The sequence below is a fragment of the Nipponia nippon genome, unplaced genomic scaffold (assembly GCF_047370975.1).
Source record: "Nipponia nippon isolate SJK-2023a ecotype South Korea unplaced genomic scaffold, ASM4737097v1 scaffold_11, whole genome shotgun sequence".
NCBI lineage: Eukaryota > Metazoa > Chordata > Aves > Pelecaniformes > Threskiornithidae > Nipponia > Nipponia nippon.
In genome coordinates this window covers 22,721,553-22,865,731 of record NW_028262302.1, presented here as the reverse complement: position 1 = coordinate 22,865,731, position 144,179 = coordinate 22,721,553, and the positions used below count along the sequence as shown (strand labels likewise).

Genomic DNA, 144,179 nt, shown 5'->3' with positions numbered 1-144,179 from the left:
TTCACCATAGGAAAATGATTCTCTTCTGTGATAGTTCCCAAGTAACATCTGATTCATAGTCTGCAAAACAAACCAAAGTAGCCTGGTACCCATGGACAGCTCTGGACAGGAGTATAAGTGCAAAACTGAAAGGCAGAAAAACCCCTAATTACTAAAGTAAGTAAATAAGCATACACTTCCACTTCCCATGTGTCACCTTGCTCAGCTCAGCCACCACTTGTTCCCACATCTTTGTTTTATCCTCTGTTTACTTGTCTTAGAGGCAAGGGATATCTTTTTCTTTAGGTTAAGTGCTGGTACCTATCACAGACTGTCTCAGGCTCTTGGCTGCCTTTAGGTGCCGCTACAGCACAAATAAATACCTCTGGGTTTAGCTTGGTCTTCCTCATGTGTGAAACCTAGCCCTTTCCACAAGCTGTCTTGCATGTTAGAGTTACGGGTGGAAAGCACTGAGTTCATCACAATTACTCCAAACAAGAGTCATAAAACTCTCACAGTTCCCCATTGAACAGGCTGCCGTCTCGGGTTTCCAAATTGTTAAATTCAAGTGCCTCCATATTCCTGAGTCTAATCATTCCCAAGCTATTCCTTTATTAGGTGCTTCTTCCATACTTAATGCATTTTGATCATCTCTCCTTCCTAGAAATGGGCCCTCGCAGTTCATCTGTCCTGTTCCTTGTGCAAGCACCCTCATAGACATCCACTTGCTTGATCAAACACTTCCCTACCCCCAGCCTTCCAGGTGCAACTCTTCCCTACCTCCAGCTTTTCGGGTGCTGTAGGTTACAGCTTACTCCTTCAGAGAAGAGCCAAAGTGCAGAATGCTACAGATTTTACAAAGGGTGCTAAATGTAGTCATCCTTCACTTTCACCCGTGCAAGAAACACAGATCGCAGCGAAATCATAAAAGAGCAGTATGGAGCTCCATGCTGAAGTATACCACTCTTGAGCCTTCTGTAGGTTTTGGTCAGTAATCCCAAGATGGCCCTCTCTGCAGCTCACGGCTTCTCCCATGGATCAGGAGATCTCACTTTCTCGATCCTATGCAGCCAGCTTCTCTGATGCTCAGCTGTGAAAATAGCTGCTTTGCTATAAAAGCTTGCCCTCCTGTTTCTCTCTTCTGGCCCTGTTTCCTCTCCCTCTTTAAATTTTTTAAGGTGAGAACATCCTGGTTTCTTTGTTTCCCCATCTGAGGATTCTCCCTTTCTCTTCAGACCGCAGTTTCAGATCCCAGGCCAGATTCATCCTCTGAAACTCTGGCGTTCAAGCAGAGCCCAAAATAACAGCTTATTTTCCTTGCTGTGTAGCATTTCGCAGCGATATGGGCAGGAAGAGTGAAAGTGTCTCAAGGATACTTCCAGGCTGCAACAGGCTCAACCGCAACATTCAGTGATGCAGCAATTTCATGAAAATAACCCAAATTCATCAGTTATGCAGAGCCTCTCCACAGTGCTCCAGTGACTAAATTAATGAGGTTAAACCAGAACAAAACTCCATCCCTGGGATAGGCAGTGACTTGCCCACAGCACCGGAAAGAACAGAGCTAGATTTGTTTCGTGCCCAAGGATATACAATTTCTGCCCTTGAAATCATTTCCTAGAAGGAAAGAGATAAATTAGAGGCCCTGCTTTCCTCTCACTCTGGGAAAAATTCTGACCTTGTTTTGGTTGAGGCATGTTTGTGAGCTATGTCACAATCATTTACATGGGCATCTCCTACTCACTTGCAGAACCACTCCAGACCATAGGTGCTGTCAGCCAGGGCCAGGCCAGGGGATAACCTAGGCGGCAGCAGTGGCCAGACCCAGACACAGCAGTACGTAAGACCATGCCAGAGATGTATGGCAGAAGATCCTATGTAGTGCTTTTTCCTACGTGTTCAGTTTATCCTCATGCAACTGATGCCAGAACTAAGGCAATGGGACCTGTGGGTGTGGAAGGAGCCTCTCTAGGGATCCAAGTATGAAGTCTTGGTGCCTAATGTTGTGCATCCAACTCTGTAAACTGTGGCCAAAGTATTTTAACTAGGCTGGGTAAGGGCTTGCTTCTCATATTGCTTCCTGTGCTTTTGTGCATTGTTACTTCTAAAGTTATTCAAAACATCTAAAGGAGGCTGAAGCAATTACATTGCAACTAAAATAAAGTCCTAATTTTGTAATCCACTTCCCCCCTCACCCACACAGAAAAAATCCACAATGAAATATAGTGCATGAGAAAATACAGAATATTCCACCCACCCTTCAACAGTGCATGTATGAGCACAGCCCTATCACAGCCAGCACCAGGCTAGAGTGCTTTTCATTAACTCAGAATATATATGGGCAGAAGCTTGATAAGCAAATAGCAGTGTTCCCAGCACACCAGCCAAGCCCTATGAAAACTAAAAACAATAAATTTATTGAAAGCTTTTTTAAAATAGGAGGAAATTATTACTCATTTGAATTCTGTTCATGTTAAGGTCAATGGTCTTTTTTTCAGATTCTGATTGTTAATATTAGATGAAAGGACATTTCCTTTACATTGTATTTATGAACTCTAATGGCACAAGGAGGATAACAGCCATATACATTGCACACCAGAAACATTTCTGAATTTTGCATTGTTTAAGAATTAGTTCATTACTCATTTTCCTTTGACCTTTAAGTTAAAGCCAGGGTTATTTAAATACATTGGGTCTGATTCTGGTTTGGGATGCAAAAAGAAACGATACTTTATTTTTACCTTCCAGAAGTTTAGTATGTGTGGGAATATGTGGTTTCCATTCAGTCAATGTGTCCTTAGACTATTCACATGGATAAGAATACTGTTTGAAAAACATTGGTCTGAGGGGATTCACTTCTCTCACAGTCTGTGTGATGGAGACAAAATTTCCAAGAGGTTGTAGGATGGGGCCAGAGCTTCAGTATCTTCTGTTGAGTTTAACAGAACAATCCCTGTTTATGCCCCTAAGGTTGAGCACCACAGCATTCAGCTGAATGTGCCTAGCTTTGCATGCTAAAAAATACCTACGTTGCATAATTTTGTGGGTATTCAGAAGTAAATTTTTGATTGCTCAGGTGAGAGCTTTCAAAACATTGCATGAGCACAAAATTATGGTCTTAGATTTGCTGTGGCTTTCTGCTAACAGCAAACATAATTTGACAACTGAAGGTAGCCCCAGAGCCTTTTGTGTGGTCTGTATTATGGAACAATTATTCACAAAACAAGGTACTCCTGGTGATGTTTCCATTGCCCAAGAAATTGACAGTTTCCACTCTGCTGGTGTTAACTGTCATTTCATATCCTCATTAATGACAGTCAAAAGCTTTCTGTTCATGTGGAGGAAAAAAGAAGCAAAACCCTCAGATTTGCCTGTGTCTAGGTACTGGATATTGCTCAAAATACACTGTTGCACTAGGTGACTGCTAACAGGGACCAAAGGGTTATAAATGGTCTCAAACCTTCACTCACCTATGGAGTCATTTCAGATTTACTTTGGTGCCTGTGAGAATAGGGCTTGGCTGTAGGTATTCCCAAATGCTCCATCCCTATGCACCAGCTGCCAACACTGTATCTTTGTCAGCAAGATAATCCAACCGTGTGCTTCACTCCAACATTGCCCTCAGCTCTGCGAAGTCCACAAAACACCTGTGAGCTGGTAGCTTCCTACGCAAGCTAGTGCCCATCTTTCCTTGGGAGTGCACACCCTCTCCTGACTGAGGAAGGGTAGAGGAGTGGCCAAGGCCTTGGGGCTAGCAGCCCCTGCTTCAGCCCCTTGCTGGTGCTTATCTCTGCCCTCCACCCCATCCTTGTGGCTGATGCCTGATGCAGTTGCACTGTTTACTCCAGCAGTGGTGGTACCTCTTTGCCTGGCTGCTGAGACATTGCTCTCATTTTTCTGGCGAGAGTAATACCAGAGTATGTCCTCTTCCTCCTGAAGGCACAACGGCCTACAAGCAGCGTGGCTGCAACTCTATAAAGTGGGAGTCCAACTCCTTGTCCATCTGTCTTTTCTTTTTCTTGTAATGACAGGATAAATTGTGGCCTCCTCTTGCCATGGAGGGCAAGCTATAGCCTGGCAGCATGTTTTCATGCACACACATCTCCATCAGAGGCTTTGTGGTTCTGATGAAAATGGAGAGTATTTTGACATTTGTGAGTGGTTTGGAAAGTTTCAAAACCATACTCCATCATAACTGATACTAACACAGTAGCAGTTCAGTTCATATCCTCCTGCAGTACTTGTTAAAGGCTTCTAGAAAATACATGAAAATAGCAAAGGCATCTTCTGGTTTGATTCAAAAAACTTGTATGTTCTCAGATTCAGAGTTCAGCAATAAACTCTATGTTCGGGTATCACTGAGAAACCTTAAAATATGAAAAAAAATAATTATCAGCACTCTAACAGAATGAGACAGACAGCCTTCTCCTTTCGCTTTCCAATCCCCTCTGCTCACACATGATGTACAACAGTAGAGCTGCACAGCAGGTTTTTGAACAATTCTAGCTTGTGAAGAACTGCACTGAAGTTTTAGTCTCAAGTAAAGTTTTAGGGTCTCATTCAGATTTCAGAGGTTCGGACTAAAGAAAACATGGGCTGGTACATTATTATTAATGATCTGGGCACCCACAGCTCATTCAGCTAGCAATACTACAGCCTTTGCGGTAAACAGTCATAGATTTTATTTATGTTAAAATTTGCAGAAATGGCATTAGAGGGATGCTTTGCAGCTTTTTGAAACTGGGCAAAGAACACCATTTTTCCCGTTAGCCTTCCAAACTCACATATCTAAGGGCAGCTTAAAGTGAAAGACATAGTGAGGGTGTCACGAGGCCGCCCCCACTCCAAAATAACAATAATACACAAATAGTTCAGCTATTGAATAGGATTGGGTAATCCTTTGTACTTTTAGTATTTCACCATCTGCCATGTCTAAAAGGAAGTACATGTAGCCAGGAGCACTGTGAAAGATAGGCAGGCAAGGGATCGTGACCCCTGCTTTTGACCTTGATGCTGAGAACTCACATCTCAAAAGAGATCTAGGACTGCAAACCTGTCACTAGTCCTGCCCTTCAGAGGTAGACAATTGGCAGGGCACAGATTCATCTCTGTAAAAGTGAGAAACTGGGGGGGGGGGGGGGGGGGGGGGGTGGGCAGGGAACACCAGAGAACAACAATTGCATTTCGAAGTACCCAACTTATTCCTGTAAACCCTCCTATCAGCATTTCCCTTCTCTCATTTCCATACTGAAGGCAGATATAAAGCTGTGAAAGATGTTCAAGATGTGGCATCCATTTGGAAACTTCCCAGGCAGTTGTACTAACATGTTTTTAAAGACTGCCTGTAGGTCTTTCATCTGGATTAGCTGCACATTCTTTCCTTGACTCTTTTTTTGTACTGAAAAGCTCACTCACTTTTATCCGCTGCAGGACAAAGTTCCCCTTAAATCCCCACCTTAGAACTAGCTGATTTACACAATAGAAGAGGATTGCTTACCACGGCTTTTGCATCTGTATTTACACACGAAGGGCACCTGGATCCAAGTGAAGCTTCTTTTGGGGACTGACTTCCCTTTGCAAATCAGGAGTACATTCCAGAGCTTCACTCACTTTAAGTTCACACCAAATATGCAAGTTCAGCTGGCTTATTCATGGGAGTAAGGCAAGCAAGAGCTGGCCTCCTACTTGACTTCACATATAAGCAAGGTCTGTCTTTTTTTTTTTTTTCTTTTCCCTTTTTAAGTGCTAGAACAAGTAAGCAGAGGTTTCTGCTTTCAAAGAAAGGACTGGTGGATACATCACACCAATCTTGTTGTCCTGGGCTACTTCTCTTTCATTAGGTTGTTTTTTATTATTGAAGAGGAAAATAACATAGATGGAAAAAAATTCAGGAAGATCTATGCCAGACACATAAAGCTGAGGTGCTCATGTTTTGCAAATTGTTTCTTCTCCTGTCTGCTTGTTGATAATGGAGTTTTTGACACTGAGCCACAGAAAAACAAAAAAACCTTTGCCTGCCTTGGCCAAGCTATTGAAACAAATCATCTCCTCTTTCCAGTCTGTTTCCAGTCCCCTCATTAATCCTTCTTTCCTGCCCAGCTTAACTCTCCTATCCTGTTATCTTTACTCTATGATGTTTCATCCAAGCCAAGGGTGATGCCTACCATAATAAATTCCTCCAAGAGACCTGGCAAAAAGAGAACATGACAAGAATCTGCAGATAGACAGAAACCTGAATGGCTGGCCTTAAGCAATATTGATATTTCTGTAGTGATATATAAAGGAACTGCAATAAAAAGCTAGACCTTTGGCTCAGTAGGGCCAGCTACTTGTTTTTAGATGTGGCTGCTAATTAGTCTTTCAAAGGAAGATGAAAAGTCGCTGTATTACACCGAGTCACAGGGTAATGCTACACAGAGGAAATTTTTCCTCGACCTTACAAAATCAGCAAGATATGTCATGCTTATTCTGGTATTGTCTTAATCCAAATACCTACAAATGTTATCAATCAACATCAAATAACTGAGTCCTACTCAAAATCCAGGTCAACAAATCTGTGTATGAGACTATGTAATTGTGTCATTGGTCATGATACATTGCCCTTTAAAAATTTTAATTTTCCTTCATTTTGGAAAGGTTGAAATAAATGATCTGATTGTCTTTGACCCAGCAAAGGGAAATGAAATAAGAACAGCTGGGTAGGTCAAGAAGGAGATGAGTCATTTTACAGTCAACTCATCAGGAAGGGCCAGAGATCTGGACTACAGGAATTAGGACAGCTGAGTGGGACTAAAGCAATTGCAAGTGTATTAGACTCTTATCCAAATCCCTTAAAATGGGCTTTGGTTCTCACAAAGACAGGGCCAAATAGAAGTCAGCAGAAAACTGGTAATATTTTGTTGGAACTATTTGACAAAAGTGGAAAAGAAATTGCTTTTAACACAATGTTCGGTGGAAAATGTCAATCCTTTATTTGAAAATATGGGCTGCTGTCTGAAAACCTGGAACGTTTTAGCAGAAGAATGGTTGCAGCAAAATCCAAACTAATTTAGGTGAAGTCAACAATCTATCAGAAATGTTGTCAAAAGATTTCTTACCCTGACTTGAGGCAAAGTTTTTGGATTTCATATTCCTGAAGTATATTATACAGATCTAAATCAATACAGTGAAATACTGGCAAGCATTATGAACAATACATATGCTTTCATTTAACTATTAGTGGTATTAATGCTAGAAAGAGCAAACTGTGCTCTTTTACATGTATCTGATTACTTCCACTTACAAATATGGATTTGCTTTAATAGTAATCTTTTAGAACAGGACACACCCTTGAATGCTTCACACTTTCCCCCCTATAAATCATGTGTAAGCTCCTTCCCCTGGCCAAAATCATCTCTCTGCAACACTGCTCCCAATCACTTCCACCATTTCTGCTTCTTATCCGCTCACTTGATACTACAGTGTCCACAAGTAATGTCCTAGTAGTGTCTCAAACCAAAACAAAGCAATTGGGGATGAGTGAAAAAAGCTCTGAATCCACAGGACCTCAGCTAGCACTGTAAATACAAATGTGCAGCATGCCAGTGGAATAGCTGAAAACTCTCTTTAGGTCAATGAAGACCAGGTAAAATTGGAGGCAAGCAAAGGCAGGCAAACAGTCTTTGGATTAAGCACATGGTTTTTTTTCTCTGTGATTTTGCCTCAGGTTCATTTTGAAGTTTATAAGGTTTTTTAATTATAGCTCCAGTGTTTGAGGTTTTATTGGGACTTTTGGGGTTTCTTTTTTTTTTTTCTGGGTAAAAAGAATATCGAAATATGATAAATGCTCAGACAAACTGGCAGGAAATATTTCCTGAAACCAAGAGAAACAAAGATGAAGATGAAAGTACCAGCAACTCACTTGCTAGTCACTTCAGTGCTGAGGGTAATTGTTTTTTCATGAGGAACAAGAAGGAACGCACATGCAACAGCAACATCTCTGAAGGACCAAGGACTAGTACTCTATTGCCCAGTACATGAATTCCCATTAGCTCACTGCTAAATAGCTGCATGGTAGGATGTATTTAAGTATCACACAGCTTCAAGAGAGCAATGAGTGCTTCAGATCATTGACTGTTGTGGAGTCTCCATCCCTGGAGATACTCCAGTCTCAGCTGGATATGACCCTGAGCAACCTGATCTAACTTTGAAGTTTCATCTGACTTTGAAGTTGGCTCTGCTGTGAGTGGGCGTTGGACCAGGTGACACTGAGAGGTCCCTTCCAGCCTAAGTTATTCTATGATTCTCTCTAAAGCTGCTCAAATTAGTTACTTGTATAGCTAGAGTGACATAAAGAAAGATGGTGATAATGCTTTAGTACAGGAGCTATAGGCAGCAGCACGAGTAATGTCTCTCTTTCCAAAGGTGAAGACAAGACATGGGAGTTGCTAAAGTCATGATGATCTAACAAGGCAGTTGTTTGGAAGGTAAGATAGTATCTTTTTATTAAGCCAACTGATAAGGGTGTAAAAACAAAGATAAGGTTTGGGGCATGTAAGCCTTTTTCAGGTCTGCTTTTTTCATGTCAGGTCACCTTCAGTTGATGTTGTAAATAATCATAATTACTGCAGTGCTAAACTATGGAGAGATGGTGCCTCTATGCATATAATTACTCAAGAAAATGAAGAAAGTGAGATTAAGTTTTAAAATGTGTATTAAGGAGACATACAGCCTGAAGCAAAAGGAGCATTGAGTTTGTTTTGAAATAAAATACAGTCTAAAGGTAAATTCTACAAGTGGGATTTCAAAAGTAATTTTAATTTACAAATTTATGTTTAATTTCCTTAGGATACTCCAGTTTGCACAGACTGTAAAACTACTGTTCAGTTCACTGGAAATGGTGGTGTCTGCTGAAGATACGCCCTTAATCTGGTACAGCAGGGGACATTTCAGGTCAGAAGTAAAAAAGTTCTTTGCTAGCAGTGATGGCCTTCAAAGAGCCTCCTAGAGCTGTGCTTACCTTGTGCCAGCCCTGTGAATCACACTTTTACACAAGCAAGAAATGTATCTAGATTATACACACTTAAAGGAAGAAGCCAGGCTTTTTACCTTGTTTTTTTAGAGATGTCTTATTTCTTCAACTGTTCAACATTAAGACATCTCCCAAGTGCTGTGTGGCAGCTGTGTATATCCTGCATTCAGAGAGCTGTCTGACTGTGTCAGGGCTGGTCTGTAGCGTAGCCTGAACGAATCCAAACCTCCTGTATTTTTGCCCTTAGATTACCCTTTAGATTATTTGTTAAAAAATCCTTGCCATTCAGCAGCAGAATGAGTTATTTGCTTAGAGTCTGAGGGGAACCCCAAAGCCTCCTTTCCTCTGGTTCCTGACTGTCTCCAACCCCACACAGCTCAGCATCCCTCTTCTGTTGCCTCTCACTCTGTGTGGATTAACTAAGGGTCAAGTTATCTTGGGGGGATGTGGGGGCCTCCTGGGACTTGCTTCCAAGTGCTGGTATTTTTAAAGAACTCAAGGTTATTTGAGAGGTGGACTATACATGTCCAAAATAAGGTAGCAATTCTGAGAAAAGTCACTGTGCTTGTTGGAAAAGGCAGAAAGGACCCACATCCAAAGCCCACCGGATCAATGGAAGGATGTGCAACAAGCTAATCTGATGAAGCATGGGACAATGAGATGCTCAGAAGCTGAAGCCTTTGATACATAAGCCCTGTAGCAAAGATTCCCTGGATGCCATGAAGGTGAATTAAGGTTAGCGGGAGCAGATAAACACAGGAGGGCGCAGACTTCCATCCACCTGATGAGGGAGCATGGTTTGCTTTCATCTAAGTGGGGCCCTGTGTTTTCTAAACATTTCAGATGCTGCATTCTTGTTTTGGTTTGGTTTTCATTATTAAAAACGCAGCAAATGAAACTCCCAGAAAAGAAGCAGGAGGGAGAGCTGCTCCCACATTTTCACCTCTAGGTGGATTGCTTGACCCTGCCCACAGCCCCACCTCGAGTGACTAGCAAAAACATAAATCCCTGTGGGACACGGGAAGATACTGTTTTTATATACCAGCCGAGCATGCCTCAGGAAAAGGTATGAAATCATTGCCAAGGAATCTCAGCATTTGTATGCATCTCCAAAGTAATCACGATCTTCTGCTTATTGCCTGGGTAAAACCCTTTATTTCTTGGGTGCTGAATATTTGAGTTCTTGCCTATCGCAGACAAAATAGACATTTTGTTCTTCTTGCAGCTGCATCCTGTATACTCAGAGGTGCTCCATGCTCTCTCAGATTTTCCCTTCTTTTCTCTTTATTGGCATCATTTTCTTCATTGAAGAACTACAGCAACATTTTGTTTGTGCAGGAAACAATGACATATACCAGAGCTACCATGAACATCCTGTTATCTGTAAGCAATGCTCCCTATGCTGATTTTTCACAAAGAATATTTCAAAATTTCCAGACCAAAATGGCTTGAAAACTCATTAGTTAACATGAAGCTGTCCAGTCTTTATCAGGCCTGATATTTCTCTGAGTACAATAAGGCTCTGAAATCCATCCTCAGTTAATTACGTCTACAGGGCATCAAGGGAGGGAGGAAAGTTCCCCACAACTTGCAGCTCATGATTTAGGCAGAGACACCTGTACCAGGTGCCCTGCCTGGAGAGCAGAGGCCAGTTAGGCAGCATTCCCTGTGCATATCTATTACACACATAGTTAGTTCTGTGATGCACCAGGTTCAGCACGTGCTTTCTGCAAAGCAACAGCTGATGGAGAACACCCTTTTGATGCCTACACACTCTAAATCTTTTAAAAAATGGTCTTTTCAGTATGAGATGAGAAACAGTATCTTAACTGATGTAGGACTTGTGCCTAGTTCTTGTGACTACCAGTCCTTGGCTGCCAAGGCGAGAAGCACGCAGGTTAGGAAGACATGTTCATGTCCAGACCCTACAGACACCCTCAGTCCAGGCAATGGCAGATTAACTGAGTTGAGAACGTTACAGGGAGAACGTCTGTTCCTGGGAGCTACCCAGGGCAGACCTGAGCAGGGATTAGCACAAAACACAATTGACCTGAGAGGTTTACTTGAGCAACAAACTCTAGTCTTTCTTATCACAAGCAAGTTTTGCCCCAGACAGTGCTTTAAAAAACTCAGATCCATCTATGTGGCTAGTGCCTTCTGAACAGCCTAGGTATAGTCCATCTGCACATGGGCTTGTGCACACTATTGTCATGACTCAAGTTGTCCAAGACGTTTGTTGATGAATTTCTGTGTGGCAACTAATAACAAGCTGCTGGCTGGGTGCAGATTATGGGTGAACTTGCTCAGACTATAGCACTCAGCGGGTGACTTGGATCACCCTTTCAGCACCATGCTACTGTGAATACTACTGGGAATACTGTAAAACACTTTCACAAATATGAGTGCACACAGTGTGAATGTTATAACCGCCAAATGTATTCTGGGTCACTGTGACTAGCTCTAAGATCTCAGCAGGGATTGAATTTTGTAGCATGTTCCAGGGAAATGCGGGAAAGTCATCCTTGGTATAATTCCTTAGACCTTGGGGTATCCTGAGACTTGTGTAAGTGTTAATCCCAGGTAATTATTCTATAGGATTTTGCTAGAAGAAGGTACAGAGATTTGATATTTGAGCACTCTAGGGCTAAGGAGAGCTGGGTTTAATGCCCAGTCTTCAACAGACCCTGTCTCATGGGTCACATAGACTGGCTGGGGACTGCTGGGTGACAGACACCATCTCTTCTCTGCTTATACCTGGGGAGACTGGCAGGAATTACATGGCATCCCCTGTCTGCCCATCCCTTTATTCTTCTCCTCCATCCTCCACTTTTCCAGTCCAGCGCTTGCTGTCTGCAGCCGGCAGTCCCAGAAGCTGAGGCACAGCCCGCGTACTTCATGGCTGTGCTCCTGGACATACTCCCGTTTTTAGGTGACATGGCTGCAAAATGCTGCTCCACCAAATTCATGTCGCTTGTAGTCTCCCTCTCCGGGTGTGCCTTTTCCAAGGCACAAAGATAGGTTTGTTAACACTGTGCTAGCTACCATGATTTTAAAAAATCACACCTTTTGCCTGGTGCTGGGAAATCTGTGGGCGTTGGAGCAAGATAGATAGATATATATATACACATACACACATATGTCTGTGTGTTTGTATGTTATATATATTCTGCTTATCTATGTATATATATCTGTACCTACTTACATATATGTATAGATGTATAGCTTAAGCCTTATCTGTACAAGCAGGCTAATACACCCCTTTTTTTGAAAAACAAACATTTATTGCTGACTTGTCAGGCATATTCCTCTTTGTTGTTTTTTTAACTTGGCCAGTTCTTAGAGTACAATAGTACATTGGCCATCTGTGCAGAGGAGAAGAGGGGTTTAATGAATAGACAAAGCAGGGAATGATTGACTGATTGGGACTGTTTCCCAGTCTCATTCATACCAGCCATACAATGGAATCACTCCCCATTTACACCGCCAGAAGTGAAAGGAGAATCACGTCTGTTTTGAGTTCATTCCTCAGAAGCTCGGATCATCCTCCTGGGTGAAAGACTTTAAAGCACGTGCTGCTGAAGCCAGACTATCTAGTTTATTCAGAACATGCCCAGGCCTTTTATACGTGCTAGTAAAATTAGCTTCTCCTCGGCCCCTCTGATGGTGTCAGGCAGCAGACGTGGCCTTTGTATAGGACTAGGACAGTTTGTGTCCGGACAAACTTGTTTATGCAACCCAGTATGCCCCTTCCTTTTTTTGTCCCCATGTATAATGACAAAGTTCTAGGCACGTGGGCAGATCACTTTCTTTCCCCTTTTGTCAGAGTACAAATTTACAACAGCCTGTTTGCATACCGTGCGCTGGATTTTAATCAAGTTCACTGTAAGGAGAGATAATAAAAATGAGAACCATGATTACTTCACAGTTGATTTCATTTGAATAAAGAGCCGCTCAATGACAGATGGTTTCTAGAGCTGCTCTATATGTGAGCTGCCATGATGTTGAATAGTAAGAAGCACAAGAAAGTATGCTGCTGTGGTCTTTGGGTCCTTACTTTGTCTTATCTATATTCATGTTTTATTCAGAGAGGAAATTAGATTCCACACCATTTTTTATTCAGAAGAGAAGGTTGGAAAGGGATAATACACAGTATGCAAACCTGCCAGCTTCTCTCAGATCAGGTCCACATCTCTCTACTCTGCCAATACAACTTTAACAGTATTCTCCACCAGCAAAATGCCTTATTGTGAATGTAGCTTATATCACGAAAACTGCGCTTTTGGCAGTGTGACTTGTTTCACCTCCGCCCTCAGCCCAGAGGCAAATGTGTTATCCCAGAAAAGCAAAGCAAGGGTTTTTGTTTGTAAGACCTGTGTGAAGAAGGGACGTCTCTATGCACTGCCTGATGTGGCTATACCAGCAACTCTTTGCAGTGCAGACATGAGCTGTGAGTCTGTTTCCACTGGCTTTGCATTTGGTTACTTCTGTTGGTTACTTTTGCCATATCTAAATGCTACAGTATTACATAAAATTGTTGAGGACTTTTTTTTCTGGAGTTTTATTCTGTGGCAGGAATACCCCTCTGGCATATACTGAGGGAGTATATATCCTGTCCAAAATACTGATGCTTGCAAACTCTTCCTTGCCTGCAAAACCAGAGGTCTGCTGGCCACAACTATCATTTCTCACCTCATCTTGCAACATCTTGGTGACATATTCTTGTTGAAATGAGTGGTTTTTCATCAGCAACCTAGAGTAATTTTTTTCTTCTTAAACAGAATATTGTTTGTCCTCCCCCACCTTTTCTGATCTCACCCTGATTACATGCTTACCTGATCCCAGTTGCATTATTCTGATTGACTCTCTTCTGAGCTGGAATGGAAAATCATTGACTTGATGAGTTAAAATGCTAGGCTTGCTTTGCATTTGGAACAGATTTTCCAGAAGGAGAAAATCTGCAATTTCTGAACAACCAATTAATAGTTAGGAAGGTCAAAATTTGTAGGGAAAGGGAATAGCTTTTATTAGACCAGCTGTTGTGCTTGGAAGGGTTACACAAGTTTTTAAACACACCACCGAACTTCAGTTCAGAAAGTACCAATCTTCAAAAGTAGGTACAGGTTGAAAACTATTGCTCTGAATTCAGTTAATATATCAGGAAGCAATATCGCTTGAGATGAAAAGTAGTTGGTGCCTGTGGCTTGTTGGTGTTAGAAGGGATTGCTAGTAAAAGTGGAGTCCAGAAGGGCATTAGCCATGTGGTTCAGAGGGAAAGAGACAGGTCATTTATCACCTGAGGAACATAGACGTATTTGCTGAGAATAGTTACTGAGGGATTAGAACATGCCATAAAACCACTATCTTTATTGCACCAACAAATTTTGCATCCAATAACGATTAAAACCAAGAAGTAAATATTTCAGCTCCTCAGGCCTCATTAATGGGAGCCTTTTCAGTGGCTTTAAAATGCTTTGAATCATGCTCATATAGAGCACATTCATCTTGTAAGCTTTTGGACTAAACTTTTTTGGCTGTTGAATCATGGGTTCAGCTAGTGACCACCTGTGACTCTTGAGATCACTGTGATTATTAGCTTAGGCAAATGCTCTTGTCTTCCATTCCTCCTTCCTGTCTCCATTTATCCTACCGGGGTATTCACCTGTTGTGTATTGTCTAAGTCCTTGATTAGGAGGTCTCTGGGTCAGGGCCTGTCTTTGTGTCCTTTGTTAGATCTCTTCAATATTAATCCCTTTCACATTGGCAGTATATGAAAGGTGGATTCCTCACAAATTCTTATTAAGTACCCAATTAATAAGAGCAAGAGCGTGTTAAGAGCACAGCACAGAGACAATGCTCCATTCAGATGCTGCATGAAATCTTGATGCTGATACTGTCATTTGAGTGAAGTCTGTCTAGTGCTGGGGATGAATCCCATGATGAGCACTAGGAGAGGATTATTAACAGAGCTGGAATTTTTTTATTTATTTATTTGGAATTCAGTGTGTGTACGATGAAATGAAAGTAACAAATGATTCCTTTGTTTTTCACTGTGCACCATTTATACAGATTTTATTTTAGAAATTCAGATATAACTTGATCCTGGGAAAAAAAAGATAAATTGGCCTAGATATTAGCCCCCAAACCTAAGCATAATCAGGGGCTGCATTCTGCTTTACCTTCTCTAGAAGCATACCACAACACAGAGCATTTTATGGCCATTTGGAGGGACCAGTACATCTAGCATCCTCTCTTGGGGATGGGACTCATCAGTTCCCATGTGCAAAAGGATTAATGAAGTTCAGATGTCAGACTCAAAATCTGAGTAGAGCAGAATGCCTAAGAGCATCAGCGAGGAATCTTGTGGCAGATAGGCACTGAATAAAAAGGGGGTTGTATGAGACTGAGAGAAGAGCTGGGAGCGAGGTGACTCTTTGGGGTCAGTGACAACAGGGAATTGGCAGAGGCCAGCTGACCACAAGGGCAAGCAAGATGAAGGGAAAGGTTCTGGTAGGCCTGGCTGGGACTGCAGGTTGAGAGAAAACCCTGCGGTTTACCTGAAACATCAAACTAAATAAGGTCCCAAGCTACAATGTTCACTTTCAGAATAGATGGCTCCAAATTTCTGGAAGGAGGCTCACATCTGAGGTTTCCAGTGGGTCCATACTGAGAGGTGTCAAGCTGTGAAGCCTGGTTCTGCTTCCAGGCTCCTTCCTTTTGCAGGAGTTCAGACTTCCTTCTTCCCTCACTTAAGTATCCTCAAATACGACTGTCAGAAAGCACAGGCATGTATGGAGTGCCTTGAGTTTCTGACTCTACCATAGCAATGCCTTGAAAAAATATTCCCACGGTGCACCTCCGGCTGTGGATGAGAGGTGATAAAGGCAGGCCTCTGTGTGCTCCCAAAGATGCTGGGTGCTCGTTTTGCCATTCATTGCCCTATAGAGCAGCCTTTAGGCTGCTCTGAATGGTAACAGGTGCTTCTGGCCCCATTGTGCCGTCCCAGCTGTCAGGGATTTCTGGGGAGTGAGATTGTGTAGGAGTTGCTTTAGTGGCTCTTTGCCATTCAGGAATTCTTTTGCGCCAAGGGAATCCTCCAACAGCTGTTTGGGCTGGCTTGGTGACAGCTTTGTGCTGCCGGAGCTGGGCAAAGCAGCCCCAGCTGGGCCAAGGATCTGGCTCCTTGCGCATAACTTGCTTATTTAGGCCTGCCGCCCTGTTTCGTAGGTAATCTCTGCTACTGTTAGTGAATGCAGCAAGCTGCTGAAGTTGGTGGCCTTTGCCAAAGAGCAAAATACCAACTGATGTAACTGGAATGTGAGATCTGCAACGCTTGAAAATTCTGCCAGAAACTAGTTAAATGGAGATGGCATCTCATTAAAGGGAAGAATGGGGTCTCTGTGCATGTTTTCTGTCCTTAGTCCAGGCAATGGATCTCTAGCAAGCTTCCTCTGCAAAAGATAAGCATTTGAAAGAGAGGATGTAGAAAAGCTGGATCTGTGGGTGATACGTGTAGATGCAGGCCTACTATATTCAAGGATGCAACATCCAAGTGCAACAAATGGCTGAAGGCTACACATCCCTCATAAACAAAGATATGTTTTGCCATGCCATACTTTTGGTTTGTGCGTATGCCCTGAATGTCTTTCCTCATCCCTTTGTGCTATTGCCTATTCAGTAGCCACGAGGAGCATATCATAAGGCCAGCTAGCAACAGTGTCCCCATATCTACTGAGTCATGACTGGCAATGCACGCTTCGAGGATCAGCTGTTTGATTATCCAGAAAGCATGTGGCTTTACTCAGCTGCTCCAAGCAAGAAGGACAACTGACTGATTGTCAAGAAGCGTGGACAATGAGGCAGGAGGGGGAATCCATGTGACTGGTTTCTGAGTATGGTCCTTCAGTATCCAATCAAAATAGAATTGACTTGAGCTATCTGATGACCTGCATATGTAAAAATATTTGTCCTTATTCAAAAGGGAGTGGGACACGAAATACTGTGAACGGAACAATGCATGCAAGCATTTAGAAATCCAGGATGTGCCTTGTAGCTAAGTCCTATGAAATGACATATCTCTCCCAGTGCATTGTTGATGGGCAATCAGGTCACAACAAAGCTGTGAGGAAAATAAAAGTGGCACAAAACAGACTCCTTGCTAGTGAGCAAGCCCATTACTTGTCTGCTGCTAAATATGTAAATACTGAAACAGACTAAGCAACTGTAGCTTAGAAAGAGATATTTTCCTGTTCTTTTTCCTGAACTTTGTAGCCTAATGGACTAAAGTGCAAAGCTGACAGGCTGCTTTAAAGAGATGTTCCTTGTGGGACATTAAAAAGTCTTCATACATTACACTAGACAAAACAGACAACCACCTCACTGTCTGCTCTGAGAGAAAATGGGGCTGCTTTTCATATTCAGTGCTACTAAAGGATATGCTTTATTGCAGTAACTGGACAGAGGAAGGATACACAATAGAGATAGACATCATCTAGAAATTACAGTATTTGCCATTATTTGAAATACATCTCCCTCGGGAGGATGGTAAAAGCATTCACTTCCCTCACCTCTGTTACAAACACGGTTACAGAATTATGTGGCCTGGACTCGTCCACAGAAGTAATGACGTGAAGGGACCTTCCCATGGCAAGAGAGGTAAATGTGATCCCATGGTTCCCAACTATTTCCTTCTGGACCTTAGTGAAGACATTGCCTGCAGATGGTGCCCCGGTGGGATGCCAGGCTGGATGGGCCAAGGCAGGACCACTGAGCAGCTCTGTCCCCAGGACAGCCTCCCAGATCTTACCTGGAAAATCCAGAAAAGACTGGAGCCCCACAACATCTCCTGTGCTGTCTCCAGGCTGTCTGCTGGGGAGCAGGGGGTAGGCGTGGGGTGTCCAGCCCCTGTGGATGGGCTTGACTTTCCACAGATCCCCTAGGATTTGTGATATCCCTGGAAATCTCTTGGATGTGAACCACCCAACTCTCTTCTTCCTCCAGCCCCAGTAGTGAGACTTCACCACATTGACCACATCATGGATGGGGGCCTGGGCTTGGATGACGGGCACACTCTAGACGCTCACTTGCCTGGGGGCTTTGGCATCCTTCTTTCCCACTGTGAGGGAAGCCAGTGCCCACATCCGGGGAGCTGAGCTGGGGGGCAGTTTCCCACAGGAGGCAAGAGAGGCTGGGTGGGTTTGGAGCCAGGGCTTGCAGCTATTCAAATGCAGAAGTAAACGTCATCTGCACCCACTGCCAGCACATGCAGGGGTTGGAGGGAGGGAGGGATGGACTCTCCCTGAGGTGATATCCTCCCTGCGAGGGACTCTCCAGGGTTTTTAAGTGTAGGCTGCAGAAATGTTTTGATTCGTAGATACGTGTTGCTCTTCTTTGAAAGAAAACAATCTTTTTTTTTTTTTTTTTCCCTCCCTGGGTTACTTTAAAATCTTCTTCTCCCATGAGGACTTTATCCAAAGAAAGAGGACTCCTCATTGTATTAAAGAGAAGCCTGCTGGGTGTGAGCCAGTGCACCAAATTCAAAATAAACCTGGAAAATATTTCCAACAATAATAATAATAGAAAAGAGCCTGTGTGGTGTGAGAAAACATTTTGCGAGCAAATTAAAATAAGAAAGCAAGGGGGAGTTTTCCTGAAGTGGAGCCCAGAGGATCTCTTAGGGCAAAGCTCGAGCATCGCTGACCCAGCTTCTGCCCCTCCACTCCTGCTCCCGTGCTACACAGGGTCCTCCCAGGTCTCCTGGCTCTTCCCCATCACACACAGTGCCTCCTTTGCCACATGAACCAGCGTGCCGGATCCATCCCATTGCTCCCATTGCCCCACACCAGAAAATGTGACAGCTCTGTGCATGAAGCTTGGTGCAGATTTACCCAGCTTCAAAGTTAGAGCACGGTATAAATTAGGAGGAAAAGCTCCACGCTCCTCTGAAAGTCTAAGTTTCTGTCATTGCAACCTGCTGACACAGGAAGACGGCCAGCTATTATCTTTTCATGCAGTGCTTTTTGTCAGCTTGAGCATGAGTAATGTCAGCTCACTGATGTTTTTTATGCTTTAATAAAATGCAACCAACACTTTGGGAACAGCATGCATTTACATTTTCTCCCTCAGTCTCAACCACCTTAAAAACCGGCAGTACCAAATGCTAGGCAGTTACCGCGACCAACTTACAGTCACTGGTAATGATGGACAAGACAGGAGAGAGAATACTGTTTTCTCAACACTACTTTTATCTCATACTTTAAACTCCCATCAAAGAATTTCACACATATTTCTCTACATATTGCAACTTGTTGTAGGGGCTGGACTTGGATTGTCTTTTTAGTTAATTGCTACTTCACTTTATACTTTATTTAAAATACACCAGTTCTAAGAAGCTCTGCTAGGAGGTCATTGTCTCGGGTACTGTGTAAATGCCAGCTATGTTTTCATTTGCTCCTCTATTTCCTTTTTTTTTCTTAGGATTTTCCTCCAGGCTGTTCCCCCTTGAGGTTCAGAGTCCTTGAGCCTCTGTTCCAGCTCCTTTACTTTCCAGTTGAGCATCCTACTATGGTTAGTAGCGTAGTTCCAAAATGCACACATTTCTTACAGCTGAGATAAGAATCTTTGGGGCTTTCTTTGAGCAGTCTCTCTTCCTTCAGCCTCATGTAAAACTGTTGTCGTTCATGGGCAACAAATCTGCACCACTTTAATTCACAAATTCATCTCTCCTGTCCTTGTGGACCTAATCCTGTAATTGGATCCAGACACAGAAGTTACATGTACACTGGTAAATTAAACATGCCCAGCAGTGTTCCTGGGCACTGCGGCCAGTCGGCACAGAAAAGGCAGTGTCTGTGCTAGCAAACTGCCTAGTTAGAAGTGTTCACATGGTAATCACTTACTGGAAATGGTCCCTGGGCTGGTCTAAGTGCTGTGCCCAGGAACAGAGTTAGAATGGGCCAAATTCATGTCAGGGATGCTCTAACAGTCTGCTAGTGCAGGCAGTCACAGCCCAGCACCTGGGGATGCTACTGCCATACCTGAATTTACTAGCATAGCCATTGCTGCCTGAGTATCTTACTACAGAGACAGTGCTGTGGGAGCAGGCCATAAGGACCAGCCCACTGCTTTAGCTGGGCAAGTTGTTTGCACCGTGGTGCAATCCACATCCGCTGTATATGATAGCATACCACCGGTGGCTCAATTGCATGTCCAGGTAGATTTGTCTTAAGTACTGTAAGATACACCATGAAGCTTAAGCCATTGCTAAATGATACGCATTATCTGGATACATAGGCAGGTAGGTACGTAGGTAGGTAAATAGATAGACAGATAGATCAGGATTTTTCATCCTTTGGCTCCTCTCCAATGTTGAATTAGAGAAGATGAGGTGGAAGGGACCTCAAAGGTATCTCGATCCTCACTGCAGAGCATTGACATAAAAATTGTTACACAAGGCCACCCGTGATTCCAGGTGTCCCAGGACCCTGTCTCTGGCAGTGACCTGCAGCAGGTTTGTAGAGAGAGTCCAAAGCAGGCACGACACAGTAATCCTCCTGTGGTCATAGCTTCTTCCCACCTTTTAACAATCTACAACTTCCTAAGCCTTTGCATTCAATAGACACTAAAGGAATTTTTGATCATGAATGTTTCTATTCCTTTCCTGAAACCAGTTATATTCTTGGACTCCCTAAGACCCTGGGCAAGGAGTCCCAAAAATCCATTAGATGTGGTATGAAACAGTGTTTCTTCTTGTTTGAGTTTGCTTCTTGATCATTTCTTTGCATGTCTCCCTGTTCTTCTAGTGTAAGAACAGCTGTCTTTATTTACCTTTTCTATGCCATTTGGGATTTACAACATTTTTCTCAGATGTTGCCTTTCATCATCGCTTTTTTCCATAAGGAAGATACCGGTCTACTTGTTCAGTCTTTGCACAGAAGTTATTCCTCCATAGCTCTCATACCATACTCTGTCACAGTTACAGATCTAGTCTCATTCTGCTCTGTGCTTCTGAGATGGGGGGACCAAACCCGTTTGAATGTACTTGAATTAAAGTAATGGCTTAATAATATTTTCTATTTTTTCTGTATTCTTTTTCCAATAATTACTAACATCCTATTTGCCTTTTGGACCTCTAGTGAGCACTGGTGTGATAGTTTCACAGGTCTGTCCCCAGTGGCTCCAGTTTCCCTTTCCTGATTGGTAACAGCTACATTAGAAGCCCTCATTACATATGTAATATTTGGATTGTTTTTCTCTGAAGTGCATGACATTGCACTTTCCAACACTGAATTCCATTTGCTGTTTTATCATCCGGTCACTCAATAATGCCAACCTCTTCTGCAACACTTTGCTGTCAGCTGTAGTTTTGACAGCCAGGTCCTACCAGATTCAGTGGAAACCCCCACACTGACTCTTTATTCTACCTTTGATTCCTCTCTTTTAAGGAAAGTCAATTTACAGAGGAGCCCATCATCTCTTTGCAGACTCTTTGCAACCTACACGCTATTGCTGTCATCCACACAGAAGTCTTGTCATTGACCTGCCACTCTTCTCCAACTGATGTCGAGCTAATGAATTAAATCTCTTATGCATGTTACTGGGAATAAGATTGGACTTCTCCTACTCTATAAGGGATATACTGTGCTCCATTGGCCCCCTGCAGCAGTTTTCATCTCCACATATCAAAGTACTTGTAAAGATGGGGGAGTATCAATGTCTCCAGGTGACAGCCAGGGAAACTGATACCCCTTTTAGCAGTAACAGTATGCAGTGTTCTAGAGTGGCCTGAATGCTATTTGTTGAATAAATTAGTTAATGAGTAACAGCAATAGTTGCTAATTAACATACTCAATGAATATTTATGTTGGCATCTTGCCAGTTGTACATCTTATACAATGTGTCTTTCACTCTCACTTTCCCCTTATTTATTTCATACCATGAGCTCCCATCGGAAACGACCTATCCTGGCTCTGCCTCCCCAGCATCTGTCGCAAGGAAAGCTGACTTCTTCTTCCCACCCTGCAACGGCCAATCACGATCAAATGTAAACCTCAAAAATCATCCCCAGACTCACTGTGTCCCTACTTCCCAATGTAGCAGATGATCAATGGGCCCTCCACAGCACCCCTAGGATTTACAGAGTGAAACTGTATAGAGGAAAGAAGGTCCCAGCTTATGAGATGAAACAGAACTGACAAGTAACCTGTGGGATTCAAGGTTATACCTGCACATTTTTTGCCACTGTCACAGACCAGCATCAGAAGAGGCGTGCCTTCAAAATGTGTCCTGTATATTGAAAGCTTCATAAACAAAATCAATAGCTTAATTTCAACCTGGAATCCGATCTGCAGCCTGCATAGCTCCAGGGCCATCACTGTACCCCACAGCCTGGATTAGCTCCAGTGCCTGGAATCGCCCCAAGCGTGTGCATTACACTCATCTCACTAATCAGGCATTTCAACTCTGTACTCCCTGTATGGTGATGAGGTAAGAATTGGCGTTTGTAATTCAAAAAATGAGGGAGTCTGTTGGTGTCATCTCTCCTTTTGAGATGTCCAACACATCTTTGGTCCAGAGAAGAGCATCATACAGGCACAAAACCCAAAGCCTGATGGCTTGTGTCCAATACTGCCCTTAGAGATGGAACTCTGAGCATTAGCCCTGTATTAATCTTGCCCAGGTTAGTAAAAAGCTAATGCTAATTGTGAACAGTAAAACAACTAATGCTAGTTGTGAAGAGTTGCAGAAAATCTCACTGCAGCAGTGACTGTGATCTCACATTAGCGAATGATAAAACAGCAAATAAAAGTTTCATGATAACAAATGCAAACACATACTTACAGGGAAAAAAAACCACACTAACAATGTCTATACAGTAATGAACATTACATTAGCTATTAACACTCAGGAAAGACACCCTGCAATCACTGTGGAGAGTGCTGTTAAGTACGTAATTCAGGGTTCAGCAGCACTCAGCAAGAAAAACTGAACATCAGGAACTATTAGGAAAGAAACAGAGAAAACAAAAAGATGCCTGTCCCCATCCCTCTGTTGCTGTGTACACTGATGGTGTGTGTCCTCTTCACCACTGCAGGCAGGGCTGCTTGCTGTGCCTAGGAAAAACAGAGTAGGTCCAGAAGTGTTCACAGGAGATCAACAGGGATGATCAAAGCTATGGAAAGCCTTCAAAATAAAGAAGTATCATATGGGCTGGGACTGTTCAGCTGGAAAAGAGACCACTGGGACAGCAGATGAGAGAGGTATGTGAAATCAGGAATGGCCTGGAGAATGTGATAAAAACATGGCTCTCATAGTGCAAGGACTGGGGAGCCTTTATGTGATTAAGTGTCAGGTTTAAAGCAAACACACCCAACGCATACCCACATTGTGACACCCGTTGCCACAGGATGTTATGGAGGCCAAAAGTATAAATGGGTTCAAAAAGCAATTAGAAAATTCTTGAAAGAAAGGTCCATCAAAGGCTCCTAGACTGCAGAGATGAAGATACAGCCCTGGCTCAGGAAGTCCCCAAACTCCAGATTGCCAGAAACTGGAAGGATAAAGTGGAGGAAATATCGCTGTACTTGCCCTGCTCTCGTGCTCTTTTGCTGAGCATCCGCTACAGGCTGGTCAGAGACAGGATATGGTCTAGGTGACCCCTCGGTCTGACTCAGCACTGCTGTTCCTGCAGCCTGGCTCTTTTCCAGCTGGGCTAATTCACACAATGGCTGCTTGGAGGCTGTGTTTCTTCATGTCCCACTGTTATGTGTTATTCACGTTATCCAGAAGAGAGGATTGTCTCTGCCAGTGAGGGTAGACCCTTGTTGGGATCAAGTCAAAGTTTTCGGACACAATGACCAGAGCCGAGGAACTTGGAATCATGAGGTCAAGGGTCCTGATATGTAGCTGCAAAGGAAAAGCGATGACAAGGACAAGAGCTAAAATGGACCTTGGGTCTGCTGTAGCCAGACCATCATTGGCTATCACATCACTCTGGCAGGACCTCATTGGGGTGTAGGAAATCACACTCAGATCCACTTCTTCTGAGGCAGGTCCCATCTCCAACCTGTGCCACACAGGGTAGGAATAGGGATGTGTAAGGGATTTTGGATCCACGTCATGCCCAGCACTTAAACACTTTCTGCCAACTTCGCCTTCTACCAGGGTGTAACAGCTCTGGGCTTTGCACTGCAGTTCCTCACTAAACGAAAGAGGGGGCGAGTGTTGCTCCAGGCTCCTGCCAGGCTCTTCTCCAAGACTTTCTGGCCTTCCCATGGCAGATGCACAGAGCTGCAGGAGGTTCAGATAAGGCCTCACTCAAAAAAAACCCCAAAAAACCAAACCACCTGAGCATCCAGGTAATGAGCAGCACCTGTGCACCTCTAGGCACATGGTGCTTCCCAGCGGAGTGCATGGAGCTGCTTCACGTGCTGGAAATTATGCCTGTACTTCAGCATTTTGCTGTATCGGGGCATGAAATTGAGCAGAAAAGCCCTCCTTTGCCTCATTTTGCAAAGCTACAGTATTTGTGAACGGCTTGCTGCAGATAAGTAGTTTAAGTGCGTTGTAGCAGCGCGGCTGTTTTTGAATTACTAAAATCCCAGCACTATAAGCTTTGTCTGTGATAAGCTTAATCTCCTCTTCTCATCATTATTATGCTAGAAATCACGCTGGAGGCCTCTACAATCTGACTTCATTTTGCATTAACCATAATTGTGAGAACTTGCTTTCTACATGCATGTTTGGGCAGAGATTGTTTGCCAATGACTTTATACAATTATTTTACTCCCAGAAGTATGCCAGAATTAATTTCTTTTGCTTGATTTAAAAAATAAGAAAAGGATTTATCCCAGGTGAAAAAGAAAAGGAGAAGAAAAGAAAGTCCCTGTTGTACAGCATGACTCTGAAGTGCACAGTAATAGCCTTAGTGGCACAAATTACAAAGTTAGAGATACTGAACAACCAGGCTTCGCCAGCCAGCTTGGTGTACATTGCTTCAGTGAACATTTCTGTGACAGATGAAGTCCCAACACACCAGCTCTCAGTAGGGAAATATGTAATGACATGTATTGTAGATGTATCTTCACCTTTGCTACTCTCTAATTAATATAGATACAGTGTTGGGTTTGGACATCCTTTTTTTTTCTTCCACTTTTACCAAAATCCACACTGTCTATTCACTTATTACTTTTTCTTTACAGACTGTCAGGAGTTTTCCTTACCTCTAGGGACTAATCCTATTCCTATTAAACCAAGAAGAGACCTCACACGAGGTGTGGGATAGGGGCAGGAGTTGGGATGGGAGCTGCAGAGGAAGCTCTGCACTGCAGAGGGTGTGGAGTTTGAGCACAGGCTAACAGCTCTCTGGAGTCAGTCAGGAGCTACAGGGCTCAAAGAGCAGAGCAAATATTTGCAGCTGCAAAGCAGACCTGATGCTGATCCAACCCTTTTAGATCCCAGTCTGATATGAGAAAAAAAATATTTCATAGTCTTTCCGTTAAACACCTTATCAGTGATGTTAAAGCATCTGGAGTGACTGAGCGCTAAGGAGGAGACACTCATCATGAGAGAAGTTTATAAAGAGGAACACCTAAGAACATGAAACCAAAGATATTATTATGGCTAATGAAACAAAGGCATTTGATTAATTACTGACATTGCAGAAGTACATTTTTAAAAGTGATTACTATAACTAGAGATGTCAAACATGATAATATGCACTGAACAACATACAACAGGGCTGGAGAAGATTTATGAGATTCCCCTGCACCTTGGCTGCAACAGGGTAAGTTCATTGAGTCCCAGGAGTTCACAGGAAAAGACCTGAAGAGCTGTTAGTCTTCTCCGAACACCTGGAGAGCCACATTAACTAACCAAGACTGTCAATGATGCAGATAATATACCCTGAGTCACCCGGGAGGGGGAGAAGAGGGCAAGGCTGCTGGGCTGATGGCCTGCTCCCAGTACAGGGGGTACAGTGGCTTGGCCCTGACCAGGATGTCCAGGGAATCATCTAACAGGAGGCACATGGAGCAATCACAGCGCTCATGCTTCCATGTGCCCCTTCTTCCCAGCAGTCCCCATGGAGCGGTTTGGAGGTGGCGGGGCATTCTGCCACGGAGGGGCGAAATTGAGTTTTCCTGAAGGGCCTCACCATGGGAAGACCTCCAGCACACATGAACCTAGCTGTCTGCTGGTGCTTTCCACCGCCCTGGCTGAGGCATGGTGGAGTCATATGTTGCCTTCCAGCACTCGGCCCTGCACAGTTTGCTCAGGGAACATCGTTACACATGAGCCTCATCTGCTGCAGGGGAAGGAATGCATCTGGCCTCCATTTGCTGGTGCAGCCCCAAAGAGATGGGGAAAAACTGGCCCAGGGAGAGGAAGCCCTCTGAAGAAGGGCTCTTGCAGCCTCCTGCTCCTAGATCAGGATGTCTCCAAAAGCTGAGGGCTGTCACTTGCATTATAGATATAAGTGTTGGAAAATGGGTAATTTTTCATCAACATTTTATACATTACCAGTTGCTGTACCTGGGTCAGATTGGTCACTGGTGGCTAGCAGAGCAGTCTGGAGAAATACCACTATCTGCTGCCCTGCTATTATCCTCTTCCACAGGCACCAGTCCCTGGCTGCTCTCAGAGAGCACCAACGCATAGCCAAAACTCAGGTTACACATTGCATGTTAATTTGTAGGCTAATTTTGCTCTCTTTCCTCTGTTTGTGCTCTGGCTCTGAGTTCCCGTTCATAGTTAGAACTAGCCATGCATATTTAGACAGTGACGGTAAGCAGGGGAGAGCTCAGGACAGGCAGGCAGCCAAGTCTTTAACATTTCCACCTGCATTCAAGTTGAGGACAGTACCTAGAAACACTGCTCCTCTCTGCATTCTGAATGGAAATACAGCTTTATTGATTACAGGTAGGGCTGCAAACAAAGCATTTCTGAAATGGCAAACAAATGGTGATCACAGAAAGAAAAACAAGTTATAAAAAAAAAAGAATCAGATATAAGAAGGCAAGTTGCAACAGTGAACACTGGGGATTTGTCTAAGGGCCAAAAACTAACCCAGTGTTAGTAGGTGCTCTTGGACAACTGCAATGTAAAGATTTGGAGCCAGATTCTCCATCGGGGTAAGCAAGCAATGAATTAAATTGCACTAATCTGATTTATAGCAACAGAGACTCTCTGCCATTAAAAGCATAGATTCCTCCAGAAGAGCAAGGGATTGCTGCATGATAGCAATTCTTTACGCACTGAAGAAATATCTCAATGATTTCATTGGCAGACATATGCCCGTAGGGATGTTTCAAAAGGTGAAAAAAATAACAATATCCTTAAGCTACCTGTAACAATTGCTCATTTCCAGCTACCTTCTTTTTTAATCATCAAGACTGGCGTATGTTGACATTCCTTTATCGTTGCTATTAATCAGATTTGACTATCTCTGTTTAACTACCACCTTCACATGTCCCATGGCATTTTTTTGCTCTTGTATGACAGCTCCATAACCTTAACTGTGTTGCCCTGCACTAACGACACCGAGTGTAATGCGATACGTTCAGATAAATGTGCTAAAAAAATATGCTTGCAGATGCCCTTAACATAGTGGTGTTGAAGGAAGATTATAGGTCCTGCCCTTGCCAGCAGAGGTCACTGCAGAATGGATGTGTCAACATTCACCTAGAAACGATTTTAAGTCAAATACACAAAGTGAGTTTCTTTCTTCCTTCTCAGACACACATGTATGAATTCACAAACATTAAGCCTTCTTTAAAAAAAGTTACACTTATGGGGATCTGAATCCAAATGGTGCCAAAGCAGCCAGGTAGCACAGTGGATCTCCCCCGCGCTCAAGTGACCGGACACAATGTATTTCTAACGCTCACCTCTCCCAATAGGACAGATCACACTGGCTTTGGGCAAGGGTACCCACTATAACCAAAAGCAAAACAACATTTTCTCAAAATAGCAATATATTTTAATATCATTGCTAGCAGATCGGTTACTTTTGATAGCAGACCTATTGTGTAAAAAAAGGGGGGGCGGGCTATTTTTTTGTTATTATTGTTCTTTATCTCAGTTTCTGAGGCCCTGATGTTGAATGCTGTAATGTCAATGAGATTTAATTCTGATTACCCAGTATGGAAACATTTCTCTCATTCATCTCTCTGGGGTATATAAACACAATGTGAATATAGACCGTATAGATTTCCCAGTGCACCCAGGGTTATACAAGGGTTGTCAGAGTAAGGACTAAAGGGGATTGGCATGGAAGATCAACTCTGCTGGACATTCAGTTTTGTCATGGGAGCTTTCATGATGACCATCTGACCTGCTGTATAACCCTGATATAAAATCATCTTCCATGAGTTCTTCTCCGTCTTCAGGTGTTGCAGAGGAGATTTCGGGAAGTCCTTCACCCTTGATTTGAAGAGAAACTAAGAATCCAACTTTACTCTAGTAAGCAGTGGTTAATTACCTTCAGGTTTTTTACTTGACTTCTGTTCTGGATGTGCCTAGCATCAACAACCAACCACTGGATTTTATTATGGGTTTATTTCTGCTTGAAACATCTGTTGCATTTTCCCCATGCTCATACTTGTAGACCACAAGCAAGTCACCCCTTAGCCTTCTTTCAAACAGACAAATTCCACTGAGTTCTGTCTCCTACCATAAAGTTTTCCAAATCTCAGATTGCTTGTGTACTTTTCCCTGATGCCTTTCCAACCTGTCAACATCTTTTTTGAAGTGCGGACTTGAAAACAGGACAGACCGTTCCTGCGGTAGCCCTGCGCTTTCATGCACAGAAATAAATCCAGGTCACGGCTCCTCCTGTGCGTGTTCAGGACATTCTGCACAGCAGCACCACACGAGGAGCTGACATTTATCTGGTTATTTCCCATCACCCCTACACCTTTACAGCTCCCCTATGGTGCAAGGAATGGAGTCCTTTTCAGAGGGATCTTTGCCCCCTCCTCCCCAGCTCCATAGACTGTAATGAAAGGCTGGCCCTGAGCTCAGGGAAGAAAATGGCTCCCCTGATCCTTGGACCATTTGGCTTAGGACCAAGCCCAGGTTTAAGTTAGAGCCTCAAGGGAGACTCCCCAGCTGCAGCAGCACAAAAAGGATGGAGCTGGGAGCAAGGGTGGAGCCTGCATTCCTCAATCTAAAAGGAGACTTTTAGTCTCTTCCTCGCCTCCCTTTCTTTGAAATGTCTCTCAAGAGATGGTTAGAGAACAAAGGCGAGGAATGAATAAAACACACATTATCAGCACTTTGCATGAGTCCTGCAGGGAAAGGTGGCAAGCTTTCTCCTTTTCTCCTCCCTTTCTTGTTCCTCCCTTGCCATAGTGACTCTCCCAGCTCCAGCTGGCCTGGCATCCTCCTTGCAATTCTTTGCAAATCTCCCCTTGGAGTCACAGAAGATGCTGGCTTCTCTGTGGACCTCACTGCTTTACTGCTGCTTATTAGCATCCCAGTTAAAAACGCCTCAATTGAATGACGCAAATGGCAGTAGCAGAGGGAAACATGCAAGAATGGGAACAAAATGCTGCACAATGATAAAAGCCATAACTGTTGTGGGGTGGTGCACACCACTGACTCACTGGGGAGCAAAGCAGAGCCATATCACTCCTCACCATCAGGAAAATCTCTAAGGACTAATGTTACATCTCAGAACAATTACATTTTAAAAATGAATATATTCTTTCTTTTCTGTCTCTTGAAGCATACCTTTGAAAACTACATTGTCCAGTGCTGCACCATACTTCTTTTCTTTTACATAGGATTTTAATGAAAATTGCTTCCTTTCCAATCCATAGAGTTTTACACAGTTTCTCCAAGTGTAACGCCATTAATGCCATGCAATGGAAAACCAAGCCCTACATTTTGTCCTAATCGGTCAGAGTTATTTGTATAAGCCAGAAAATCTTTTGAATGCATTGTTTTATTAGCTATTAAGGGTTTTATGCCTTTTCCAAGCAAGTTCTGCAGAAGACGAGCATTTGCTAGCCTGGAATATGTCAACGTAGCTCCATGAATGATGTAAAGCCAAATCTGAATAATGCCATTTATATTAATTTGCATGACCGCTTAATATAATCACAGAAAAGGTGGATAGGGATGGATGGTCCATTGTTTTTTGCTGTATATGAACTGGGTTCAAAACAAACAAGAAGTGGTAGTTTTGCATGCAATAGATAGTAGATCTATGGAATTGCTTGCCAGAGGATGTTGTGGATGATAAAAGCTTATAAGGGTTCAAGCAGTGACTGGACAAGTTCACAGTAGAGAAATACACTGAGGTTACTAAACATACAGAAACCACACCTAGCTCAAGGAGTCCCTGAACTGAGAATAGTTCGATGCTGGAAGAGTATTAGGAGAATGCATCTTATAGGTTTGCCCTTTCCTCACTCTTCCCAAGGCATCTGCTTATGATTACAGTCCAAAACTGGATGCCGGGCTAGAGGGACCTTGGCATGACCTGGTATGGCTACTCTCCTGTTTTTCTGTTTGTGGTACAGATAGTGTTGATAAGGAGGCTGTAGTTGTGTTTGTATTTCCTGAAGTGTTTAGTTCTTATGAGAAAAATGACCTAGATATTTGTATTTATTTCTACCATTACAGTACGTTTTGGGTTACACATGGCTTTCAAGAAGCAGTGTTGGATAGTGGCAATATTACTTATATTTTCTGTGGATGAGTTGTGTCTTCTTTATTCACAATCTCACAAGAAAATCAGGACAGTAAAAAAAAAAAAAAAAAGGGAAAATTAAAAACAAAGAAATGGAGTACAAGTACACATGTTATTTTGACCCAAAACAAGTCCATGACAGCTTAGTACACACAGACAATTCAACAGACATGTTGGCTTTATAATCCATTTTTTGGCGTCAGCATAAGTGATGAAAGGTAGCCATGTGTGCAGATAACTCCATATGAGTGATTAGAAAACCTGGTCATTTTTCCCATGGCACAGGCCCCTACCTGCCTTTTTAAAGACAGCCTTCTTCCAAGATGCTTGATGAATGCCAGCTTGTTGCAGTATTATCAGTAATGTCATATACCTGTGAACATGCAGCCCAGCCCTGCAAGAAGCAAGTGTCAGGGAAGAGGATGAAAAGCAGCCTCTAAAAGCTTGAATACTCCAGATGGGCAGACTGTCCCCAGGGAAGAGCTCTCCTCTTGTTTCTATCAGCAACCAGAGGGAAACAGTTAAAAGAGACAGGCCGTGTTTGCATTAATATTTTGAGTGTTTTGGCCAAAACGTAGCTAAATAGTGAATCTGAAGGTACTAAACACTGTTGTGTGAAGCTGGAGCTCAGACGAAACAGAGGAATCGAGGTGGCAGGAAGGTATCTTGGGGAAGCAGAGACTCTGCTTGGCCCTGTGTGCCACCAAGGTCTCTGCAGGACTCCACAGAGATCACACTGAGAGACCATGACGAACCCGACAGCAACCTCAGGAGGAAACTTCGGTGTCAAATTAACGGCCAGTGGCGAGCTTTTATCGAAGCAGTGAAGGACTGCAGCTTAGCTGAGAAAATCCAGTGAGGGCTTTTCCATCCAGCAAGCGAGAATCACTTTGGCTAAATTAACCAGTGAAAGCAAGAGAGGCATCGCTTCCCTGAAGGGCTGGAGATCACCTGAACTTCCCCAATGCCAGTCGACAGGAGCGGCGAAGGAAGAACACGCACTGAATGAACGCCACCGTACGGGATGTTCAAACTACAGGTGGAGAACTGAGCTCAAAAACTACTGCCAAGATGCTGCTGGGGGTGGGAAACAGCGAATCTCACTTAGCAGTCGTAGATTAGATCTAGATGCAGACACAGATATTGTTAGTTTATTAATGCGCCTATTCTCAAACTGGGTGGCATGTCCCCCCAGGGGGCTGGAATGCATAGGGTTGAATAGTTTACTTCTGTGAGGGAGAAAGCAAGTCTGAAGCAAATCCCCCGCACCACTTCCCTCTGTGTTATTGCTCAGATCAACCAGACTTGCTCTTCCAAGACGCCAAGACCCACAGGCCACTTCCGACGTCCACATGGAGCCCCCGCCTCTGCATCGCCTGTCCTCCCCCAGCTGGGGACGTGCCCAGCTGCTCTCACCATGGCCTCCACACTGGCCTGGCCACGTTCCCAACCCTGCACCAAACATCCCTAATGATTCCTCCTGCTCCCCCAAATTAGGATGTTTTCCCTGGGGACTGCTGTCTGGGTCTCAGTTTTTCCAAGTTGAGGCTATGCCAGCTTTTCATTTCCTTTTCTTTCCTCATACACTAACTCAGGCTTTGTCCGTGGGAAGCTTTGTCTAATAAAAGCACCTGGTGAAGATACTAGTTTTCCTAGGGCTCAGGCTGGTGGTAGCTATCACACCTGATGAAATCACGAGGCATTTAAACCCATCTCTGCTGCTGCCAGTGGTAGCTGACAGGGGGGTTACATTATCAGGATATACAATAGCAGCTTATAGCAAATGAATAACGTATAAAAACTGACCAAAGATTGAGGTACCATGCCTGATGCACACAGTTGGTTCCACTGCTGAGAAAGGCAGTCTACACTGACCAGAAATCCTATCCTCTTCCATTCACTGCCACCCATTTTACTTCTGTTCATGCAAGTGTTTGAGTTCATTCCTCTGCTTCTCACACTGTGGTGCAAGAGGTTGGTCCTGGCTCTTGCTCAGAACGGTGTGCTGCCACAGAGGTCTCCTTGTCTTTGCCGAGGGTAGAGCCAGAGAGCTAGTCTTCACTGCCTGGGCACTTCAGTCCTGCATGAAGAGCATGGACACCCACCTGCCCGTGCTGCTTTAGTCATTGGTGTTCAAAACCCTCCTTCAGTTCCTGGGTCATCTGGGAGCAGTGTCAGCACAGAAGAGATGTAAGGGTGGGTCAGAAGAAAGTTCTTTCATTTCCAGTAACTTGATGCTGGCTGAGGTCCTGTCAGAGCCCATGGGTCTTTTATCACAGCCTAATGGTTGGGCAGAAGCTGCGATTGGGATTGTCTGATGGGAAACTGAGATGGGTATAGTGACAAATGACAAGATCAACTCACCAGGGCCACAGTAGTGGAAGTGCATATGTCATATAATAAGATCACCCAATGCTGGGTGAAAGGGAGGAGAATATTCTGCCTTAGCCTCTCTTGCAGATCACCACAAGTTTAACTCTTGAGCGTAGGTTCAAGAAGACTCTTAATTTTGAGATGAGAAACGCAGAGATTTGATTTGATGCTGGAGAGCTCAACAGCAGAGCGCTGGTGACTTTCAATAAACACGCCCTATCAATCAGCAGAGCCTGACACGGCTTCACAAAGAGCTGAATTTCATTCTAAACAGATATATTTGTTTTGGAAAGGTGTCTGTAAAGCCGAACGTGGTGCAAGTATGCTGCTGGCGGTGAGTTTTCTGGCAGAGTCCCTCTTGGCATGCAGCAAAGTTACTAGTCCAGTCCCGTCGTTCACGCTGGGCCTGAATCACCAGCGTGTTGCTGCAGCTTTGTGCTGGTACCGTTCCAGAGAAACGAGTGAGAGGCTCTGGAGAGCCCCTGAGCCATGCTGTGCTACCGCCTGCATGGCAAAGACAGTGGCAAAGCTGCCTGCCAGTGGCGGGCTCTGTGCAGAAATGCCCCTCCGGCTGCGTCAGGATCCTCTCGGTGTTGTCTGCCATCTGCCCGTCTGTGCCTTGTTTTCTCTCCTGGTCCTAAATCAGGCTGGGTGGCCAGGGAGCAGCCCAGTGAAAGGGATAAGTGGCTGCTGTGCCTCCTGCAAACAGTAACAACTGTGTCCCAGCTGTGTTGGAGAGTGATGATGACAGAGATGCTACAGTGGAAATTGGGGGAAGAGGCACAAAATCCTGGTGAGGTTTGCATCTGACCTGTGCTCAAGGTGAGTAGCGCCCTGCTTTACTGGAGGAAAGAGTCAAGTGGCTTAGAGTCAGATGTATGCCTTGCACATACCAGCAAAGAATTATTTTGAAGCTAAGACCCTCAACAAGGACTTGAAATAAAAGGATTTAGTTCTCACCACTGTCATGACTCTCATGTGTCGCCAAACAATATTATTTCTCTGGGTTTTGGTTCTTTCCCTGTGGAATGGGGAATTTCATCTTCCTTCTCCCATCCTTTGTTGCTCCTGCCTATTTAAACTGCAAGTTGTTTAGGCCAAGCGTCGTTTCTCATAAGGTGTACATAGAGTGCATATGCCTAGGAATAAAAATATAAACTTAGGACTCCTATAAAACTGTTAAGTCCCAGTAAGGAACCTGCTCACCCTGCAGACTGTGTCTACCAAGTGGCAGCATATGTGGTCAGCGTTTTGAGAGGTATTAATCTGATGTTCCCGCGTACACTCAGTCCCTTTGACCCCGTGTGCTGCCAGACATCGATGGCTACAGCAAGTCTCCCTAATAGCTAGCTGCTGGCAAATACACAGTCAGTCACCAGCCACTTTTGAAGCGTGCCAGACACGTAGTAGAATATGTGCTCCTCTCAACCCATCTGCACAACAGGCTACAGATGCCAGCTGCTTTCCTTGGAGTGATATGGATGAGACAGAAAGAATAGAAAAGGAGAAAACAGAGTAACTGAAACACACATTCTCCATGCTTCTTTTAACTCATTTCCCTCTGCCTGTATACTGTTGTCTTGCTGTTGCCCCAATTTTTCTCTCCTTTCCATTTTTCCGTTGACTAATTAGGCTATCATTGAGTTAAGGAGGTTAGTGAGTTTTTATCACACGATGATAAAATATGAGATGTTCCTAAAGCGTCTCCATACTGATCTTTCAACATGTAGGACTGTTACTCAACATGTCCTCTACTTGATGGTTTAGATCATTTGAATACACTGACAAGAGCAGCCAGTTCTGAGAACCCCTCAGTGTAATTCACTCTTCCTTCGCAAAGAAAACTGACACTGCGGTTTTCCTTGGGAATACTCCTGATTTAAAAAATGGGTAAGATACAAAAGAGCACTGGGGATAATAAGCCTAACCTTGTTCTCCTGTATAGTCTCCCGACACTGCTCTGGCTCCGCTGCCCATGCTGAAAGTACTCCTGTTGATGCTGGCCAGCAGCAGTCAAAATGGAAGTTGAGTTGTCTGAAGTGAAATCTAGCTGGTCTGCAGCAGGTACATGTGAAAATGCGAATGTGCAAGTTCTGAGGCGTGTTGGTATGGCTAACTGTTGTGAACAAGGCTACTAGGTAAGTAGCTGGTCATCATCTTGCAACAATATTAACAGCGTAACAATGTCACCATGACTTTCGTGCAGGATCATACATATTTTGTGCCAATATTTTAGGAGGAAAATGGACTTAAAGTTTTTTATCCTTCTGTTGCAAATCTACATGCAAATCCTCTTCTTTTAAAATAAATGTAGCTGGGTATGATTTTTGTGCATGAAGGCACATCAGCATGGCTGTATCACCTGAAAAAATTCCAGTCCAATGGGATCGAACTAGTCATACAAAACAAAGTGCATTGGACCACTTGGATATAGGAAAAAAAGAGGAGAGACACCCTCACTGCGTGCAACTTTTCCTTTTGAAAACAAAACGAATGAAAGCAAGCAAAGGTTAATCATTCCATGTGTCCTCAGACGAAAGGTGGTTGATGAAGACAAGAAGTCATTCTGGGAGTTTGATTTTTCTAGCACGCAAATTTTTGTGAAATTCTGAATTCAGACAGCATCTACCACATCAAGCTCCCCAGCTTATCTGGAAGCCCTGCAGACCCTCCCCGCATGTGGAATGAATAACTAAAGACTGTGAACAGCAGAAGCCACATTTCTTCTGAGTGAAGTCTGTCTGCACAAACACACCTTATGAATGAAACCATTTTCAATTCACAACTCTTATTAATTTGGTGACAGAGGGGGAGAACACAAGACTGGTGGGTACAATGAGCTAATTGGATAAAAGGCATGTGAAAACACTATACCTATAATGTACCTTGTTAGCATATGCAAATGAGATAATTATACAGGCTGATAGCAGTTAGGCACAGTAATACATAGTCCATGTGAACTGTCCACAAATACTTTTGAGATCAAGAAATGAAAGTAAATTCTTTAAACATCCTAATTGGTTGCCAAAAGGAAATTCATTCCAGCTAGAACTTAATTCAGTGTAAAGTAACGTAACTCATTTGATCTCAATGAAGATCAAAAAAACACAACCATATCCAGACAATCTTGGATTAGGACGCATTGTTTGTATATATCTACTACATAAAGTTATTATGCAAAAACAACCTAAATGAGATGAAGGCTCTGCAAAATCATTCATTACTATTTCTCATGTGTTATTAGTGAGCTGAACACTGTCCTGTTCATGCAAGGAGACACCAGATCTTCCTAAAATCTGGGTCTGCATACAGGATTTCTACAAGTCAAATGGATAGTCAGATGTTTCTCATTCGCTCAATTGCACTCAGTGATTTTGCACTTCAAATTTAGGCCAGCCTCTCACCTTTCAAACTATTAATGTACCTCAGAGACATTTTCTAGGGAATTATTCAGGTAGACAACATTTTTTCTACTTGATTTGCTATGAAATGACAAGCACTGTTAAACCAAAGGTTAATCATTGATTAAGTTTAATGACACTAAAAGAAACAGGTCATGTGAGAAAGCAATTGCACTTTCATTTTTGCTGTCACAGGTCATTTATAGCTTTTGATTCAAATTCCACCCCACGCAAAGAGTTGCTAACAACATCCTACTTCAAATTCTAATGTACTACAACTGCAGAGCGAGCATGTGAGCTGGCAGTAATCAGGCCATTTGTAAAGCATACACAGATTCTTTCATTCATCCTGGCCATTAAACTGTTTGAAAAGATTATTTTATTGTTCCGCATTAAGAGGCAGTGCTTTTGACAACTTGTTTTACAGAGAAGTGCCCCATTTTATTTGTACGCAAGACTGTTCTGCCATTTTCGTGCATTTAAGAACTTCAAATTCATCATCGCCTGCAGTTCTTCCCACTTTGGTATGGACTTCCAACAAAAAACAACAACAAAAAAGGGAACCGGTTTGAAAAGAGAGCATTTATTTTCTCTGTGACCAATAGCTCTTGTGCCCCAAAATACATAAGGAGCTGAAAAGTCAACTGTAAGTCTCTCTGATTCTTTCAAGGATGGCTACATCAGCAGGGAGCTGCTCATAGCAGTAATAGAGCTTGTTATGATCTCATCCTTCTTTGTACCGTGGCGTATCCATTTGGTTCCAGGACGGGACTCTTCCTTTACACCAGCATCAAGCAGATCAGAATCAAATATTCCACCTGCTGAGGGAGAGTTAATGGGCATTGTTAATCCAATATGCATCTATGCTTTGGCCTACTAGCCAAAATAATTAGCCCTCTAACACAGAAAGGAGCCATTGAAAACTTAGACGTGGGCAGGAAATAAGCAATAGAAGTAGATCATGAGGCTTATAAGGCTATATAAAGCCTCCGTAAGCTTTCTTTTCTTCCTTTTCATCCATGTAATATGAAAAAGAAGGGCCTACTGCTCTAAGCTTTTGGGCACTCACATCAGGACCCACATATTTTACGCACAAATGTCAAAGAATTTTCAAAACTGACCTTGTTTGAAAGAAAAAACATAAAGACAGTGATATTGGCTTGACCTAAAAAGCCAGGGTTTCTGTTACAAAGAGCACTTACAGGCAAAGGGGAACTGTGCTTTCAGAAAACTAATGGTGGGACAAAAGTGATGAGATTGCCTTTATTTGTAAATTGTGCATGAATCCAGGGATGAATCTGGCTCTTTGGAACCAGACCATTGCCAGGTGCAAAGCTGCAGAGAATGGCTTGTCTTTGAAGCATAGCACTGAATCTTCATGCAATGGGCAAACCACTCCAGGTGTGATTTGATGAAAATGGGCTGTTGGTATAGATCAATTCCAGAGTATCACCACAGTTGATATCAAGAAATTGGCTTGAAAATGGTAGTAGAACTGATTCAACAAAAGGAATGCCTTGACACATTAAGATATTTCTCTTTTCAAATATTGCAGCGAGCATTGTTCAAACATATAAAACATGAAGAGAGCTCTAGTTCTGCAATATTGACAGGATTTTTTTTCCTTTAAATCTAATTCAGGAATGATCATGAAAAAGTCTGCATTAAAAATTCTCATTTTTGGTGCTGCAGCATTGCAGTATTGCCATGGGCTTTTTGAAGAGTCACTCCACATCCACATCTATTTTCACCCTTTCAAACCAATTCTATATTGTTACTGCTGAGTGGTGGAGCTGCCTTTGAAAACATACAAAGCAGGTGATTTTCAATTGTGTACAGGCGTGTTTGGCTTTAGGCATTTGAGTTCATGGGAAGAGCCTTTCAAAGTGCCTAGTCCAAAGCATAGTGAAGTCAACGGAAAATCTCTAGGTGACTTCACTGGGCCTTGGATCAAGTCCAAACTCTGGAGCCTCAAAGTCTGGAAGTCTCAACTGGGCTTGAAGTTAGTCCTAATTGTTCAAAAACAGAATAAGAATTTTGCAAGTCAACCTCCTCCACACACGCTGTGTCCTATTTTGCAATGACTTGAGAGTCTCCTCAAAGGCAGCAGGCATTCAGCACCTCGCAAAATGAACTCCCATCTTAGGATAAACTTTCTCACAAAAATCACAGCAGTAGATGTGCAGTGGATTCATTACGTTGTCTCAATCATTCTCTGCCAAAATTCGTCTATCTATCTGTGCAGTTTAGTCATCTTTAGCCACAAGTTGTGGTTGTGGCTCATGTGCTGAACTTAGAAAGCCACATGGAAATTCACTTCTAGGAGACTATTCCGTCTGTAAATCAGCTAAGAAAAATAAATAAATAAAAACAAAAATACAAAAATTTAAATTAAAAGTGTGATCTGATCTCCAAAACAATTCTTTACCCATAAAGTTCCCACCCAAGGAACCAGTTATATGCATGTTTCAAGGAACTATATTGTTTAAGGAAACTGTTAATGTCACACAGTTAAGAGAGAGAGATGCAGCTAGATTTAGTTAAACAATTGACTAATAACTCAGTCAACAATATTCTTATCCTAGGTAGTAGTTATCAGCTTAGACAGCTGTTACAATCTTTCACTGTAATACTTAAAAGGCAAACCACCAAATTCAATACCATATTGTTTGTGTAGTAGTGTTTGTTTAAAGGTAAATCACTCATAAAAGTGTAATTTCCTGCTGATACATAATGGCGGATAGTGGCAGGAAGCCGGTCCAGGCAGACTGAGACCCTGAGATATGCAGCGCTAAATTGCCAGCAGTACTTTACCCCAGCTCTAAAATGATTGTATTTTTACACCCAGTCACACCTAAATTAGCACCAGCATATTAGGCCTTCTTGCAGACACCTCTTTTCTCTTTGTGCAACAGCACAAGATAAGAAAAAGTGCTACAATCGACACAATGAAGTCGTGTTTCTCCAAATAAAGATTCCCTTCCTGCCGGGGAGACCCTGCTGGGCAAAATTCCCTCCCTAGTCTTTTTTTTCTTATTGATTTGTTACAGAATCATACTTCTATTTTGGAGTTCCTTCTGCTTGCTTTCAGCTGACACACTACTTCATAGGATTTCATCACTTTTGGAACTGCTAATTGAAGCTCCCAAGTTCACAGTGTTTCATCAACTGGTTTCTGAGTGTCAGCGGCATAGACAGAGCCCAACTACTGTTGGCTTTGGAAGAGCTGCTCTAGATTCATGTTAGTATAACCAAAACCCCAACTGACTTGTAAGCATGTACTAACTCTTCATCCAACGGCCCCTCAACCTACATGGGGCTGGCAGTATGAAAGCAACGGGGATGCTCCCAGGGATTAAGCCTGAGACACTGACACTATATCAAGCACAGGATGAAACGTGCTCCAGGAGGAACCACCTATTGTTCCCATCTTGGTCCTTTGAGCTGAATGCTTTTTGCCCAACTTTATCTGCCTAAATCTCAGGTTGCTGAGTCCAAGCCAGCTCTCTACATGATATATTTTAAATTATAATCAATGAAAAGAGAGGCAGAAGGCAATCCATGCTGTGCACTCTGTGTACCTTTTTTGGGCAGAATGAAATCAGCATCCATCTCTCAGATGGTACCTAGTGCCCAGGGCGAGTGGTTATGTATTTTACTTTCCTGCATTTCTCTAAAGAGATATCCCAGGATGCCATCAATATGCCTCAATGGCCTGATGCCAGAGCACTCCCCGTGTGCCATAAGAATGCACAGGATAAAATCCTTACAGCCTATAGCTCAAGCCCACACAGAGTGGGGAGGAAAGGGCTCGCACTGCATCTCTCACCCTTTCTCTGCCACAAGCCTAATTGCTCAGCCAGCTTAAGAGAGGAAGAACAACTTGTGTCCTCTGCTCTCTCTTACGCGTCTGTACCTGAAAAGCTGGACCCAGCCAGACCTGGATCTAAGCCACAGTGTTCAGAGGAAGTTTTGACAGAATGAGGATGTTGAGCCTTATTTGGTAGGAAGGGCAGTTGCTGTGGAATTTGTACTGGGACTCTCTTGTTCTTTTGGACAGGACAGACTTCTGATACGTGTATATGTAGATATTTTTTATAGAATTCCTTTTAGCTGTCCACAGAAAGGAAATAGGAGTCCTGCAAAGATCACAGAAAAGTGAACTACTCTGCTAAATTTAAAATCATAAAACATTAATAGAAGGCTAAATTGGAAATCAGTTCCATCTTCCTCCATCTGCCAAGCTCTGCTTTCTCAGCAGCAAAGCATGTAGTTTAGGGAAATTCTCCCACCTCTTTCCATTAGGGTTTGATGTTATCAGCTTTTTCCTGTCACATACAAAAAATTACCTTTAATTAGCTCAGTTTACAGCTATACTACCCAGCCTTGGAAACTCATTTTGGGATATGAGGAATGAGTTGTCTTCTCAAGTGTCTTATGAATCATCATCAGCAATAAATACATCAAAGTCCTGCAGCTCAGGAGGGCTGTCTGGCATAACTGAGGCCAATACTTAGTCCTGGAGATGGAGCTCTACTGAATATGCCATTCCTTGTGCACAGTGTCGCATGCAGTCCAGTTCAGCCATCAGTGCCCCTAGGCTATCTCAGCATTGAGAGGAACAAGAGCAGAAAGCTACCTTGTCTTCCTATGTCAGCAAGCGTATCCCAAATTATGACCTAGATAGAAGACTTGCTTGCCTAAAAATGCTTTTTTTTCCTCCCAGTTGCTTTTTTTTTAAACACAAATGCATTTAGGAAAACAAGTTTCCAGTGCAGTGTGAGTTGCTCACATTCCCTGAAGTTCATGTTGTTAGAAATAAAGGGGGATTCACTTCCTGATAAGTTGGATGAAATCCTTTTGCAGGTTGCATAGTTCACAACTAAATATAGCATTTGTCAATGCTTTCCTCACCCGGAGGAAGAGAAGATTGTCTATTGGTTTCCTCTTCATTAAACAGTTGCTAAAATAAAACATCTTTGTTTAATTGAATGCCTCTGCAGACTTAGTCAGGTGCAACTCCTATTTCTTCAAACAAAAGGATAACAAAGGACACATGCAACTGCCATATAACCTTGTCATTTGCTTTGAGGAGAGGAAGAGTTACATGCCAGTCGTACGTTTCCCTCACTGCTTCAAGGACAGAAGGAACAGCTGTCAGTCTGGGGGCAGCAGGGTGGAGGAGGATCACACACTATGTAAAAGCAGAATAGGATTTGGAGTTAAATTGCAATCAGCAGGGGAATGGTTTGGAAAAGGCTATGAGGGACACAGTTTTGTCATGGCAATTCTCTTTGCTGGACCATCAGGTTTCTGCTGTGGTTGGTGGTTCCTCACCCAAAAAGTTCTGTTGAAGCCAAGCAAGATTTTACAATGACCCTGGTGGGAGTGAAGATGCCATAATTTGGCATCACGTGTGTAAAATGGACCTCTTTGGTATGAGGATTAGGCTAGTGGCCTGAGTCAAGGATTGGGTAAATGTCTGTCCTTTTTTAATAAATATTATTTCTTATTACTGTTTGCACTGCAACCCTGACTAAGAACAAGACCTCTTCATACTTACAGAGGCAGACCCTGCCCCTCCAGACTTGCATTTGAAATCAGTGAGAGAGATGTGGTATGGCAAAGATAATAGAAATGGAAACGAAAAGAAAGAATTAGGTTGTCAGAAATCACACAATAGATTAGTGGCAGAGACTGAATGCTGAATTTAGGATGCTAATGACAGAAGGTAGGAATATGGGGAAATAATTAAGGAAATCTCCCAGGAGTTCATCATTTAGCTGATGATAAAATTCAGGGTTTCTGAATAATACTCTGTGTTATTCATAATAACAGAATTCAGAATAACACACTCTGTTAATAGCATACATAGATCCATGTTTTTTGCAGTCTGTACTCCGAAAAAGCACAGGAATCTCAGGCTTTTCTTTTCTTAATTCATCGGGTCTGAATTTGTTCCCCCTTCAGTCACAGCAGGGGCAACTTTGTGGAAAACCACTGAGTTATACCAGAATGAAATTCAGCAGAGCAGAAAAACAGCAAGTCACCTGCCTTGCAGTCGCAGTGAGACTCTGCCTGCGTTGCTGTTGTAAGATACGTTTGCTAGCCTGTAAACTACTTTCACATGAACCTGGATCTGTTCCCTCTTCCCCTTCTCCCTATCTTAAATGGTACAGCACAGGCAAAGCCCCACGCTGATCTCTGGCTGGGGCAGTCCGTGCATTCATAGCTCCCCAGGCCTGAATGCCTTCTCTAGCAGCAGAAGAATAAATCCGGACAATGATTGCCATTCACAGATTCGTAATCATACAGGTTTTAAGGCCAGAGAGGCTGTCATGGTCTCGTGATCTGATAGTCTGAACTTTGGCGTAACCCAGGGCAGAGAAATTCATGCAGAAGCTCCTGCACAACCCTGTGGTCTCAATTTGTGGTTGTTGGTGGTTTAGAAACTATGGCTTGCTCCAGTCTCCTGATGATGGAGAATCACCACTTCCCTGGTGAGGTATCGCAGTGGTTTGCTACGCTCAGTGAGTCACCTTAACACAAATCCTCTTAAGCCTCACAGGCCTCTTATCTGCTTGCAAACCTGGAAACCAAGACCTTTTGCAGATTCTGTTTCAGTACAATACAAATAAAAATCTCATGTTGAGTCTATTGCTCAGCCTAAAGCATCCAAGAGAAACCAGAGCTGGTGCTCAGAATATATGGATATTCTCTATAAAGTGTCACTGCAGAGAGGAAAACCTATTTTCTACCTACATCATAAATTTACAAGCTGGTGCATTATCCAACCCAGACATTGTTATTTAAGCCAGTCTTGGCCTCAGAGAGAAGGTCTGACTTTGCCAAGAGGCTCCTAAGGACATTGAAACTGAATTTCTCTTCCTATTTGAAAACATCTCTCGCTGAAACGCTCTTTGAGGGAAATCACAAACGCAGGAAACAGCAGCTACAGTGCCGCGTGTTTGTCCGTATAGAAGGAATGTGATGATATCATTTTGGAATGTGCTTTCTTTCTCAGGTTTTTGTTTTGGTGGTAGGAATGTCACTTTCTTAAAAAGTAAAGCACATTCTTGGCTGTTCTCTCCCTCCCCCTCCTTCCAAATTTTGCCTACAAATCAATATTCCCATCTCCTGCCATGTGTTTTTCCCAACCTGTCAGATACCGTTCTCATGTTACTAGTACAACCATCTGATGTCAGGCATCCCAACAGGCAATTATAAATAGTCATTTACTATTAGCTAGAGGGCTTATTTCTATAGATATAAGTTTCAAGATGTTCTTTGCTGTTTCAACTTGAAAGCGTTATTTATTTGCGTTTGGCATAGAGGATTTGACCATTTAAAACATGTCCATTTCCGTCATGCTGTGGTAAAGCCCCAAGTAAAACCGTAGCCCTCTGAAATGAACCGTAAATACCTCATGTTATCCATTTTCAGAGGAACACAAAGGCACGTGATGTCCTGTTCCTCACGAATCTTTTACACCTTTTACACGAATCTTCTTCACCTCTCTTTTACAGCTCTGCCTGAGAGGACCCATTTCCCAATGGACATATCCTTATAGCCAGATAACATTTGTCAGTGCAGATGAAGCTGGCCAAGACATGGAGACCTCCATTGCCATGCTTTTCTGTGGAACTGTCACTTTTTTCCCCATTTAAACCTAATTCACATGTTATGCACTTCTACTACATCCCCTATTACATCATGCTTTTATGCTTCTACTTCCAATTGTTGTTAAGACTAACTTAAGGTTAAGTGATATCTTAAACCAGTCCCTCAAGGCCCCCAAGAACTAATGCCCCAAAGGGACTGAGATGCTGGAGAACACACGTGCACTTCCAAGAGGCAAACCCTGTCTCATCATGCCAGGTTGTTGTCTCTGGGAGCACCTTCCATCTCATGGAGGAATGAAAATCCAAAATTGCCCAGGAAACAAACTTTCAGACCGAAGAATCTGAGAGTTTAATACCATTTTTCTCATCTGAAGTGGCTTCCTGCTGTGGATCTCAGTGTGCTTTGTAGATAATCAGGACAGAAATGATCCTTCCAGGAAACAACATAGGGGAAACTCTACATGGTTGGAAGGTTCCCTTGTCCACATGGGTAAGATGAGTGTGGCTTTCCCAAAAGACGACGCTAGTGCCTCAGGAGCTTGTCCTACAGCAGTCTGGGACCTCTTCAAATGCCAAGTGGATCCCTGCTGGTTGGAAGGACAAAATGAGCTTCTTGTCCACCCTAGCAGACAGACTCATGGTGTTTAAATTTTGATATTGAGAAGGGCAATGTGTATCAAAACAGTGAGTTACGAAAATCCTACTGATCCTTAAAACCAACATGTTTTCTAAAGTGTATGCTTCAGCAATGAACATTTGGTAAAGAATACAGTAGAAGAACTGCAGGGCATTGCCAACATGGGAGTCAATTCAAATGCAAAAATGTTGATTCCTGTATAAATGAAAGCTGACTCCAGAAAGCTGAGTCTTAAAGTCTTCTTGTCCTAGTGTATCTCATGTCTCAGAGATGACATGGTGTGTTTCCGAAGCCTTTATTCTCAGAGAACAGCAACACTAACATCAGTCAAACTGCAATTTCTGATCAGGATCATCATGTCTATAGTAATGAACACAGCACTTGTGAAACCCAATTCACTGTCCTTGATCTAATGTTCTGTCTGATCTCCAGCGTCAGTTCCAATGAACGCTACTGTGTTTTTTTCTCATAAAAGTCTTCCCTTTTATTGAAGAATGTTTGACAAAATGCTAAGGATCTGTAATTGGACAGAGAAGCAAAATTATCTAATATAATCCAGGACACTGAAAGATCAAATATTGACTTTGCACTAGCAAAGCCATCGCTACAAAAGAATTAAGCCTGGCTGGGCAGATGTAATCCTGCAAGCATCAGCTAATACATTTTCTTAAGCCTTCTGTACTGGCTACAAAATGATTATGCAAAACCAGAGGCTTCCTACTGACTTAAATCAGTATTGTGTGTGGGTGTAAGGGTGTGCCTTCACTGGAGCAGTTTACATGGCAGGGGCCAGAAACCCAACTCAACAAGTCTCTGTATTCTTTAACAATTAGATAAACCAGTAGTAAGTTCATGATTGCAATTCCACAAAGTAATTTCATGTGCCTGGGAGATGACAATATGCATAAAATTAAAAGAAGAAAGCTTTTCATCCCTGCAAACTATCTTACTGAATACGCCGGTCTTTTCTATCTGCAGCGCACGAGCAGAGGGAGGGCAGGGGTCACCTGAGCAGCATGGAGGTACCTAGAGGGGAAGAGGGAATCCTCAAGGCTGTAAATTCACTGAGTTCAGTTCAACAGAAAATACGGAAACGCAGCTCTCTGATATGTTACCTCTTCTCAGCAGTTTTCAGCTTTTTGGTTGTATGCACGAGGAAATATCTTAGGATAAGATTCTTAGATCTAGTATAACAAATAGGGTATGAAAAATCCTTTTTACTCTGACCATCTTTGAAATAACAAAGCAGCTAAATTTCTGAATTATTATATTTAAGCTGTCTTTCAACTTTCCTTTTTCCCCTGACAGCTTTAAATCTCTCTGTGGGTGGAGGTCTAATGTTGGCACATGGAATTCTGTACTTTAATCATTTTTTAACTACAAGATCAAAGCAAGTAGGTTTTTATTACTCCAGTGTCCGATACTTCATAACTTAGCTATTGAATGTCAGGCAACAGCTCTTCTCAATGCACTGCATTAAAATAAATCTTTCCAGCTACACTCCCCTTCCACCAAGAAATGTATTAAAGAAAAAAGAGAAGAATATTTTATTAATCATATGAAAATCAGTAGTAATACAAATAAAATATTACAAATTTCTTTCTACATTTACTCTGGGGCTGTGTGAGCAGTATACTGCCTAAGAAGAAACCCTGTGGCAGACATCGTTAACATCTTCATCTTATTTTAATTTCTAACACTTTTCTTCACTTTCTCTGCTGCCACACAGGAGCCCAGAGAAATTAATACCTGGCCTGTAGCCAGACTGGCTGGGTGAGTAGTCCCCTGGGGTATTATTCCTCTGGCCACGGCAGTGCAGAGCCATCGCGCCAGAAGAATGAAGGCATCTTCTGCCCCCCTGGTGTCAATCCCTCCCTCACTGTGCCTGAATCCTGTCTACATTGCTGGTCTCTCTCCACCACCCTGCCTATGGGAATTCCTCCCATCCATTTGCTAGTGTCTCACCCTCATGGCTGGGTATCACGGGAATAAAGTTTTCTGCACTGACTGCACACTTGTTCGTTCTTTTGTTGACACCACTGGCTTCAAGTTTTGGACAGTAACTGCAAGACAGGGCAAAATTTTGATCCCTCCTTTATACTTCTGGAGAAAAGATTTCACTTACAATTATACATGACTTCTTGTTAACGTGTTCACTGCTGCTCACGGGGAAGTCACTCTCATTTAGAAGTCCAGAGGAATCTTAACAGTGTCTTATTGTGACTACAGCATAAGGTCTGAGCTAACTTTTCTGCTTGTGAATCACTTTGGGCACCCGGGCAGTCCCACTGGCCCTTGCCATTCAGCTGCTCCGCGGGCACGTGGATTTGCCGGGCGGCATTTCCAACTGAGCAGAGCACGCGCAACGCTTGCTCTTTGTTGTCAGGTTGAAATCCTCCCAAATACTTCTCTGTCACAAGCTGTTCCAATTAAGAAGGCATGCAATAATATCCCTAATTACATTTTACTTTGATGAGAGATCTAGGCATTTTTTAAAAATGCATGTTGTATAGGGTTAGGAGAATCTTCATTTCAATTCTTTGCATATTTTGGCACGAGCCCTGTCTCCGCCCTTCAGTGGGCTCCAGGCCCTGCAGGGGCACACGCATCTCTTCTGCTACGGCAACCCAGGCTCTGGATGCCAGATGCCAGCAGAGCGATGCGGGGTTATTTTTTGCTGACTCACCCCAATGCTAAATCTGCGAGCTCTGACAGCTCCAATGCAAGAAGAAAATAGACCCTGAGCAGTCCAGGGGCTTGGATGGAGGGGTCCTGCTGTAAAATCCTCCCTCAGAGCTGTCAGGTTCAAGCAAGTGCTTAGAAGGAGATTTATATTTTGTTGATTACAATGGTAATAAGCCACAAACACAAATTCAAAGAGTAAGAGTCAACCAAACCCATGTTCTCTTTGAGTGAGATAAAATCTCTACCTTTTACACGCCTATCTATTGATGTGTTCCTGGATAAAATGTGTAATTTTAATTAAGTGAAAGTACCTGCCTTTTATATTGAACTTGGTGCTAAACCCAAAGAAAATCATACAGCAAAAATGCCATGTTGGCTGAGTGCATCTTTCTTTTGTGCTGAGAAATTGGTATATGCACTGCCTTCTCTCAATCAATATACGTTAGTGTGTAATTGGTGACTAAAAAATACCCACATCACTTTGCTAATTCTCTTGCCAAACAGGCACAAGCATTTATATCTTAAGCTTCTCTGATCCAGGTTCCACAGACAAATTTCTTTCCATTAGTGAAGCAGTTACGGGGAATGCAATTATCCCTAAAATAAGGAAAGAAAAAAACCTAAAAACAGATGTGTCAATACAGAACTAAAGTTAAGCACAAAGAAATTAGATTCTTCACTGTAATTGTTTAATACTATTCTAGTATGAAATATTTGTCTCTATTATTTAAACTATTATGTCAAAACCCTCTCCATTTAACACACATGTATGTAAGTATGGATGGAGATATACATATTATATTTATCTATGTATATCTTGAGAATGCTGTGTTTTTGTTGGATCTCTCAGGATTATTTGGTCAGTACAGATCCTTTGATCATACTAAAGAAGAATTTTAGGTCAGGAATTTATATTTACGCTGAACCAAAAATATGAGCAAATGGGTATTTCATTAGAGCTAACTTTTCATCTCCATCCAGACCCAAGTCTCAGACACCCCTTCCTGGATATCCTCTGTTGTCTCTGCCCAAGGGTTTTGCCATCTCACTCTCTCTGTCGACACTACCCTGTTGTTTGGCTAGCTAGATCAGGGATTTTGCCAAGTCCTGTTGCTTCCACTTCTGTAGCATATTTAGAATTCCTCCAGCCCTCTCTATCTCGAAATTCTTGGCCCTCCACAACTGTTTTATTTTGGCTGCTAGAAGCCCACACTAACCTAACCAGAGTTTGTCTGGCAACACAGATCTTTTTAACCATGTCTGTTTTTCCCTGGGCACATCCTTGTTTACCGAGTCTGGTGGTGGTGGAACCAGTACAGTAAAACTCAGCATATAAAGACATTGAGGAAAATCCACGTTGAGTCTTTAAAACAAATAAAAGTGCCACAAAACAGAGCTGAGGACATGGCTTAGTCTAAGACTCAGGTTTTCTTTGGTTGCTTTTTTTTTTGAGAATACCTGTATCTGTCTACTGACTACAGCTTCTTTTTAATGTTTCCAAAATGTAAGCATACAATGCACAATTTTCATTTTTCCTGCCCAGTTTGCACACAGGTGAATGCCTACAAGCAACTGCCTCTGGGTAATGGCAAACATCATGCAGAGACTCTGCGATTCTGCCATTAAAGCTGACTGAATTGGGCTATTACAGCTAATAATGTCTGTTAATATATTAGTGAATTTCTGGTTTCATGTACACTGGTAGATAAATGTAGATGGTATTGGTGATGGCAGTGATAAAAATGTAACAGTACAAGCACACTGTCTTCTGCTGCAAATCACTTCTTCCTTTATTACTTTCCCCAGTGTTTTAAGTAAAATTCAGCTTCAATTTTAGTAGCAAACCTTTAAGCAAAGCTCAGATAACATTTATCCCATGACCATTTTTATCAGTGTTATCTTCCTCCTCTGGTAGGTTAGATAGAGCACTAACTTCAACAGTTTTCCTATATACAAGACGCACAAGATTGCCTTTGTTTAAGAGTTGCCTCAGTGGTTTACTAAAAGACAAAGTTCATCTTTTTTTTTTTTTTAGATCTTTTTATAAAACCCATTTTGGCTGAACTTGGAAAATGTGACTATACAATGGGAAAGGGCAGGCCCTCCTTTCTTTTTTTTTTGTCTGAACACAATGGCAGGATAAGGGAGGCACCGCTCATTACAAGGAATACACTTTAATCAAGTTGCCCAGCACCAAGTATTTGTCTTCCACCACTCTAGATGCCAATGTTTGTTTTCTGTCTGGGAGAAGAAACAGACACCACTTTTCATTTTAATAAAAATCTTTCAGAATGAAGCAAACAGATGACCTAAGTTGGAGGATCTACTTCTTTACTTGGTTTGCAAGTGACTTAGGAGGTAAAGATGACTGGAGGTCTCCCATTATAGCGTTGCTGGAGATTTAACGCTTTCCTGCTCAGTTTGCTAGCTGCGAAGCATGAGATCAATTGCGATGGTGTTTGATTTGAGTCTCATTGCTACAACAACATTGCTGTTACTATCACATACAGCTTGGCTTGAGTGGGAACTGCAAAACATGCTGCTATGACTAAAACTGCAGTTGGAAAGGTGGAAATCTGGTTTTATTAAACACATGTGGGTGTCTCTTAAAATTACTTCTGCAGCTAAAACCCGGACTTCATCTTCAGTCTCACAGCAGTCCCATTCTGTGGTACGATAGCATCCAGTGTTGTCAGTTTCATGATATCATCGCAAGTCTTCTGATATATTTCTTTATCCTACAGTACTAGATGTCTAAGTATACGAAGACAAGAAATCATAATCATAAGAAAAACTCATCTTTCACTTAAATAATTCATTTCAAGACTCCAAGTTTGTGCAGACAAACACAAAAGCCTTAAAGACTTATGCTGCAGGGAAACTGAAATGCTTATTTATTTTGAATCCTTATTATATCATGGCCAATCTCCAGGACTCTGGGGCTCGAGTGCTACATTTTTTAATGTTGTTGGCTGACAGCAGATACTAACAACACTTGAGGGCTTCAAGCATCTTGTCCTGTCTGGATGTAGCATCTGATAACAGCAGAGACTTACTTTAGTATCTGCGACCAGGTAGAACTAACAGCCTGAAGACTCCTGTTCTGTTCTAGGATTCATCATCTCCTTTAAAGCCAGATCTCCAACCCTTTTCTCCCAGCAGCAGTTAACTCCCCAAAATAAAGGGAGGAAAGGGTAAGAGGAAAGGTGAAGAGGCAGAAACATGAAACCTAAGTCCTCTTTCCCCTCCATCACCTCTTGTACCTGTTGCACTGAGCTGCAGGCACAAAAGATGCCAGCACTACAGGTTGTCCTCCTGAGACTCTCTGCTGGGAACACAGGAGGGACACCAGGGAAGAGGAGACAGGAGATAGTGGAGGACTGGATCCAAGGTGTTTTCTGCCATTCACTTCTCCCCAGATAAATCCCTACTTGCCTTGCGTCACACAGCCCGTAACAGCTGAAACTTGGTGAAATCTCTCAACTTGTCTACAAACTACCAAAAAATATCGTATTAACTATCAGCCACCATGAGACCATTTCCCCTGGAACTTGTGCTCCAGTGGTGAATAATCCTCACTGTTGGAAACACACGCCTTATTTCTCATTTAAACTTGCCTCACTGTAGCTTCCTACTGCTAATTCTTGCTATCACAATGCCTTGCAGCATCTCCCTGCAAGGGTGAATTAGGCAAAAATGAGGCATACAAAGATACTGCAATTTTGTTTTTTGTGAGCAGAAGCTGGGACCTGCTCTTCTGCCTGCCTGCACTAGAGAATACAGCAGGTATTACTGACAGCATGAAGCTACTTTTGAGGCCCAGGCTACCTGGGCAATGTAGCTAATGTACAAAAATAAATGGTCTGTTGTAAGGACCCTGCAGTAATATCTGGCAAAACGTATAATGGACACTGTACACCTTGAGGGGGGCATTGACCGGTGACAAGCATGGGATTTGATCTTTGTCCCAGAGCCATCCATGAATGGATCAGTCCTCATTTTCATAAAATCCTTGTTTATTCTACTGGCCCACTAATTGCTACTATTAAAGCAAATGGTACCATGTATGGTCTTGCATGTGCATTACTAAAAGCATCAACAACCTAGAGCTGCCAGGCACCTAGGTGCGTTGCAAGGTGCTGCATGCAAACATCTACACCCATCAGATGGGCATTTCTTTGATTATCTCTCTGTTTTACCTTTTCTAACTCTTAGGGCAGTTCCCTTCTGTGGGCACTGTCCATACTGGTACCAGCTGCCTACCTGTTTTAGCCATCAGTTGCTACCAGCTCTGTGCTATTCATTTGGCAGAGCTCTCACTCCCAAGCAGGTTGTTATGGTTATGGGCATTTTCCCGGGTTGAAGGAACCAGGAGTGAAGGTGCTTTCACGTGCTTTTGGCCCACATCACCTCTGTGGCCCACGGAACATGCAACTCCGTGAAACCACAACCTCTGTTCACTGCTGACGTTGGGAATCCATCTGGATTCAAAGGTACAAGATGTAATTGAATACGTACTTTTCCTCCCAAACACTGTAAACCACCTTAGGATTTTTTTTTACCATTTCAGAGGTGACACCCAGAGGATGCAGGATTAATTTTCCTCTACCAAAACCAGCAACATTATGTCAGCAGAGAGTTTGTCCCATAAGCTGGATTGGAGCTGGACATCTAGCTGGTGACAGGAACATGAACATGAACAATGGATTATTCTGTAGAAATCCTGCTATATCTCACCCGCAGAGAGGTGTCAGAGATCCTGAGCTGGGGCAAAGGAATAACCCACTGGCACCCAGGACAGATTCCTGAAGACATCACTACAGGTAAAGCAGCCACTAAGCTTATCAACTCCAACACAGGAGTTTCATTTAGATCAAAACAGTTCAAATCAAACATCTCATCATTCATTAGTCATGTTCTTTTCTCTTCTTCTCTTGTTGTGAGAAAATGTTTTTCTTCTACCCAGAGCTTCTAAAACAGTTTTCATTTAGCAGTCTGTTGTCCCTGCTTGGGAAGTGCAGAAAACAAGTGGAGAAATATAAATTTATTTTCTATAGATTGGAAATCTTTTTTTCCAGTCAGCTCTGTTACTGAGTCAGCTATCTGAGTGCACTGCCAAAGGAAGTAATGGAAGTTGTCCATACAAAACAGAGGGAGCACAAATCAACAGGAGAGAAAATTGGGTTTCTCTTGAGCCAGTGGCAAAAACAAACCTATCAATGATGTAAAACAAGACAGGGCTCACTGCAGGCTTGCAGATTCACTGTACTGTATTGATGATATCTAAGTTGCATGACTGCTTCGCAGCTCTTTTTCCTTTAATCCAAATAGTATCAGCCTTCAGACTGCTTCTCAGCGTATCTGTCTGCTTGCAGACACTCCTGCATTGATTTCCATCTGGTGCACGTTTTAAAAGTTCTCCTCGCAACCTTAAGGATTAACTGCCCTTTTTTTTTTTACAGAAGTTTAGATTCTGAAGCATGCTAAAGAAAACAATCATGGCAAAGAAGCACCAAATCTCTTGCAAACTCTTCCCTGACCATTGGGCATTCAAAGATCTACCAGCAGCTGTTAATGTAATGTTATGGATGTTTAGCAGGACTTCCTGTATCTAATGAACATAGCTCTTTCACTGAGGAGACAAAGTGCAATGCTGTCCCAGGAAAATAAAAACGATGTAACATTCAGTCAGGAATGCACTTACTACATGGCCTGGAATGGCGAATTGATCTCATGCTTCTGTAACAAAGATCTCATCTGTAGTCCCCATGCACTGCAGGCACTGGCACGGCTTCAGAACGAGCGTGATGATCCTGCTCCCAAAAGGAACTGATTAGGAGGGATGTTCCAGGAGTTATTTGATACAGGCAGCACAATCCAGAATGCCATTTATAAAGGGAAAAAAAAAGAAAACAGCAATCTTAAATATCTTTATGTCTAAGAATGCCAACAGCATCATCTAAATAACAGTGAAAATAAAGGCTCTTTAAGCACTCCTATAAACATGGTGTTCCCGGATTTGAAGTAGGCAGAGGGGATGGACAGATGTTTTGGTGTGAGCATGGCACATAGGAGAAAAAGGTTCCGTTTTTTTCCGCTGCTTTCCTCTTGATTTTAACAGGAATTATACGTGTAGGTCCATTTAAAATCCTACTGCTCATTTCTCTGTGCCTTGCTGCACACAGAATGTATCCAGGGATATGTGAAGCAAAACGTAAAATTGTGAGGCGACCTGGTGGTGTTGGAAACAGGGATGACGTAAGTAACACAGGCAACTTGTAAGAAAGGCTTTCAGCATCTTTTGCCAAATATCCTACTTGTGGCAACAGTGCAAGTGAGGGAGTGAAAATGTACTTGGAGTTTTGCTTCGTCAATACTATAAAATAAACCCAAGTTAAAATGGGTGTTGCCCAATCCAATTGTCAAACATCGCTGCCGCAACACAAAGACAAATGTTTATTGGCTTAACTTTGAAACTGCAGTAAATGCTCTTCTATTCAATTAGATAAACAAATACAGTATTGAGTATATAATAGGGTCCTTTCAAGTAAATTATGCTTCCTAACTCATGTGTAAAAGAAAAATGACTTTTAATGTTTATATTCCTGTAAAATAAGAAACCATCAAGGCTCTCCTTCTGTTATATTCCAAATATAAAAAAAATAAAAAAGTTTTAAATGATGTCCATTTTATGACAATGTGAGCAAATCAAAGAAGTAAAGCCAGGCTGACATTCCAGGTTTTCTTCTCACTATTACAAGAGAGAGGGAGAAAAAATTCTCTATTCTGTTCTCATGTACAGTAGCACAAGTCCCCAGGAACTGCACTGACTTCAGTTGGTTATTTTGGATTTAAGGCAGACTGAAAGAGATTAGAATTTGGTCGCACGTCAATGAAGAACTGAACATCCACATTCACTCTAAATATATTTTCCTTTCTTATGTACACAAAACAGCAATGCTGTCCTTAGCAATGACAAATTATGTGCTATTGGTTTACCTGATTGCCTAGAGGTATTTATACAGGTACCAAGCGGGATGCCTCAGTGAAGGATGTACTTAGTTACCTTCTCCAGCAAATGCATCCACATCTATGTGCAGAAAGAACCGCATTCTCTACAGGATCAGGGCGTTAGGCAAAAGGCTACAATGCATACATACAGCATTATGCATCCAGTGATGAGAACCACCTGTTTGTGAGCCTGTTCTATTGTTTCTGCCAAAGATTGGCTCTAAGTCGTGACAATCTCTCATGCAGATATATTAGCATACGTCGATTGTATATCTTTAAAATACCAAGTAGAAAACTGTAGTAGTTATTGTAGAGCACTATGGTTAAAACAATAATTCCTGAACTTGATGAAGGAGGGCATTTTCTTCATACCGCCTGCTTAGTTATGAGAATCTTGGATCTAATCTCAGCAAAAAAGCAGTGCAGTGAATAGCTGCCTATGAATTTAAAAGCAATGATACCCCTTGCACAGTGTGAAGCAACTCTGGATCCTAATGCCCCATGCCTTGTCCGTCTCGTTCAGCTGAGGTGCAACATCCTTACCCACAAACAGGTAGCCAAACAAAGTGTCCTTCCTTTGGTCTTGACACCTATCAACATTAAATACATCCATCTCTTCCATTCTGCAGGCTTTCTAATGAGGTGGTTGCAGGCAAGGAAGACGGAGCATTGCAAAAGTAAAGTGAAAATAGGCTGCTCCAGGAGATCAACAGAGATTAGGGTTGGATACCCCTGAGCTCAGTTTTACTGTGAGCATACTAATGCCCAAATCTCCAATTGAAATGGTCTGGAAACATTTTCTGCAGCCTCCAAGAACACAGTGCAAAATAATAAATCCAGCAAGATGGTTCACAAATAGGAAAGGGGGGGAAGGGTTGACTTTTGTGGTTTGTTTCTTTTTCCTGAACTATAACCAAAGAACTGAAAATGTCTAAATATTCAGAACATTCATCTAAAAAAAAAAAATTGTCAAGGTTTCAAAGTCAAGCACTCAAAAGTTAGGAAATGTCAAAGCCAACAGTTTTGAGAGTCCAATGTAAGATGCCTAGGATTTTTTTTCAGAACCTTGATTCTTACAGAGACCCAATCCCTTACAGATCCAATCTCTAACTTTCCAGCGAGCTCTCAACAGATCAGCTCAACTACTTGCAAGTGACTTGCTAAATCACCTCAACTCAATCAATCCAACCCCTATATTGCTTCCTGACTTCAACTCTCCTGTACTGAAATCCTGCTGCCCTGTATCTCCAGCCCCCGTCCCGCAGCGGTCCCAGGCTCCGTTCTCCATGCTGTCCTTCAGTCACACACACTCTTTGATGAAAGTTACACCCCCTTGAATTAGGCTGTGGAGAGCTTGCCCTGTCCTTCCTCAGAGCTCTCCTCCAACTCGCTTCTAACCACAAGAATCTCACAAAAGCATTTAGGCTGTTTTGTTCTCTGTTTTGATACTGATGAGCACAATAAAGTTCTGGATTCCTAAGCACTGCTGCAATACAAATAAATACAGAAATAATACAGCATGCCTAATGAAGAAAAGGCAGGAAAACGGCCAGTTGTATCTCCTTACCTTTCTATCTCATAAATCACATACACATGTATTTATATTTAAATATGTCAAAATAGAAGCCAGGTACCTGCTCCCTACATCTGGTGGGGAAAAAAACCCTCTGACTACTTTTTTTCTGTGGAATGGCTCAATTTACCGAACAGAAACATTTCATACAGACAAGTATTCAATTAAATTCCTTTGGAAAACAGGCAAGCTTCCACTGGAGCTATGCCAGCCCCGGCTTCCCAGCAGCCAAGCTGGTAGTCTCCTGAGGACCAGGGCTTCCAGCTCCCACAGCTTCATCAAATCTTGCTAGGCAAACTGCCTGAAGATTAAGGACCCCTGGGCTTGCAGTCCAGCGCAGGCTACCAGGCACAGCCGTGTCGTGGCGACTGGAAAACTGAGAGATACCAGGGTCATGGCGAGAGCCATGGCCAATATTCAAGTATCCAACAACTCAGGCTCCAGTCCTTTTTACAGACAATTTCAAACCATTGGAACATAAAGGTTTCCTGAGAAATCAAAATACTTTTCACCTTCCAGCTCTATTGCATACACATGGGGCAAACAAAAGTAGATTCTTCTTATTCCGTTACTTTCCTTCAGCTGTTCCTTATTACCATACGTTAGTCTTGTTTGTTCCTTGTATGAATTAGTTTGCAGCTCTTTTGGGAAAGACACCATTTTCCTACCTGTATTTGAACAGTTCCTAGCATAACGAGACCCATATTGTAGCTGTACATGGTACTGTCATACAAACAACACGGTGTTATCATTTCCTTTTTTCCCTCATTAGAGAGGAGCTTATTGAAAAATCAGTCTTCCCTCTAATCATTTTCACTCTGTTAGCTGTAGGCAACATTTGTTGGATAGTAATTAAAATAATTTAAAAGTATCTCAATTTTGCATGCATATTGTTTCTTATTTTTTCACAGACTATGTGTTTGTTCTTCGCCCAGCTGAAAAGCTAGAAATCAGAATTTACTTCCCATGTTCTCACCTCCCTCCCTCTACTTTATACCATATTGCAACTTGTCATATTATATTACGAATATCTTATTAACTGTCTAATTGACATATTAGTTACATATTTATGTTGAAGAGCTTTTTTCCTCCACTATTTTTAGAGATCAATTTTACATCTCATGATATCCATATCTATATTTATACTGAATATATTTCAATTATTTTTTTTCTTACCATATTTAGTTCAAGGATTTTAATGAGGATATGCACCAAAAAGAGCTTTGTATCAGCCCTTCATTTCACAAGGCAGATGGATAAATTTCAGCTCTTCTGGGAAATCACACTATTCTACTAGACACAGGTGAGTTTTCCACTACAGCCTCTAGATAGCACTTGACTTTGCAAAGCAAAGACCAAGATGGTCCTTTCTCATTAAAAGAGACACACTTCGGTTTTCTGAAAACAAGGAGGAGCTAATGAAAACATCTAAGGGAAACATACTGAAATATTCCTCTAACTTGGAGTGATGCACATCAAAAATACCACACACCATTCCCGTCTTGCTCATGCTCTCAGTCCTTATGAACCAAATTCTGCAAACCCATACATGAATAATTACTCCGAGTTCTTCAGACTGAGGCTATTCATGTGATTAAAGCAGCTCTGAACCAACTGATGGTGAATAAAATAGTTGGAACATAATGAATTTTATATTTTGTAATAGAAATGTAAATTATTTAAAAAAAAAAAAAGCCGTCTCTCAGAAATGTTACTACTAAAATAAAAACAAATTTCTCTAGGGCTCTATTTACAGTGCCAGAAGAATTGCATAAGCACGATTCCTGACTTTCATGAATGTAACCAGGGTGGTTATGCCCCAGAAGTGAATAATAATTAAAAGCTAGATATTGGCAGCTTCAGGCTTGCTTTTCCGCAGGAGCCTAAGGGGTAAACTTTAGAAGGCAAACTTCACAACAGCCACTTCATTATGGAAAGAACCTGCGTCTGATCCCCAGAAAAGCACTCAAAACTAACGTCTCTGTGGCAATGCAAGGATGGCCCACATGAAGAGGACAAGCTTTCATGCTGCCAACAAAGGAATTGCTAACATTAAGTTATAAAATATACTGGATTTTGGACATTTTCATCCGTCTCACTAACCCTGTACAGCAAAGGTGTCCAGCCTTCCTGATACCCTTATGTGACCTTAACACAAACTGCACGTGGCCCGGGGAGCTGAGGAGGAGGAGGAAGTTTTGGGAGTAGTTTCCAGGCAGAAGGCAATGGCTCTGCAGGCGTCCCAGCTGTCTGCTGCTGGATGGGGCTGAGCTGGGCACGCAGCTGAATCCTGGGTCAGCCAGCACCCCTTGGCTTCAGCAGCCTCTGCTGGCTTTCTTCTGCCCAGAGCTGGGGATTCAGGTTATCTGTCACCCCAACATCAAAGCCTTTCTACTATATATGTGGCGTTGCCTTGGCAGAGGACCTGTGCCTAACAGCTCACAAACCATAGGTTTGCCATCGTTTACATTTCCTGGCTTTTTTTCTGCAACCATGAGGGTTAGAAATCGTTTTTTAAAAATGAAAGCTGAGAATTGCAAGTCAGCACACTTCTAGTTGCTGAGGCTTTCATACTCGCAGTATCTTAGTAACTACAGTACTCACGAATATCAAAAGAAATATAAGAAAGTAATGATACTCTGCAATATATTAAGGAGCCCTCTGGAGATAAGAAAGGCTCAGGACTTGATGATTTTTGTTCATGAGCAACGGCATGTCAAAGACTAAAAGCAAGCCTGGTAAGGATTGACTGAATTTAAAAGCCCATGCAGAAACGCACACACACAGAAATCACTATGGAAAACGTGCTGCCTAACTGTGCATGAATGAACTCAGCAGCTCAGGCACTCTGCTAAGCTCCAGCAGGAATAGGGAAATACTGCAAGGGACATTCCTGGGCACCCACCCACAGCAAACAGTGGGGCTGCTGCCTGAAGAGATGGGCCGGGGCGGGTGGCAAAGGACAGTCCTGACTCCCTGCACACCCATGCCCCTGCACGCAGGTGGAGGCAAGAGGGTGTGCTTCGCTCCCGGAGCCATCACCGGCAGGAGAAGGGCAGCAGCGCCAGGCTCGCACGGGAAACATTCCCCGTTGTGTCCCAAAGCAAACAGCAATAAAACAAACTGCTAATGAGGATGCAACCTGACCCTCTGCAAAGTACATGCCCAAAGACTGTGTGTCTGCCTGGGTTTAAGGAGAAGGGAAGGACCGTGTCTGCAGAAACTTCAAGCTCAAGGGGATTCTTTTAAAAGAACAACAAAAAAAATTGTTTGGATATTTTGCTGGTAATAAAAGTTACTCACAAAGTAACACTGCTTTGAAGGAAAGAGAAGTCTGTTAAACAAAGAACCTTACCCTGCGGAAAGAATTCCTTTTTAACACTAATGTTAACATTTCATTTTTTATAAGAAATCCCAGTGAATCTTCCCTTAAGACTCTTCAGCTCCAGAAAGGACACTTCTCTTTTTTCCTCTCTGCCTGTTGACCTACTCTGCTGATCCTTCTTTCCAGGAAAGAAATGAACTTTTACTCACGTTTTTTGCTTTTCTTTATTAGGCTGTTTATCACACTGTTACACAAACCGTTCTCAGACCCGTTAGAGCCTGTGCAGGCAAAACATCCAGATTTTAGTATTTTACAACAGGAGACCAGCAGCTCCAGGAAACTAAAGAACCCATGAGGAAACCACTCATGACAACATTCTCAACCTTGTCTCTGATACTTTAAAAGTCAAGAAAACAACATGTAACACCGAAGCCACTTCTAAGCAAAATAAAGGAATGCATTTAATATAGTGAAAGGCAATCTCTCATTCTGACACCTTCCCGGTTTTGGGGGAGTCAAGTTAACAGTAACACTTAGCAAGGAAGATGTGATGGCACAAGGCAGTTGGGTTATTGAAGCATATCATTGGCAGCTATTTCAATTAGGAGCGTAATGGTAAATGCAGATAGCAGACTGCAAAGAAACTGTGATGGCGGAGAGTAATCCAGGATCGAAGAAGTTTGGGAACTGATGATCTAGGGACAGTATCACAGAAACATAAATGATACTGTATGGAGTAGTGCTAATTGAAACCAAAAGATCTTGCAAGCGGTTAAACATGGGCTTAAACTTAAGTATCGGAACCATCTCACTGAAGCTAATAGACATGAAGACAGTACTTGAATGCCTTGGAATTACGAATGTCTATTTTCACAAGTTTCTGGAGCAACACCACCACTAGTACTTCTGCTTTAAAAAAGGAGCAGACACATAGGGATGTCAAGTAACACACCAACAGAGTAGTTCAGAGATCTGCAAGCTGACCGTTATTTGAGGGTATAAATCCATATGGGGCAGCACTCTGAGCAAACACGCCTGGTCTCTCAATGTCCTTTGGAATCAAGTTACTCCAGCAAAAGTGGTGAGCGCACGATGGGCACATCTGCCCTGGTGGGACTTTATGCGTGAACAGAGCTCTCCTGACCGCCAAGCCGAGCTGCTGAGTAGCATCTCTGCACTGTAGCCTCTCGTACTTCTTGCTGTGAAGACAGCGCATTTAGCACCAGGTCAGGGTCACTGTGCCAGTCGGCACAGGCAAGCTACAAAAGGAATGCAAGGGAACAGGAACGCAGGAGCGCACCTCACCCATTCCAAAGTTATTCCCCTTTGTTATTGTCCATTGAGTAAGTGGGAGCTGAGGGGCATTTCCTTCCCAGGAGTGTTCCTGGACTAGCAAAGGCAAAGCCACTTGCTGCACCAGGTATCTAGGCCTTAATGAAGAATCGTAATGAAATTCAGGTCCAGCTGCTCAACACTAGTCCCACTATGCAGGACATTTTTCCTGTTTATTTTCTCACTCGGGTTTCACCTGTAAAATGGTAACACTAAGGCAGCTCCTCAGTCGCAGCCTGCTAAATCCTTAGTTCAGCTAGCACATTCACAAAGAACATTTTCCGATAAAAAAGTCTACAACTTTCAATTGCAATTGTAACACTAGAGCACCCTGAAATGTGTTTTTCTGCAACGCTGCGCTCAACCGTTCCAGGTACATTAGCAAGATCAGGTCTGTGACACATCACAACCCCAAAAGCTTCCCACCTAAGACTAAGAATGGAATAAGCAATCCATCACATGCTATGACACGTTCCCCAAAACACACACACACTCAAAACCTTAAAGTGGTGTCAGAATGTTTATTGAAGAGGGCAATCTAACTGGCTGAACCGACCTGGGTACCCGGTAACTTTTAACATAAGCAAACAGAGATACTGTAAACTTGCTGCGCATGGAAACTGTGTTTATACTTAAATGGGACTTGGAAGACTGAAATAATTTAATAGAAAAATATAGCTTAAGTTCCCAGGAGCTCTGAATGCCCTCAAGATCTGAAAAAAAAAGAAATATAGGGACATATCCAATGATGCAAATAGAGTTTCACAAATATTTTCTAAGTCAGCTAATAGAATACATTTAGTCGCCTATTTGTTATGATAGCTTTGCAAATATACATCTAAGAACACTTTTCAGTTCCACCAAACGTTTTTTTGTCACTTGTGTTATCAGAACTGATGGTAAGTGTTTTGCAATGTAAGTGCTGCCTCATTTACTTCTTAGTGAGTTTTGAAATTGCTGGTTCTGTTCTTTTTAGCCACACTGCTAAGATTCTTACTACCACATGACAAGATAATAAACTTTCTTAGTGATACAGTGGAAGTAGATTAGAAGAGAAAAACAGATGCAAGAAATTATAGATTATTCTCTGTGTGGTCGATATATTGACAAAATGATTTGATTTATATAGCAACCAGAATAGCTGTACAGTGGAACATCTGCACAGAAAGTGAACACAAACCAGAGGTATAATGACCATGACAAATTGTGAGCTCTCTTGTTCATGAATCTAGAAAAGCATTAGGAATATTAAAACACCAAGGGGAATCTAACCTAATGTTGCATAATGATGATCAAACTCCTATGAAAATTAGGAAATCGTTAAACCCAACAGTGATTTATTTTAAAAAATGAAGGGGAGAGGGTAATTATTTTCTAACTTGCTGAAAAAGCCAGATGAGACTAATGAAGCTGCACTTGCTCTGCCAAGGGCTGGGTGCATGGCCACGACTGGTAGCCGGCCCTGAAAGTGTGAGAAGCACCGAATGACGCCTTGCAGTTACCTATGAATCTGCGTTCATACCTGCATTTTCCACGCCACTAATATAACTCCCATTTTGACATGAAAACGCCACGCAGGCAGACATAAGGGACTGTGCTTTTAACAGCAAGGTTCTCATCCTGCGAAACCTTACGTACGTCCAGCATCGGGATGACCTGTGGGAAAGTTCAGCACTTAGGTGTTTTTGCAGAGTAAAGGTGACAAGGCCCCTCTGTGCTGCTGCCGCGTCCCCGTTTGGGGGCTGAAACCCAGCATTTCGGCTCTCCTCAGAGGGAAGGGGGCAGGAGGGCGCCGCAGCTCCGTCCTGTCACGGCTCCGCGGGCCGGGAGCTGCCGGGCTCCGTACGGCGCCGGGGGCCCGGCCCTGCGCGGCAGCCGCCAGCCGCCCGCCCGGCCGCGGGCCCTCCGCGCACCGCGGCCGCGCCGCGCCGCGCCCTGCCCGGGTGGGCCCTGCCCGGCTGGGCCCGGCCCTGCCCGCCGCCCTCGGCCCAGCCGCCAGCGGCTGCGCACGCCTCTCCCCTTCCCCTTCCTCCTCCTCCTCCTCCTCTTCCACCTCCTGGCGGCCGCTGCCCCCGGCAGGGATGGAGGCCATCGAGGACCTGGCGTTCAAACCCTGCACCTCCTCCCTCTACCTACGGCCTTTCCGCCTCTGCTACCGGCAGGTGAGTGGCGCTGGAAGCCTCGGCGCCCGCCCAGCCCCTTCTCTCACGGCCGGCCCGGCCCGGCCCCCCGCCCCCTTCCCTCCGCCGCGGCCGGGCGGCGGGGCCTCTCCCGCCTCGTCGCGGCGCGGAGGGGCGGGAGGCCGGAGAAGGGCCGGCCGGCCGGCGGGCCCCGCTGGTGTCCTGTCACCCTCCCGCCTCCGCCATTTTGGGACACTGGCGGTGTCGCCGGCGGAGCGTGTTCCTCAGCCTCATGGCGCCCGCCCGCCCCGCACCGCCCAGAACCGCCCCTCAGGCGGCTGCTCTGCCCCTGCCCGCCCGCCGCAGCCCTCCTTGGCCGGCGGGGAAGGTGGGGCTCTAGGCAGACAGTGAAGGTAGCCCGAAAGACCGGTGTCTGTGGAGGGCACTGCCTGGTGGTGTGGCACCAACTCCAGCTCCTCCATGGGCGCACCAAGCCCCCGGGTGCCCGGTACCTCACCGAGGTCTAGGGCTGTCTCCTTAACCCCGTTCTGGTTTTTCGGTTCACCTTTGAGCCAGGCACTTCTTGATTAGGGCCTTGCTTTGGTGCTGATAGTTTGCAGATCGAGCCCGTTCCTGCCAGCCCTCAGCACAGCAGGTTGTTACTTAGATTGACAAGTTACGCCACCGCTCTGCAAGGCCAGCCTCGGCGCCGGCACGTGGGAAGCGGGGAAGGAAATCCCTTTGCTCCTCGTGTTTGTATCAACATGGGTCACCTTTCACAGGATCGCTGAGAACTGGTACCTCCAACAGTGGCAGGAATGCAAGGCGTGAAAGGAAAGTCGCCTCTCACAGCGTAAAGTGCTGAATGTTCCTTGAACGTTTTCTGCAAAAAAAACAGTGGTTATGCACAAAACCAGTTGTTTCTCTAGCTGACGATGCCGCGTTGGCTGGTCCAGGGTGAGCTTTTACCCAGGTAGATGGGTGGAAGTGGAAATGCAGAAGAATTTGGACAGCCCTAGAAATGCATGCTGCAAACTAGCTCTCTTATTGCTTCTTTCCTTTGCTTCTAAACCCATCAGTGGAAAAGGCAGAAGAGGGAATGTATATGGAGGAGGTGTGTTTAAGTCCAACAGTGAGACAAAATACAGAAAAGGAAAAGGAAGAGTTCAAATAGTTTGCAGCAAAGCAGATGAACTGATTTTTTTTACCTTTTTTTAATACATTTTGTACATGATTTTCCTAAAGAAAGCTCTCTTCCCATTGGTTTGGATAAGTAAAACATTTTGATTTGTGAACAGCTGAAAGCTTTACACTGAATTAATTATTTTTTTTTCGGTATCAGAAGAAAAACAGAAGAACATTCTTTCATGTTCCGAATTTTTGCTGGCTTAGTTTATAAGTGACAAGTCTTACTTCTTAATTTCATTTTCATTTCTGAGTCATGCTCTATTTACATGAAAAATGGGATTTAATTAAAATGTACAAAACGATATTACAAAATTACATTTAATTGAATACAAGTGCCTTAAATGTGATGAGTATGGTAAAGAAGAAACAAGGGTGTGTTTGGTCACATGCTGTGATTTGTCAGAGACCAGCACTGCCACCAAAAGAAGTAGACCTGTCCTTTCTGCACGTCTTGCCACTTCCTTTCCTTGTACAAGTGTTTGTGCAGCAACATAGTGAGCTGCATCAGGGATCTGGTCCAGGTAAAATCTAATGTGGCCAAACAAAGAAGTTAGTTTTAACCTAAACAAGGTCTCCGATTCAATTCAAATGCTTATGCTGGCAGAGGGGAGGTGGTAATGTGGTGGTTAGGGATGAGTGTTTGGGGGCTGGTAGGGGGCAGAGATTCATAGAATCATAGAATACCAGGTTGGAAGGACTTCGAGGTCCAACCTTTCTAGCACAGTCTAGACGAGATAACCCAGCACCATGTCCAGCTGAGTCTTAAATGTGTTCAGCGTAGTGGAGTCAACCACTTCCCTGGGGAGATTATTCCAATGATTGGCTGTTCTCATTGTGAAAAATTTACCTCTCGTGTCCAATCGGAATCTCCCTGGGAGTAACTTGTACCCGTTACCCCTTGTCCTCACCACAGGACTCCTTGTAAAAAGGGAGTCTCCCTCTTCTTTGTAGCTCCCCTTTAAGTACTGGTACATGGTGATGAGATCACCTCTAAGCCTCCTTTCCTCAAGGCTGAACAAGCCCAGCTCTCTCAGCCTATCCTCATACAGCAGGCTTCCCAGACTCTTGCTCATCTTGATGGCTCTTCTCTGGACCCCCTCCAGCCTGTCCACATCTTTTTTGTATAACGGGGGCCAGAACTGTACACAGTATTCCAGGTGTGGCCTGACAAGCACCGAGTAGAGTGGGATAAAGACTTCCTTATCTCTGCTGGTGATGCCCTTTTTGATGCAGCCCAGCATCCTATTGGCCTTCTTGGCAGCAGCAGCACACTGTTCACTCATGTTGAGCTTCCTGTCCACCAGGACCCCCAGGTCCCTTTCCACGGAGCTACTTTCTAGCCAGGTGGATCCCACTCTGATTGTTTCTCTTGGCCACAGCACTGTCTAAAAATGAATGTCAAAATGTAGTTTATATGGTGTCTGTACAGAAGGTGGCTTGGATCCGGCCTACTGAGAGCACAAGCTCAAAGAGTGCACAACTGTCTGCACCTGACCTGGGAGACAGGCCCTACGTTTATTAAAAACACATTTTGCATCTAAACACTGACTTACTAACCAGAGGAAATGCTAAATATTTTTAGTCATTTGACTAATTGTTTCAAAGGCATTTAGGCCTGCTGAAAACCCCATTAAATACCTAAACAGTTAAGTGTCTTAAATCTAAGGGAGTTAGGTGCCCGATATGCTTAAGAATTTTTGAAAAGTCCACCACTCATCTAAAACTGAAAATGGTTTCTGAAATCTAGCCCCTGATCTTAATGGTTTTATGCTGAGTAGATCTTCCCCTTGTCCAATGTTTTTTTTATTCACTAGCTGGGAAAAGAAAAGAAACTTTTCTTCTTCTAATTGGTGCTTTATCTTAGAGTAAAATTAGTTTCCCCTATCCATGAATTCCCTGCACCTGCTTGCTGAACTTAATCCGTATCTAATAAAAAAGTCTTTCTGAATAACAGAACAATTTAAATAAGGAAAATTTCAATAATGGCATTTGTTGCACTATGCAAACTAAAACTAGTTTGGATATTTACTTTATGCAATATGTGGCATCATGCTGTAACTGGAAGGTTTGAGGTGATCTTACAGGTACTTTTTGTGAAGCTATAACGTCCCCTATAATTCACTGTAATGTGAAGAAGATTAATTGATGCATATTTTTGTGTTATATAATACTGATTAAGAATAATTTAGGCCTTGAGGACTGAGATTTTGAAATCTATTTTCAAATAGATACATTCCTAATATAGGCATTGATATTTCAACATAACTTCTCTGTGCAAGGATGTATATAGAATGAGAGTTTTTTATTTTATTAGTTTGGTTTTTTACAACTACTGCTTTTCTGTACAAACGGGAAATTGAAAGAATTTTTACATAGATGTGATTTTAAGATTATTTCTAAGCATTCATGAACACTTATGTTACAGTGTTGATTTGTAGACATTTCATCATGAACATGTATGTTACAACATTGATTCTAAGACATTTCACGTAAAAATACACTACTTGTGTGGAGGTAATTTTGATCCCATCACTAGTAGCTAAACCAGTTAAGTTTTCAACAGTTAAACATAAATTTAGATATAAGTGATTTATATCACATTTTACCCTGCAAGTCTGGTTTTATCTATTCAACCCACAGCCTACTGAGTTGTAAACCACAGTTGCTCTAGCAGGTTTGCAGACCACCAGAAATCCACAAGACATCAGAAGGGGATCCTGGAGGGGTGTGAAACAAAATGCTGAGGAAATACTGTTGTAAGCCCACACAGGTTACGCATCTGAAGAAGATCATGGTCACACCTGATCAAGAGTGAAGCCGGAGACTCAGATGGTCATGTATCTGTTCATCAGAGGCGCTTCACACATTCAAAATTGTAGCCCCAAAGATTGGATTAGTGTTTTGGCCAGCTGAGTATTTTCCTTGGGTATCTGGATGTTCAGACAAGGAGTTGTGGACACACAGAGAAAGAGAGTTGTATGTACTTAAAATCAAGTCAGGGGGTTACTATCACGTTAGACAAAACTCCAGCAGTGTCTTTCTAGGTTTGTGCTCGAGTCCTGAGTTCCCCTTGTTCCAAGACCTTGAGTTGTCCTTTGGATTGGACCAGTTACATTTGGTTACATATAGAAATACTCTTCTAAAAGATCACAAGAAAAAAATGTAGGTTTCTGGCTATTTAACTGTAGTGAGGATTGTCATGATTCTTAGGAGTTCCTGAAGTTACAGCAATTTATGCCCACGGTGGATCTGCTCTTCTAAATAGAAAGGGTCATGAGGTCTTTTTGTATGAGGTCTTTCATCTTTGTCTTCCTCTGCCCACCCATATTGTTTTAAATGAAAGTAATGAGTATATATAAAAAAAAGTATGTTTCTTATAAAGTGTAAAATTAAGTGTACACCCTTCTGAAAGAATTCTAGGTTTTGAACCTTGTGGATAGAAGCAACATGCTGCTTAGTGTTAGGCATCCAAGTTACAGGGAGTAGCCTGGCTCTCCAGACAAATCACTGTACCAACCACTTTTTAAAATAATTGTTCTGTCTTTATATAGTGCAAAGGTAGAAACAGAAGTGCAGTAGAGGAGTCATGGAATTCAACAAACTGGAGGCAGATTTGGTTAGGGCCAATGTGGAGGATTAAGGTACAGTTGAAAACTATGTTCTTCAAGATAGACATCTAACGGCTCCTCAGAATGGACCTCACTTTCTACTTGGGTTTTTCAGCTGTCAACCCGTTCCTCAAGCTGGGGCCCTCAGTCAAGTAAGCCATGTTATTTTAAGTGGGGTGGCCTGAGGGTGAGAGATGGACAAGGTACCTCACATAGCCTGATGAATATCCTCTTCATTTTGTCGGTAGGAATCCTGTTTACATATTTTTGTTCTGCTTGGTACTGAAAGAAGAGTATTCATTTATCTCACGTACAGGATAGCATCTGGCTAGTTTTAATGTGTACTTGCCCTCAAAGTGCAAATTGATTTGTTGTCTGAAATGGCTTTTTTTTTCTAAAAACATGTATCACCTCCTGAAGAATTAGCTTTTTTACCAGAACTCCATGGTAAATCTCTTTTCACTTTTTCCTATTGAAGTTTTTCTGCTTTTCATAAATAATTTATTCAGGAGACTAGAGGGATGGCTAATGAGAGATTAACTCAATGCCCAAGGGCTAGGGCATTTCCCTGGGATGTGGTAGAGTCAGGCTGCAAGATCTTGCTTCAATTAATACTGCTTCCCACATCACAGGAGAGTGTGCTCACTGCTGGGAAACACATTTGTGTGTAAATCTTCAGCTCTCTTTTGTGTATGTTAACCAGGCACTGGCCTATATATTAGACAGACAGAAAAATACCAAGTTTAAGAATTCTGCTGAGACTAAGTCATGAAGTAGACTCTGAGTAGTAACAGTTGAGCAGAGTTGTTAGGATTTTGGGCAGCATTAAGTATCCAAAGGGGAGTTTGGATTCAACGTAGTCTTGTTAATCAGCACCTGAGCAGGGATTTCAGTGTTTCTGCGTGTTGGATTTGGACCCTAACACAGGGCTTTCACAGACAGAGCTCTGGTGAATCTTGCTCTAGTAATTTAAGAAGTTTCTGCATGCAGTTGTTGTCCCCATGCTAGCAGTTATTACCCTCTGAGAATCAGCAGAAAGTAAAGTAGTTTTACTCCAGCTCTTACTCTGCTGTTCCAGTTCAAACCCACCTCCATCAGCCCTTTAAGCTAAATTACTGAGCTAAGGGCCTTACATAGGGCTAAGTGAAGTGCCTTTGCATATTCTTTTTGGTGACCTCTGTGCTGCGGACCATATCCTTCAAGGGGAGGCAGAGCATCAGCTGGGGGGAGGCATCTAGCTGGGGGAATAATATCTTGAGCAGTTACAGAAACTTTTGCCCAGAGCTCACATATTAAAGCTTTTGTGGATCTAGGCCAGACTCCTATAGTTTTGTTTTTGAAGGTTGTTCTGGCAAGGGAGCTCTTGCCACTGTTTCCTTGCATTGTATAAACATATATGTGCATTCTGCCGAGGAACTTTTAGAAGTTGCTACTAGACTAATATCAACTGTCAGTAATTTTCCCAGTATGTATGTAAGTGAGTTTGTATTTCAAATCTGTGGAATGGTGAATGGGCATCTGTTTCAATGATGTGGGCTAAACCTCAAAAACTCTGTGCATATCGACTGAACCATACAGTCAGTAGTGGTAAATTGGAACCATTTGCTCTTTTGTGAGCTTCACGTTCCTTCCGTGCTTCAGAGGAGTCCAGTGCCTGAGCATCACATTTCCTCTATTGATTGAATGTTTAGAATCATTAATTTTGAAGTTAAACGTGAAAAATGCTCCCTTCAATTTCATTTTAATGCATGATGTTTCATTCAGTGTTAAGGGAATTCAGTTATCATCTCTTTGAGTTTTACAGTCATTCTAAAGTAATTTTCAAGGCTATTGTAGATTTTAACGCATCATGAACTTTATAATGGGTAGAAAATGTACTTCAGGAGTAGTGCAAAATTCGTCAGTGAAGAAGGAATTTCTTATTTCTAATCTTAGATTTGCTACTGCTTTCTTTTGTGACCGTGTGCAACCACTCTGTTTCTGTGCCTTACAATTTAACTGTCTTGGAGATGTCACGGAGATTAAAACCCTGATTCTACGTATACATGCAGAGAGAAGTGAGGCCTGTATCATTAATGTCATGAAAACTTTGAAGATGAAAAAAACAAAGCAGTGCAATGTTACAGTAATATTAACAATCTGATTTTACATTCAGATTTTTTTTTTAATATGATAACAGCAACATGCATGTGCCCAACTGCCTGAAATATTCTCTCGAACTTCCGTCTGCTTTTTTATAAACATAAAACATTCTTTTCTATTTTGACAGTTAAAAATGATGCTGTTGAGGGAGTAAACAGATTTTTAAGTTACCTGTTCAAACAAGTAAGTCGTCTGTTGAATCTTCAAAAGGCTCCAGTAGTAGGAAATATGCTACCGAGTAATACGTTTATTTGCAGTTCATTTTTTCAAAGCAGTACTGCGATAAAAGGAGATGCCATTTTCACTGCAAAATTTGTCTCATTTTCTTCAGCTTGTCAAGTCTGTTTTGTCAGTATATAGTATTAATCTTAAATGCAAACATACCGCTTCTAGCTCAGGAAGTCCCTGAGCTGCAAATTGCAGGAGGCTGAGAATATTTTAACAATATATTCTTCCTTAGGCATCTTGGCTTCTGTCAGAGGTAGGATCCTGAATGAGACAGATATTTGATCTGACTGATCTCACTGCTGCTGTGTTACCTGGGAATTTTGGTTGAAGTGCAATATAATTCTTTCATATGGGTGAAAGAAATGTGAAGTTTTTGCAATGACAGCATTAGGGAGTTAAATACCAAGGGCACATGATTTCCTTTAAGAGAAACAGTGTTCTTTGCCATTAGAGCACAGGTTTAAGAAAAGAAATTAAGGAATCTAGGTGTATCTGCTTCTGGCTCTGCCACATACCTTGAATTCAACTGTGGAGGTTTGTAAAAGTTATTTTTGAATGAGGCGTTTATGAATTACTAAAGGGGGAAATGAGAAGAGTTAGTTAGTAAGAGTAGTAGTTGAAAAGAACACTAGTACTTGTTTTTGTTTCAGTGAATATTATGTTGTATTAGTCTTAATTTCTTTATCCAGCATGCTTTGACAAGTGGATGTAGGGTTCTTTGAAGTAAATACATGAAAAGTAGTTGGCAGTGACAAAACTTCACATTTTTAGGTCAGTAATATTACGATTTAACAAACTTATGACAGCAAATGTCACTTATTGGATAGAATAAGGCTCTGTCGAGCATCTTTTGTAGCATCCTTGCACAGGGCTGAAATGTGTCTACACTTGCATAAATGAACATTAAAATCTCATTTAATGTCATCAATAGCTAGACTACTTGGGTTGCTGTGCAATAGCTATGAAGTTAAGACTGCAAATCAGGGGAGGTACCTAAGTTGTAGTTAGCTTAAACCAGTATTTTTCAAGTTCTGATGCGTAGCTCATTGAGGGCCATTAGACTATTTGTAGGTCATCCACGTGAGTCAACTAAGAAAAGCAGATCAATTATCAGCAGATTTTAATGTGCTACCAAGGTCTGCAGCTTCACTGGAAGATGTTTCCAGGTCTGCAGATGAAGAGAGATGAAGAGGTTGAAAACCATTGGCTTTGACAATACCACTCCAGTAGCCTCATCTGCAAGGGCTTGTCTACACAGGACTTTCCTGATTAATTCCATGTCTCATTCTACAACAAAGAGTCTGGTTCTGTTTACGTTTAACCATTTTCAAAGTACGATTGCACTTTGAATTCATACCCTACCTTAATCCATGTTAACTTTCCAGTGCATGCCCTAAGGGAGCAGTAAACTAAACTGAATGACTGTGTCCACACAGGGGTTTAATGGAGTTTAACTAGCAGAATTCAAGTTCATCAAGGTACTTATTTCAGATTCATTTTCTTGATGTCCTGGTATAGACAAGCCCTAAGACTGCAAGTGGTTTAGTTCTAAGTGAATGAACTGTGTTATAAAATCCATCACGGAGATTTTATTATATTTTTTGTGTGTGAAATACAACTACTCTAGCGTATAAAGTAGGCTCTTTTGACTTGTTTGGTACCATTTATTTTGTAGTAATTGAAGTTAGATCTGAGAAATAAAATAGTATTCATGTTCTTCAACAACTGAATGCTTGTTTTTGTTTTTCAGTTTGGATCAAAATACATATGTTTGCTTAAATAGCAGGAACTTCTTTTTCCCAGTACAAAAAATCTGTCATCTGAATCATAATTTCTGCTATGACATTATGTGTATTTGGTATGTTTTAAAGCAGATGAACACTGTAACATTTTAAGTGTTTATAGCAAATCTGAATATTATGGAAATTAGACATTTTCTCTAAGTGGGAATATTCTTTAAAATGTCTGGTTTTGATGGTCTATATGGGATGAAACTATACTTTGTTGTATTCCTGAAAATACAAGCATGTTTTAAGTAACAGTTTTGTCTCAACTGCTGCCATATTTAATATACATTTGTATTTTCAGCTGTAACTCATAAAAGGTCAGCTCCCGTGCTTTGAAAACTCTACACAAGTTGATGTTGCATAAATAAGCATGCTTTACGCAGCAGGCATATAAAGTTAATTGCCCCTTTGACTTGCATTCAGATTAATTTTTCTTCATAAATTTTAACTAAAACAACTTAGTTTTTTGGTACCGCCCTTCAGACATTGATCAAAATCTTATTAATACAGTAACACTAAAGTTTACTGAAGTTTAAACAAAGTAAAGCTCAGTTTTTCTTAGTGGTCAGCTCATGTCACACTAAAGCCCTGATCACTGATCAAAACAGCATTAATTATTTGTTTCACGTTGCGGTTGCTGTGTCAAAATCCTTTAAATACCTCTTGGAGCTGAGAGGGAATCTTACGGCCTGTGACAGAGCAGCTGGTCTGGACATGGGCTGATGCCCCAGTTGACAGGTTGTTGGATTAGAAAGAATATCAAAGGCAGCGAGTAAGATTAGGGATAAGTGAACATCTGACAGCAGTTTGCAGCAGGGGAGAACAGATGATAAACAATGGGAGCGGGGTGCGTGGGGGGGGTGAGAGGTGAGAAGGCCATGGGAAAAGTGTGGCGGCAATCACTAAAGCTCCAGGTTGCTGAGCCTCATGAATAGAACAGGAAATGGGATTTGCTGGGACAGATGTGCTGAGCGGTGATGAATACATTATAGGGAAATGAGGCTAAACTCCTAAAGGTGAGAGATGTTCTTTCTCTGAAAATAGAAAATAGGGGGGGGGGGAAAAGTGTACCCTCCTGGAGAAGTAAGCATTAATACTTGAAAACTAATACAGAACGAAGTAATTTTAAATGGTAATTTTAATTAAATGGTTACTCTGCAGTAGCATTCGTGATGAACTCTAGGTCATGTACTTCTAGCATAACAATCTGGACTGCTATTACATATATAGTATTGCAAGTATTTATTTTAAACCTAAAATTGCACAAATGGTAGAATAGTTTGAATGACGGAACAGCCTGAATGGAGGCTCTGACTGGATAATGCTCAGACGCATATTCCATATCTGGCATGTATTATATAGCACTCACATAACATATGTTTGATCCTGCCACCGTTAAAAGAGTTGTACTGAGTGATCTTGTGAGGTCCTTCCAGCCTTACATTTTTTTCAATTCTGTAAAGTGATTGTATGCTTGTAGAAAATTATACATAACTGTTCTGTTCCTTAGGATATTGTTTCTGTACTTCTCAAACTTCTTTAGCTTATATTCTTGATGGATCCTTTTCCAATATTTATGATATAATTATCTCAGAAAGCCAACAGAAACTTTTTGTGTGTTTACCGATAGGACTGTATGTCAGTTCACAGACTTCTAATTTCTTCTGTGGTTTTTTTTTTTTTCAATTTTAAAAGAAAATCTCATTAAAAAAACAGATCTCACGTTAACATTTTAATACATTTTAATAGTGTATTACCTTAGCAGAAGGGAGAGATGCAGAAAGTACAATTGTTGACGCTGCTCTGAGAAAGTATCTATAAGATTTGTTCTTGGACATCTAGAAGTTTATTCCCCAATGTGTTCTGCCAGTTTGTTTTACAAATATGAGCTCGCTAAAATAAAGTAGAAACACAAACTGTGAGAGTCACCAACTGGAAAACATAAAGCTCAATGGCGTAAGGACAAGAGGTGACGTAGCTGTAATGGGAATGGCCACCATCTGTCTTTCCTGACCTCAAATCTCTCGTATGTGCTGCCCCTGTCCTCAAGATGAGACATGTATCTGGCCTCTTTTAGTCCCTGTTTGCTCCCAGCCATGTGTACTGTAACTGTAGCTCTCGTTTTTAAAAGAACAAGGGATTGTAACTATAACCTGGGATGAATAGGTATGTCCCATGGCCCTGCTTCATGGAAGTAGGTGTTCATGTTGCAGAAATGCCATGTGTGGTATTTTGACCACAGTGGCATCGCTTGAATACAGAAATTGAAGAGTCTGTAGAGCTCTGGAGTTCCAGACGTTCCCCAAAATTAGTGATCAACAAAGGTTGTACTTCAAGTGGCCATAATAATAAAGAAATAAAATGGTGGTGAGCACAGCAAAACATAGATAAAAAAGTATGCTTTACTGCTTCTGATCAGCATAAGTACGATCCTAATAGTTCTGTTCTCCATAAAACTTTGATTTCTACATTTGCATGAAACTATAACCGAAGACCTTACCATTTGTTACAGGCAGTTCCCATTTTTAAAGAGTGGTTGGAGATGATTTGCAGTTGGCTTTAGTTTATATCCCAACTGTTACAGGGTCACTGTCATTATGAAGGTTTCAGAAATACTGCAGTAAAACATAGAACTGTATATAAATCACTAATCAGTTAATCACTAATTAATTCAATTAATTGAAGGCCAGTTGTATATGACTTTTAAGCAACAGGTACATTTCTCTGTACCAGTGCTCCCCTCAGAATAGATGACAGGTTAGAAGATGTTTCCAAGTTACTTCTTGAATCTTTCTGTGTATTATTTTTTCCAAGTGGGAAAATATGAGGAGATGACCGCCACTATGGGAATCAGACTTCAGTTGAGTCTATCAAAATTGAGAGGTAAAAAGTGAAATTAAGGAAGTAGCAAAACGTGGAGCTAGTTGCATCTGTCACTTTGAACTGATTTTTGGGGGGGTGGGGAGAAAGGAGAGGATGAAAAGCCCTGAGGATCTTTGTGAGGAGGTCTGTGAGAAAGTCTTAGGAGAAAAATCTAAAGATTGTTACTAAGCCTTGGCTTCTATTAGCCCCCTGCTGCTGTTCTTCATCAAGTTGTTTTAATGGCTTTCAAAGCAAGTGAGTGGAAAATGGTTTCTCTGGAACTTTAAGGAGACTGAACTGAAAACTGTCATTGCTTTATCAGTAAAACACATCAAAGATTGATGGAAGAATTGCTTGTTAAACACATTGTAGATTTTAATTAAAAAATGGGAGATATCATAAAAGAGACATCAGATCATCATAACTACCTAAAGGTGAAAGTTTAATGGCTTGTCATCTGCTCAGGAACCTGTGTTAAGTGTCTCTTTCATAGCTTTTGTGACCCTCTGTGTGTGCATGTATGCAAGATTTTATTTTTTTTCCGAGAGAGTTTTTTTCCTAATGTACAGAGGGAAAAGTACACAAGTGTAAAAATGTAGGTGGTGGTTACTGTGCTTTTTAATTTTCTTTCCCTTGTATTTAGGGATGCCTTCTTCTGGTATGTTTAACTACCTAGTGCTTCAAATTCTTATGTATTTCTGCAATAGTTATTTTGCTTTGCGTTGCAGTGTGTAAGATATGTTCTGTGTGTTCAGCGTGTGCAAAGTGCATTTGCGTATGATCTAGTTATTACGTGAGTGTTTCTTCTGGAACGTAGTCCTCTCGCTTTCCTCTCCCCACCTTCTTTTCCCTCCACAGTCCTCCCAGACAGTAAATAGTGTGTTTTTTAGAGTTATGTAGTAGGTCTAATTAAAAAAAAGGGTGAAAAAAAAAGTGTGCATAGAAAACATTTCCACTGAGACTTTGGGCTTCATTCTTTTAAGCCAAATGCTTGTTCTGATATGTCATGCTGCGTATGATCAAGGTGCATATTTAGTAAGCAAATACAAAGAGTTGTTTTAAAAGACTAGAAGAATTCCTCAGCAAGCTGATAAAGCACACTGTGCATTATTCACTATCCATCTTAAGATTTCAGAAATTTTCAATGTTGTAGTTCCAGTTTTAATTCGTGAGTTCTTTCTGGAGTTAAACAGCTACATCTATGCATGATTCTGACTCTAGATCTGATTCTTAATGTAGAATTTTTTTTTTCCCAAGAGTCTAATATGTGATGACTGTAATTAGTGGTTTTTCTGCACATGATATGCTTAGAAAAGATATATCATCAAAAAGCATGACATTGTTCAAGTGATTCTGTAAGATTTTTATGAGGTACAAGATCATTTAAATTAGGAGTAGGAATATTGACCATGCAATCAACTACGTAGAATTTGATAACTCGGTGTTATTATTTTAAGGATTATTTTAATTATATTTGTCATTTTAGCTGATGTTTTAGCTACAGTAGTTATTTGTGAACTTGGAATGGGTGTAGCATTTTGTTTTGCTGCATAAAAAGGTTCTAGACTATAAATGGGTCTGGACTATCAAAGGCCAGACACTAAGATCCTTAGTATGTATTTTTATAGACTTTTGAAATGCCAACCTTGCTGAATGCAATAGTATTTTTGTTCCTCTCATTGGTGAGGCCAGGTCTTCACTTGCATTGTTTCTACTTAATCCTAGTTTAGGCAAAGTCTAAAGCAATTTGACTAACAGATTTTTTTTTTTTTTACTGAGAAAGCAAGGTGATTGGAGTCGCAGCAGTTCACTGCTTTTTGACCAGAAATTACATGTTCTGACAAACTGAGCTGGAAGTCAAGATGTGGAAAAAAATAGGGGAAACAGATAAATTTGTATATTGAGTATAACATTGTAAATAATTTAAAGATTTATTTAGGATATGAACCTATATAGCTCTTGTATATATTTTTATCTTGAACTGCTGAAATAAACTATCACTGTTGGCTTCATTCAGTTTTGTTTTGGCTTTAAGACATACCTGTTGAGCTTTTGAATGAGCAGGATCAGAAGAAAAGTTGCCTATCAAGCCTCTTAGCAAATCTGTCTTAGAATTTCATATGTATGTCTGCACTTAGCACTCTGCTTTCAGCATTGTAACATTTCTGACACTTTAAAATATTGGACATAGGTAGGCAGTTTCTGGCTTACTTTATCTGCAAGGCTTGTGTTGCTCTTTAGAGTGACATTTCCATAGCACTGCAGTTTGTATGGCCTAAAATTTGATCTGTAACTCATCTGATTTGTACCACTCAGATATGTTAAGGAATAACATGAGATTATTGTCCTCCTACTCAGTGAAACCAGTCAGTAATCATTAGTACAGAAATGACTACTGTAGTACTTTATGGGATAGTTCCCTCAAATTTGAAACCTTTTTGTCTCCCTGAATGTTTCTGTAAACCATCCTTTTCTCGTGTTGAGGAGAGATGGTTGACCTGTCAGTCTGGAGAACCCCGTTTCTCTATCTCATTACTTTCTCTTTGATCTGTCTCGGAGTTAAAACCTCTTGGCAGAGCTCTTACAAGACTCACGGGAACGTACGAGCCTCCCTACAGCGTTATGGTACACTCCACAGGGAAAGATTAATTTGTAAAAGTAATAATATCAATGGCGAGGTTTAAGTGTAAGAATTATGTTGGGGGGGGTGGACGAGTAGAGATTTAATCACATCCAGGGGCTGAAAAAAGCTAGTCAGGAAAACTATTTCACTAAACAGAAAAACTGTTGGAATATTTGCTTTTGAAGTCTTTCTCAAAAAAACCCAGATGAATGCCAGTTGGCATGGTGTCTTCCCTCCCCTCTGCCTGTACATTCTTCTGCAGCCCTTATGATAGAGCAGTGGCATGCCTTCCAGTAGCGCATTAAGTGGGATGACAAACCACACCTAACAGTTGTGCCTTGGGGAGAGGATGAAAGAGAAAAGAAACAACTTTCTGCAGTGCTATGTTTTGTATACTTTTTGGTCAGAAAAGGGTGTCTTGCTCTTGCAAGGGAAGGTGTGTAATTGTCTGTAGTACTTGTGGAAGTTAATTATTTCATTCTCAGAACAGCCCTGCTGAACCTGTGGAGTGAATTTGTGACCTTCATTCTTTGTCTAAGATTTTAGGTTCTTCTGTATATGCTGGGTTCATGCCGTTGCATGCTTAGGATAAAGTCTTAGAGCTTAAGGTGTCTTGATATTCTGTTGAAGGAGCCAACAAAACCAGTAATAAATAGTTCTAATGTGCTCACAGTATTCAGTACTGCTGAGGAGACATGCTAAAAATCCTGGGACCTCGTCTGTGAGAACACCTGCAGTAAGCGGTAACGTTGAGTTCCTGTGAGACTTGGTGTGTAGGAGGTGTCCTTCCCTGCTCTTACTTCACCATGGAGACACCGCGGTGCTGCACCTGGCTTTGTTCCCAACTTTGTTGAAACTTAGGATCTCCGAAGTGCTGCTTGCTAACCTTGGTCAATCTTGTTAATGCTGGTTCTTCGTTGGCATGTACCAGACTGGTGTATGATACAAGGTGTACAGTTCATTGAGCTATATTGTTCCTGCATTGATTTGACTTCTGCATCAGAAATATTTTGTCCTTCTTAAGTCATAAATAAATGAATACATTTGTTAATTCCTTTTTAAAGTCATACATACATGATCCACACTATTGCTTTACAGGTGCATTTGCAAAACCGAGTAAGTTTGAAGTTATGCATGACATTGTTTTCTGTTGTTTTTTTTTTTTAATCCGATTTTAATGATACAACAGTCTGTACACAGGTTTTTTTCTTATCAGTGTTCTGCTTCGGGTGACATAGTCAGTAGTTTTTGTTTCTGAAATTAGAACATCATTTGTCAACTGCATAGTTTTTAATGCAGCTTTATTATCTATCTAAAAATTGAGTGGTCCAGTACTGTGGTAGAAGAGAGAGAGTTTTTTTTTCTGCTGGCTCTTTGTCAACCAGAGAAGATTTTAATCAGACCTGGTATAAGTTGCAGTGGAATTTGTTAGAATGACTAAAGAGGTAATGAGAAATATTAGACAATTGATGGTGGTGATTAGCATTTGGCTGGAATACCAGTGGCAACTTAAACTGTGGTTTTATGGTGTTGTCAGTGTTGTTTTCCTGAATGGCATAGCAAAATTGGTGATGAAAGGACAGTTTCTTTCCTTCCTTTTCTGGATGAGGGTCATGACCTAGGGTAGCAAAGAAGAAATTATGCTTGTAGGCGTAGTGGTTGCCTTGGGTCTGATGATTTTAAGATTAATTTTCTCCTTCTACTTGCTATACTTGTGTTTGCTTCTCTCTCTGCTGTGCCTGCAGAGATGAGGTGAGAGCCTTAAATCCTGGCGAAGTCAGTGGGGTGGATGTCTCTCTGAGTCAGAGATTCTACACAAGGTTGTCATCAGCAATCCCAAATTCTTTGGGGTGCTATACCAATAAGTGGTCAGGGAATCACGAGTTGTGGGAATGTGATTTGGACCAAAGCAGTGTTTGTCCAGGATGTATCATTTGGAGAGTCCTCTTCCAAAGGGGTTCAAAGGATATTTTGGATAACGAGCACAACAGGACGAGTACAGGAAGGAGTTCAAGAATATCAAGCGAGAGTTCTCATCTATTGCAGGGTCTCGGATTCGCAATGGGTACTTTATATTGAATCTCACTCTAACTTGAAACAGCTACTACAGACATAATTGATCTAGATATGTTATGACGGGTGCAGAATTATTTCCCCTGTCTGTCATTAAACATCACTAGTCTGAAATTTCAGTCAGGCCATTTATCTCGGTAACGGTGGTCAAAAGAAGCAGCTGCCAGAGGACCAGAAAAGATTAAAACAGGTTTCCTGGAGATGTTTTTCATTCTTTTGGTCTCTTTAAAAAAATTTTAAAACAAGGTTTATTTTTCTTATAGTTAGTGGTGTCTCAGTAAAATTTAGCAGTTTAGAAAATGTTGTCTTTAGTGACTTATGAGTCTAAGTGCCATTTTCCAAAGGAATTTGCAGGAATCAGTCTCACTGAATTTTACTAGGGCTTCATCAGGTAGCAAAGCAGAAATAGTTTTGTAATCTTAGGACAAATATTGGAGTTTAAATCCCACCATAGAATATGACATTATTCAATAACGGTGTTTAGACGTTATTTGGGCATTCTGACGTTTGCCTGAAATGACAGTGGTGCAGAGTAAAGTCTAAATTCAGCTCTTCATCTTTCCAGCAAGTGCCTTAAAAGTGAAGGTTATTGAATGCTCCAAAGTGCTTTCTTAAATCTCATCTTTTGGAGTTGTTCATGAATTATTATAAATTGGAGCAGGGATATGAAATCATGTTTCTTGTTCCCCAGATTCGTTTATTACTGAACTACAAAGGCCATGTTTTTTTGTTTGTTTCTAACTCAATGAATATGTAGCAATTTATACAAATAAGGAAAACTCCAGAAAAAGAAATGAAACACAGAAGAACGAGGAGTTCTCAGCAGCTGTCTGGTTGAGGTATTTCCCTGGCTTTTATTCTCTGAGCTGGAGCCAGCAGATGTGCCTCCTGAATCTGTTTCTCAGCCTCTTAGGTTGTTCAGGGAATTTATTTTTCATTTCCCTTAATGCTCACTGGATGTGTCATGTGTACAATAAACTAAAAAAAAAAATAAAATTCCATGCTCTTTTGCCACAGGGATGTGCTTTTAATGTTAGTATCACTTTTGCTTGTCCTGATACAGAATTCAGAAGACAAAACGTTACAGTTTCTGATCACGATTTACCCAGGACAATTGTCTCAATTGCTTCTAGCTTCTGATCCTCTTCAAGGATACATGTATTAATCCTATTGAACGTCATCAAGCCTAGTATGTCCTTAATTATTTGGCAGATCAGAATTGTAGCATGTGAGACATGAAATTACAGGTACAGTTGTCCCCTCTTTTGTGTGGCACATACCTTCATGCAGTGGCAACATGGCTAGCAATGGAGAAGCTTTTCTGTGCTGAGTTGGTTTAACCAGGTGACATCTTTAGTGTGGCTCAGTGTGTGGTTGCAGAAGTGTTTGTGCTGTTTGCATGCAGGAGACCGTGCAGAAAGCAGGGAAAGGGAGGATGATACTATTTTGATGGAAGTCCTGGTTTAGGTCAGATTAAGCAGAAAGTATGGCAAAAGAAATCTTAGTGGTTTAAATTTCCTGAGTTTCTGTCCCTTTAATAGTAGTTTTGCAATTAAATTGTTATCGCAAATTGTGTGAGATTTTTTCTTTAACAATAACAGAAAATTATAGGGAAAAGATTACAAAAAGGGTCTTTGCTGTGCAGGTTTTCAGCAAGTATGGATATAAGTGGCTGTGTGAGATGCGTAATACATCTGTTTGAAAGTACAGTACTTATATACAGAAAAGTATTTTGCTGTCACGTTGACTGAATGCACAGTTTGCAAATTATATTATCTCTGTTAAATCATCTTTCAGGATTAGGAATATATTCCTTAACTATCTCCAGTCAAAGTTTCAGATTTCATGTTTTGCTATAACTTTGTGGAAAAAGTAGTGTTAATAATTTTGTAAACATGGAAAGTGTATGTTCCTGTTATTCCTGCAAAACAATAAAGTGCATCACAGACTTCTAAGGGAAAACAGTTTAGTGCAAATGGGAAAATACATGCAGCAATTTTTAATAATATGACAGGAATTTAAGTAAAACACAGAGCAGTTGAATACTTGCTTTAAATTTTGTCATTTATATACAATAACACTAGAGTCTGAAAACTCTACCTATTAGCAATTGGTTCCTTTCAATAGAATTGGAGTTAACTGAGTACTGGGAAAGCCCCATCTGTATCTCAGTTTATAACCTTAAATTATATGCTGACCTGGCAGTAAAATGATGTGAGAAAAGTCATAAATTTGACCTTTGTACATATCGTGTTTCTTAACGCAAGCACCATATCCTTATTCTTTGTAGTATAGATTTCAGTATGCTACTATGTATTTGCTGTGGAATAAAGCATGTTTGATATGTATATGCAACTGTTCTTAATAGCACTGTATATTAAAAACAGAAAAACAAGGAGAGAAAGGAGATTTGACTTAATTTAGTGTACTTATATATGCTTAATTCTCATGTTTTATAAATTTCATTCAAAGGTAAGTGATCGTACTGATAGCTGAATGCCAAGCTAAACTGCAGCAACTCCATTGTTGAAAAGTACACACAAAAAACAAACTGTGACCTGAAAAGTAAACTTCCAGAGGATTATACGAGAAAGTTTACTTACACATCAAGTATCTTAGTTGTAATTGTTCTGGCAGTTGATGTACATAAAATGAACAAAGTGGCTTGGCCTAGTGTTGCATTAACAGTTGAATACATTAATGTGTTCTCCATTGTTTATTTTACCTCCTAAAGTGTGAAAAAATTGCACCTTTGAACAGTAAACTCTATTGCCATAACCATCTGTTTGCAGTTTCATTACAAACTCCTACCAGAATAACCCTCACTTTGAAGAGAAAATTGATATGGGTCGTAAAAATTACAGTCTATGACCTTAGGCTTTATGTCTCTTGAGGTATCCCTGGTGTGGTCTCCACTGGTATACATTATGATTTCTTCAAGAAGTACCTTTATGTCTTCCAGCTAATTTCGGATAAGTCAAGTCCATGCCTCAAAGAGTTTGCTGTCATATAGAGCTGAGCACCTCTTGTTCAAGATCCTTATACATAAAATATATACATAAAATGAGTGTAGTGGAGACCACAGCAGCTTTGCCCTGCCCTGCCCAGGGCTGCTGTGTCAGCTGGAACTGGCACATTGTTCTTTAGCGTATAGGATGATTTGTCCCCATGAACTTTGCTACCTTAGTCTTACTTACGAAATTGATAATATTGTCAATTAAGGCCAGTTAGCAGCAGTAGTGTTTGTGCTTTAGATAGAACGTTCATTTCAATGTTGTTGAAAAGTCATCAGTTTGTGTATTTTTTGTATGCAGATTCCACAAAGGCAGTAAAAAGAGTCATTTCTAACTAAAACATTTGTATAGGGTAAGTTAAAAACTGCAAAATGCCATTATTTGTAATCATGATGCTTTTAAAATAAACGTTCTGGATAGTTCAGTAATGAAATCTTACAAGCTTTGTTTAAAAAACAAACACTCCCCCCCCTTCCACTTGAGCTTAAACAGTGGCTTGTTTAAAAAACAGTAAAATTCCGTAACACTTAAAACTCTTTTGAAGTAGTTCTTCAACATCAGCAAGTAATTCTGCAAATTGCTTTTGAAGATGAGGCTTCATTTACTCCAGCCTGTGCAGTCTGATGGAGTGGATTAGTGGGTGTGGACTGAAATTGTAATTTAGGCTTTTTTGTGTGCATGTGTCTTTCTCTAGAACACTCCTTACCAGATAGATCTCTGTCCTCTTGCAGTAATTTTGAATAGACCAAGGCTGCTCTGTTTAATAGTCATTGGTGAAAATGTGGTATGTATAGAATGGCATTACATTCATGTTAAGTACTAAAAATCAATTTTTTCATCAGATTTTATAGTGGAGCACTTTTTTTTAATCAGATCAGTTCCCAGAACCAGCTTGCTGCATGGTTACACAAATGCCAAAGATGGGGTAGGGACAGAGCAGAGATATGCAGCTGGGGTAGAAAAGGGGGCAGCCTGGATTTCGATTGACTGACACTGTTACAGGGCTGCACCCTAGGACTGAGTGAGTTTAATAGCAACACTTTGCATTTAAATTAGTAGTTGTGTAATATGATAGCCAAGCATAAGACAGTTCCCTAATACTGATGTATACATTCAACAGGAAAAAAAGAGAGCGAGGCACTCAACTAATGCAAATTAGCATGATTTCATTGATTTTATTATTTTTTTAATTGAGTTGCATGGGTTTATGCCAGCTGAAAGTGCTTCCTTTCATTTTGAAAGATATGTAATACTTTCTATGACATCTGTAATTATATAAAGACAGCTTTCTCCCCGCTTATCACAAATCAAACCTTTAAAGTAGACAAAAAAACTGTGATAAGTCATTATTTCAAACAGATTTTGTATGCAAAGTAGTCTGTTCAGGACAGGGTCTTTCTTTTAGATGAGAAAGTTGAATATTAATTGTCCTTGAATTTTTGACTCTTCCTTTGCACTGTTTTTTTGTGGATGAAGAAGATTTTCAGATAGAGCATAGCTGCTCTCTACCTTCTATAAACAAAAAACACCCCACTAACTTATTAATCCAATAAAAATATTCAACAGGAAGCAATGAAACTTTTAAAGATTATGGAACAGGTATTTTATTTTAGTCTTATTTGGAAAACTTCACAAGTCCAAACTTGCTTTAGCTGTCTTTCTCTGATTTCTGTTCTTCATACAGGTTTCACAGTATCATGTTGACTACTAATGCTTTATTTCTATAAAAAAATCCCAAACTATGGATTTTGGGGGGTCAAAGCTGGTGGTTTATTTTTTTTATTTATTTACATAATTTTTGTGTGTGGCATAGTGTTGAAAATACTATGAAGAATATTCAGACAGTGCAAGGTAATTTGGTCACTAATTGTATGATAGGAAAGTGAAAAGCAAAAAGTATTCAGTCTTGAGTTTGGCCTGGAAGTACAGCTTCTGTGGGCACATCACTGTGGACACTGGAAACATTATGTATTGATTATATATAAAAAAGACTTATAGCATTAATAATTCAGCTGGCAAGAAATGGTTTATATTCGATTATAAATCCTCATGTGTTTCCACTGAAAACTGCTACAGATGTGACATCAGATTCCATTAAGCTGAAAAAAGAAATGTAACAAGGAAATGTCAACTGGTAGGTGCACTTCTTCTGTAGCAGGTGGAGAAAGGAAGGGAAAGGTTCATTTACAGAGGGATGAGGGCTTAACTTTTAGCATCCAGTATCTCCTGTCTTGCTGGGTTTACTATAGGGGAAGTCTACTCTCTTTAGCCCAAGAACTGTAACTCAAGAAGAAGCAGCAGCTAATGCACATCTTCAGGGCATATTTTCCCATTGTAGGAACATATATTTTATAAACCAAAAAAGTAAGATGAATTACTGAGTTGCTTTTATTGCAAATTTACTTCTTGGCAGCTTTTATTGGTCATAAAAAGGTGAATATGACTGAAAAATATTAAGCTAAGACCACTTAAGGAAATAAAGGTGGCAGGAGGCTGCGGAAGCTGGCTGCGTTGGTGCAGATTTTTGTCTGTTTTCATGAGTCAGTTCTTTGATTCCCCAGGCATGCTGCTCATCTGGATTAACCTGATGAAAACCCATCTGATAAACTGACAAGTTTGGTGTTCTCTTGTCATGCAGTTCTGGGCAACAAGTAGACAACTCAACAAGAGAATGTGTAGTGAATTTCCAGATAGAGGCATTGCTGTGCAGATTGATATTAAACTGTGTAGATAAATTTATAGAAGATTGGTTGAATGTGAAAATGAGTGCAACAGAAAAACAAGTTTTACACATGTTTTTAGAGAAAAAAAATACCCTCATACCTATAAACACTTTTTGAGAACAGGAAAAAGCAAAATCTGATTATTCCTCTAGGGAGTTTTACTGCTTTGTTACATGTAAATCATTAAACAGGGACCGCACACCTGCTTGGCTTTGCTGACTCTGGTTTAAGACCGTTATTTGCTAATTAATTCTCTTATCTGTTTTTCTTTACCTATAGTGTTATTATTTTATTGGATGAAGAATGATCATAATGCCTTTGCATTAAGGACATTAACTGCTTTTGTGTCTTAGGAGCATGAAAACAGAGTAAATGGAGCAGTGCAGAGTTATTTTTATGTTATAATTTCTTCAACTTCTCGAGTTGGATTTTTTCACAAGCATGGAACATTTACTTCTTGGATGACTGCTTTAAACCCAGTCCAACTGGTAGAGGCTAGAGCATCATGACTGTTGTTTGTCATTTTAACCCTCATAACTTGTGCAGGTAGCTTATCTATACCATAATGTATTTGTCGTTTTTCCTTAACTGCCTCTGTTTGTTTACACCAACTTTTGTCTGGGCTCTAACTGAATTGTAAGATCATTGAACAGGAACTGTTCCCACTACATCTGTTTAGTGCCTATCACAATGGGTCGCCAAACGTCGTGTTGTCTCTCCTGGAATGTAAACAGTAAGAAGTTAATCATTGTCACGGACAGGTTTTTTTTTCTCTTTTAGTGGCATATGTGAAGTTAGTTTGCTTATTTTGGACATAGGTCTCCAACATTTTAAGTGATCTGCCTGCCTGGCCTGTTACCAGTCTCCTTAGAAATCTGTAATACAAGGTGTGAACCATTACTGAGGTGGTTTTGGTGTGACTTTACAGTTCGTGGCAACTTTGGCCTTGTATGTCCAAGCAGAAGTTTTCTGTGGATAAATATGGGGGATGACATAGGGCAGTGCCTTTAATTCAGTTGCTTTTTAAATTATTCAATACTTCAATAAGGCAAATAAGCTAGGAGAAGCTTTAAGTAGATTTTGGGTGAAGATTGTTTCTGCTTCAGTCATGTGTTGTCTATCCAGAGCTCATTACAAGAAGTCATTTAAATCAGTGCAAATCCAACATAAATTTTGATTTATTGAATGGTCTGAACTCCCCACAGAGTAACTACAGGAAATCTGTTACTGTAAACCTGCATGTTGAGGATTTATTTTCGACACCCTTGTGTGATGTTGTGAAACAATTACACATAAAGGAAGCATTTAAAGAGGTTTTGTGAGTGTTCTTGCACCTGTTACACTGACATGTTTCCCGTTTACTCTTCAGAATAAAACTTTTTAATAAAATCTAAGAAGTATAAACCTTTAATTCCACATGTTTAAAACACACATGTAATACAGTAGGTGTTTCACAAGCTATCAGTTAATTGTTTTATACATAAAACAAGCAAGGCAAACTTCTCTGTGCAGCTGCTGGACTTATCCCGGGTTCCTTGAAAGGAGACAGTTCAGTGCCCCGATAATCCTTAGCCTTTCTCCTCAGGTAGCCAGCTAGGACATAGTGCTTCTATATTACGAGAAATAGTGAATAGTTGTTTCACATTCAGCAGCTCCGTGTCATTCACGGTTTTACAGACTTCTGCCATGTCAGCCCTTAGTTTGGCACTGTACCCAGGTTACCTTTAGGTGCACATCATGGCCTGCTCCACCACTATCCCTTTCTCTTCCTCATCTCGAAACTCGGTAGCATCGGAAAGGTGCAGGTCTTCTTATGTATAACTGCGGCACCACAGCTCTAATTCATTTCTATTATTTATAAACAGATCCCATTCTTTGGGAAGGTCCTTGGAGATGGTTCTTGAGGAAAGGCCTACATCTGTCCATCTGTCTCTCTAAAATGGTGTTTAAGTACTTATTCCCTCCATTTGAAGAAGCTGCATCTACAGAGAAGTTGTTGTGAGTCCCAGCAGGGCTGTACACAACAACAGAGACCAGGGGTTTGATTTGTTTGGGTTGGGGGTTTTTTGAAGGCCGAGGATGGTATCAGTGTAACACTGAGCTGAGTATTGGTATGTGTGGAGACACATGTACCTGATGTATCAGCTGGTTCAAGACCTTCTCAGGTGACAGATGGTGTATGGGTGCTGCCCTCAGGGAAACGAGGGGGGAAGGTGCTGCCCCAAATGAAGAGCAGAGGGAGACTCCCGGGTGACTTGTTTCAGAGCATGGTCAGGGCCTGTCACATGTGGAGCACACCCCGTATCACCATAAGATCAGTGCCAGTGAATGTTCCTTCCTACACCGTTAGCATAGCACGTCCTTTTTATTTTCTTTATCGGCTAGCCTGGGCTAAGTCTTTGGTGAGTTTCTCTACTAAGTGAAAGTTATCCTTTGCCTAGGTATCCTGACAGCAATTTGACCATGTTGTTCAGACATTATATTGCCTAAGGTAGTGGAGTAAAGGAGAAGACAGAGATATCCCTGGTGCAGTGATTCTTAAGGCATTTTAGCCAGAGACAGAGAGAGTGTAGGTGGAAAAAAGAATGGTACTTTGATTATAGGCTGTAGAGGAGTCCAACTTATCTGTAACAGACGGTGTGAACAGGCTCCTGCCTGTAATTATGGCAATAAGCAGGTGCAGGAAGAGTCTTAGGAGAATGATTTCAAGGATGGAAGGAGGACAGAGAATGTAGAGATCAAGTATGGGTGGCATCATAAACAGCTTTCCGCTGGGAGAAGTCACATCTGCTGAACTTGCATCCACTGTCAACACTTGTCTAGCAGAGAGCTCTCTGCAGTGCATGGTTGTCCTGGGATCGATTGAATGAAAAGGGATAGAGTTCTCCTTGTGCAGACTGTCAAGCTGGTAGCACACTGTTGTAATTCTGACTTAAGTTGTCAATGCCATTATCAAGTCAGATAGATGAGACAAGATATAGACAAGATGAGCAGGACTTGTGACACACTATTGCACATTCAAATAGTATAGAAATGGCTATTTGTGCTTGCTTTTTCGGGGTGGGGACTGTGTTTAATTTGGATGCCTTTTTGAGGGATGGTCTTTTGACACCCTTCAGCTGCCTTTTGTCAAAGGCTTGGAAGAGTATTCTGGGGAGGCATTGCTGTGTGCTTCCTCTGTTCTTCAATTTTCCTTTCACTGGTAGAGACAGGCAAGATGCACATCTCATCTGACCTGATACGGCTTTCTTGAGCAATTTGTGCTTATGTAAGTAATCTGTCTTCTGTGTAATATGAAACGAAGTTGTCTCACATGCTGCCTCTCTTGGAATACAGCTTTATTAATTTACACATGCTATATGCATTAGTTCAGCGTTGCAACATCACAGAACCTGATCACTGAGCACAGAACTAGAGTGTGATTACTTTCTGATTAAAGATTTACCAAATCAAATGTGTGTTATACAAGGTTTTTGCAGTATCAGAACTGCTATTCTGAACAGCTAAAAACTAATAGAAAATACTTTTGACATATTTGTCTTTATAAAACATCACAGGACACATTTCCTATTTGAAGAATAATTTTCTAAATCTTTCTCAAATGTAGTAATATACTCCTTTCTCCTTCCTGTCGTCAGTGTTTAGATCTCCCAGCGATCAGTTATACTTCCTTCTCTCACTTCATTGAGAGGTACTTTGATTGTTCCTTATTAGACATTCGAGAATGGACTCTTTTAAAATAATGCAAGTATATATGTTTATTAAAATGGAGAGCATTAAGGGTTTGAGAGAGCTTTTGTATTTCAGAAAGATACTTGTCTTTTTTTGGGAGTGATGTTGACCATTGATACCTTTAATTCTTCCCAGCTATCTGTAACTGTGGTGATAGGAGAGCATTGTCAAAGATCAGGATATATGGAATGGAACAGTTTAAAAAGTAATCATGGCTACTTGGCTTTTAAACACATGAATCTTGATCAGTTTCAGCAATTAATATTTTTGTCTTAAAGATAAGATAGAGATATTATATACAGCTTGATATACTTGGTCAGAAACTAGTTAGAATTAATGTTCTGTAAAGTATGTAAAGCAGCATAAGAACCATTGGTAACTGTTTACATGCTATTAATAATTAGCAACCTTCATACTAGTCTGTTAGGAAAGAACTGCGCATTGGGTACAATAGAAACTCAACTCCATACGGTTGGGTTCAAATTACATTTGACTTGGACAATAGGGCATGAATGGGGCTCATTTGAGTTTCTGCCACTGTAAACAATGAGATGTTGGAATGTTTCATTTGTTTATTGATTTATTTATTTGGACAGGTGCAGGTTGATCATATGAAATAATTTTTTATTCAAATATAGGCAGAAAATAGCTTAACAAACATTGTCCAGTCAGAGTGTATGATGATAACCAACATCTTGAATGGACAGACTCAAATTAATTTAGCCTGTGGCTGGTTTTGAATTTGGGTCTTAAACTAATCAAATCATGTTCTAGAGAAAGTGCTTTATGTGCTGTCCAGCCACTTAGAAAAGAGAAAATATAGATTTTATTTTCTGGTTAGTTTCTTTTTAGGTACTAAGTTCCTTCTTTTACTTTCTGTTAAAAATTATGTGTGTGTCTGTGAGGTAGATTCTGTTAATGCCTATGGGGCTCATCCTTGAGAAGAGGTCATTCAAATCTGATGGATCCCATCTGGATGAGGATCATTCTCTAGGGTGTAATTTTCCTAGCTATTTGAAACCCTTTCCTAAGTGCTCCAAAGCAATCAGGTTCTATAATTTGCAAAACGATGGCAGGAGGAAAGAGCCAGGAAGATTGTTGCTGGGATCATACGTTAGGAAGTGGTATCACAGGACTAATAGCCTAAATTAATGCAAGGAGAGCCTTGATTCAGGCTTTTTTGTCTTCTCCATCAGCTGGACACCTGCATTTTTCCCAAGTGGGCACTACAAAGGGAGAATGGATGATGGCAGCACATCTTACCATTTGGGGCAGGAGAAGGTTGAAACTGGAGTATCAATATGAAGGTACATGCAGAAGACATTATCCTTGGTCCGCAGTTTCCCAGCTCACTCATGTCAAATAGAAAATTGCACTGTAATCGGTAAACAAGAGAAAATCCCACAAATACATGTCTTACAGGGAAAAGTAAACCTACAAAAGGATTAAGCAGACCTTACACATTTAATACTTCAAATTATCTTACCACACAACATAGCCTATGCTATTAAGTTGAAGTATTGCAACTATGTATTGTGTTACAGTTCTTTCAAAGTTGTTCCTCTATCTCTCACCAGGTGGAATGGGTTGGATATACACTCAGCTTGATAAACAATGGCTTTAATATTTCAGTTCACACAGATTTTGCTGTCTTTATTTCTCTTTCAACATTATATTGCGTTTAAACAATAACAGGGCTTCTCTTCTAATGCACGCGTTTGATTCCTGTCAATGCTAACAGAAGGTATGCGCAGGCACCAATGGAAGAGTGGACTAGAGTTTCTCTTGAGGTGAACAACTGTTTATAATTAGAGTTGTGGGAATGAAGGAAAACCCAGCTAGCAAGCAAGCAGTCACTCTTCCAAAAAGCTTGGTAAACTCATAAAGCTCAGGAGCTTAATCTCTGAACCAGAATGCTTGTTATCTAATCCCCACCAGCTGTTGTGTACTTGGTAGCCATGACATCTGTAATAGAGCTGAAGGGCCTGTCTATATTGGTTGGCACCTTTACCCACCAACTGAACTTGATTCTTCTTTCATTGCTCACATTTACCTGCTTTAAATCATTAACCAGTTGCTCAGGGTTTGATCATCCATTTAACCATACTTTATAATGGAGAGCTTGTGCTGCTTTTCACATTAAGCATATTTTAGGTATGTAGGTTTTCAGCAGGTCTGTTTTTTGCCTTGCTAATAAGAGAAAGGTATCAACCAAAAGAATTTCCTCTGGTTGCATACTGGTTCCTTATATAGACTTAAAACTGACCTAGGGGTGAAATCTCATGAGTTTTATTTCAGCTGAAAAATACCGTCACACTTCTAATAAGCAGGGTAAAGAATTATATACATGGCTCTCTTAACTGGTGTGTATGAATTGATATAGGTGATTATAGAAGATAGAATATAAATATAAGCAAGTGTGTGTGTTCATTATAACTGTGGAAGAATGCTTGTTTTCAGGGATTGGTTTCAGCTGTGCTGTAGTGGGTGTCATTCTTTAAAGATAGCAGAGGACAGAAATTGGGCCAACTTGAGAAAAGAACCCATTTTAAGTCTCCCAGTTCTTAGGTGAGCGCTGAGACTTCAAGCCTACTGTTTGACAGTGTCCTCACCACCACCACAAGCAGTGCAGAGTAACGGCTGTTGGGCCTTGGAAGGGGTTAGAGGGAAGGATGTCTTGTTCCTGGATCCCAAATGAGCTTAGTTAGGAGGTAGGTGCTGAGCTGTCCTCCTAAGACAAGACCATTTCTGCACATGGAAGAACTTAGATCTATGGGTTATTTTGCTGGTTATAACTTAGCTGCTTATAGCTTCGTAGCACCTGAATGATTAGATTGGGCATCCGAAGTTGATGCTGTGGCTAACATTGGGCCTGAAGACTACCACAGTCTTAAGTTAGCTGTCAGCATAATATTGCGGATCTAAGATTTTGAACTGTCCTAAGACTATTCTCAGCATCTGTAATACTTACTGTGAACATCCAGAATAATGGTCTCATGAATAAAACCAGCTATACCAAGTTTTCAAAGAAATGCCTGTTAAAATTTTGTTAAATTTCATTATAGTCGGTTTTCACTTGGAATTAATTTTACTGATGGGATGTTTTTTCCCCCCCAGAATGGCACTAAGAAGTTCTGGGATTTTATGAGGACGCATGACAGGTAACAGTTGGAATCACGTTATTTCCTTTTCTCTTTATGTTGTTTTTCATACTGTATTCTTTACCATTGGTCAAATCTTGTTAATGTGGAGTCACTTCTTTCTCCTCCAACTTCCTCTTCAAATCTCGCTTCTTGTGTAATACTTGCAGATAGTTCTCTACTATTTTAGACAAAATTAGCAGAAATTTTAAAATCTCCTCATAGTTTATTACGTTTTCAGTAAGTTTAGTCTGTGCTTGACTTTTCAAATATTAGAGTTTTGGCACATGATGTCTTGTGCATTTTAATGATAACATAGAAGATGGAACTGAAAGTTTGGATTGTATGAAATTTTCTTTTTTTAGTGTGAATATATCACCTGAAGAAAGGACTCTGCCCCTGACATACTTAACCCTGTCGTTATTTGTGCCGTTAAATGGTCTAGTCCCAAGTATGTGACCATAGTCCCTCACCTGTGAATACACAATCCCAGGAATTGTCCTAATATAAAGACTGTTAAAAAGCAGTTAAAAGTTATGGTCATACTGTTTGATTTTTTTCACTGGCAATTACTTGGAATAAGGTAGAGATTCTGGTTTATGTTTGAGTAAATCCTAGTATTATGCCAACTTTCCTCTTTTAATCCTCTCCATCACTGCTATATAAGGATGTTTTAGGCAAAGCCTACTTCAGGTAACTTTACAAATGCCTGAAACCTTTCAGGCCCTCCATTCTGTACACCAAAACCCTCTCCTAAGCACATGGGAAGAAATGGATGGCCAGCAACTTAGTTCTGTGTTTCCAATTGTATTTTTCCTATCAGGGAAGAAAAGCAGTTAACTCCTGATTTCAAAGATCAGTTCACGCAAAATTATAACAAACAGGGTATATATGAAACAGACCTCGTCTCGGAGTTATTAAATACTAAAATATTCATATGCCTTTTTTAAAAGTATAAATATTTAATCTAGTCACTGAAAATTCAGATACTAGAAGATAAAAAGCAAAGGTGACAATGTTTCTCTAGGAAAAGCTTTTCTAAATCTATTAAATGTAAAAAGTGTAGCAAAACACTAATGCCAAAAGAAATTGTGACTTATAACCAGAACCATGTTGAGAGATGTATTCTTCTTGTGCATAAAATAAGTAGGTACAATCAATTGCATTCTTTTCAAAATTCTTCTCTGTTGGAACCTTCTAAATCCTTATGGAGAGTCTTTTTTGAGTAGGTACCTGGGATGGACATAAAGTGATAGCAAGACTTTTTCTCAATATATACATTATGAAGGTAAATGTTCCAGAGAGACTGGGAAAATATTAGGTAGATTAAAAATGCCTGTACTGCTTGAGAATGAGGAAGAAAAGGGAGTGATATTTCGATACTGAACTTCACACTTGCTTTTGGAATTTGCCTGGAAGACAGTTCTGTCTTTGCACTTTATCTATCCATATGGGCATGTGCCTGGATTTATGATGGCAGATACAAAGGCTGAAATGATAATTGATTGCTGGAAATTTAATATATGCCCTGTACTTTCAAGCAAGTGAATCCAGCCTCAAGTCACAGTGCTGAGAACATGACTTCCAGATGAATAATTTTTATTATTATTTTTTTTAAACTTTAGATTATCGCTCTGTGATAATGTGTGAATATATGCAACTAACTGAGGGGGATAAATATTAAAGGATCAGTTTTCCCTGAGCTTCTTGAGAACAGTATTTCTGAAGGACTTTTGTGGACATTTTTAGAATTGTTGAGAACATAACTGTATAAAAAGGCTATGGCCACATGTCATGCCAGTCATCTCTGGTCACATAACATTTGTTAGCTTCAGATGTACAACAGCTGCCATCCTAACTTATTAGTGACTACTGTTGAACTGTAGAATGTCTAACACTCTTTCACAAGTAAATTCAATGCAACTTCTGACACCAAAGGTAATAATGTGAACTTTCTGTATAGGAAATCCATGGTTTTACATAAATTCTATTTGTGAATATGAAGGCAATTATTATCAGATAGATCAGTCAGGTTCAAAATTCCTTGTAATGCATTGAAGCCCTATATTTTACTGTATTTTAATAGGACAGCTGCAATGCTAGTTATATGGAAAAGTCACGTTGTCTAGTTGCTGAAGAGTATAGAGGACTTTATACTTAGAGGTTGATTACTCAAAGAATAAAATCTTGAAGAAGAGGAGGGGTTTCTGGGACACAGGCTCTGTTGGTCAGTATTTCCTAGTGCATATGTCTTCTTCAGGAAGATTGTAGGTGTTTTCCATAATTACAATCCCTTTTCTATAATTAAGACCCCTTTTTCAAAAGTACTCAAAATTTATTTTACTTCTGAAAATGCTGTAAAAATGTTAAATGCTCCAGGTTTTTTAAAAAAGGCTGTTCACCTAAATTGAACATACACATTGGAATGCCAGGTCTGTAAAGTACACATATGTATATATTGTATATTTACATATAATTGGTATGTATAATGCATCTAATGATACTGAATACACAAAAAAAAAATACTGTGTTAATTATATAAAAACAGACATTGAGCCTAACTCATGTTATCTGTCATCCTCTTTCATCAGCCTAAATAAATCTTTGCGTAAGACTGGCTTCCTTGCTGTATGACAGTGACCTGAGAGCTTGTGTGCTGGGTTCCTTGGGGACCCCAGTATTCTTTCTAGTTTCACATGAGGTGAAGATAAGCCAATATTCAACAGATATTCAGAATATAGACTTAATACAGGAAAATATTTAGCAAGAGAGATGAAGTTATTTTTATATAAATTTATCCTTTCCAACTGTTCAGATGAACAGCTGATTAAATTATACAAAGACAAAAACATGAGGACTGCAGTAGTCATTTCATTTGCCTTAAGTGTGAGTCACCTCCTTTTAAAATCTCACAATATATTGCAGTAGGACAAGATCATTTAACCATACGCAAGCTGGGGTGACACTAGCACAAGCTGAAATAGCAGATTTTTATTAGGTATTTCCTTTTTTTTCATCATAGATATTGCAGATCTGGGCTTGAGTCTACAGTGCGTGGCTCCTGAGGTTTCTTAAAATCAAGGCTGTTCAGAACGAGGGTATCAGTCCTGGAGTCACATCTGCTTTATTCAGTTTGTAATTTCTGCTGAACATATAATTGTTTGCTCTCAATCCCTCTATGCCAGTTAAAGAAAAAAAAAAATACTTTTTGCAGAATTCTTACTGGCCACACAATAAACTGTTACCAAGGCAAACCTTCAAAACCTGTGTTGTCAAAAGTCAATTGAGTGTCAGTATAGACAAAAGCAGCAGCATTTCCTACCATATTTATGTTTAATTTGTAACAGAAGGAAGACCCAGGACACAAAGACATAGCCACAGAGAGTAGTTAAGTCCTGGAACACTTTGCTCAGACAGGTTGAGGAACCTCCATCCTTGGAGAAATTCAAACCTTGACTGGATGGGAAATCAGACCTAACTTAGAAGTTAGTCCTATTTTGAGCAGGTTGGATCAGATGATCTCCAAAAGTCTCTTGCAGCCTGAAGGTTTCTATGATTTTATAAGTAGATTAAATGCTTCATGAATGTTACAGTTCCCATCTGACAACTGTCAAAAATTTGTAAACTTGTCAAGAAATCTGTCAATTTATAAGCCATTTTTCTATTGGAAAATAATGCGTTTACTATCATTCTTGTCCTGTGGAGTTACATTTAAGTTAATCTTTCTTTGAAATGTGCAGATGAACATTATGAGAGCTCATTGCAAGGTTTTATTACTTCATTAGAAACAACACTGAAGATGATTACTAAAAATGAATGAAGAAAAATAAAAATCCTTGATTACCTCTTTTCAATTGTAATTATTTAACAAGTTTATTGAGGTGATGCTCATAAGTGTTACGTAGTTCTGGCTTGTTGTGTTAGGCAGTGACACACAGCAAAAGATGCTTTCTGCAGTTATTTTATGCACTGTTTGCACTTCTAATTAAGTTTACTTTTCCTCTGAGTACTCAGCTGATGTGTTTGCTCATTATTAAACATATCCTCACGAAAATCAAGTGGAGTGTAAGAGGCGAAAATTTAAATGCAAGGTGTATTTCAAGATGCTTCTTAGACTTGGGTCTATCAGAAGTAGTTAGTAATTTGTGGTGGTGTGATTTGCTGGGGGAGGAGCTGTTAATTTTCTTTTAAGGTCACTGCTTTTAAAAATAACAAACCTGATCAGGAGGACATTTTCCTTCTGCAAACTTATGGTGATTTTCTGTCAGGAAATAGAAGTGTACCAAATATTACGAAGTAATCATTGATGCCTGTAACAAAAAATTATCCTCTAAAACGAGACTCACGTTCCAGTTATATTCTCTCTCATCCTAATTTTGCTATATTTAGTACAGTAAGAGCCTGAAATGTAATACTTAAGTTTTACATTCATCTACTTTGTAAAGCAATAGACCAAGTTCGTTTCAGGTTTCAGCAACTCCCCTTAAACAGATTCAAGGCTTTTAAAAGACATAATTTGGGAGCAGATGAAGGTCAGTGTACAGTCATGTGCTTGCTTTTGTGCTTTGAGTAATAACGTTCGAGAACAGGAACATAACTGTACCTTTTGCTAGTTGATAAATAGGAGGACAGCTTTCAAATTGCATTGTGAATGGATATAAGGCAAAATTATGGCTACTTCTCTATTTAAAAGTATGAAAAATTTACTGTAAAGTACACTACATTTGAAAGAAAAAAAATTTGAGACTGAATTGCATGCAAGATTGTTATGTGACTTCCTCTTAACCCTGAAAATGTCATGTGACAAGGAAAAGGCATTAGGACCAAAAACCTTACAACTCTGCATGTGCATTGTACCCTTGTTATGCTGTGTTTTTAACTACAAAAACATGTCACAGTGGCTCAGTAATAGTTCCTGACTTAAAAATTCTTAATAGAAAAAACTTCAAGTCATTTCTTATCTCTCTAAAAGGAGGAGGAAATAATATTCCTGCCTTACAAGATTGGCTTCTTTTAAGTAAAGAGATTAATTTATTTCACATTTAAAACAAATTAATTCCTAATTTAATTTAACTGTTTGCTCAGAAAAGAGGCTTTATACTTTATCTATTACAAAGAAAACTGAAAAGTATAGTTTTCCATCAGAAGGGAGTTTGCAGGGTGCAGGAAACCAAGGCAATCTACACCTTGGCGTATTGTCTCCTGCACGTACCAGCGCTGGGGATAAACAGAAAGAAGTTCTCCAGGCACGTTAAAAATGAACATAACTCAGAATGGGAAGATGAATATACTCAACCGGTCACTCTGTGCTCTGAAGTTACCTGGCTGAGTGCTGGCATCTGCGCGCCAGTGAAGTCGGGGAGCGCGGCCGCGCAGGGGGAGCGAGGAATGCTGCCACCGAACAGCTGCGCCAGGAGCCTGCCACATCCCCGGCCCTGGCCACCAGAGCCGGCCAGGCGATGGGTCGCTCGAGCCATGCAAGTGGCCTGGAGGAGCCGGGGTTACTATTCTGGCTCCATGGCTGTAGCAGGCAGCTACGGAGAGAGGGTGGAAGTCATGTGCCCTGACCACATTATAGGAGTGGATTAAATTCCTTCTCCTATTTCATATGCCAGATCATTTGGGCTTTATGGAAACTTCATCCTGTATGTATTTTTCTGGTTTATGTCCTAGTGTATTATAAGACACCATGAAATTCAACTCAGATGCTTCCTTTGTGCAAGAATTATCACAGTAGCTTTAAAATGGGTAAAATACAGCTTTTTAACATCTTTATAGGTTAAAAAAAAAAAATCTTTCTTGGGTGGCACATGCCTTTTATGTGCAATGATGTGCTGTTGTGCTGTAAACCTTGTCTGTCTTTGTAATGTCTCCTCCGGGGTGTCAATGGTGTGGAATTTTCATGATTATCTTCAAAGATAGTGCAGCAGATAATGCACTGTTTAAAATAAACTGGATGCAGTTCAACAAACAACAAAAATGATGAAAAGTTTAGGGAAATAATAGCTGAGAGAAGGTAATGATGGCTGGGCATGTTCGTGCAAAGGACAACACAACTGAAGAGAAAAACTACTACTTATCACAAAAATGTAAAGGAATGTTATAAAGCAGGCCAGAATTGTTTTAATTTCATCAGTAATCAATGACAGAACAAGAAATAGTGTCTCATGTGGAAAGTATTTTTTAAATTAAACACTAAGAAACCATTTTTACCAATAGGCAATAAGACAATCTAGGAAGGCATGTTTTGTAATCACTGTCATTGAAAATGCTAAGGTCTAGACTTGATAACTGTCTATCAAGGGTGCTATCAGAATAATGATATTTTTCCTGCTATTGGAAGGAAAAAATCATAGTAACCTATTAGTTTCCTTCAGCCCAAGTAATTACACTATTTGTTTGTGTATGATATTTGCAAATAAAATGCACTTAATGCTTGTGGTTTTTTGTTTTTCATTTTTGGGGTTTTTTGAAGCGAAGACTTGACAGATCCTCTGCTTATGTGCCAGGAATTCTGCAGGCGTATTTACTGTTCTTTAAGATGTCTTCTTATGTTGTTACCTTAGGATCCAATCTAAATAAAATCATAGCAACGAGACAAAAATAAATGTATTTGATGCTGTAAAGTTATCAGAGAAAAACACAAAATCAAAAGCCAGATTTTCAGATTCACATATCACCTTTTTAAATATGTGATATGAAAGCACCATGTTGCATATAAACTCTTCTCTGCTGTGTCACTGAAATAGGGTAAAATGGCAATAAAATCTTTATTGAGGGCATTGCTACATTGGGAAGTTAAATGTTTGCCTAATTTTAAAAACAGAATCCATAAAAATTCTTAAAATTAAGCAGGTACACAGGAGTTTTGGCTGATTAGTCATAAATTTCTAAATACAGGTTTCTGGTAGCCAGGTTAGAGGCATCTTGTTTTTACAACTTTAGGAATTTCATCTTTTAGTATTTACAATACTATGCAAAACTAGTGGGTATTTTTATTCTCTTACAGTCACTGAAATCAAGAAAAGTCTTCCCACTGCTTCCAGGTGGTTTTGAATTAAACCTGTTCTGTCTGAAGAGTGCCGAAGTTTTATGTGGTCTAGAGACAGTAGCGTGGTCGTGGCCTGCATGTGGGATTGGTAAAAATAACCTTGTGAAAGCTAGGAAGTGTTCTATAATCTGAGCGCCTGTGTTTTTAGAACTCTATCTGAAAATACCTCTTGGAAAAGAGGAAACTATTGAAACTATTATCCTCAAAATGGGGAAATTAGGTAAATTGTGAACAACCGACTTTCTTAGTCTATGTTTCTCACTAATGGTGGTGAGACTATGGATTTATACCTGGCAAAAGATTGTGTTATTCACTTCATATTTGGGTTTCAGTAGGTAAAAAACAAGGTTGCAGCTTTGTCCTTTACATTAGGTAGGGCAGAACACTTGAGCTTTTTATTTTGTGAACCGTCCTTGAAACCTGATATTGTTTTAAAACTTTGATTTTTGCCATTTCAGAATGGAATCATACTTACGCCTTTTAGATGGATTATTTATTGGTCTTATTATGTGATAGCATTCATAAATGGCAATTTCACAAATAATTAGGAATTGGAACAAAAGCCCATCAGGCTCTGACATCTGTTGCACATAATGCCCACAGAGCTTTATTTAATCAAATAAGTTAGAATAAAACCTGAATTTATTTATTAAAATATTTTGTTGAAAGAATCCCATTGAGATGCAATGTGTCATTTCCAAGGGTATCCTGGGATACGGGCCAAGATATGACACTTAAAGAATGTTATTGAGAGCAACGTGCTTTGATGTCTCATTTATTTTGCAGTTGAATTTACTTTCTATTTTTTTCTTTGTTATATGAAAACAGGGTTCTGGGAGGATAGTTTATTCCAGATAAGTTGTCCTGCATCATATTCTCTGGTTGGGTACAAATTACTCCTTTACAAGTAGATGGAGATTATGTTTTAAAAGTGTGTGTATATGGATTTGTTAGCCCTTCTTAATTCATTCCTCCACCGGTCTGATGATGAACCAAACATACGCTTCCTGCTTTATGGTGTCATGAACAACTTCCTACTGCAGCTCAGTTTACTGAAACCAATCTTCCTTTTGATTTTTTTCCAAAGTAATAACTATTTTCTTAAGCATTATGTGTCTCACCACTTTATCCTGGTTTTATTTAGTATTAAATATTTAAGTTGTATTGGAGAAAGCATTCAGATTTCATCAGAATACAGAAGTCTTCTAGACGTCTCTAATTATCTTTTGCCAAATCCACTTTATCTGTGATTAGTATGAAAGGCTGAATGTTTTTGTCAGGAGCTTATAGCTTTGCTTTTGTAATAGGCTGCATTTTAAGCAGCCAATTGGATTGGTGTTGGCCTTTGAAAATTGTAAAATGCTTTGAAGGAAGACTTAAATGAACCAGTAAAGATTGTGCAAGCACACACATTTAATCTCAGGACTATCTGCATTATAGTTAAAGCTCTGGGAAACTAAAGGAATTGCACTGGAGAATAATCAAAGGGTACAGCTTTATTACATGTCTGCTCTGAAAACGAAGGGACTGTTTTCTCTGGCTTAAAATACTAGGTGCTGCTCTGATAAAAGGAAGAAGACGGCACTTTAGATACCACATTAGAAGTTTTCAGGGACATGTCCAACTGTGAAATGGATGGTTAATTTGAATACAGACATAACACAGGGGCTACATGCAATTCGTTCTCATGGTCACCAAAAATAATTTTGAAAGAACTTAAGATGAAGTAGGCCCTCCTGAAGGATGAATCCTCCCAAAGAGTGACTTCTGATTGTTAGCTCTCAAACAAGTTTGGGGGTTTTTTGATGATCACTTTAAAATCCAAAGCGCGGTCATTTCTGATTTGAACAAGAAAAGGACACTTGTTCACTAACATGCTTTAATCCTGATCTGAGGTGTTTCTCAAACATATTTTAAAAAGACTAGATAGAATTATAGTCTTGACATGGAAAACAATATGAAAGATCAATTTGTCAACACTGTATGTACAAAGAAAGCCAAATTCATATAACTTCAAGAAGAAAAACAAATTTATACTTTAAAGCTAAAATAATGGTAGTACTCCTAAATGATTTATTTATTTTCTACTAACTTTCCTTCTAGTATGATCCAGAAGTCTTGGCATTTTCTCCCTTATAAGCCGTATAGGCAAAAATATTGCATGTATGTTTTATATTCACATGCTCTCCAGTTGAAATGAATACATGTCTAAATACTTCTGTGGTTGCACACTGCATTTGATTATTTTCTTCTGATTGTATCAAAGGGAATTTTAATACCAAATATCTGTTGAGAGTCAAGGGGACTGATTAAATCAATTACTTCCTTTTATTCACGCATGCCATTTTTGTGTTTCTTTTTTGGAATCTGCCATTCTTTTTTTCATTGTCTTCTTTGAGAATGGTAACTGAATGACCTCAGGCTCTGATAGTGTTGTGGGGGTTTTGGTGTTTTGGTTTGGTTTGTTTGTTGCTTTTTTTTAAAATCAAATAACATTACTTCCTAAAGTCTCCACTATGGAGCTGGGATTATTGTTTATGCTGCTTACAAACAATATTAGACTTTCAACTAATTTTGAGATAATTTTTAGCCTTTAAAAGTACTGAAAGTGGCTGAGGTTAACAGCTGGGAAGCCCTGGCTTTCAGTGTTAATGTCAGTCCTGGTTTAGGTGCTTTATCTTCCATTATTCAATTCTGATCACAATTTGTGTGTGACACACACATAGCCGTGCTAGACACAAGATGATCCTGAATTGCTCTTACAACGATTAAGGAAAGGTCAGTTTCTTTGCCTGTATTACCTCATCAATTACTTAGCATACTATAGTATTAGTACAAGATTATCTTTTAAAATCCTCATCTCCAGCCTTGAGAGTCTTATTTCATTCACAGAAACACAAGAGAATCTTGTCCTTTTCTTTGCTATTAATGTATTGTGATTTTTTCCAATTATTTTTTAGTATTGCAAATTCACATTTGTAAAGCATGCATTAAGGTCACATCTAAGAATAATGAAAGGCTGAATCAATCTTTATTTATTAAAGGATTTTAAAAGTTTGTCTCATGAAAAGCAATTAGTAAGTGTTAGCAGTTGCTTGTGGATTAACTGTAGCCCAGGTCAACAACTGACAAATCATCAAGATAGAAGACTACTAAACTGATGACTACAAGGTGAAATTACATTTCTACCTAAAAAAAAAAAAAATAAATCAAAAATAAAAAGCAAAAAAAAACCCCTCAGACAAAAAAAAAAAACAAAACCACAAAAAAACCTCAAGCCCCCTAACCTCCCCCCCCAAAGCCTTCCTTCAAGTACTGGAGCCCTAGAAGTACATGTTCTTGTAGCTTTGGCAAAGCTCATTTGCTGATCTTAATTGCTAGGATGTATTTCAAAAGAATTAACTTTCTGTCCATCCATATGTGTCTGCACATTTTAATAGGGTGTCAGTTTTCATCTGTCCCCTACCTCGTAACTGCTGTGGACAAATACTGCGTTTTTTACATTGCTCCTAGAAACACCACCTTCCTTTCTCAGGTTTGAGTTTGTGAAGTTGTAGTAGTATTTCTGTATAAATGTTTGCTCTACTGGAGTGTCATAAAGGATCAGTTACCATGAGTTCAATAAATACAGAGCTGTACTATGTTGGGGGAAGGAAAAAATTTGGAAATAGTTTTCTAGGCCAGTGGCACACAATAGAGTCATTTTCTAAACTCTTGTAAGGGGTGTTTTCAACTGTAAAGGTTGTGTTCAGGTGGCTATCTTCTCTTTCAATGAGAGTCTTAAAGGTGGAGAAGGAATTAAGGTTCTGGACTCCTGTGTTGCAGATGTCCATGGGTCATTTGTATGTAATTTCTGCATATTGACTTAGACATTTTAGAGAAGCCAAATATCAATTAAAGAATCCTAATGACTATTTCAGTCAGGATTTTCTTTGAAGTTTAAATGGTTAAATGCTACATGAGATCCTTGACTGAATAGTTGGAATCCCTTTAAGAAAACATTGTGTTAGATACCAAGACCTGGCACACTTTAACTGCAAACTTGAGTACAATAAATGCTCAAGTACAGGTTAGCTGGTCTGTGTAGATATGTCTTGCTGACATTTTTGGTACATCTTTCTTAAAATATTTTAAGGTCACCCTAATTGTTCCGATACTTATAGAAAGAAGAGTATCCTACACTATTTCACAGTAACCTGTTTACATGCATGCCTTCTTTGGGAAAAAGTCTCCCGCAATTGGAGTAGTGATTTATTGTATGTATAAAGTGAGCAGGAGCTACTGCAGGAGGAAGCCGAGGAGGGGCTGGGCTGAAAGCTGAGCAGCCCTGTGGTCTTCACCACCCCTGGAAGACACTGTACAAACCTGTGTCATCTCTTAATATGTTGTCTTTCTGTTCGATTGTAGTTCCTAAAGCAGCCACGGACAGATGCAGTGTGAAGGAGCCAAGTATCCTTCATTGGTCCGAGGTGGTCTATGTCTTAAAGAAGCAAATTATATCTCCTGAATGACACACAGAGTATGTTTCGAAGAGTTTTCTCCTCAGCCACCTCTTGCCTACCTACACTGCCCACGGGCAGTGGCAGGTACCAAACATGATACCTGCACGCAGCAGTTGTGCTGTGTGCTCGTTGAGTCCCGGGTGCAGGTCTGCGGCTCAGTGGCATTTCATTTGCATTCACGACCTCTCCTTTTATACCAGCAATTTCTTGTGAGTGTCAGCTGCTGGAGGAATAGCCAGCAAAGATGTACAAGTGTGGAACATGGTAAAAAGTAATAGTCTGCCACCCAAAATGAAAAGATTAGCAGGTCTAAGCTGAGACAGTGCTTCATTTGTGTGAACTTGTTATAGCTTGTTTTTAAGGTACGGAGGCAAGTTTTGGATCCATCATGGTCCTTTTACACCTGAGTATTCTTTTCCTTCGTAAAAAATAATAAAAAAGTGGTCTTGTGCTCCTGTTTGGGACATGGGCACATGAAGCCTGTTGCTAGGTTAGGATCTTTGATATCCATTTCAGATTAAATTCTTGTCTAGGATTCCTGCTTTTTTAGGAAATTTGGCTGGGCTTTTTTTTTCTCTTCTAATGGTCCTGTGTGATTTTTCTCTGATAACGTACAGCTTGGGCTTTGTTTATCTTCTGTATCTTTTATTTGTGGAGATGTTCCGAAAAGTCATTGTGAATGTTATAATTTTTTATTTTATATGTTTACTCTTTGTTGATAACTTTAAAGCTTGTAGATGCATATATAATATTCTAAAATAGGATTGGCTGTAATACTTTAAAGGGAATTGCCTAGAAACGTCAAATACCCTTGTAATATCCTGTGGTATGATACCACTGAAAGATGTATTTGCAACTCTGCTTTTCTAGTAGTCCTTTTTGGTAGCCCGTATCATCTGTAAAAATAGTAATCTTGAAATAATTTTGTAGTTAATTCTTTGTGTGATGATTTAAAACTCTAGAAGATAAATACTTTCCTTATCTTCTAGGCCAGACCAAACAGGTGAACCCACATATTTGGGTTGTTGCAGCAGTAAGGAAACCCATTGAAAGCAGTGGCTCAGGGGATCCTCCACTTAGATCAATTGAACAGTCTTGCCCTAACTTTCTGTAATATTCAAGTAACTGCTCTGAATGCAGCTTCAAATGGGTTTTCAGAAGTTACAGACCTAGTGACCTGTGGAAATATTTCATGTTATATTGTTTCTTGTGGAATAAAAAGTACCAAATGGCATTAGTAATGTCACACGCCTCCTAAGAAGGTGGAATTCTGAACTTTCTCCTCCATGAGTCTCCAACTCTGACAAGAAATATTAGAACTTGTGTGTTGTGGTTTGTTAAAAAATGTAAATTTATGTTCAAAATTGTTTGTCAGTCTCTCAGAAAATTAGAAGTAATTAAATAGAAAGTTCTACAGATTTGTGCCATTTCTGTACCCTCTCATCTCAAGATGGTGTGAGAAGCAGACAATTGTAATAACTTGCTGCTACTCCTTTCCAGCTTAATTTGATCTTGTTCCTTAATTCTGACAGATTGTTTTTAATTTTCCCATCTGTTCCATAAAAATCTCAAGTGATTGACTCTTAGGAAAAAATAATGTCTAATAGCTGAGCCATTTTTAATGAGTTGGTATGAGTTATTTAATGAGATGTGCTGAAGAAGGCAAGCCAAGTAAAAGATTGGGCCTGGGGTGGTGGATGTAAAGAAAGGTAAAGGGCAACCATATGCTTCAGGAAATCTATTCTCTTTATCCTCAGGTTTAAACTGCTGCTGTCTCCATTTTCAGGCAGTGCATATCCTTAGACCCATGGACAAAAAACAAAGGTTCAGTAGCAGTAATTCCTTTTCCCCTTTTATTTAGTGCAATGTCTACTCTCAGACCGTACTGCTTTGGGGAGAGGAACAATCATGCAAAGGGAAAAAAAAAAAAAGATCAAAGAATAATACTTAAGTAAACTTAAAAACATTGTAGGCTGTAGTTTAACTTCATCTCTTCTAGCAACCTACACCGTAACTCCCAGTTATTCTGGTGTTAGGTCAGAAAGAACCCTCGTGCCAGTAAACAGAGTGAATGTTCTCCTCCAGCCTCTCCGAAGGCGAAACCCCTTTCCTTTAAAATTGCCTGCAAATGACATCTCCTGGGGCAGGAAGCCATCAATATGCACTACAGGTCTTTGAGAATAGCAGCCATGAATATAAACGTTAACATCTGGACTTCTCCCTTCTGTTTTGGTTTTAATATATTGTTATAATAAACATTAACATTATTTTTAATAATCATCAAATAGCACTTTCTCTGGCAGCCTGAGACTTCATTATTAAATCAAATGGTGAAAATAAATATACAGCTCTTTTACAAGGAAAGTTGAAAGTTTGACTCAACTCTGCAAATATGCCATTGTTAGCCTAATCTATTGTAGAATTCATAGAATAATGAATTAACTTTCCAATTGCATACAGTGAGGCATAACAAATGAGAGAATGCTACCATGGTAATGAGCAAAATATACACTTGTTTTTGCTGGTTTTAATGGGCTACCAACTAAGGAGAGAGACTTTTGTCTGCATTTTATTTAACTAATAAAATCTGAGAGTAATTTAACTGAGAAAGAGACCAGGGGACATCAGTACTCCACACTTTTAGAGCATCTCCAAATACTCAGCCTGCCAGGTTTCCCTATGACATGTATTTCAAACAACTAAAGAGGACAGGGGAAAGATTAAAATGTTACTTTTAAACCACTGAGTGTGGTAACAGTTAAAGCTGCTTCTGGTTTAAATTTGTGCAAAATTGGACTTGGATGGTGTCTGTTTTAAGGCCCAAGCTCAGCAAGCAGCCACAGATAGGAGATGCTCTGTTCTTATAGAGAAGTCTCTGGCTCTGAATGAGACTAGACTGTGCCTAAGAGTTAGACTACCCTAATCTGGGACTGATATAAGGGACGAAATTTTTTTTATTTTTAAGGATTTTTTTTTTTATTACTATCTAGTAGCAATGTTCCCAGAGTTGGATATTTTTTTTGCTGTTGGGGAGAAGGAATTGATTGGTGGCATATTTTGCATGGCAGGAGCAAAAGTGACTTAATTTTGGGTAAATTGTCATGGGTTTTGGGAACACGACCCATTATCTGTCCCTCTTGATGGATTTTGGACAAGGATCTTGTTGCATTGTGGCTTTAGTAATAAATCTTCTATGTAGTTAAAATTAAATTCACAAGATGTAAGTTTAATAGTTCTGCATTAATCCTTCATAAAGCATTGATCTTTTGTTTTTTATCTTCCTCCTCAGTGTGTCAATCCTGATCTTTAATACTTCTCGGCAGTGCTTTGTTGTGGTGAAGCAGTTCCGCCCAGGTAATCCTCTTTTTTTAGATTTACTTTTGCTCTCTAGTGAAGCAAGCTTTTAAGGGTTTAGCAGTTAAAAGTTGGTGCATCTGTGGTGATAAAATCTTTGTTCTATATTCTGTTTCTTTGTATGATAGCCCACCCTTTTCAGTTGGTCAGAATTTCTAACCAGGGAAATTTCCATTATAGATGAAATGAATGATCAGGGTAGCCTTGCATTCTGCTTTTGGGCTAGTCATTGTCCTCTTTCGGGTGAAATTGCAAACAGCTCTACAATTATTGTGCAATAGATTGCTTTTATTTGAAGTTCCTTCTTGACCTATCTAGTATTTAGTAGGCAGCTTCTGTGCAGAAGCACAATATTCCTTTTTTTTTTTTTTCTTAAATATTCCTTTTTTTTGGATGTGTTATTGTGTGTTCTATACTTGGGAATTTAAAATGAGGGAAATTTAGGACTGTATGCTTTTTCATCAATATGTGGACAGCTTCTTTTTACCAGTTATTATGAATTTAGGTTAATATGCGGGTTTTTTTCTTGAGTTTTTGTATCATTTATTTCAATTGAAAGCAATATTTACTTTTTGGAAGTTAAAAATTAAATGCATATTCTCTGCGTGTTAATTAAAAAAAAATCGCAAGATACTTCACTGTTGCTAGGAGACCATTTCAAGACTGTTCCTGGTAGACTTTATAGGAAACTTTCAGGGGTGGTGTCATGCTGTCCTTTCTTACTGACAGTGATTGACAGGCTCTTCAGTGTTGTGCAGTACTGTTATACTGACAGTGCTTACTTCTCGTGAAGCACTATATTGACTATATAAAGAGAAAGTGTTTGTTTATTTGTTTATCAATAATCCAATGATGTCTCTTATTTGCCATCCGAATAAAATGGCTCAGATGGCTATTGCTCTCTTTGAGGCAATCTTAGGCAGAAGCCTTCATATGTATATGTATATATGTGTGTATATATATATATACATATGTATATATGTACTGAAGAGCGACATGTTCATTACATCATCCCTATGGAAGTGTCAAATCTGCCTCAAAAGACTGGACTGTTCTTGGAGTTAACCTGTTCCAGAGGTTGGAGCTGCTCAGAAACCTGCCCTTAGGGACAGTGGTCAGTCAGACACTCCATAGCAGTTCAGTGATCGCAACCATGCCTTGACATTACTCACATCACTATAATTATATTTCTGTTCCATGGTTATTGTCTGCCTTGGTGCCTGTTCCACAAACAAAAATTAAGGCTGAGACTTTTCTCATTGCTAGCTCCTGTCAGGGTCCCACCAGGAAGGCGACAGCTCCTTACTTGTGAGCAAACAGCTGCCGCTCACTCATCAGGCACATCCCCTGCACGCGTGCTGGAGGACACATGCACTTGCCTTTCCTTAGAGTACGGTGTCATAATCAGGTTTTCCCATTGAAGTCTGCGCTGCTTATAAAGGCAGTCATCCCTCCCCGTGTGTACGTTCCTACCACATTCCCTTTGGCAGCACTAGCCCTTATGCAGCCACAGCAGAGGTCTTATATGGCTGCAAACAGATAATTTTGAGGATTAGACAGCTTATCTGACTGGCCTGGAAGACTTCATGTGGGCTTGAGGGGTGGCAGGAGCACACAAATGAGGTGAGGCAGACAGGACCGTATTTTTCAGTGTACTGTGGACTTAGATCGTCCTGAATGAATCATTTGTAACGAGCAGAGAGGAAGAAAGTTACACCTATATCTCAGTAGTTTCCATATTAGTTCCTCACCTATGACTGGTTGGCCAAGGTCTTGGGCAATGCTCATTTTGGTAGTCAATTGACCACACGTTTTCAAATATAATAAAATAATATGTTCCTGGGAAAGGCTAGGGTTAGTACCTATGAACATGTGCCCTCTTCTTTTCACTCTAAGTATAATGACCTTTCAATGGACTGTGGTGTTTATTTTTGCATTGACTTAAAAGAAACAGTATCAAAGATCTGAATCATAAGCCATGTTGTTTCAGGAGGTACAAAGTACCAGTGCAATCAAAGAGAAATCAGAAGTTTAAAGAAAAGCTAGCACGTTCCCCAGGCAGCTAAACCCCACTAACCCCTCAGTCCGTACTGTTGTTTCCTTCTCTTTAGAGATATCAAACACGTCCCTGTGTATTAGCCATCTAACAGGGCTGCTTCGAATAACAGTTACGATCTTATTTGATGAGTTTGGTTAAGCCATCTATCCTTTGTCCCAGCTTTGCAGAAAGGAAGGCAAGTACACCAATTCTACTGGAGTTTCCACTCTGAGACGACTTACCACTGAGTGACTCTGGGGTAATTAGTCAAGATGTTTAATGAGCACTAGGTGGTTGGTTGAGTCCTCACTGTGCTGCTGCTCATTGCATGTGTCCATCTGATGATGGAGGAGGCTGCCCGGTGATGATGAAGTAGCATAAGCCATCAGAAGACAAGGGAGCAGTCAGACACGGGACTAGTGGGTGGGTGACTGTGCTGGGAGCTGAGTTCTTGCTTCCAGTTTCTGCTCTCCAAACTCTTTGTGCATTTGCAATGAGCTGACAACCTGTGATGAGGAAGAGGAGAGCCACACGTTCCCTCCCAAGAGTGTGCCCTAGCAAACAGGCCACAGACTGCTTTTCCATCTGGTACTTCATCTCCCCTGGTGCATCACTTGTGCAGTCAGTTTTGCACCTTCAGGAGAGGTATGGGGGACACCTCTGTTCCCTGATACTAGCAGGCAGGTTGGTTTGCTGGGCTTTGCTTATCTGAGAGATAGATTGAGTTTGAACCTTTCTGAGCCTGCTGATAATGAATTCATACTGTGATTCCTCAGTGAATGATCTAGTTTTTGGACTCTTACAGAAGTTGCTGGTACCGCTTCTTTTCTTTCTTATCTGCAGAGAAAAGCTGTTAGTGTGCTCTGAGTGTTGGCTTTGCTCTGAGGAGGACTGCTGGATGGAATCCTTTTGGGAATGTAGGTTTTGATCTACGTGGAGCCCAGTTGTGCTGAGGGAGAAGGAGAACGGCAGGTGCCTGCCGGAATGACAGGATGGGTTTCAGGGATTGCGGAGACTTGTAACAGAGAGTTACTTTAGTCACAGTTTCGTATTTCTGTACCCACACTCTTACCTGCATCCTGGTTTGCTGCCCAAGTCCTTTATTGGGATGTATTCATTGTTCCTTTTTGTATTTACTGATACAGATAAGTCAATACTGAAAAAGCAATATAGTCTTAGGAGTATTTGGCTCATCTCAGAGAGATCCTGAAGGTAGTTGTCATTTATGATAATTGTCATAGCTTTTACAAGTTTTTGGAATAATGACAATAGATACCCTTCAAGGATCTGTCCTTCAGACTCTGCATGGAATATTTTTTTTTGCCACCTTCTTGCTCCATTTTAAAAAGAAAACTGAGCTCTAGTCATGTTTTTCAACTGAGAAATGGAAGCTCATTTCCTTATATATTTGAATCTCAAAGGCCTAGATGTACGTACTGCAAACAGCTTTGAAGGTTTTAAATTCTGGAGAAAGATTAATTTTTGGGCAAACTTCTGCACTTTGTCTTTCTTTTTAGACTGATCTAGACATCTCCCGTTCAGGTGCTGATCTTGCTGTACTACAATTCTGAGGCAAGAAGCATTCTAGAAAGAGCCTAGGCACAAACTTTTGGGGTATAGACTCTGCCCCAGAGACCAAGTGCTTAAGAAGTCACTGTGGTGCTTTACTTTTATGTGACAACATTTCTTTAGGGACCTTGTTGTATATCACAGTTTTAAGAAATAATGAGCTAAATTCCATAACGTGAAGAGCAAAGAGTTGTCTATTAAACTTGAGCTCTTTTATATACCAGTTCTGTAACATTTAGAATGGGAAATAAAAGATAAGCTCATTTGAAAACCATATTACATGTATATGAAATATGCATGTAAAATATTTTAATGGAATAAAAATAATGCCAAATTTCAAAATAGTCTTATTCAGGGTGTTTTATAACACCCTCATGGTAACCTTTCATGAAAAGCAAAGGTATAGACATGAGGAAATTTCAAAGAAGAAAAGGATTACACCTGTAAGCTAAAGTTACAATGATTGGAATTGTTGGTAGTGATTCCTTGTGTGTTAACATCCAGTCCTGCAGTTCTCACTCAGGCAAAATTTCTGTTGACATCAGTGAGAGGTTTTGCTTACATAAGGACTAAAATCTGGCATTTGCACTTTCTTTAGCAGTGCATTACAGTGGCAGCTGTTTCTAGATTAATTCAAGAAGTCTTTTTCAGATTCCACACTGGAATCTGTGCAAGGAACTATATGTTCAAAAGAGGGTTGGGTTTTGTTTTTTTTTTTTTTTTTCAAACAAACATACATGCTTTTCATACCCTTTCTAAATAACAGCTGAGTTGACAGGCTGAAAGACTCATCATTGTGCACATGGTACTTAATGTGCAACCCAACTTTCCTTGAAGATAACTGCATAGTTTAAATTAAATCCTGATATCCGCATTGCCCAACAAATGGAAGCTGTGTGGAGCTTCTGGGACTTAGACTTCTTGGATGAACTAGCTTCCTTTTTTTATTCGTATTTATTTTAAGGTGTGCATGAATTCATTCCAAATGATGTAAGCACAAATAGAGTTTAAAGAATAATTTTACAGAAACCTTTGTTCTCTAAAATTCCAATTTCAGTATGTCATGATTTTAACAGATAACACAACTGAATTCCTTGTTACTCTCAAGTACTCTGATGGTTATAAATTTCCAGGCAAAATTTGTGTACCATCTTTTTTTTCTATTTAATATGAACAAACTAACATCCCACACACACTTGTTTCTTTTTCTTTTGTGTTTTTTTTTTTTTAAGCTGTTTACATGTGTGAAGTAGAAAGACATCATCCTCAAGTCTTTCAGCATCAGGACAAGGAGAACTTCTCTCGTCTAGAGAATCCCTTACCTGCTGTGGTAGGAGTGACCTATGAACTCTGTGCTGGCATTGTAGACAAACCAGACCTTTCTTTAGAAGAAATTGCATGTGAGGAAGTCTTAGAAGAGTGTGGCTATCGTGTTTCCGTTACAGACCTAAGGAGGATCACTTCTTACAGGTAAATAGTAGTTTGCATTTTGTTGTTTCACAGATTGCTGAAGTGTCTTGAATGTAAATTAATGTTCCCTGTTCCCTCATTTAAGCAGTGTGTTGGAGGAACATGGACATCTGAAAGTATATGAAAGGTGTAATTTTCAGCAAGCGAGAGGAGTATTTAAAGAGACTTAAGGAATTATAAACTCATAATGGGATTGAATTCCCAGTAATAATGATACTATTGTGATTTATTCCAAAGGCTATTAGAACTGGGAAAAGTTGCATGGAGCTCTTCAGAGCGGTTTGTTACAGCGCTAGGAATCAGCCAGTCTTTACTGTGTCAGGCATTTTCCAACTCTGATTCTTATTATTCTGATAACAATAGAAGCTGCCCAAGATGGACTCTGATTTACCATTAACACAATTTTGCAGAAACATGAGAACTTGTACCATTGGATCGCTTCATAATATTTCGGCTATTAAGCCTTCTTTGAATTGGACAATAATTAATGTTATATATGAAGATTTTGCTGATTTGACTGTGAAAATTTTTACATTTTGTTTTTTGCAGGGTTTTAAATAGTTATTGAAGTAGATTGTAACATGTTTTAAAACATCTATTAGGAGTAAGAGGAAAACTTAATATGTGAGAGGAAAAATACAAAATGTGAGTTGTTGGAGGGGGAAAAAAACCAACAACAAAATACCTCAGGAGAAACTTTGCACACAGCTTTAATCCCATTATATCTCCTTCCCAGCTTTTAGTATTGTTATCCAAAATGTATGTGTGTTTGTATTTTACAGAGAAAGCAGCAGGTTTTTTACTTTATTTTGCTTGACGTCTCCATTGAACTCGGCCCTGTCATTGGTTTTTAATTTGAGAATTGAATACAAATCCACAGCTGTCAATCCTGGCAAATGTTATTTCCTGCTGGATTAACAAGCAGTGCTTCTGTTGAGGGGAGGGGGTGAATCACAGGAGCTGTCTTTTACAATCCTTGAAACTAGATTAAGGTTTTGTTCTACTGAAAGAAAAAGTGCCTGCTAGATTTATGAGCAAAAGCTGTCTATAGAATTTCATAGGTTGGGTGACACTGACAGGCCATAGCATGCAGGATATATACATATGTGTATGTATGCATGTGTATACAAACACAAAGTAGGAAAAGTAGAATATAATTTCTGTAGCTGTAGAAGTTTGTAGCTTCAGTGTAGAAGTTTGGCTCAACATTAAAGATTTACATCTGGCTAAAACACCCTATGTTTTTTGATTGATAAATATCTTTGTATCTTACAGGTGGTTGTTCTTTCAGTTGCCTTTTTTTTTTTTAGTTGCACTGACTTGCAAAGAGAGTATACAATTGGAGTTTTCTCTGTTGAGACCTATGCAAAAGACACTTAGCATGTTAATCCTCCAGTCCTGCTTTGTCTATGTGGGCACAGCTTTTTGCCCATGGAGATCTGTGCTGAAGTCAGGACCTGTATAGTATTTATTTTTTTAGATTTATATGAAAGGTTGAAGCCTTAAAGATGATATTTTACAGTTTCTTTTGTTGGACTTCCTGTGCTCTGTATTAGAATTCTATTCTAAATGTTACGGTCTTCCTATTAGGAGTGTCCTATTCTTCTTCCTTCAACCAAAGACTGGCATATCTGTCTGATCCTTGAGGATTTGATGCAAAGACAGGAAGTAATGGGTTCCTCTATGGTCTGCTAAGGATGTTTTTTTCCATAAAGGCTACATTACATATAAGAATTTCAGGACTTTTTCATAGTGTAACAGGTTTTTCTAAATGGTTTATGCTGTTTCATGCTGTGACTGTCAATACAGAGCATGGACATAGAATCATAGAATCATCAAGGTTGGAAAAGACCCTTAAGATCATCGAGTCCAACCGTTAACCTATCACTGCCAAGTCCATCTATACCATGTCCTCGAGCACCACACCTATCTGTTCTTAAATACCCTCCTCCAGGGATGGAGACTCAACCACTTCCCTGGGCAGCCTGTTCCAGTGCTTGACCACCCTTTCGGTGAAGAAGTTTTTCCTAATATCTAACCAAAACCTCCCTTGGCGCAGCTTAAGGCTGTTTCCTCTCGTCCTGTCACTCGTTGCTAGGGAGAAGAGACCAACCCCCACGTCACTACAGCCTCCTTTCAGGTAGTTGTAGAGAGCAATAAGGTCTCCCCTCAGCCTCCTCTTCTCCAGACTAAACAACCCCAGTTCCCTCAGCCGCTCCTCATAAGACTTGTGCTCCTAGACCCTTCACCAACTTCGTTGCCCTCCTCTGGACACGCTACAGCTCCAACACATAAAGCGTTACATTAATGCATATGCATCCCATTAATAATTACAATACATCATGCACTTCTATTCTTATCGGTCATGTCAGTGATCCAAGTAATAGTTGCTCTATATTGTTCCAGTGCATCAGATCAGAGAGAAGCCTTAGAAAACAGAATTGGAAGGAATTTTGGGAGGATCTCACCTAGACTGCTCCTCTTCCAAAGATCAGGCTTAGCTGGATTTAAATCACTTCTGACAAATGTCCATTTGTGTTTTCTCTAAAATCTGATCATTTCATAGCCTCTCCAAGCATTCTGTCTAACTAGCTGTACCATGAGCAAGTTTTGACTCGTGTCTTGCCTGAACTTCCCTTTCTTCACTTCAAGCCCTGTGACTTACTACCCTGTTCCCAGTGGACGTGAAGTACTTCTGCACCTTCCATGTATTTGTTTGAACGTCTCCCCTTTATTTTACTTTTGTCTATGCAAAAGTATCTTAGTTGATTTAAGCTTTCTCTTTAGAACATTTTTTCTAGATGTCTGATCATTCCTTCTGCTGTCCTCTGCCTTCTCTCCATCTGGCCTGCATATTTCTTAAAAACATAGTGCCCAAAGTGGAGCACAGTATTTCAGTGGGGGTTTTACCAGTGTCAGACAGAGTGGAAGCATAATTTCCCTAGTCTCACAGGTTATTTTGTTTATATGCTGTAGTATGATGTTTGCCTTTTTTTGCAGTGGCATTATGTTGTCGAGTTGTGGTCCACAATGCCTCCCCTATCTCAAAACTATTTTCTGCAGCAGTACTGCCCTGTCATTCACCTCCTCTCTGTGCTGCTCGTTATTGCTGCCTAAACATAGAGCCTTGAACTTGCCTTTACTGAATTGCATCCTATTTTTTCAGACCATTTCTCCAAGTTTTTGGGGTGATTTTGAATTCTAATATTCATCTCTAGCTTCTTATAAATAATCTATCTCAGCTTTGCTACCTGCAGTCTGTATTTCAACATACAAGTCCTAAAAAAAATATCTGAATTATATTGAATGGAGGATAGTCCCCAGTGGAATCCTATTTTTGTATTTTGAAATATTTTGTATTTTGAAATCCTAGTTTGTATTTCCAATTTGACAGTGATGTCCATGAGTACCATTTTCATAATAGTTTTGCACCTATTTCACAGTTTCTTGAATCTCTAAGTATATCATGGTCTCCTAACTTCTTAATGAAGCTGTCACATTAGATAGCGTTCAAAGCCCTGATAAACTGAAGTTATATTGTTTCTGTTGCTGCTCCTATCCACAAGACCTGTTATCCTATTAGAGCTGATATTTGTTTGACTGCACTTGATATATTCCTGACAAATCTGTTAGTTGTTGTTCCTTTCTTGATGCAAATAAAACCGCATTCAAATATTTAGATAACTATAATTAATAATTACTGAGTTAAGTCTGTTAGGTTTTTGTAGATAAAAACTCAGAGTTGTGTGCACGGTGAAAAGGCTTTTGTACAAACAAGAATTTCTGTGTTCTCATGCCCTTTGGTCTGAAAGCGAGGAGTGGTCTTGTATTCCTAATGACACCCATTTCTGGAATCATGGTCATGAGAAGGAAATTACCTGACTGGAATAAAAGCAGGACTTGAGCTAGACCTGACAGAAGGACATGGAAAGCAGAAGACACACCAAATGCAAAGGGAGAAATGGTTTTGTCTAGGGAGGTCAGTACAGTTTTGTGGCTAATGGATTAAGAAGAGGAGGGCATAGACAATGCATTGGGAGAACATAGACTAGGGGGAAAAATGGAATAGAAAATCCTTGAGCAGAAAAAGAGGAAGAAGAGATGAAGGACTAATGCAGAGAGAAAACATGGGCTGAGAACTAAATGGGCTTGGGGAAAGTACATTCATGGTGGTGGAGAATTCTCTTTAACGAAATGAGGAAAGTACTTAGACTGTGTTCAAGCAGAACTTTGCTCTGTTCTCAGGCCGTGGGTGCAGTAATGATTGGAGGTAATCTGAAGATAGCATTTTTTTTCTCATTTATTGTCAGGGCCTGCACCAGTGGTTTTGGGGGATTTTTTTTTTTAATGTTTCTCAGCTAACGAGAAAAGGTTAACTACAATACTAATAGAGATATTTCAAAAGCACATAAAAATAAGCTGTTGGAACCCATTCTTAAGCTCGGCCAAAGCTCCTGTGACATGATACTCATCAGATAGAAGCCAGGCACTGAATTATGCAGATCTCAGACTTAATTGCTGTGAATGATCCACAAAGTAGCTGTGGAGTCAATGAGAAATCATTAAAGAAGCCAGGAGTTGGGGAATTTACACTAGTTGAGCAAGAGTCTTAGGAACAAGTTGTTCCAGCCACAGGAGGACAGTATGGCGTGCATCAAGGAAGGAGACTGGATTGGGGGCAGATAACAAGACAGACAAACATATTAACAGGGACTTGACTGGAGGACGTCAGAGGAATCACACTTTGAAGAATCAGAAATACCTGTTCCTATTATAGAAAAATGCCAGCCAGAAGGTGAATTTAAATGCAAGTGGTTCATTTTGCTGTGTAGATGGAGGGAGGAAGCATTCAGAAAAAAGTCTGTATTGTTTGCAACCTGTTCTCATCATGGCTACACACATTGCTACTGTTGTGCTTGGCACACAATAAGTAACCTCATTTTGGTATTACAAAAAGTTTCTTTTCTGTTCTGGCAGCAGCTAATCCACTTTTGGAGGCTTCCTGAAAGTTTTGACAGCTACTGGTGTGTTGAATTCTTGTCAACTATATGTATGGCCTCAGTCAAAAATAGCATAGATGGTAGATGCGATGCATGTAAAGGAGCCATTTAGCTCAATAAAATGAAGTTAATACTTCATGAAAATGGTTGCCAGTTAAATTGGTCATTTTTAAAAGCTCTAAAAGAAATCTGTGAGCTTCCCTCCATTTTTGGTTTTTTCCTAAATGCAATATTTTGTAAGTAAATGACTTTGGACTTACTCATGTATCAGATATAATAAATTTTCTATCTGTCATGGTATCCCAGCAGTTTTCAGTTTGAATCCCATGTGAAATTGAGCTGTGAGTTAGTTTCTTAGGTTGAAGTACTTCCAGCTATCTTCCTTGAGACTTATTTCCTTACAGGACTGGAGCAGGGAAATATGTTGTTGTTGTTGATGATGTTAGTATTGTCATTGCAACTTACAATATTTTCTTTTAGTTCTTGAAATGTTTGGTCTTCTTGAAGAATATTTATAAAATTATTTGGACTTAAATAACACCTCAGCGCATCAGGATAAAGTTGAACCAGAAGCTCTTCCTTTTCCCTTCACTCCATCTTTATTTTCTCCCAGAGGTTGTAATAAGCTCTTGGCTATGAATTGGATACAATAGGAGCTGCAGGTTCTCAGCCCCGCTGCAAAAAAAAATCAGATGGATTAGTTTAAGGGCCTAACTATATTAATATAGGTACTTACTTTAATCTTCCTACATTTGATTTTTTTCCAAAAGTATACAACAAAGACGAGCATTCAGAGAATTAATATTGGATGTTCCAATTACTGTGCTATGACTATTAGTCCCTGTGCAATGAGGTAAAAATGGTTTGTATTCACAGGTTATTATGTAGAAAGAATAATAGCCTTGAAAATGTTGGAGTGCATTATAATTAGAAAGATCACCTGCTAGTACACCTGTTGGGTGATGGCATAATGTAATATAATTTTATGTTAATTACTTCTCTGCTTTTCTCCTGCACCTGCTGCTTATAATGTCAGAACTGTACAAAGGTCCTAAGAAGTGACAATAGGAGCTGCGTGTCACTGTTCATCAGTTTACATGTTGCATGCCTAAATAGATCTTGATTTCAGCATAAATAACAGAGATTTGTGTCGCGTTTGTTTGTAAACATGAATTACGTATTCACTACCCAAATTCTGCATCCAAATGGTTTACGTCTTATAAAAGGATATCTTGCATTTAGGAATTTTCACATTAACTGTGTCAGATTAAAACCAAAAAATGTATTTCTGTGTTGATAGGAACAGGTATTGTTTATAGATTTTATATTTATTAAATATTAAGAAATTATGAGAAATTTAGCTTCTAATTGCTGTCTGTCAGAAAGCTGAGTTAAACTAATAAGTCTTCACAACGATAAGTCAATTTATTTGTTCCCCACGTTGCAGCAGAGGAGTGTAAGATATTGTTTATTTTCTTGTCCTTGTTTGTTCCTTCAAATAAAAAATGTAATATTTATGAATGTAATAATTATGAATGTAATAATTGTTTGGTACAGATGAGCACCCAGACATGAGAAGAAGGCAAAGCTAATCTTGAGTACATGCTTTGAATTTCGGCCCTGCTTACAGATGTGCACGTGCACACACGTGTGCGCACACACACTCAGTTTGCAGAAGAAACTCGCTGTTATTGAGCATCGGCAAGCGTACAAGGTGGACTCAATCTCACTTGTGGCTTTAGGCACTACTAAACTTTTTTTTTAAAGCAATAAGATACTGTTACCTGCTTGTGATAAAAAATATGTATGTAATGTATCTTTATGCTTATGAACTTAGATCCGAGAAGTGAAAAGTCCCATCTTCTGAGCTCTATTTCATGTGCTACATATTTCCTCATGCATTTAATAAAAGGGAAGAGCTAAACAAAGACTTTGTGAGAGCTGCTATTGCCGTGTTTCAAAAACAGATTGGAGTGACAATCTGTCTCTTGTGTTTTCCCTGGTCTAAGAAGGAAGCAGAGAGAAAATACTCTAGTTGCAGCCTCCTTCTGCCAGCCAGTCCCACCCCGGGCAGGAGGTGAGGAGAAGCACTCTGCGGTCATTCTGCAGAAACTGCTTCTCCGCTGTGCTGGTGCCTGTAAGTGTGTTGCTCACAGCTTTGAAAGCCATAGCATGATTTAATCACAGTGTTTGAGTGTTTTATTTAAAATGAAGTATGGGAATGCAGCATACACGCTTGTTTTGATGTGTTAAACTTACATTTAAGTTACTGGTGTGATGAAAACCACACCACTTTGGTATCCTTACTTTGACATGCTTACAATCTTAGACTTGCTGTTGTCAAAGGTAATGGAGGTTTCTAATTGTCTCTGAAGCAACACTAAAAGTTTGGTGCTAGTAGACTTTTGGTTTTAAAAATCTCTCTCTGTTGAAGTTACAGGGTTTGTGAGCTTAAGCCCTAATGGTTTGACAAAGAGTATGTCTCAGCCATGTAGCTGCTAATTGAAACAACTATAAACTTCTCATAGGAAACTGATCTTCGTGATAAAGAATGAGGAAAACAGAGCTGTGTTTTGTATAGATCATTTGCATTTGTCCCACAGTGGTAAATAAGAGTCAAGCACAGTACAGACACATCAAAATACATCTGGAGCAATCAGCTAGGTCAAGCCAGGCTTAGTAGGTCTGGGTCAGTATGAGCCATGACATGCCTGGTCTGGGCAACACAGTGCTAAATCTGTGGAATGAAACTGAAGACTCACCCTGGGCCAGTGCTGTGAGTTCAGACCCCGCCTGCCCTTCCCCCAAACCAAGCCTTTCGTCTACTGGGAAGGGGAGACACCTTTATCAGGAGGGTGGTTTTCCCAGGGTGAAACTCATCACTTGCAGTTCGGGTGTGCTGACCCCTGTGATTTCCACAGATGCAAAGCTAATGAATATAGCTGTAATCTGTTAATAGGTGACTCATTTCAGACCATGGCAAAAGCATTTTATTTGTAATGTGAAATACTAGGGCAAGGAAAAGCATATGTCACAGACTTGGGATAGAGGAAGACAGTAGCAGAAAAAGGAATATAACCATGAATAAAGGTACATCAAAATTCCTTAAACATCGTACTGAGAAAGTGGAAGTAAGTGTGCAAAAGCATAGGAAGCTCCTAGTGACAGATAAACCTGAAAGCATACTGAAAACATAATAGGAGTGTGTTGCCTCTTTACCAGCTAGACCCACCTTCTCCCTCTCTCCTCTCTTCCTCCTCCAGCCCCAAGTGCCCAAAATCACTGAAATGTATACACACTTTCCAAGGGTATGTGTTAAAACACTTTATTACTTCAACCAGATGGAGGCTTAGAAAGGCTTCAAAGTAACAAACCTGCTAACTTTTGATTTCTATAAAAACCAAAGGTACTAAGACAAATTAAATGTCAATAGCGTTGATTTTTGGACAATTTTCTAAGGACAGGCAGGTTACATTACTGTCTAAGAGTCTGGAAATGTTGTGAAAGACAGCAGTAGGCAATACTGGAGAATATTTAATTCAGTAAATGGCATTCCACATGGATCCATGCAAAAATGATCAACTGGCAGAGTAAGCCAGAGCATTTAGAGAAAGAGATATCAAATAAAAAAAGGTAAGAAACATGCTTTTTTTATGAATTAAAGTATATTCCTGTATCTTTCTGAAACCATTGAAATAGACATGTAGCTAGACAATAAAAGCCCTGAATATTTACATAAATAATGTCATGCAAGAGTCTCTGAAGTCACCCATCTAAATAGAGAGGGGATTCTAACTGGTCTTATAAACATTAAATTTGCTGGTTTTACGGGGGAAGAATAGAATAGAATAGAATAACATGAGTATTAATGCCAGCACTCTTTGATTTTATTTATCACTCATTTGGAAGTTTTTAATAGTTTTTAATGAATAACTCGTGGCAAAGTTGCACCAGAGCAAGATAAGTTAGGTAATCAAATAAGAAAGAATTAACATGGGGTATGTCCTCCCTTGAATATATATTGTTGCAAAGTTTTCATTGGTTTCTGTGGCAAACGATAGGCCAGTATACGGGAAGAAATGCCATAACTTTGGGCATATAACAGAGGAAAGACATTAATGTCCAGTGCTTTCCTCTTTTAAAGTATAGTCAGTGTAGTAGCAACTCTTGATGTATTTAGTTCATAAGAAACACTGATTTAATGGAAGTATCATATGAGTAAATACAACGAAATAATGGCATATTGAAATCACTCCATGCTATTTGAGCTACAGTGGCAAGAAACTATTTTATGGTGTAGCACCTCAGAAGCAGTTTTCCTTTATTTTAAGGAGAAGATGTGTCGAAAGTGAATTCCTGTGATTTCCACAGCTGCAGCTATTTCATAAGTAAATGGTCATATGTGGTACAGAAGGAAATTATGCTGTAAATAACCAAGCCAGAACATTCTTATAGAGGGCTTCTTAAATAAAGTCTCCATGGTTTTGTATATAACCTTTACATAATATCAGGTGGACATGGGTATACTCAATTTAAGAGCATTTGCATTCTCCAGGTGGGGCACCCCAGGTGAAGCTCAGATGTAACACTCATCAGAAATAACAGAACATTAAATATATTATGCATAGTCCTGTGTTTTTTCATAGTACCTGTGGAGACTAGCAAGCTGCATTCTTAGTCTTGCAAATTTTACAGTATAAATGAACATGTTTTTTTATTCTTATCATCAATTACCAAAAAGCAATCTCTGAACCCCAGGCTTCCTATGTTTATTTAATTACTGAAAATGCAATTCTTGGAGAAACAATTGAAGAACGAGTAATCACTATATACATAGAAAAACAGATCTGGATCTCTAGTTGATTTAAAAAAAATAATCCTTTCTGCCTCCTCACACAAGAAAAGACGAAGGAAAAGAGGGAACAAAAAATGAACAAACAATCTACTATTCCATCACAAAGACATTCTCTCAGTGAGGCTCCTTCCAGTGGCCATAGCTACGATAGTGAGGAGTGGGTAGCACAGGGGTCAGCGGTCAGTGACAGGTATCAAAGTGATTAAGGTGGGGGAGACTGTTCACTGAATGACTAGAGCTTAAATAGCCAGCTGTGATGGATTGTGAAATAGATCTGTTTGCTCTTCATCAGTATTTCATTGCCAGTGTTGCTTTTTAACGTTATATATTATTGCTTGATAATACCAAGAAAATCTATTGTATTTTAACACAAAGAGAATCCAGTAAAGTGTGCCATCATCCTCACAGCAGAAAGGGCACTATCAGTGCATATTAGCATAAAAAACATCATTCCAGCTTTTGCGAGCTGGTTGCTGATAGCAACTTGATGAAAAATTAATCTACCTTACGTTTATAATGAGATCAGAATGATCAAGCCAGCATGGTGGGCCCAGTGTGCAACTCCTGCTGCTTTCAAAGACGGCGTTTGTGTTGTACTGTTGGCTGGTTGGATCTTCAGAGGGGTGAGGTGAGTGGCAGCATGGCTGGCGAACGGCATTGCTCTTCCAGGCAGCGTCCCGTCGGAAAAGGGAAAAGGGAGTGTGGCATGGGGAGTCCTGAGAAACCATTTGATGTAGTGCCAGTGGCAAGTGGCAAGTACAGCCCTGGATAGCTTTTCTGTTGGCAAACCATCTCTGATGGTCATCAGAATAGCGTACAAATAGCAAGGACAGTGGCTGCAGAAAAGAGGTCCTTAGGGAAAGTAGGTACTGAATCAGATATTGACTGAGGAAGGAGGTCACATGCCTTGGTGAGAGTGGAAAAGAGAGGGAAAACTGTTAGTCTGGCCTCTTGCTGCATCCTAGTATGTCACATTTTGTTGGTTAAAATGTGTATCAAAAAACCCACTACTGACAATGAAATAAAGTGATGAGCCCAGAATGAAAGAAATCCCATAGCAGCCCTCGAAGTTCCTGGAAGTGCCAAAGTTGCTCAAGTTCCTCGAGCACTTCGTAGAGATACAGGAACGATCCTGGACTTGTGAAACATCTTTCCCAAAGTCACAGAATGTATCAGTAGTAATTTTAGGAAAAGAATTCACTGGTTTACTCCCTATTCTGTGTTTAAAAAAAAAAAGTGTATATTGATGTAAGAAACCAACTTCAATAATCACTATTAATTCTCCAAACAAAATAATTACCAGTGTTCTTGGAAAATTGAGAGACGAGTGATGAATTCCTGCTATGGGGTGTGATTTATGCTGGATTAACTGAAAGATTTAGTTGACTAATGGTTGGTAAGTATTGATATACACTCTAAAATCATAACACTGCTATGAATCTTAGAATCCTCTCTATGTATAATAATATGGTAGCTAATTTTTCAGCTTGCCCTGATGCCTCATTCATAGTTTCAGTGAACTTTGGATCCAGATTCAATGTGAAAAGTCACTTGTAATCATGTGAAATGAAGAAGTTGCAATTACTATGTGAATATTCTCTTGGAAGGACTAAATGAGTGGATTATGTACTTATCCCTTATTTAATAATACCTAAATGAAATAGTCCTAAGGAAACAGAGGATTAACAAATAAGAATATAATACACAGCAAGCAGTCTAGCTGAAGAAAGACTGCATAATCTAAAATATCCTCAGCTAAATCCACTCTAGCAAATTTAGCAGGGAGACTGAATTATTTCAGATGCATGCGTGCTTACAGTGCTCCATTTGGGTCAAGGCTAAAGTTCAAGAAGGACAGAGAAAGACTCTCAGGCTGCCTTTCTACTCTTGGACCTACCCAGTCCATGAGTAGAGGACTCCAGCTGTGAATGAACATAATCTTCTTAAGAGTAAAAAATCTAAATATTTGTGTAAAACCAAGCAAGAATGTGGCATGATAGCATGCAGATACACTGAGGAGCTTCATCGTGTTGTTTGTAAATCTCAGTGAGTCATCGTGCAGTCCAGCTTTCACTAAGGTCAGTTGAAAAAACTTGTGTTGACTTCAGTATATGTAGAACAACAGTTCACCAATTCAAAAACTGGTCTTTTAATTTTCTCCCAAACTAATATTTTTCCAAAGTTGCAGAACATATATGAAGACAGGTCCATTTCATATGCAACTATATTCAAACGTGTTGGTATTTCTGCATAAAAGTTGCAATCAATTTCTGTATTAACAAAATTGCATTCATAGGTTTTAAATGACATTAACAGAGGATAAGGACTTGCGTTTTGATGTTGCTTAGTGACACAAGTTAAGGACCCAGGTTTCCATTCCTAGTTCCTAGCTACCTTCTTTTTACCTAAACCAAAGTTTCCTCTCTGCCTTTTTCCAGGTCTGGAGTTGGTGTGACAGGCTCTAGGCAGACGTTATTTTATGCAGAAGTGACAGACCAGATGAGAACCAGCGAAGGAGGTGGCCAGCCTGAAGAAGGAGAGCTGATTGAAGTTGTAGAAATACCTTTAGAAGACTGCATGAAGTTTGCTTATGATGAGACTCTCCCAAAGACGATGGGTGTCATCTTCAGCTTCATGTGGTTCCAAAACAACATAGCACCCAAGCTACAAAAAAATAAAATCAAAACACCATGAGTTTAAGAAAAGCTTTCCTGCTGGTTCTGTGGATACAGAAAACTGCTTGCCTTGATCAATTCATCACAAAGCAAATCTTTCTTGAAATAAATTTGGAAGTAAAATCTGAATTAAAATCCTGACCCAATTTCCATCATTAGCAAAACACTTGCTGGCTTCACTGGGGCCAGGATTTGCCTCTGAGAAGCAAATGTTGATTTTTGCACAAAGGCTAAGTAAATGTGTCCAGGTTCTCCTTTTTCGTGGCACTGCTCTACCACTGTTTTGAAGAGCTGCTCGGGACCTCAGTGCAGCTGCTGTACCAGCCTGTCTCTGTGGTCTGTACGTAGTGGCAGCTGTGTATTCACTGTAGTTTCTGATATTTTGGGGGTGGGGGGAGCCAACCTTAACAGACACAGATATCCTAACTGTGTTCCTGAGTTCTGCACAGCTTTCAGGGAGCAGCTTTCTCTGTGGTGTGTAGCTCCTGTACAGAGAAAACGTTTGCATTTCTGAACATGCAAGCCTTTATTTCATAAGCAAACACGTCTGTAAATCCTTCTGCTAATGTGTCATTTTGACAATAGACCAGCTGTAAGATTATGTGCTTCTGTTTGTTCCCACTATAATGCTGAGCGGCCGTGATGGAGGGATGAATGATGGGGGTTTCTACTGGAACACATGCTTCTTTGTTTGTTTTATGGGTAATACTTGATTAATTAGATCAAACTTTGTCCTTTAGAGCAGGACTTGAGAGGCCAAATGTTTTTAATTTGACTCTGAGGTGACTTAATACAAGTGATTTTGCTGAGGTGTTCTGTGGTCGTAGTTTCCTTATCACCCAAGTGGGAAGAATGGGACTTACCCCTCGGATAACGCTCCGGGAAATGTAATGATCGGAAGTGCTTTACTGAGAGATTCTGCCATCATTAGTGCAGTTTACATTGGAGCACGTACAACCTGCACAGACGTACTGAGCAACACAATTCGATTGAATAATGTGGTCTAATTAGAACGTATATTATTTATTCTATCAGCGTGGTTTAGATGTGGACTGTTTGTCATGTGAAACTGTTAAGTGCATGAATGAAAGAGAATCAAGTCTGGCAATTTAATTATGCAGTAGTTTATGTTATTCACTGAGTTAATGTTAATTAACATGACTACATTATATGTGCTTCTAGGATTACTGAGATACTAAGTATGTTCAGAAGATGAGTACTGCGACTATGCAAACTTTCATATAGCAACTGGAATAAATGCAGTACAGATGCCTGATGGTATCCAGTAGCTGATTTAAAATCACTGCGTATCTAAATAGGTGTATAAATAAATAATTTAAAAAAAAAATGCTTTTAGAACTGGTACTTGCTGTTTTTCCTGCTGACAGGGAGGAAAGGTCCTTGGAAAGCCACTGGAGTGGCAGCCTTAGTCTGTGGGAGTCAGACACCTTTTGTGAAAGTTCAGACACATTTGCATTGAACTGTGCCTGGTCTGTGTTGAGTCAAGGGCTGAGTTATCGTGAAAAGTAAATAAATTCTGTCTCTCTGATGTATTTACACTGGGAGGTAGTTTAGGGCGGGGTCTACGCTGCTCTGCGTCTTACGGTGGAGTACAATGTGTCCTGATTGCTGCCGAGGCCTTTACGAACTACTACAATATGTATAATAAATAATGCCTTTTGTTCCAGGCTGTAGTTACCAAAGTACCTATTTTCATTCCATCAAAATTATTACACAGTAGCTTGTTGATCTGTTTAGTGTCAAGCTAATAAGTGTGTGCGTATACATGTCAAAAGCCTTTTTTGCTGCATAATGCAGTAATTTAAATTACTTAATTTAATTTTAATTTAAAAAGGAAAAATAAATCAGTGTAGTGGAGGGGGGTCAGAGTTTGAAACTTTTCAAAGCAGCGTTTATGTATTTATACCATGTGCCCCGGAATTACAAATGGACAAAACTCCACTACGAATGAAGCTCTTTCTGCAATGCTGAGAGCTTTCCCCCAGTCAGACATTCCCTCCCCTGCCGCGTCCCGGACCTGGAGTCGGTGCTTCACAAGGTGCACTCACGTTGCATTAACGACCTTGGTGAGAGCCCGAGGCTTTGACCCACCCGTGTGGGTGACAAGCGCTCAAGGTGTGATTCATCAGACTAAATACACGTTTCACTGATTAGTCTTCAAATCTCAGCACCTGCATTCAGTTTGGACCCATCAGACCACCCCTGGAGGAGGCAGGTCAGGCAGTGCTGGATCGCGTGTGCCACCACGCAACATGCACATCATGAGCTGTGGGCTGCTGGGCCACCAGGGAGAGCGCGTGGCCGTACCCAGCACAGGGGAGGATGAAGGCCCTAAAACCACCAGAACAGCAGCAGGGGTGTCCCAGGGATGGGATGAGAGCGGGATGTCACTGCCGGGGAGAGGGGCACGTGGTGCAGCAGCACAGAGGGGTGCACAGGGAGGGGATCCGCAGCCCTCGCCGGGCACGGGGACAGCCACGCAGCGCCAGCCCTCCGCTGTGCTCCGAGGCGACCTTGCCAATGCAAGCTCCAGGCTTCAGACTAAACATTTTTTGATGCAATTTATATTTCTTTTCCGGATAACCATGACAGAGGGCAGTTGCATGAGCTGACCAGTCCCTCAGCACTTCTCCATGATCCAGAAGGCCGGCCGAGCAGCTGAGCAGCGTTGCCCCCACCTCCCAGTCCGTTCCTCCCCAGGGGTGCACTGGTCAGACACCTACAAAACCCCAGGGGACTGCGATGGCTCTGAAGCCTTCACGCCCCAAGGGATGCTACACCCAGGCCCTGTGCTCTGCCCAGCCATCCCTGCAGTTCATAATTCTCAAACAAAAACAAAATGGTGAAGGGATTACTTTGGTTTCCTTCCACAGTTTGGGAGTTTTCCACAGAAACAGCGGCGATGCAATATAGTGAAAGCTGTGCATAAAGCGATGTTGTGTCTGGTGTTTGACTTTGCAATACTAAATACGAATGTATCTTCATCCTTTTCCTTTTCCCTGTTAATGTTGGTGGAGATTTTTATAAGGAATTAGGAAGGTTTGAAAATGCGTGAGAAAGGGCTTGAACTTTTTTCAAAACAGTAGATGATTCATATTTATAAAAATACAGCCAGAGCAATTCAGATGCCACTTCTCTCACCAGGGCTCATTTCAAAGATCATAATTAGAGCAAATCCGATATACATCAGCCAAGCCCAGGCAGGAAAAAAGTGCTTCTAATGGAATCTTGAAATCACGTCTGTGTTTTAGATGCATCCTTCGGATGTGCCACCACACATACATCCATGGAGAACAGACAGTTCAGAATAAAACAGGGTCCCCATTTGCTGCTAATGAATACTGACTCCAGCCTGCAAAAATCTGATCTGATCTCATCCAACCACCCCCTTGAGATCAGCGTCTTTCTTTCATTGAGTACAATTGAGTGGTCTGCATTTAAAAAACAAAGCTTAGCATCTCTCTCATCTTTATGATGTGGCTTTAAGATACAATCTAATGAACCTGAAATTGTGACTCAGGCTTCTAATGAAGCCTGAAATTATAAAATCTTGAATGTAATGTCACTGTCAGGCTTGCTATTAGGTGGCGGAAGAGACGTCACCAGCATCTTGCAAATACATGGACCTTGTTTATTATTGTTGTTTATTACCCTATTTGTAAAGAATCTGCAAGCCCTGAGCTACTCCCAGGTCTCATGGTATTAAGCACTGAACAGTGATACGATTAAAACGCCTTCTCTACAAGGCTGACACTTTAAATAAATGAGCTGAATTACACGGCGGGGTAGGTGGGGGCAGGCGCAGGGATGGGGTGCAGGGTGCCCCGGTCGCCCGCACTCCCCCGGGCTGATGGGGATGCTCCTTGCGCTGCTGGGAGCACGCTCCCCTGGCAGGCGGCCGCTTGCCTTTTCGCCCGCTTCCTCATTACCATCCCTCCCCGCCAACGATAAAAGCGGCATTCCCCGACTCCCTGCAGGGCCACGGCCGGGGCCAGGCCAAGGGCAACCGATATAATTGCTCCTGAAATACACGTGCTGACCAAGCAGGGCAACCCACTGGACAAATAGGATTTTTGCTAAATTAGGACAATTGCCGAGCACGCTTCATCTCCTCTCCGGGGCTCTATACATAGATGAAAGGCACACCCAGTTGTGAAATCTGTTGAAATGGCACACCTGGTGCTGTCTGCAAGTCTATTCACAACCGTTAGCAGGTGCGACTTGGCCTTTGTGGCCATAAAAGTCTGGCTGCACAGCTCCTGCTGTGCTCCCTGTGCCTTTGCTGCCCTGCGTGCTTTGGCAAGGGAGGCTGTCACAGATTAATACGGTTGTTTGAAGCTGTTAGGAGCCACCGCCTGAAGCATGTAGCGGCTTCAGAGGGATCAGAATAAGGCCTGTGCGTACAGGATGGATTTGCGGCTTCGGTCTCAGTGGCTGCGCCGGAGTGGAGGTAATGGGCAGGGCAGGGCTGGTGCCTGAGCAGGGGCACGGCACGGCACGGCACGGTCCCTGCAGCCCCAGGGATGCTGCCGAGCGGCTTGGCCAGCAGGTACCAGCAATTTGCTATCTAGCCCGTCTTTGGGCTCAGCCTCTCCAAAAAGGATTTTGCTTGCTCTGCTTTGCTACATCTCAAACAGCTCAGCAGTAAGGTGGAGCACCAAAAGCCCCAGCCCCAATCCAGATTCAAATTTAATTTAAGGAAGGACGCCATGGACTTTGGAACAGGTTTTCCACAGCAGTTTTCATTCCCCCTGGTTCACACAGGATTTTGCTTGATATGAACTAAAAAAGGGATGCTCATACAAATCCTGCACTACTGCAATAGTTGCTCCTCAATTTGTCTAATCCTTCAGACCCAGTCTCATTCTTTAATTGGGAACACATTTTTACAAGGGCTTTAATTGCTCTCCAGATGAATCATGAGGGAGGAGAAGAAGTCATAACATAGCTAAATGGCCCAGATTTGCGGCATTCAGAACTCTCTGGCCTGCCTCAGCACTGGCTTCAGTGCATTTCTCGTAATTGAAAATACAATCAGATACGTATTAAACCCTGCCAGCCACGCACTGTATTGCTTTGCTGCTGAAGTACTCAATATCCTGTGCTGGCTTCAGTCTCTAATAAAATATTCAAAAGCAGTGGTGCTCTGAGAAACCCCTTTTGGACACTTGATTACGATGAAAATGGGCTGGGAATGGGCAATGCGAGAATGGCTGTCAAACTCGTCAATTGATGTCTAACCTCATGCCCCAGCCTTGTTAACAGAAAAATCCCTGGTCTCTTCTTGTGCCCACATGTGGTTCAGTGTTCGGGGCATGGGTGCAATGGGTAGAGCAGTCAATAGTAAGATAGACATGATTTTATCATTTTACAAGAGCAAAATGTTGCTGTGATCGCTACGGACGTGCTTGTGGCAGCCAGGAGCCAGCCCTGGCTCAGCCACATCCCACCAGCCGGGGCCAGCCGAGGTGCTCCGTGAGCCCCGAGCAGCGTGTGTGTGCGTGGGGACCTCGTGGGGTCGAGGCCACCCGTGTGAGAGCCTGACCCCTCCGAACGATGCCATCCGAGTGCACGTCCATCACACTGCAAATACAGCCTGGTTTTAATCCTGTTCCCTTGGAGTTGTGGAGAGGGGCTTGGAAAAAATAGAGCAGTTAATTAATGCTCCTGAAAATGAGCCTGGGAGGACAACATCCCACCTGGCTCCAGGTGCAATGGAAACATGGGTGATGAGCCTTGCCCCACTGCTTCAGGGTGTGTGGCACAGTGCCAGTCCCTTCCCCAGCCCTTTCCAAAATCCTCAATGGGTGCTGGCGGGCAGAACCAAGTGCTTCCTGTGCCCCATGGGTGACACAGCCCAGCCACCACCTCCAAAGCCTCCCCCGGAGCCATGGGCAGAGGTCGGGGCTGTGGGAAACGGTGTGCTCCAGCCTGCTGGTCCCCTCCAGGGCTGCAGCTGCTCCAGCTGCTCCTACAAGCCCAGGGATGGGGACAGATTTCGGGGCCAGAGTCACTAATTGGGTTTGTGATGAACCTGGCCAACGGAGGTGGTGATGAATACAACATGCCTCCAGCTCTGACCTGCTGCGTGGGTCCTCCGGCAGACCCACTGTGTGTTAGTGGGGATGGGGTGTTCAGGTAACACTTTTGCTCGTGCAGCAATCGCTAAAATAACTGGACAAGGCACAATCACGCACTTGAGAGTGCTAGAAACAATTTAAGAAATGTTCTTGGGACAAACGGCGGGCGCTGTGCAAACAGCTCCCCGGGGTTTGTGAAAGGGGCCTCAGCTGCCCGGCCCTCCCGGCCCCGCAGGAATGCACTCACGCCGATAACCCGCTCTGCTCCTTTCGTAACCTCCTTCGTTTTGTCCTTCAGGCTCCCGCCCTGGGGTTTCAGGGTGCTCCTTTTCCAATAAAATCAGGAAAACAAAAATAGAGGTATTGCAAGCCCATGCCATGCTATCTCCTGCTCCTCTTTTCTATTCAATATGAAGATGAGGGACTTTGTAAGCACTTCAACACTCCCCACGGGTCTCCCCAGAGATGTAATTTCGGGTTTGCCCCTCCACAGCTTCCCAACTTCAGCAGACTTTAAGTTGAAGCTGGCTGGCCTGGCTGGGTTCGTACCACAGCCCGAGCGCGGCTGACCCCGGAGCTGGCGGTACAGCAGGGATGCGAGGGCTTGAGTTACAGCAATCCATCAGCTGCTAATCCACTTTGCCAGCCCCACCACTCCGTGCTGCTATCAATCATGTGTGGAGCCCCAGGCCGGGTTTGCAGCACGTTTACTCCCGCTCTGGCAGGTTTGCAGGGTTGCGGCAGCACTGGGGAGCCCCAAGTCGGGGCAGCGGGGCTAAACACAGCCCCCGGAGCTGGGACCTTCCAGAGGCATCAGGAGAGGGAGGGGGACATCCACGTGTCTCCTTGGTCTTTAGGACTGGTATCAGGATCTGTCCCATCTCTTCCCATCATGGCTGGGGAAGTCAGGGGACCAGCATCAGTGCACCTCAGGAACAGGGAAAGCAGCCAATGTCCCATTCAAGATTTGTGCTTAGTCATGGAAATGCTTCAGAAGACCCCATTTGCTGTGGTGAGCAACCTCTGCCTCCAATACTTTTGTCTGATATTTATGCAATATCTTTAAAGAGCAGGGAGGGGGGCTTGCAACAGGCTCCTAGTGCAAAAAGCGAGCAGAGTTAGGCTGATGCCGGGTGTGTATGAAAATTGCACAGCCTCACGTTGGCCCTCTAAAGCAGCCACGACCCTTTGCATCCTCCACCAGCTGATTTTCTAAGGGTGGAGGCTGTCCCATCTGCAGCAGCCCTGGTTTGCAGCAGCAGTGTCACACTGAGCAGCTTCTGGGCTGCGCACAGCTGGAGCAATGCGCAGGAGACGGCCAAGCCAGGTACCAGCTTCGTACTCAGTGTTCTCGTCTGCTGCATCTTGCCGGTCATGCTGCCAGCTTCATCTTTTCAAATGGATTTCTTTTACCTCTAATGCCTTTGTTCATTTTTTCTTTTCTCCTTCTATTTTTTTCTTTGTTTTATTGCTCTTCCATGCAATCTGATCCCAGTCTCTCAGATGAGCGCAGTCAAAATAACACCAATACATCAAAATAATAAGATCTGATTCCAGGGGCTCTCAGAGAGAGGCACTGAGCAAAGGCTAACGGGTTTATTGATCACAGCAGAGTGACAGCTCTCTCTAGCACAGGATTTAGGTCCTAGATGGACACTAATGTGTCGATTTGTTTTTTCTCACTGGCAAAAGCGATGTGTAAATATTCTGCAGTTAGTGATACAGGTCTGCTCCTAGTTCGATTAATGGGGGAGGTGTCAGCAAACATGAAAAGAAGCAAAAAAAATTGAGGTGAAGGTCTTGCCTTCTAAAGCTGCATGGCTGATCCTAATGCCCTGTCCTTTTTCTATCAATCGAGGCTGATTGGCAAAGCTTTTTAATTCAAGTCTCTAAGCAGGATGATCAGTGTTTACTTAGCTAGTGTTGATTTCCACTTGACCAGGCTGCTCTGGGGTAAGGTATCATCTTATAGCGCAAACCCTCTTACAAGGGATAAAGAAACTGAGACCGCCTCGATCCTCCTTGTTGCCTCCTCAGACCCAGCAATCATCCTGAGCAGCTCTTGGTGCGGGTCAGGGGGATGGGGGGTCCCACGGGAGTCGCGCTGGCACCCAGCGGGGACTGCGGCTTGGAGTGAAGGGGTGCGGAGCGCAGGGCATCGCGGTTGGCCCCAGCCCAGCTGCTGTGGCTGGCCCGTGGCTGCCCGGCTCTGTACCCCCCTCCCCAGTCCCCGGCCCTCTGCCCCGGGCGCTGCACGTGGCCTGGGCCCGAGTCCCAGCGCTGCTGCAATATAAAACAAACCTGGCACCAGGAGCGCGCAGCCTGTGGCACATCTCCCCTGGCTATTTTTAGCTGCTTTTCCAAAGAAACTGGGCTTATGCAGCCCGCCTCCGAGTGCAGGGGCTCCAGCTACTGCCCACCCCCCACCATCTGCCTCTCAGATGGGGTAGTTGCTCCAGGATGGGTTTAACGATGCTATAGGAGAGGGAAAGCCCACGGAGCCGAGACATGAGCATCCCACAGACCCAGTCCCCAAGCGCTGCTGCTCACAGAGCGACATGTTTCTTCTGCCGTCTGCACCCGGGTACCCACCCAGGGCTGCCTGCCAGGGAGAGAGGAGATGGAAACATGCAATGCAACTAGTTTAATGTTAAATGAAGTGACTCATTTTTAAATAGCAAAGTTGTTTCCTTGTAAAACATGTTGTTCTCTAAGGTCCTGTTTCTGGAAAAGACCAGAGAGGGTCTCACAAGTCAGAGATGAGTGTGGTGGTTTAGCTTTGCAGGACTGGTGCTTGCAGGGCTGGTTTTTCCTCGCTGGCTTCATAAAGCCCATGCAGAATAAGCATACAGCAGTGCAGATTTAGCGCAGAGCATTTACCCTTGATACGAAAATAAATAACTGCAGGAAAGCAGTCAACTGCAGCTTGGGCCACTTCGCAGCTCCTCTAGTTTTGGCAGCAAAGCAGCACACGTTCTGCCACGTAACACCAGGCTGAGCTGCAGGGACGAGACAGGGGAGTCAAGAGGAGCCATCTGTGCAGGTTAGGAACTAACTGTCTCCTTCCCGTTAACCGGTTTGGGGGCAGGTGGGTCGTTCTGGGGCACAGGGATGTGTGCCTGCCCCTTTGTGCCACCTGGAGACGTTAGATCCTGTGCAGCAGCATCCGATACAGAGCAGTTCAACGTTATTCTTGGTCATTAAGTTGAGGCGGTGCTTAGCCCACCTGCCAGCCATTTGTGTGCAAACCACGGATGCTCTAGATGAAATTAATTCTTCTTCTAAAATTTCTATAATTTTCAACACTGACATACATAAGCCCAGTAGGTAAAAAGTGGTCAGCAAAGCACCAGGACTTCAGGAACTGTGTTGCAGCACGAAGGCTGGGATCCCATTTTCTTCTCTACCTTTTCTTTGATCCATCCATTTACACTCTGCCATGGGATCTGTGTTTGAGCACTGACTTTCTGAACACGCTCACCCCCTCTTTACCGAATTAAAACATTTAGCTCTTGCTGTTTAGTGTACCAATGTATTCACATATTCACAACAAAGATCATGCATCTCAGCTCATAATACTGTCTTAGCTTACAATAGTTTGGCATTTACATTTAAAGAAATGTAAATGCCAAACAATACAAATATTAGACGATTCCTCTAAGCCTATGTGGACACTAATATTCCTATTAGACTACAAAACACACTGTTAAACATGGAAAGACTATTGCACTAATGCCCCTTATAAAACCAGCCTGAGTTTTAGTACTCAGAAAGCTGCTTATCTGTTCCTTTGGACTAAGAAGACTCAAATGCCTTTCAGTTATTAAAAGGGCTGAATTATGTCTCAGTCTAAACTTGGAAGTCAGAAGAGCCACAGACCTCTCCCAGACCTCTAAAGGAAGCAAAGTCCTTTAAACCCAAGCTCAACTTTTCAGAAAGAGCATGTGACTTCAGGAGGGATCCCTTATTTATTTGTTTGTTTGTCTTTTTTCAACTGAACTTATTTCGACGTAATTTGCATTAACATGCTTTACAGGCTTGGGCTTTCCATTGCTTCAAGGGAAGTCCCAGCCTCAAGGACTGTGCCATCCCGGCTGATAACAGATGGATGCGTAGGGAGGGACTCAGCACCCAGCCCTGTGTATGCCGGTTGGTCCGACTCCCTCCCAACATCATGCCACCAAACAGCCTTTTCTAAGGGACGTTGTTTTCACCTGAAAATTTGGAGACTGGGAAGCTCAATCTGCTTATTTAGTACAACCTAACACAGCACTGTAATCCTGAGAGGTCTCAGCATCAAAGGCAATCATTTCACTCGCAAGCTGCTAAGCTTTAAAAATGGAGTTTTTCTTTGTAGAACACAGCCCTGGGTAAAAGCCAAGGTCCTGAAAGTTAAAGGACCATAGGGAAATACAGCAGACCTACAAGGATACTGGATATATTTTCTGTTTGCAGATTTATGTGTCTCTCCTGGCATGTGTTTTTTGTCATGCATATAGCATGAGCGTTGTGTTTGACACTTTAAATCAAGGAATAAAGGACTAAAACAGTAGACAGGACTAAACTGAATTGAATTAATTTGTTTATCCTGCAAACCAACATCCGCTCAGACCTGTTTCTTTCAACTCTGAAGTTGTCATAACGGAATATTTTACCTTCTGCTCAGTCTAATTATAGACGCACAAGCCAAAAGCTCTTAATTTTGCTCACAGCCATCAGCGGGAGCTTTGCTGTCACACTCAGAACAGGCAGGGTTAAACCAAGCTGTGTTCAAAGGCTCTTCTTCAGGAAGGTGCTTTCCCCAGTAAGCTGTGTATTGGTACCCATCTAAGGGGATGCTTTTACATTGAATTCATTGTATAGCTGCTTTCCAGCACTGAGGAAAATCATCACAAAAGAAGATACCAGATCCCAAAGGACTGGGTCTGCTCAGGCTGGGCTGGGAGGAAAGCAGTCAGTGGCATACAGCTCTCTGTCATCGTCACCCTGTCACCCTGCCGGTCACCCTGTCACCCTCCCTGTCACCCTGTCACCCTGCTGTGCCCAAAGGGCACAGCACAAATGAAGCACCCCTCACCATGGAGGGCCCCAGAAAGGCTGATAACTCCATAAATATCCACCAAGAAAGCCTTTCCTCCATCCTCATGTGGAAGCGTGGCTCCTGCAGGATGGAGGTGCTCAGGCTGGGGCAACCATGGGGCTGGTGGCTTCACCGAGCCCAGCACAGAGATGCCTGCAGGTTCAGTGGCATCAGCCTGGGGAGCCTGAGCTTGGTGAATCGTTGTCCGCGCACCTTCAACTGTAGCATGTATATGACCTTAGCAACCATGGTCATTAGGTTGCATTTCTGATCATCTTAGATGGTATCCTTTTCCTATCACCCCCATGAGAAGTCCAGATGTCCCGCACTGTAATGATTAAAGGACTGTGGCTTAATCCTTTCAGGTTTCATCAATTTTCTTGGAAATATGAGGCATTCCTGCTTCAAGAGACCTCTGAAAGCAGAGGGAAATTTTCAGCTGCTCGCTGTCCTGATGGAAATGATGTGGCTTTATTGGAAACCTCGGGGCCAAACCAGTTTGGATGCAAATAAATACAGCTCCATTGTTGTCAGAGAAGGGTCTATGTTGACTTACACTACACAGGAAGATAGCATCACGTTTCTTTGCCTTGGTTGTTTTGGCTCAGCTCCTGAAGCAACCTGTCCGGCTTACAAGGAACTGTCAACACCGAACTCTAGATCTGCTACTGAGGAAAAGGAGCACTCACAGGGTTTCCAGGACTTCTGACCACAGAGCTGACCAGAAAAAGGACAAAGGTATGGAAATGTACGGAGAAACTGCTCTTTTCCTTCCTTCAGGGCCATACCTGTCTCTGAGCTCCCCCCAGGACCTTTTTCTGGTTAAGAAAGTGTCTCCAGCATCTGCTGGTGGCTGCCCCCAGCGAGGCCCTGCCCTGCGGCTCCTCAAGATGTTGTCTGCCTGCCTTACCACCCTACTGCTGCTGCTGTTTATCAGCAGCCCTGGCTTGAGGCTACCCCCAGTAATTCTCGGTTTCAATGCATGACCATTATTTCCTCTGTAGAGTTGCAGAGTTGGGTAAAACAACAAGCTTTTCCCAACGTTTGATATTTGCAGCTGTGCCTTGCAAACTAATTAACTCCCCTATCTAAAGTCATCTTCAGCACACCAACTGGGTCTTCTTTAAGTAAGGCTCATTTAAAAAAGAGCATCTCATTAGCAGTATTGGGCATCATACATTCAGGGTTTTCTCGGAGAGGCTTGGAGAGATGAAGAGTTTTTGCCCTGAAGTCACAATCTTCAGATTTGAGTGCTTTTCTCTCCATTAGAAATATGCCCTGGAAAACACAGCTGCTGAAAGCAATCCCTGCGCATGGGGCTGTATTGGCATACACACAGGAGGGGCCACAATGGTTGTTTAATTTCTCTCCATGGATAGGTTTTGTTGCCTACAGCACTTTTCTTACCCGCTGTCTCTGATTCCCCTGTCAGAGTGGTTACCTCAAACATCCCGTGGATCTCACCCCTGGATGTGACATATTGGACCAGAACTTATGGCAAAAGTTTAATATTGCCATTTAAATATAAAGACAATATTAAAAAACACATCCTCTGGAAATCAGCCCACCTGTTAACATGAGGTAGCTCAGTTGCAAGTTCATCCTCCAGAATCCCTGGAAAGGCAAAAGTCCCTCGGTGGGGACAAATGCAGGAGTGGCCCAGATGTTCCCTGTAAACTGTGGAATAAACAGCTGGAGTGAAGTTAGTGCTGCGGTTAGCTATCGAGATGCTGCCTAAGAAATAGGTACAAGAGGCCTGGGACGAAGGGACATGGTAACCATCCTTGTTCCTCCAAACACTGGAAAACATCTGCATTTCTCTGAGTGGTACCTGGCTGGTCTGTTCAGTTGGATTTTAGGTTCTAACGAACAATGGAAAAAGATATGAAGTAGAGCGGTAATGTGCCTGGTGAAACCATGGCCCACGCAAGTCAAGTCACTAGTTTTGGTAGGGCCAAGGTTGGACTCTCTGCCAGCTGCCCTGTGGCTGTAATCCTGTGTAAGGAGTGGGGCTGTGGCTGGATGGAACTGCTATGGCCCAAACATCTGCAGGGCCTTCTCCGCAAGTGGCACAGCTTTTCTCCAAGCTGAAAGGCTTGGAAAATGAAGGTAGCACTTAAGCAATATCCTCTTCCAGAGACCGAGCAGGAATTTGGAGCACTTGAATAGTCCATCCCCAAAGAATCTTTTCCAGGTCTGACCCTGATCCTGGTGCATGCTGAGACAGGACTATGCGAATTCTTATTCAGGGCTGTAGACATGATTTAAGACCCTATAATATGTATCTCACTATCACATCACAGTGCTTTGAATCAAGGAGCTCAAGTATTGTATTTTCATGCATATAGCCTGCATCTCAGATAACTCACACCACTGTAAAAGAACTGTCCTTTGCAAACAAGTACTTAGCTAATCTGCATCCTCAGATAACCCAGGGGTCATCTCAGAGTATCAGTTATGTATGTGAAACCATGGGTATAGGGTGGCAAGCAGCCGTCCCCTCCTTCCCCTAAGCCTCCACCATCCGTTCCTGCTCCCACCTCCTTCCCATGAGAAGATGTGTTTTCCACAGTCCCCATCTCTGTCCCTGTGTGCAGCAGATGTGGGATGGGACAACAGGGCCAACAGCATCTCATGCTGCTCACACCTACCCTCTGGTTCAGTTTTGTTTCTACATGTAACTCCTGAGGCTGGTGCCGAGCATGGACCACTCGACAGGCTCCAGAGGACGGTCAGCACGTTGGCAGCCTGCAGCTGCCAGGAGCTGATGTGAGGAGGGTGGAAAGATGGGGGAAGGTCACAGGTTTGGCCCTAAAACTGTGTTGAAAAACAAAATAACTAATTCTGTTTCGATTGCATGTGTTGCCCTCTCAGAGGTAGCTCTGTCCAGATGATGTTTCTGCATCTTGTTTTTTTATTCCCAACTCAGAGTGCAGATGGTAAAGCCTCCCTGATGCAAATTTCCACTCCAGCCTACAGAAGCTTGACGGAGGAGCTGAGTATTTACAGGGATGCTTGTTACAGCCAAGAGCCTAAATTAGACTCCTAATGCTACAGCCAGCACCCAAGAGGTCACCTGATTTTCAGAAATGGGGGGAAATTTCAAAGCCAGGTCCATGTATGGCTTGATACTCCATGGAAGTGGCTGAGTCTGCAGCAGCTCTGAATCAGCTGCTTAAACCATGTTTTGCACCAGTCAGGCAGGTCTGCACCATGGAAGGATGCCATGCACGTAAAACCCAACTGCCCTCTCATTAGGGGACTTACCTGCAGAGGTGTTTCATCTGTGACAAATTTATAAGCCCACCTTGCCTCCTCCAGACTCTTCTCACTTGCAAAAATGTCTGATCATCCCTTTCAGGTTCTGCAGTTGAGCAACTTTGCACATGCATTTATTCAGTTGATGAGACAACGGCATGATGTATCTGCAAACATCGGCTCACGGGCACATAAATTTGCCAGGCTATGGGGTTTATTTAAAAGCATAAATATATTTCCTGGGTTTAAAATGAGCCCAAGAAATAGCTAGCTTCCTAGCCAGCAGCAGCAATGCTGCTGGGTGTACACAAGGCCAGCCAGCTTCGGCAAGACAGTGACACATAAAACCTTTTTTATAACAAAATCTGTGAGTGTATCCACTCCTTTGCACATGCTGCACCTCGGGGCCTGTGTTTGCTTTTGACCAAGGTCATCAAATGAAGTATATCCTCATTGCAGGGTTTGTTAGAAAGGTCTTTGAAAGCAGATGGGATTGTGAAACACTTTTACTACACCTAATGCATTGCAAATAACAGTGAAAAAAACTGACAGCAGGCTGGAATGCCGAGAAAATTGCTTTGATAAACTAAAGTGTTTAAAATGAACTTTAATGTTATTAATTTTAACCCATGTCGGGAAGCTGAAGCAATAGGCATTCTTTCTAGAGTAAATGAGTTCAGCTCCAAGTCTCTGTAAAATTGAAAAAACAACACAGGGAGCAAGAATTAACCTGTGAAAAAATAGAGACGTACAAGCCATCTCAGAAGAAAATAAATACAGGCTAGGCATCCCTTAAAACTTGCTCTGATTTTATTATTTTCTTTCACAGAGGAATATGAGCATCCTAGCTATCGCCATGTGCCTTAGGTCAAGAAGGCGTTGGATGGAGGACGCAGACAGTCAAACACACCGTCCTCCAGGTAGGGGGTAGCTCATGTAATGCCTGTGCCAGGCAGCACCGAAGGGCCGTCACCTGTGCTGGGGCTGAGCCGGGACCCTTCCAGGTGATGTGTGTTAGGAGACATTTCCATTACAAAGCCACCTCCTTGTCTTTGGTAGCTCTAGTATTGCCACACGGAGACAGTGTCCTATGGTTCAGTCTCTGAAACTGAGCTGACACAAGCATGTTCACCACCAGGCAAAGGCAGTGGAGAAGGGAGGACCCTGTGATCACATCAAATTGTCTACTGATGCTGTGAAACAAGAAATCAGCACTTGCTGAAGCAATGTCTGCAGAGAGCTTGTAAGTCTCTGGCCCCCATCTCATCCCAAGCTTAGGGACGTGGGGGTTGTATTTGCACCACTACAGGCTGGGAGGAGCAACAGTGGCAATCTCCTATAGACAAATGTCCCCAGATCCATCAAAATACATAATTTGCATTTCTCCTATCCATGGAGACAGGTGAGTGTTTGCAGCCTGAGGGAGCAGGCACTGCCCTCCCATACCTCCTCCAGCAGAGACGTCTGCTCCAGGGCAGTGGCAGCACACAGGGCAGCTGCTCCATGGATTCATGGCTGATGGATGTGCCACACCAGCATGGACCAATATTCCCAGAGGGTCAGGCCCATCGCACACCAGTCCTGCCGAGCAGACTGGAGGGGCAGCCAGCCCCATCCCTGGGCACTGGGATATCCGCTGTGCCAGCTGCCTGTGTCCTCTGGATCGTCCCTCCTGCCCTGGAGGTTGGCACTGATGGAAGCTGCCAGGGCTTCTCCAGCCATCTCTGTTTCTTATCAAGGCAGTTGGTCACTTGCTTTGGAGATCAGAGCAGAACATATTACTCTCTCCCAGGAGTTTTCTGCTTATCCCCCTTCCTCTGATCCTGTCCCTCCTTTCTGGCTGTGCACGTCCCATTTCTGCTCAGGGATTATGTCAGTTCCATCCGTCCCTGTCCGATGGTAGTCCAAGCAGAAGACACAACCTTTAAACAGCCAAAGAAACTCTTTTTGACAGCCCAGGACAGTTGGGAAATGCTACCCCCTGCCTAGGCCATGTCACAGAGCTGGGCTGGGACTGGGGTCTTTGAACTGATTTGAGGCTTTAATGCCTTGTCCTGCCCCATGTCCAAATCTCCTTGCATGGGCCCTGAACTGAGCAGAGGGTCAGATTTGTTAAGGCAGATTTGTAAAGGCTGCTTGCTTGCTTCTTTTTCCTGGAAATCTCCCAGCCAGCTGCTGCCGTGGCCGCATCTTGTTTGGCTCACGAGGTCTGATAGGATCACAGCCCGAGATAGTACAACCACAGGCCAAAATGACTGGTGTCATCTGCTCCTCACTTGTAGGAATGAGCCCCTGAGGACCCGATGGTGACAGGTCTGTAGGTCCTTCTTTGGGGTCCTCCTGTCCGCAGCACCCTTCTCTGCAGAGAGGATGTTGCTGATACAACTTCTAGGTCCCTGCTTTAAAAAAAAAACCACAAAATAACCCTGCATTTGTCTCCAGGCTTTGATAGATATTGTTATGTAAAGCAGCTGCTTAACCCCTGAGGGCTCTGTGCTCTCCCTTTGGCTCAGAGTCTCAGGATGTGGAAGCAAGATAAAAACAACATCTCCTGATGAAACAGCTCTGCTGGACTCAGGGACTGGGGACCCACGATGGGCGTGCAGGACCCCCGGCTCCGGCCCCACCTTGCCATGAGCAGCACAGTGGTGTCATCCCCTTTTGTGACTTGATCCGTCCCTGCCATAACTCACTGCACTTTCCTACAGCAGCTGAGGCTTTGATGCTTTGCTTTTTGCACATACCAACACAACGCCTCTGGGTATTAAATTCTACCTCAGGTCCAAGTCTTTAAAAATATATATCAATATGCACCATTTCTGAAAGTCTATTGGAATTGGAAAAGCCCCTGGTGTTAGATAACAGAGATATTAGAGGGGTAATAATAATAATAATAATAATAATAATAATAATAATAATAAACCTAAAATGAACTGGTTTAGGGTAATGACTGTTCCTTGAGTGGTCACTGCAGGCAGGACCCCACGTGACAACGTCCCCCTGTCCTTCCCCATTGCAGCGTGTGCTGGTGGCCACGGCACTACCTACATTTGGAACCGAGGAGCCAATTGTGGGCCAAAAATGGCAGAGCACGGCATAAAAAAGAGGGTGTGAGTTGGCCCTGCAAATTTATTTTTAGACGTTCTATTTCAGACTACTCATCTCTAGCATAACATCTGTTGGATCATTTTATAGCTGTGATTGTTTACTGGTGACTGGCTGACACCGACACTGCAGGGATTTGATCATAGTATTTTTTTTCTGTGTATCTGTAGATACATGTTACTGGAAGGCAGTGGGGACAGGTAAAAGCTGTATTTAAACATCACAGCAAAGGGAATACATTTTTAAATCAATCATTTTCTTGCTACTTGTAGGATCGTCTAGTCTGTAAAAGACAAAAGAAGCAAGCTCTAGGCTAATGTTTGCTATTCAGAGATTACCTTGAATTTGACCCTTCTGCTCAATTTACTCTGTAGAAGCTGCTGAAATGGTCATGTCCAAATGCCACAGAGTCAATTAATCCAGGCTTTGCAGTTGCAACTCTGTCCAGAGACGCCATGGTTTCTGCACTGTCAGTTCCTGTGAGAGCCTTATCTGCAGGGCACATCAGACAAAGGAGAGTGAGGGGTTTTTAAATGATAAAATTGTGGGTTATTCCAACAAAAAATGAAGGAGAGGGAGAGGCAGAGAGGACGGGTGGTTTCCATGAGAGGAGAATCAATCTGGGCAGAATTTCCAGCAAGGCACATTTAGACGCAGCGTGTAATGGAGATTACATTGATTTTCCTCCATTTACTGTAAGGTAACTGTGAGTGAAACTGTAACAGGAAACTTAGAAATGCTCTTCACAGAAGCTATATTTAGGCAGACACACTGACATGATACCACTGAATAAAATAAACATGCAGGAGACAACCAGTCCTGAGAGACTTTCAGCTCCATCCGCATAACATGCAGCAAGGGGAGTGTGTTATTCCCAAGCCATCTAGGAGATCTTTACTGTAGAATCCTATAGAAATCCAGCAGACGGCTGGGCAACAACCTGAGTAAACTGGGGGCATCTCACTTAAACGCAAGGGTTTTGCCCTTCCCTGCTAAAACAAAATGCCTGCTAGCTGGCCAGAGCACAGCTCCTCGGGCTGCTGTTCCCTTTTATATAACAGGATAATTTATGGCTTGTTGTCAACAGAAGAGCAACAATTTGTCTGCTGTGCAGGCTGGAAGAGACGAGTTTTCTCAGAAGTCAGGGTGATTTCTGGAATCAGGGGGCAGCTGCTTCTTTAAAGCCTCTGGCATCGTCTCCCACGTGAAATTAAGCTGTGCACCAGGTCCAGCCTCCTGGTCTTGGTGATGCCACTGCAGTGTATGCAAGGGCCTGATTTTCCACAGGGCACCCAAAGCTTTATTCAGTTGTCTGTGCTGAATTCCCTATTGCTCCTTTCCCACTGGCAAGGGACACCTTTCCCCAAAAGGACAGCTCCCAAAGTCCCAGGGAAAAACAGCAGCCCTGTGCCCCGGGGCTCTGCTGGCTTTTAGGTCCTGCTAGGGTCTTTCCAGAGCAGCCATGGACGAGTCACTTAACTCCCCTGTAAGTGGGAGCGATGATGCTTTCCCTCCTCACAGTCTGCACGTGACACACGCTATGTAAATATTTAGTATTTGAGCCAACTAATGCTTGCTGGAGCGGCACAAGTGAATATCAGATCTGCAAACATTACGTCCAGGAATGCAGCAGAGAACACTGTTTATTTTTATGAGCTAAGTGCACACCTTCTCCCCTTGGCTGCAAAGGCTGCTCTGTGATAGGAGGGGAAAGTGTAAATGTCTGAACAGTGACCCAAATCTCAGCTTATTCCTCCTTGCACAGCATCCACGTTGAAGTTACCTTTGCAGGCATTTAGGACGAGATGTGAAATGACTTTCCACTAGGCTGGAAGACCTTAGGGTGCCACCACCATTCCCCGATAACTGGGGAAGACAGGGAGCTTTGGCATGTAGCAGTGAAACTCTGCCCAGGCTTCATTAAGAAATGGGTGCTGAGACCAAATACCCTCAGAGATAAGAAAGCAAAGTCAGAGGATGGTGTGGGGCTAGCGGGATCTGCAAAGGTGGCACGAAGAGCTATGCCAGCTGGTCGTTGCCATGATCCATGCTTGAGGATGCCCCCTGAGCAGCTGGGCAATAAAGATAATCCAGACAGGCGGAGGGTATGTTTCAGCCCAGGAAGGTGACCCATGTAATCTACTCTTTGTTATCAAGCAAGACCATTGTTTCCCATCTTCTGGTTTATACCAAGTGCCAAAATGATGGATTCTTTTGTGGGAATCAGCCACATGAAATCAAG

General features: G+C 41.5%; 1 protein-coding gene across 1 annotated transcript; it reads left to right on the top strand.

Moving 5' to 3' along the window:
• The first annotated feature begins 62,634 nt into the window (after positions 1-62,634).
• Positions 62,635-126,082, top strand: NUDT14 (nudix hydrolase 14). Its single transcript, XM_087747023.1, has 5 exons — positions 62,635-62,801; positions 91,857-91,900; positions 106,722-106,786; positions 111,626-111,863; positions 124,157-126,082. Exons 1-5 carry the CDS (start codon positions 62,721-62,723, stop codon positions 124,410-124,412), a joined length of 684 nt encoding a protein of 227 aa, XP_087603149.1. The 5' UTR covers positions 62,635-62,720; the 3' UTR covers positions 124,413-126,082.
• Positions 126,083-144,179: the final 18,097 nt, after the last annotated feature.

What these genes read in the sequence shown, in the direction of transcription:
- NUDT14 (XM_087747023.1), top strand. Translation starts at nt 62,721, where the DNA reads ATGGAGGCCATCGAGGACCTGGCGTTCAAACCCTGCACCTCCTCCCTC. An exon ending in TCCGCCTCTGCTACCGGCAG is followed by an intron (nt 62,802 to 91,856) that starts GTGAGTGGCGCT and finishes TTTCCCCCCCAG; the next exon opens with AATGGCACTAAGAAGTTCTG. An exon ending in GGTGAAGCAGTTCCGCCCAG is followed by an intron (nt 106,787 to 111,625) that starts GTAATCCTCTTT and finishes TTTTTTTTTAAG; the next exon opens with CTGTTTACATGTGTGAAGTA.